The following is a 121896-nucleotide window of genomic DNA, read 5'->3' on the forward strand; positions in this document are numbered from 1 at the left end:
GTATAAGGGGAGGTTTTTTTGCAGGTTATCCACATCTTGTCGCATTATCCTCCAGGCTTCGATTGTATTTAAGACAATAGGATTTTTACAATAATCCGTAATAACTCTCACCTTGTCCATAAATAGTAAATTGATGAGGAGACATTTTGCTTGGGAGGTTTCAATATCTAACCAGATTGATTGTGGGTCACAAGAGACCCAATCAGCTACATAAGATAATAGGGAGCTCAATTGATATCTCCTGAAATCCAGAAAGTCCAGCCCTCCCCTTATTTGTGGAAGCTGCAGCTTTTCTAATTTGATAAGGGGCTGTCTATGACTCCAAATAAAGGAGCCGAGCCAACCATAAAGCTTATGCAGCGCCTGTCTCAGCAGCATCAACAGGGAGAATTCTCATAGGGTTAAAAAAATGAGGTAAAATATTCATCTTAACTAAGGCTACTCTGCCTAACCAAGATATAGGGAGATCTTCCCAGCATTGAAGGTCCTGTCTTATTTTCTCTAATAAGTATGTATAATTGGCTTTATATAGCTCACCAAATGCTGAGTAATGAAAATATCTAAGTACAGAAAACCTTCTAGTGACCACCGAAAGGGAAAACAGGATCCATCCAGAAAATTGGATATACTGGCAAGGTCTCCCAACGGCGTGACCTCCGATTTCACAAAACTGATTTTGTAGTCTGAGAACATGCCAAATAAATTGACCACTTGAATTAGGCAGGGCACAGATGTCAAAGGATCACTTAAGAAAAGGAGGACATCATCCGTATAGAGAGTAATTTTGTGCTCGCCCAATCCAACCTCCGGAGCCATTATGTTAGGATCAGTTCGTATAGCTTCCTCCAGCGGCTCAATCACTAGCATAAATAATAATGGTGAGAGAGGACATCCCTGACGACAGCCCCTGCCAACGCTAAAGCCATCCGAACTTAAACTGCTGGTGATAACCGCTACTTTGGGATCATTATATCATACTGAAACCCATTTAGCAAAGACCTCTCCAACGTCGAACCGCCAATAATCAAATAAACTGTACAAGCTCTAGATAAGAGACCAAATAAAGACCAAGGAATGATCACACCCCTCCCACCCCACCTCCCAAAAGGGGAAATGGAGAAAAGAAAGAGGAAGAGAGGAAGAAGGAAAGACAAGGGGGGGGGGGGGGGGGGAGCAAATTAAAATTGTTGTCCATACACTTCCAAGTCCCACAGTCAATTTGAGAGCGTCCAGGAATTCTTTTACTTTTTCCGATGATCCTCTATGACTGAAGCTTAGCGTTGCCGGATAATATTGAATACTTAATTCTCTCAGATGCTTCTTTGCCTCGTCAAATGCCCTCCTCTTGCGATCACAACCGGAGAAAAGTCCTGAAACAACATTATCTTGGAACCCTTTTACATCATGCCATGGGGCTCCTTTCCCAAGACTCTGGAGGCCTCCAGCAGCGTTTGTGTTTCCCTGTAGTGTTGAAGTCGGACTAGAACCGGGCGGGGGCACTGGTCCGACCCAGGCCTATGTACGGTGACCCAGTGGGCCCACTCAATCCGTATCCAGCCCAGCTCTGACTCCAGTTTCAACAGCTGTGGGAGCCATTGCTCCAGGAAATCCATAAGCTGGCCTTCCTCCTCCCGTTCAGGAAGGCCCAGCAACCGAATAGTTTTCCGAGACCTCGATTCTCGAGGTTGTCGATATGTTCCTCCAGGATCCAAACTTGCTGCTCCAGAGCCCGACCTGATTCATGGAGGACTCAGCAGCAGTCTCCGAGGCTGCGGCGCATTGCTCCGCCTCTCTGACACGCTGCCTGAGTTTCTCGATCTCTCGGTCATGCTTCTGCAGCATGACCGAGGTTGACTCCCACCTGGACCGGCTCTCCTCAATGGATGCATCAATCTTTTCTCGGAATTTAACGAACTCCGAGATCAGGCTCGCCTCTGCAGGTAAGTCCCCCGAGGCAGCCGCAGACGTCTCTGCTACTGCGTGAGGGGGGAGCAGTCCCTGCCTGTTGCGAACTACGGGTGCCTTTGCCCTTAGTCGTTTTAAAAAAAGCACTAAAGTGTTAAAGTTTGATGCAAAATGCTTGGCAAAAACCATTTTAAATAATTTAACAGGTAAAGTGAGGGTGGGCACCCTATCCAGCCTGAGTCTTGAGCAGAGTTCTGCAGACTCAGACTTGCTGGGTCACTGCCAGCTTGGGTCTCCCATTTTCTGTCTTTTAAAGTTGACCTATTCATGGATGGTAGAATAGACACTCTTAGTAAAAATCTTTATTTTTGAAGAAAACTCATTGTCAGCTGTTTTAATTATTTGATAGGGAGTGAGATAGAAAACAGGAAACACAAACCAGTCAGATTGACACCTGTCATAGGGAAAATGGAAGAAGCTATGACAAAAAAACATTATAGCAGATTATTTCGATAAATTCAACAATAATCTGGCAGCAGCAATATGATGTTGTGAAAGAGAAATCATGTTTGACCAATTTCTTGGATTTCTTGGAACAGTTTACACATGCTTTGGATAAAGGGAAGCCAATGGATGATTAGATTAGATTACATTACAGTGTGGAAACAGGCCCTTCGGCCCAACAAGTCCACACTGACCCGCCGAAGCGCAACCCATCCATACCCCTACATTTACCCCTTAACTAACACTACGGGCAATTTAGTAAGGTCAATTCACCTGACCTGCACATCTTTGGACTGTGGGAGGAAACCGGAGCACCAGGAGGAAACCCACGCAGTCACGGGGAGAACGTGCAAACTCCACACAGTCAGTCGTCTGAGGCGGGAAGTGAACCCGGGTCTCTGGCGCTGTGAGGCAGCAGTGCCAACCACTGTGCCACCGTGCCGCCCACCAAGTCTAGATATGTCTAGACTTATGATTTCCAGAAGATATTTGATAAGGTATCACATATAAGTGAATTCAGAAAATAAAAGCTCTCGGTGTAGTGGGTTACATATTGGTATAGACAGAAGATTGGCTAACAGGAAGCAGAAAGTAGGTGTAAATAGGAAGGATGTAACCTTAGGGACTGGTGCTGAGACCTCAACTGTTTACCATTTATGTACATGACTTGGATGTAGGGACCAAAGATATGGTTGACAAATTTACTGATGACACAATGATATGTAGGACAGTAAGTTGTGAAGATGCCATGAGGAAACTATAACAAGCTATACAGGTTGAGCGAGTGGGCAAGAATGTGACAAGTGGAGTACCATGTGGGAAAATGCAACAGTGTTCATTTTGTCACGAAGAATAAAAAGTAGAAATGATGCAAAGGGATCTACGTGACCTCATGTATGATTAATCGTTTGCTAATGTGTAGATACAGCAAGTCATTAAAAATAGAATGTTATAATTTATCATGAGGGAAATTGAATACAAAAGTAGGGAGGTTATCCTTCAGTTCTACAGGACACTGGTGAGACTGCATCTGGAGTACTGATCCAATATTGGGAATCTTTTTTTAAGGCAGGATGTAAATGCATTAGAGACAGTAAAGAGGTGATTTAAGAGACTCATAGCTGGAATGGGGGGTTGTCTTATGACAAAAGGTTGACAAGTTGAACTTGCACTGGAGTTTAGAAGAGTAAGGAAGGATTGATTAAAATGTATAATATGCCGGGGGGTGTTGACCTGGTGGATATAGAGAGAATGCTTCTTCTTAAAGGGGGAAACTGTTTAAAACTCAGGGGTCACCCTTTTAAAACGGAATTGAGACAAAATTTATTCTCACAGATGGGTCATGAGTCTTTGGAAATCTTTCCCCGAGAAGGTGGTGGAAATGGAGTTATAGGGGTCTACAGCACATCAAAAACAATCACATAACTATTCTAATCCCATTCACCAGAACGTGGCCTAAAGCATTCTAAGCCTTGGTATTGCAAGTGCATATCTAAATACCTTTTAAATGGTTTGAGGATTTCTGCTTCTACCATCCTTACAGGCAGTGAGTTTCAGATTCCCACTACTGATATTTTACTCACATTTCCTCAAAATCTCCTGGCCCTTACCTTAAATCTATGTCCCTGGTCATTGATCCCTTCACGAAGGAGAGATGTTCCTTCAAGTCTAACCTATCTATGTTCCTCATAATTTTATACATCTCAATCATGTCCCACCAGTCTCCTCTCCCCAAGAAGACAACCCAGTCTAACCATTTAGAACTATAAGTCTTGAGCCCAGGCAACATCCTGGTCAATCTCCTCTGCATCCTCTCCAGTGCAATCCAGTGGATTCCACAACTGCACACAATACTCTATCTGTAGCCTAAGCAACGTTTAAGATAGTTCCAGTAGAAATCCCCTCCCCCTCCTCAATACTTCAGCTAATAAAGGAAAGTCATAGAGTCAGGGGGTTGTACAGCACAGAAACCAACTTGTCGGTCCAAATCATTCTTGCTGATCAGATATCCTGAATTAATCTAGTTTCATTTGCCAACATTTGTCTCCTATCCCTCTAAACATTTCCTATACATATACCGATCCAGGTGGCTTTTAATGTTATAATTGTACCAGCATCCACTACTTCCTCTGGCAGCTCATTCCATACATGCACCACCCTCTGCATGGAAAAATTGCCCCTTAGCTCACTTTTAAATCTTTCTCCTCTCACCTTAAACCTATGCCATCTACTTTTTGACTCCCCTACCCCAGGGGAAAGACCTTGTCTATCACACTATCCATGCCCCTAATTATTTTAAAAGCCTCGATAAGGTCACCTCTTAGCCTCCCACACTCCAATGAAAATAGCCCCAGTCTATTCAGCCTCTCTTGATAGCTCAAACCCTCCAACCCTGGCAATATCCTTGTAAATCTTTTCTGAAGCCTTTCAAGTTTCACAACATCCTTCCAATAGGAAGGAGACCAAAATTGAACACAGTATTCAAAAAGTGGCCGAACCAATGTCCTGTACAGCCAGAATATGACTTCCCAACTCCTATACTCAATGCAGGCAAGTGTGCCAAGTATCTTCTTCCCTGCCCTGTCTACCTGAGACTCCATCTTCAAGGAAATAGGAGCCTGCACCCCAAGGTCTCTTTGTTCAGCAACCCTCTCCAGGACCTTACCATTAATGTATAAATTCTGCCTAACTGAAATGCAACTGATCACATTTCCCTCAATGAATCTGCATCTGCCACTCCTCAGCCCATCAGCCCATTTGATCAAGCTCCCATTGTTCTCTGTGATAACCTTCTTGGCTGTCCGCTGTATCGTCAATTTTGGGGTCATCTGCAAACTTACAAACCATTCCTCCTATATTTCCATCCTAAGTGTTCCCTGACTGACACCTCAGTCACTTGCCCTGCCTTATTTCCCAACAGTAGGTCAAGTTTTGCTCCTTTATTAAGAGGAACATCCACATACTGAATCAGAAAATTTTGTTGTACACACTTAATAAATTCCTCTCCCTCTGAACCCTGAACACTATGGCTGTTCCAGTCTATGTCTGGAAAGTAAAAATCTCCTACCATAGACACCCTATTTCTTTTGCAGATAACTGAGACCCCCTTCCAAGTTTGTTTCTCAATTTCCTGCTGACGTTTGGAGGTTCTACAATACAATCACAACAGGTGATTATCCCTTTCCTATTTCTCAGTTCTACCCAAATAACTTCCCTAGATGTATTCCCAGGAATATCCTCCCTAAGTATAGCCACAATGTTATTCCTTATCAAAAATGCTACTCCCCCTCCTCTCTTACCCCCCTTCCTATTCTTCCTATAGCATTTGACTCCTGGGTCATTAAGCTGCCAATCCTGTTCATCCCTGAGCCCATGTCTCTATAATTGCTAGATATCCCAGTTCCATGTTCCTAACTATGCTCCGAGTTCATCTGCCTTACCAGTTAGACCTCTTGCATTGAAATAAATGCAGTTTAATTTGTCAGCTCTACCTTGTTCTCTGCTTTGTTCTTGCCTGGCCTGACTGTTTGGCTCACTCATTTTCCCAACTGTACCAGTCTCAGATTAATCTCTTTCCTCATTACTTCCCTGTGTTCCACCACGCTCCCCCCATCCCCCCAAAAACCTTACAATTTTAAATACTTCCAAACAGCTCGAGCAAATTTCCCTGCCAGTACATTAGACCCCTTCCAATTCAGGTGCAATCTGTCCTTCTTGTACTGGTCACTTCTAACCCAGAAGAGATTCCAATGATCCAAAAATGTGAACCCTTCTCTTCTGGACCAGCTCCTCAACCACACATTCATCAGTTCTATCATCCTATTCCTACCCTCACTAGCTCGCAGTGAGGATCTGAAACCTGAATACAAGCTGAGGTAACTACCTGTTGTCAGGAACAACCGCTTAACAGATATTCTTAATAACTTAGGTGGCAATAAAATGGCTTCGCGATGCAAATAACATGACAAAATGGCTTCTCAGCTGCAAATTGACAATTCTGCTATTATAGCTGCATAATTGACTAACCACAGTCTGATTCAGTAGCAGACAATGCTCCCTTGACAGCATAGAAATAACTAGACTAGATAAGACATTACTGGACATCCTAACTGACTTTCAGATGCAGGTACAATGGATTGGTTAGTGAATTAAGGGTGGCCTGAGTGTTGGAAAACAAAGTTGGTTCCCAGGAAATATCACTGGACCAAGTAACTATCAAATAAAGCAGTATCATGTATTGATTGCTAATTGTCTGAATGTACTATGTGATCATGGCCTGTACCTTTCTTTAAGAAAAGTATAAAAATACCTTTATTTTAACCATGTACGCAGCTCCTCTGAGGAACATGGAAGTGTATAACCTCTGTGTTTCCGGATGCTCTGTACCAGGTCGACTAAAGAAATAAAGAATGAAGTCTTAAAGAACCAGACTGATAATGAGTGCTTATTGACGGATCACGGAACAGAGAAATACACCCCACCCCCCACCCCGCCGGCTCAGTGACTGGAACCCAGTACGGACAGATTGTGGGCAGTGGTGTAAGAGTCTTGAGTCCTCCACTGTTGAATGTAGAGGAATCAGCTGGCCAGACGTGAGTATTTTCTCTGTTTGGTTTTCCTCTCACTCAAGTCGTGGTTGACTCGATCCCTCAGTCCAGCCGGAGAAGGATCGGCCTTGTAAGAATTCATTCAGAAAAGATTCGAAGGGAGTTGGAGACTGTCACTAACAGGCTGGGGACATGCGGATCGGGGATCTGAATAGAGTCGGGGACTCCCACTAACTGGTCGGGGACCTGAATAGAGACAGGGTCTCTTAACAAAAAAAAAGAGGAGTGGGGGGATTTCACTAACAGGTCAGGGACCTGCGTGAGGAAATACTTCAAATGGGTCGGGGATTGAAATTCGGTCAAACTGGTGTTGTCTAAATTGGTTTTCAAATTATTCTGTGAAAGACGAAATAAAGAAGTATCTTGATATATTATAACATGACTGTCAGGGTTTTAGAATGTCAAGAATATTTTGCAGAAAGCATTTGTCTTGTTGTTCATTGTCGGGTTGTTGATTAGTGGAAATGTTAGGTTGAGATTATCTTCTCTGTTGTATCTGTTTGGCTTGGCTTGTCTTGCTTTGCTGCTTTGTCTTGTTTGTCTGCTATGGTTTTGTTCTGTTTGTTTTGGTGTTTGTTCTTTGTTTATGAAGTATTGCTGCTTTTGTCACATTAAAAAAGAAAGCTGGCTAGTGATGCAGGTCTCGCACACTTAGTTAAGCAGCTATGTGCCACAGCAAGGATTTATAAGGCTAAACTCCCTAACTTTGACTGTTCTGGAATCTCAGTGCCTCATTACCCTTAAAATGTTCATGTGTGTGTACGAGAGAGAGAGAGAGAGAGAGAGAGAGACTCAGTGCTGATTCCCTGCAGCTTGCAGAAAGTTTAACCCTTTGAGGTTCGGTTTGAATGCATATTTGGTTGTTGGTGATTGAATGTTTGTGATCCCTGGAACTCAAGATCCAGGACTGGTTTGAATTTGATTTGCATTCTGGGAATTTAACATGATTTCTTTGAAGGTTAAGGATCCATCAGTGATTATGAAATGAAACATTAACCCCTGTTCGTCTTACAGGCCATGATGCCCTATTGTCGATTTCTAACTAATCACTTTTATGCTTACATGAAAGCCAATCTTATTTAATTTCAAATCAGTTTAATATGGAGGAAGACGATATTATAGTATTTTTTAAAAAAGTCTTCTCCTTTGATTCTGTACCATTTAACATCAGTATAAACTTGCTGTCAAATTCCCCATTTTTACATGCTACTGCCAAAGATAATTTTTACCCATCTCATCCCTACGTGTTGTACTAATGAAAGAATTAAGTAAAGGAAGCAAGGCAGTAGCACTAAATCTGGGCCTCAGGTGCAGAATCATTCTGTTGCAGGAGGAGAGCAGGTCTCTGCTCAATTTTAGTTATAATCTAAACCTAGCACTGAGGAAACTCACTTCAGATTTTAACATTTGCTCATTGAGTAGAGAAATTGCATGAAACTTATTTAACTTAGTTAAATTTTCTAATACTGGAAGTATAAAGATAGATCCAATACATCCCAAACCAACAGCATTGTTTTCAGAAAATGATACTAGCAGATTTAATTTTTGTTTCAGACTCATTTGTTTCCACTTAATTTTAAGATTCCTGTGTTTCATTGGTGATTATCGTGTGCCAGTCGTAGCTTTACTTTATATCAAATCTCCTCCCTCAATGACAATTGAAGTTTCAGTTCAACATTATGTAACAAAATTAACATCCTATTGTTAATATCTGTGTCTTTGGATTTAGCCATTGTTTGTGCATTAGAAGTTTTTTGTTACCATGTGAGTAGACAAGACCTTTAAAGGCAGTTGCAGTCATTTCACGGCCTGTAGCATTGAAAATGAGCAATGACTGGTCAGGACCGCTTAAGGAACCTAATCTGGATTTACATTTAGGGACTAGAACCAGATAATTATAATGGATTTCAGAGTTGGAAATTGTATACATTTTACATTTAAATATTGAATACTGAATAAATGAATTTCCAATTATATGATTTTTAAAATATGAGTCATTTGTTCAGTTTCCACCTCTGAATTACAGATAATGATTATTAAAAATTATAAATAAAATAATCAATTGTATTAGTCCTGAAGCACAAAATCAGAATTAATTGGCAGGATTACTTGGTTTTATTCCTTTACATATTGTCAGTGACTTGTCTCATTGCCTCATGATTAATTTGAAGCATGGCTGCATTAATTGGTTGCTAACTAAAGAATGGAAAGATACCTTTCTGGCCAGTTGAAAGAATTCTGCATGTGATTGGGGGATAGAGGTGTGTAAAGCAGATGGAACTCCCACAAGCTGGAAGGTGTTCATAGCTGACTGTGAACGGGTGGATGAAAAAATAAAAGGGACATGAGATGAAAAAATAGAAGGGACATGAGAAACAGTGTAAAGCTACTAAGGCTGAGGAATATACAAACAGGGCGAAAGCAACAATGCTGTAACATAAAGAAAACAGCCCCATCCTGTTCAGCCTCTCCCTATAGCTCAAATCTGCCAACCCTGGCAACATCCTGGTAAATCTTTTCTGAACCCTTTCAAGTTTCACAACATCTTTCCGATAGGAAGGAGACCAGAATTGCACGCAATATTCCAACAATGGCCTAACCAATGTCCTGTACAGCCGCAACATGACCTCCCAACTCCTGTACTCAATACTCTGACCAATAAAGGAAAGCATACCAAACGCCTTCTTCACTATCCTATCTACCTGCGACTCCACTTTCAAGGACCTATGAACCTGCACTCCAAGGTCTCTTTGTTCAGCAACACTCCCTAGGACCTTACCATTAAGTGTATAAGTCCTGCTAAGTACCTCGCATTTCTCTGAATTAAACTCCATCTGCCACTTCTCAGCCCATTAGTCCATCTGGTCAAGATCCTGTTGTAATCTGAGGTAAACCTCTTCGCTGTCCACTACACCTCCAATTTTGGTGTCAGCATCTATCCGTGTGGCACTCCACTGGTCACAGGCCTCCAGTCTGAAAAACAACCCTCCACCACTACCCTCTGTCTTCTACACTTGAGCCAGTTCTGTATCTAAATGGCTAGTTCTCCCACACACACCCTTATAGACACACAGACTCGCACACATGCGCCCCCTCACAGACTTAAGACACTCTGCACTCACTACACACACACACACACACTTTCTCACACTCACAACCCCCACCCCAGACAGACATACACACACAGACAGACAAAGACCCACATACACATATATATTTTGTGTGGTGAATTTTTTTGGTACTTTCAGAGTTACATTGCACTTTGCTCAAAAAACCACATACATTCATGTAGAACTCTGAGCTCAAAAACTGCATGAATTTATGTAAAACTCTGTTATCTCACTTTTTAGATGGAATCAATCTAAACATCAGGTCATAGACAGAGAACACAGGGGGCTAACACCCTCAACATATTGTCTAGCTATCACCATTGTTAACAGCTAACCCGAGAATGCAACTTTAAAAAAAAGGGTTTTGTGATTTACACATGAAAGAAGTGAAACTATCACTGAATTCTCACAGATGAAAGGCTTAACCGACAATCAATTCTTCAATGTATAATTTCAGTTACATCACACTGCAAATTTTTGCTATAAATTCTGTGTTACGATCGAGCCCTCCACAATCACCTGATGAAGGAGCGTTGCTCCGAAAGCTAGTGTGCTTACAATTAAACCTGTTGGACTATAACCTGGTGTTGTGTGATTTTTCACTTTGTACACCCCAGTCCAACACCGGCATCTCCGAATCATGCTCTAAATAAGTTAGCGATTGTACCTGTACTTAAGAAAAGAATAAAGGATATTAAACTGATTATCACAGCCGGTTTGTGAAATTTGTTTAGTATTTGCTGGTGTGCGTTTCATTCATTCATGCAATTTCACATCAGCGCTGTTATGACAATTGGTTTCTTAATTACATAACAGCCCAGTTGAAAGGTATTTAACAGGTACATACTAATTGAAGGAAATGTTTGGTGTTCTGTAATCTTATCAGGTCTGAGAGATAGTTGGTAAGGGCTCATTAATATTATAATGTTTCATGGAGACTTGATGGTGGAGTTGGTATTGTTCTGAATATGTTCCACTTTTTCAGAGTTAAATAGGCCTAAACACTGCAAGGGCTGATAAGGTGTGAAAATGCAGTAATGGGTTTGGTCTATTTTAGAATTTGGTCTATATTAGGGTTTTAATTTGGTCTATCTTATGATAGTAAAATTATAATACATATCTGCGATTTTATGAACGAACAAATGAAATTGTGTTATAGTAGGGAGTTACGAATGAATGAAACGGGAACACTGTGTTCGCTTGAGAGTGGGTAAGAAAGGGGTTATGGATGAATAAACTTAAGGCACTTGTGAGTGGGTTAGTAATGAGATCTATAATACAATATTTCACAGTGGTGACAAATGAAAACTTTGTTATTGCATTCTGACTGTAAAATACATGTGACAATAAAATCAAAAAATTCTCCTCAGGAAGAGCTTTGCACTGAAATATCACCATCAGCTTTGATTTTATGCCAGACTGGGACTGATGTGAATCATACATTCTCATGAATAGTTACCTTGACAAGGACTTTTTTTAACCAGTCTTGGTAACCGTCTTTTTTATTGAAGTCTATTGGTAGTTCAATATTCCAAAGCAGGCCAGTCAACATTCATTCCTTCCTTTTTGCTGGTTTTATCATCAGTTTCAGGTGGCAGAAGCAATGAAATTTTGTTTTCTGAAATAGTAATAAATTGTGCCCACTCATGAACACTGTAACACCTGATACAAACCAGAAGGACATCTGAAATGGTGGGACATACTGGCAAGAGTGGCAGTTATCAGCAAATCCCAATATTTGGACAGCGCAGCTAGCTAATTTTCAAGGTCTCTTATTCCCAGAGCCACTGTCTAGATTCCCACATTGGGTGATGATTCTTTTTAAAAAATGCTTTTGTAAAACATTTTTAGTCTAAACACAAAGCAATAATGATACATGCAGATAGTTAAGAGAGAGATAAATGGAGTCAAAATTGGAAGAAATTAATTTACTGGGGCAGGAAGGTTGTGTCCACCAGAGCAGAGCTGGTTATTGATCTTGGGAGGCAGGTAGAAAGCTGTTCAGAGAAAATTCCAGAACCCCATAAAGATCATAAGAAATAGGAACAGGAGGAGGCCATTTGGTTCCTCAAACTTGCTTATGAAGAGATGTGGGAAGCGTCTGCTTTCAAAATGGTGGCGTGATGATCAACGGTGAAGTCATAATCCTCATAAGAAGAGTTGGAGAACTGGTGTTCAGTGTGGATTCCTGGCCAACAAAGTGGGTATGGAGGCTGTGATGACAACAGATCATAACCACAAAATGCAGTTGAGAGCTTTAGCCTTTAATTCCAGTAGCACACGTGCTCCAGACATTCTTTTGTTTTGTTTCTGTTCTTGCCCTACCACATTTCTCTTCTACCCCATGGAAGTAACTTTTTTTATCATTCAATCTCTCCTGTCCTCCATCTTATCACAGACCTTCATTTTGTCCTCACCTCTTAGAGTCATAGAGATGTACAGCATGGAAACAGACCCTTCGGTCCAACCTGTCCATGCCGACCAGATATCCCAACCCAATCTCGTCCCACCTGTCAGCACCCGGCCCATATCCCTCTAATCCCTTCCTATTCATATACCCATCCAAATGCCTCTTAAATGTTGCAATTGTACCAGCCTCCATCACATCCTCTGGCAGCTCATTCCATACACGTACCACCCTCTGCATGAAAAATTGCCCCTTAGGTCTCTTTTATATCTTGCCCCTCTCACCCTAAACCTATGCCCTCTAGTTCTGGACTCCCCGACCCCACGGAAAAAACTTTGTCTATTTATCCTATCCATGCCCCTCATAATTTTGTAAACCTCTATAAGGTCACCCCTCAGCCTCCGACGTTCCAGGGAAAACAGACCCCACCTGTTCAGCCTCAAAGTCTATTAGCTGTTTAACTTGCCCCAGTTCTAATAAAAAAAAATTGATCTGGAATGTTAAATAATGTGTCACCAAGATATGGTTTCTTGGGTCAAGCACTGCTATCAATATGAGACTGGCATATATGTTAGCTCACGTAAAGTATATGATAAATATCACGTGCTTATTGAGACAAATGCCTTAAGCTTTAATTAACACAAAGCATTTCCATTGTTATAACATCACAAACTTCTACATAGTCTAGATTTGATGCTGAATGTTACTGTACATTACACAGACATAATTGACTGACCAAACACACAACGCTGACTTTATTTTACCCAGAGTGTGACTGAAGAAAAGGTGGTTACCTTTATGTCACATATAATGGTCCTTGCAATTTTTTGAAATTACATTACCTGTCTGATCTGAAATTATGCGATAACTCTTCACAGATGCTGGTATTTCGCGTCGTTTCTGATTTTATTGCAAATTTTCAGCACCGACATTTTTCTGCTATTCACAAACGAAATAACTTTAGGAGCTCAAATATAAGTCTTATACTAACTGCGGTACATTACAAATCCCATAAGAGCAATTGTCATCTCGGACAAGGGTTGCTGTCAGCAGCACGCGCACTTTGCCGGGAAACCCAACGGCTAAGAAGGCTCGTGCGCACCAACAACCGCGTGCCCATGAGGTGCTACTCGCACGTGCACCAATGTGACCATGTACCTGATCCAGACCGCGCATGAGCGGCAATGGCAGGGTGTCTTAGTGAAGAGCAGTTCAGGGATAGTTTTGTGTTTTTGATATAACGAGAGTTCTGGTTGGAAGTAAATGTCCTCTTTTACTCTCGCTCCCCTAGAGTCAGCGATGGAGGAGCGTCTATGGATGGAGGCTGAACCTTTTCCTGAGTTTTCCCAGTTGGCCTCATGGCAGCAGTTGGAGTTTTGAGCGCACTGCGCAGGTATGCGGTCCCTGGTGGTTGGTACAAATGGCAGGGTCTGTCTCTGACCGGAGGTCAGTGCAGGCAAGTGCACAGCACTGGCTGTCTGTATGCAAAGAAGAGCTTCCTAAAGAAATTCCTCTCTAAATCAAAGTGAGTATTTGTACATAATCAATTTATAGTTACTAGGAAGTAAGAGGTATCAAACATACCAAGTGGTCAGATTTGCACGTTTAAATTTTTGAAGGCGGTTTAAAGTTCGTGTTACCACCGAGATAAGATCTCAACGTCGGACATGTCAAGCGGATGCTGCAATTATATTGTATGTCCTCCTTTAAATAGAATTTGTATTTATGCATCAAAATTGTATTGTAAAAACTAATGAACAAACAACCAATGCAGAGCTGAGTAGCAAGCCTTTGCTTTTTCGGGAGAAAAACGAGCGAACGATAATCAGTGACTCTAACTCCAGAGTTTTGTATTCTTGCGATTAGTGAACAAAACACGTGAGGATGAGTCGATAAAGGTTCACTGGACTGGAAATGTTTAGTGTTTCTCTTTACACACCATGCTGTCCGATGAGCTGAGTTTTAATGGGCAGTTTACTTCTTTGTAGTGCTGCAGAATTGCACAAAAGCAATGAATTAAAATGGTAATATTAGGTGTGACTATGTGGTATAAAAAGTTACATTAGATTAGATTACTTACAGTGTGGAAACAGGCCCTTCGTCCCAACAAGTCCACACCGACCCGCCGAAGCACAACCCACCCAGACCTATTCCCCTACATTTAGCCCTTCACTTAACGCTACGGGCAATTTAGCACGGCCAATCCACCTAACCTGCGCATTTTTGGACTGTGGGAGGAAACCGGAGCACCCAGAGGAAACCCACGCAGACACAGGGAGAATGTGCAAACTCCACACAGACAGTTGCCTGAGGCGGAGAATTGAACCAGGGTCTCTGGTGCTTTGAGGCAGCAGTGCTAGCCACTGTGCCACCGTGCCACCCCAACCACCGTGCCGAGGCCACTCTGTGCATATCTTCACCCTGTTGTTAACTGTTATTACAATACTCCAGCTGTTCCTTGAGGCTTTGTTTGTGCCTACTATCAAAGTCCTAGAGGACCATGGGGACGTTCTCATTGGAGAGAGATAAGACCAGAAGTTAGACCATTCAGCCCATTGAGTCTGCCCCACCATTCACTCATGGCTGATAAGTTTCTGAACTCTAGTCTCCTGCTTCTGCCTGTAACCCTTGGTGCCCTTGACAGTCAAGAGCCTATCTATCTCTATTTAAATTCACTCAATGACTTGGCCTCCACAGCCTTCTGTGGCAATGAATTCTGTAGATTCACCACTCTCTCAAAGTGAAACTTCTTCAGCCAAACTCCATTCTAAAAGGCCTTCCCTTTATGCTAAGGCTGTGTCCTTGGGTCCTGGTGTCTCATACCAACGCAAACATCTTCCCAATATCCAGTGTCCAAGCCATTCAGTAATTGAAACGTATATGATAACTCCTCATCCTTTTAAACTCAATTGAATATACAGCCACAGACCTCAATTGTTCATTTCTGGGGCCATTCTCATGAATCTCCTCTGAACATGCTCCAGAGTGAGTATATGATTCCTGAGGTATGGGGCCAAAAACTGTGCACAATACACTCAAATGTGGTCTGAGTTTAGTGTTTTCATAGTGAAGTCCTCTGACTCAGTTGTTGGCACTGCTGCCTCACGACGCCAGGAACTCTGGTTCGCTTCCAGCTTCAGGCTACTGTGGAGTTTGCATATTCTCCCTGTGTTTATGTGGGTTTACTGCAGAAACCTGAGCCACTCTCCCCTACATCAAAGACATCTCAGAAATGACTGCCAGACTACTCAGACTTCTTGGCATCATGGTAGCCCACAAACCCACCAACAAACTAAAACAGTAGCTAATGAACTTGAAAGACCCTATACAGACAACAAGCAAAAGTAATGTAATTTACAAAGTACCTTGCAAGAACTGTATCAAGCACTGCATTGGAAAAACCGGCAGAAAGCTAGCCACTAGGAATCATGAACATCAACTAGTCACAAAAAGACATGACCCACTCTCGCTAATATCCTTGCATACAGATAAGGAAGGACACCACTTTGACTGGGACAACACACCCATCCTAGGATAAGCCAAACAGACATGCACAAGAATTCCTAAAAGCATGACATTCTAACCAGCACTCTATCAACAAACACTTTGATCCGATTTACCGCCCCCTGAGAAAAAGAACAGGAAAAGACCTCACCAACCTAAGGAAACCTAAACATACAAATAGAAAGTGAGCCATGCCACCAGTGCTTCATCTGGAGGCTCACTGATGTTACCTAATATGGTGACAAATATCTGAAAACAAACCTTCCAGCTCAGTGAACAAACCTACATCGAGAACCTCAACCTGAGCTACAAATCTTCTCAAAGCCCGCTAATTAAGAACTTCATCAGTACTGAGCGTTGAGCTATAAGTACTACTTTGGTTTTTGTCATGACATGAAATAATGAATAATATCCATCAACTGTGAAGATCAACATCAAAACTGGGTAATCACCAACAAATATAAATGTCAAATCAATTAATCATTCAATTTTTCTTTACTGTTTTAATCCTTTAACAATCTAGGTTGCATCTTCTCTGGATCAGATGATTTTGTTTTCTCTCATGAGAACTTCCAACCATCTTGTTTTATCTATTTCTATCGTATCCTTTACTGTGACATTTGCAACATCCTCTTCTAGAATGAAACTAATTTAAGGTACTCATTTAGAAACTCAGTCTCCATGTTTTTGGTCTTAAGTGGTGAAAAATTCCTTTTGACTAAGTTTTTCCTGTTTGCAAATTTCCAGAAGAGCTCCTTGGGTTTCCTATAATGATAGCAGCATATCTGGGCTCATGTAGTCTGTCTTGTGGGTTTTTTCTTTCAATTCCTCTATTTGTATTCAGGCTGGTTTTCTACGAAATAATGTGTGTAACGTTCATTACACTCTGACTCCTTTCTCTTTTGTGTCTTAATCTCTGTCTTTGTCATTTAGGGAGCTGAATAATGATTTTAACATTTATCTCTTTGACTCATCAAGTCATATGGCACGGAAACAGATCCTTCAGTCCAAGCAATCCATGCCAAATATAAATTAGTTGCACCTGTCTGCTCCTGGCTTATATCCATCCAAACCAGTTGTATTCCATATACTTATCGAACTATCTTTTTAAACATTGTAACTATGCCTGCATCCACCCCTTCCTCAGGAAATTCATTCCACGTGCGAAACACCGTCTTTTAAGAAAGAAATTGCCCTTCATGTTTTTTTTCTTAAATCTCCTTCCTCTCATGTTAAAAATATACCTCCTAGTGTTGATATCCCCGCAGCTGAAACTTTATTGCTGGAACAGCACAGCAGGTCAGGCAGCATCTAGGGAACAGAAGATTCGACGTTTCGGGCACATGCCCTTCTTCAGGAATGAGCAGAGAGTGTTCAGCAGGAGAAGATAAAAGGTAGGGAGGAGGGACTTGGAGGAGGGGCGTTGGAAATGTGATAGGTGGAAAGAGGTCAAGGTGAAGGTGATAGGTCGGAGTAGGGTGGAGGCGGAGAGGTCAAGAAGAAGACTGCAGGTCAGGAAGGCGGTGCCGGGCTGGAGGGATTCGGCTGAGACAAGGTGGGGGGAGGGGGGATGAAGAAACTGGTGAAGTCCAAGTTCATCCCCTGTGGTTGGAGGGTTCCCAGTCGGAAGATAAGACGCTCCTCCTCCGACCGTCGCGTTGTTGTGGTTTGGCGGTGGATGAGTCCAATGACCTGCATATCCTCGGTGGAGTGGGAGGGGGAGTTGAAATGCTACAGGGTGATTGGGTTGGTTCGTCCGGGTGGCCCAGAGGTGCTCTCTGAATCGCTCCGCAAGTAGGCGGCCTGTCTCCCCAATATAGAGGAGGCCACACCGGCTGCAGCGGATGCAGTAGATAATGTGGGTGGAGGTGCAGGTGAACCTGTGGCGGATATGGAAGTTTCCTTTGGGGCCTTGGAGAGAAGTGAGGGGGGAGGTGTGGGCGCAAGTGTTGCACCTCCTGCGGTTGCAAGGAAAGGTGCCGGGAGTGGAGGTTGGGTTGGTGGGGGGTATGGATCTGACAAGGGAGTCGCGGAGGGAGTGGTCTCTACGGAAAGCTGATAGAGGAGGGGAGGGAAATATATCCTTGGTGGTGGGGTCCATTTGGAGGTGGCGGAAGTGACGGCGGATGATGCGCTGTACATGGAGATTGGTGGGGTGGTAGGTGAGGACCAGTGGGGTTCTGTCCTGGTGGCGGTTGGAGGGGCGGGGCTTAAGGGCGGAGGAGCGGGAAGTGGAGGAGATGCGGTGGAGGGCATCGTCGATCACGTCGGGGGGGAAATTGCGGTCCTTGAAGAAGGATGCCGTCTGTGTTGTGCGTATTTTGAACTGGTCCTCCTGGGAGCAGATGCGGCGGAGACGAAGGAATTGGGAGAATGGGATGGCGTTTTTACAGGGGGCGGGGTGGGAGGAGGTGTAGTCCAGGTAGCTGTGGGAGTCGGTCGGTTTGTAATAGATGTCCGTGTTGATTCGGTCGTCTGAGATAGAAACAGAAAGGTCTAGGAAGGGGAGGGAGGAGTCCGAGACTGTCCAGGTGAATTTGAGGTCGGGGTGGAAGGTGTTAGTGTAGTGGATGAACTGTTCAACCTCCTCGTGGGAGCACGAGGTAGCGCCGATACAGTCATCAATGTAGCGGAGGAAAAGATGGGGGGTGGGGCCAGTGTAGTTGCGGAAGATGGATTGTTCCACATACCCTACGAAGAGGCAGGCATAGCTGGGGCCCATGCGGGTGCCCATGGCTACTCCCGGCACCTTTCCTTGCAACCGCAGGAGGTGCAACACTTGCGCCCACACCTCCCCCCTCACTTCTCTCCAAGGCCCCAAAGGAAACTTCCATATCCGCCACAGGTTCACCTGCACCTCCACCCACATTATCTACTGCATCCGCTGCAGCCGGTGTGGCCTCCTCTATATTGGGGAGACAGGCCGCCTACTTGCGGAGCGATTCAGAGAGCACCTCTGGGCCACCCGGACGAACCAACCCAATCACCCTGTAGCACAGCATTTCAACTCCCCCTCCCACTCCACCGAGGATATGCAGGTCATTGGACTCATCCACCGCCAAACCACAACAACGCGACGGTCGGAGGAGGAGCGTCTTATCTTCCGACTGGGAACCCTCCAACCACAGGGGATGAACTTGGACTTCACCAGTTTCTTCATCCCCCCTCCCCCCACCTTGTCTCAGCCGAATCCCTCCAGCCCGGCACCGCCTTCCTGACCTGCAGTCTTCTTCTTGACCTCTCCGCCTCCACCCTACTCCGACCTATCACCTTCACCTTGACCTCTTTCCACCTATCACATTTCCAACGCCCCTCCTCCAAGTCCCTCCTCCCTACCTTTTATCTTCTCCTGCTGAACACTCTCTGCTCATTCCTGAAGAAGGGCATGTGCCCGAAACGTCGAATCTTCTGTTCCCTAGATGCTGCCTGACCTGCTGTGCTGTTCCAGCAATAAAGTTTCAGCTTTGATCTCCAGCGTCTGCAGACCTCACTTTCTCCTTGATATCCCCGCATCCTGGAAAAAGAAACCTACCATTTAATGCCAGAAGAGGCATCACCAATGTCCTGTACAATCTCAACATGTCCCAACTCCTATACTCTGTGGTCTGAGCAATGAAGGCAAGTGTGCTAAATGCTTTCTTAACCACCATGTCAACCTGTGACGCAAATTACAAAGAACTATGTACCTGAACCATGTGGTCTCTGTTCTTGTATAGTTAATGGTCGGGCCCTGGGTTGTGTTTCGAGTCCTGTCCTTTTGTTTGTATTACCTAAATATAATACCTCACATTTATCCAAATTAAACTCCATCAGCTACTCCTCAGCCCATTAACTCAATTGATCAAGATCTTTTTTTCTAATCTTAGATAACCTTCTTCACTGTTCACTATCCCACCAATTGTGGTGTCATCTGTAAACTTACTAACAATAGTCTCATCCAAATCATTGATTTAAATGACAAACAAAAGTGGATCGAGTGCTAATCCTTGCGGAACACTGCTGGTCACAGGCCTCCTTTCTGAAAAGCAATCCACCCTCTGTCTCCCAGAATAAAGCCAATTTTGTAGCCAATTGGCAAGCTCACCATGAATGTGTGTGATTCTGTTTTACTGATTAGTCTACCTTGCAGAACCTTGTCAAAGGCTTTAGTAAAGTCCATCTAAACAACATTGTTTTTTCTTTTGTGTCTTAATTTCTGTCTTTGTCATATAGAAAGTTGTATTCTCTTTCTTTCCCATTCATAGGAGTGTGACTAGCGAACCTGTATCCAAATCATCTTCTGCAGAAGCCCTCTCATTGTTCGTTCAGTGTTTCACCTGTGAAACTTTGTTCCAGTACACTAGGGGTCCCTTCTCACGTCATTGTAATTAGCTTGCTCCAGTTGAGTATTTTCAAATTTGCTATTTCCTGGTTCTTTTTCATAACAATCTAAACCTTAATAACATTGTGATCATAATCACCAACTTTTTTTTTCTTTATTTCCCCATTGAAACACAGAGCTAGATCCAATACCTATTGCTTCCACCCCAACCAGAAAAGAATATGAACAAGGGAGTTTTCTGATAAACATTCCAGGAATTTGTAACTTCTGTGCTTTATGATTAGATTACTTAGTGTGGAAACAGGCCGTTCGGCCCAACAAGTCCACACCAACCCTCCGAAGAGCAGCCCATCCAGACCCATTCTCCTACATTTACCCTTTCGCCTAAAACTACAGGCAATTTAGCATGGCCAATTCACCTAACCTGCACATTTTTGGACTGTGGGAGGAAACCCATGCAGACACTGAGAGAACGTGCAAACTCCACACAGATAGTTGCCTGAGGCGGGAATTGAACCCGGGTCTCTGGCACTGTGAAGCAGCAGTGCTAACCACTGTGCCACCATGCTGTTAATTTCTCAAGCAATTGAAAGCTCCATTATCACGAGTCTCCAAATTCTTCCACCTTGTTGTGATTTGTCTAAAACTTTCTACAACTTGGTGCTCGACGCATTCACACATCATAACAGGTTCTCTATTATTCTTTAATTCTAAACAATCTATGTTCGATCACTTATCTATATCATCCCTTTCTGGTGCTGGAATAGTTTCTTTGATTAACTGGTCATCTACTTTCTATCCCTTTCCTCTTGTATTAAGAACTTATCCCTCCCCTTGTTTATGCCAGACTCACCTTAGGATCTTTACCTCTGCCAAATTAGTTTAAATCTTCTCTCTTGCCCTCTGGCCAGCACTAACCAGCCTATTAGAAAGGCTTTTGGATTTAGGTGGTGATGCTAAGACAATGCAAGATACAATTTTGGATCTCTTGACTACAAAATATTTTAACCTGCCTGCATTTGGAGTATTGTACCACATTATGGGTTCCAAGTGTTGTGCACATTATCATAGCCCTGGTGAAGGTACAAAGGAGTAACCAAAATATGTTCTTGGCTATCCTTATTTGTCAGGATACACTCCAGATTTGTGGTTTTCTTTTAAGAAAAAGCAATCTTGAGAGAATCTTTTCATTTTCTCAACTGTAGACTAAGTTCAGTAGAATTGTTTTCTTTTTGTCTCATGGCTAGAGATGTATGACAAGGAATGAAAACTAAATCTTCAGGCAGATGATGATGATCTTAGATGCTAGAATTTCTTTTTGTCTTTCATTTCTGGAACAAACAAGGAAGCATTTACTGACTGTGGTTTTCACGCAGTCCTTCACGGTGAATATTGATGAGTTAATGAAAGAAGGATGGAAAACTATACTTATTATGAGAGACTTCTACTGAGGTGTTTTTAATGGACTGAGGCTAAAGAGAGATTTAGTGTATGTTTTTTAAAATTATGAAGTTGTCTTATGGTCAGTAGAAAAGACTTTCTTTTGGTTTAGGAGTTAAATGGCATTAGGTAGTTAATTTAAAAGTCTTTATTTAAAGCAATGTAAAAGAATAGGATAAATAAATTGGAATAACTTTAGAATACTACAGAGAATCGTTGAGTCAGAGACCAATATTATCTCTCCAAGAGAAAAGTAAACAAATATTTGAAGCGAAAGAAAATACAAGGGAGCTAAAATGCAGCCATTGCAAGAAGAGGATCTGTAAGATCAGATGAGTTCTTTTATTCTGGCTTCCTTGTAGACCAGGGAACTATGGGCTCAACAAGGAAACAATGGACCTCTCTTGTCATTGGATTTCTTTTTGGAATTGAGGACTATTCAGTGGGTACCTGAGAACTGAACTTCATCCATCATAATCCCATATAATAGCCAGGCATTCACCAAATGTTTGGTGAGTGAGTGGCATGTTAATGAGACCCAGTCATTAATATCATTCAAGTCGAGCTTGATGTGGTTCCCCAGTACGCCAGTGGCATTCTTTGTTTTTACACCCAAGCAGGAACACCAAGTCAAGTTGATCAAATAAACTGAATAAATTTGAGTCAATCTAAGTTTTGGAGCAATTCATGAATACTGTCAAAATCGATTGTAAAGCATTCTTTAAGTATGTAAACATGAAACTGGGTGGCTAGAGTGAATGTGGGTCCATTTGTGGGTGGCACGGTGGCACAGTGGTTAGCACTGCTGCCTCACGGCGCCAGAGACCCGGGTTCAATTCCCTCAGGCGACTGACTGTGTGGAGTTTGCACGTTCTCCCCATGTCTGCGTGGGTTTCCTTGAGGTGCTCTGGTTTCCTCCCACAGTCCAAAGATGTGCAGGTCAGGTGAATTGGCCATGCTAAATTGCCCGTAGTGTTAGGTAAGAGGTAAATGTAGGGGTATGGGTGGGTTACGCTTCGGCGGGTTGGTGTGGATTTGTTGGGCCGAAGGGCCTGTTTCCACACTGTAATGTAATGTAATGTAATCTAATCTAATTATAGGTAGAGCCAGAAGATTGTGTGGGCATAAAGAAATGGCAGTAAAGCAAAATGGCTGTTTACTGTTGTGACGGAGGAAAATGCCAGTAATCTCCCAAACTAGATGCCCATGTGGATGGTGAAAATGAGCACTTGAAGGATATTAATGTTAGTTTAAAAAAAAATTCTACTGGAGAAATTAACGGACTGAAACTTGATAAATCCCCAGGATCTGATAGTCTTCATCCCCAGAGTGTTGAAGGAGATGGCTATAGAGATAGTCATTGGTGATTTTCTTCCACAGTTCTATAAATTGATTTCTGCAGATTGGAAGATGGCAAATGACTTCCTACTGTTTAAGAAGGAAGCAGGAGAGAAAACGGCATTACAAAACTGTTACCCTTCCATCAGCAGAAGGGAAAACACTCAAACCTATCATAAAGGATGGAATAAGTAGACATTTATGTAATTCTGTGATAAGGCATTGTCAGCATAGATTTGTGTATAGGAACTTGGAACTTTTTGTCGATCATAGCTACGTACAACACGAAAACAGACCCTTCAGTCCAACTCGTCCATGCCGATCAGATATCCCAACCCAATCTAGTCCCACCTGCCAGCAACTATTTCTCCAAACCCTTCCTATCCAGATGCCTTTTAAATGTTGCAGTTGTACTAGCCTCCACCACTTCCTCTGGCAGCTCATTCCATACGTGTATCACCCTCTGCGTGAAAAAGTTGCCCCTTGAGTCTCTTTTATATTTTTCTTTCTCCTCTCACTGTAAACCTATGCCCTCTATCTTCAGAAGCATTCAAACATCTTTAATGTATTGACAGAAACGTGGCATGATGTGGAAAAATGTGAGAAGTTACCTGCTTAAGCAGGAGATGAAGGTATGTAGTGTAGTTCTTCAATAGCAAGAGGTTGGCAAGTGTAGATGTACAAGGGGATGATGGTATCCTTGTCAATAATTCCCTGAATGCTGAAATGATGATCCAGCAAGGTAGTAAGAAGGTTATTGGAATGTTGGCCATTGTTGCAAGGGGATTTGAGTACTGGAGTCATGAAATCGTTTTTCAAGTGAATGGGAGCTTGGTTAGACCATATCTGGAGCATTGTCTGCAGTTTTGGTCTCCATATCTCAGGGGGAAAAAAAAATTACTATCATTGAGGGGATACAACAAAGATAGACAGTCAGTTGTTCCTGAGATGATGAAGAGAGATTGAGGTAACTGGGCCTGTAGTTTCTGGAGTTTTGAAGGAAAGATGATCTCATTGAAACCTACAAATCCTGAAAAGGAATAGGTAGGGTAGATGGAGATAAAATGTTTCCCCTGGTTGGAGAGTCTAGAGCCGGGGGAATAATTTATTCATAAGGTGGTGCCATCCCTAATTAAGAGATAAAAATTTGTTTTTACTCCTGAGGGTTGTAAACATTCAGAATTCTGTACTACGGAGGGTTGTGGAAGCTCATTCTTTGAGTTGTTTAAGAATGATAGATTTTGAATTACCAATGACATGCAAGGTTATGGGAATGATGTAGACAAAATGTTTGATTAGCTCTGATTCCATTGAATGGCTGAACAGGCTGAATGGCCCACAGTTGTTCCCATATGTTTCCAGGAACTTCACTTTTGCCAGTCCCTTGATCCTTCTAACTTCCAACCTTGCATTCATTACCACTGACACTCTGATGTAAACAGAAGCTTTGTGAATTTTCTTTTTAATAGGGCTGTTTTGTCACGTAGTCATAATATCCCTACCCCTGGACCAGGAGGCCCAGAGGTGTGTAAGATCATCTCTGGCCAAGTTAATGAGAAAAATTGGTTAAACAAAAAGAACAGATTTCTAACTAAGCAGTTGGCTAATTTATTCTGCATTACATAGTGTTACATTTCTGGATTGATAAAACAACAATTTTAATGAGCTATATTTAATGTGGATTTTAATATGGGGGCGGTGGTGGAATAATGCTGCAGGTGTTTGAATATGCAAATTGACCATTTCACCTCTAATAACAAAGCACCATTGGAGAGTTTAATTTTCACTTTCGTGCTGAATGAATCCACAACTTCCAGATACAGAGGTCAGTGATTTGCACTGTCCAAGCTGAAACATTTGAATTCAGGTGAAATCACTGTCTCTAGATTTGGCTCAGTTCGGATTTTCAAGGATATGACTTGTTTCAAATGTGGAATTTTTATTTATTGTGTAATTTACAATTACTATTTCATTTGCTATTTTTATATAGCTTTAAAAGCCCTCCAGTTTGGAGAATGTATTGAAACCTCAGCACAAATTGCAGCAAGAACATACAATCTGAATGAGATTGCTCAACAATGCTTTTTATAAAGCAATCAGAGCTGTTGGACAGAAATGAAGTTAGCTCAGAAATATGACTATAATGTTGAGAGATCCAAAGTACAAATTTATGTTCTGAAACTATTGTTCTACCCAAAGGTTAATGCAACATAAGGGAACAATTCAATATGTTCTGATATTACTTTCAAAAATTTACTCAGAACTGAAAGATCATCAGTGTATGAAATATCTGAGCATGCATTAATGTTGAACTGGATTGTTTTTAATAAAAAAAAATGGTACAAGGTATGATACATCAATGTTTTAGGGCAAGCAGAACATTAATCCATCTAGTTATCACTCTGAAACTCTTATTTTTTTGTCACAACATGATATTTTTTTTAAACATACCATATGTTTTCATTCCAATGTGCTACTACCACCCTACCAAATCAAAAATACTTAGATTTGCTCTTGATCTTTCACATGTCTCATTTTGAATACTAGTTTTATTTTACAAGCTTACGATTGTAGGAAGAACATTCTTAAATACAGGTTCTCCTAACCTGTAAAAGTCTTTGCTATACCATATGCCATATCATCCTTTCCCTGTAGAGAGTCAAATCTGAGGATGACTTAATATTCTACAATTTCCCTGTTTTCATATCCCACCTTTTTATATAAATATGCTGTTGAGACTACATATTTTAACTGCAGCCTTGGTGAAATTCTACAGATTTGATTTGGATATCTGCCTCCAGACTTCCTCAGCATCTTGAACTGTCAGTCATGCCTCAAACACACCCAAATGCGACTTTATTCTTCAATATATAAAAACAGTGCAGCTGTTATGTATTCCAGCAGTTTATGATTAGATTGTAATAATATCAATAGTAGAAGTTGACTGAATGAGCTTGATCGTAAGCAAGCAGTTACAGTTCAGAAATCACTGAAGGAATTTTTCCTTTTGCTATTTGGACTGTCTTTGTCAAGAATATGTAAAGTTTTTGAGAAATAATTCACAACCGATCTTTCAGTTATCTTTTATCATAATGTAAGAAAAGGAACAAAGTCTCAAGATAAAGTCTATTCTCAAAAAGACTGCAGAAACTTGTTAACTTTTGTTTTATAAAAATCAAAACAAAAAGATGGAACGTTTACTCCAAAGGGTACAACTTTTACACTCTCTAAACAAAATGGTTAATCACTCTTGGCTTCTTTGACAATTAGTTATATTTTATATTTGAAATCTAAAATAATTTGTTTGGTATAAATAGCAATGACTGATCTGGTTGTAATAATATTTCAAGGTATTTTAAATTGCTGAGTCGTGGCGATCTGGTAATCAAGATTTAATTCACCCATATACAGATTTCACAAATTCATTGATTGCATTATAGTTAATGTTGACTGTGGACTTTTCGGCATGTCGAGCTTATGAGGTGGCAAGCAGTTTGGTGGAAAAAAGATGATCGTGTCCAGCAATTCTTAGGAAAGTACTCTCCACATGTAATTGTCATCATTACCACCTTTTCTGTAAAGTTGCACCATTTTTGTTACAGTAGATGTTAACCAAACCATATTTTGTTTTATCTATAGTTCATAAAGAAAAAATCATAGTGAAAATGCACTGGGAGCATTTATTGACTTGAGATGGGCAAATTCCAATTAAAATATTTTTTTTTTGAAAGGTTCCAGGTACCTTCTCATTTCCCAGCAAGTCATGGGTAATGTTCCTCCAGTGGTCTGTCTTAAAGACCAACAGCAAGCAGTGATAGCTGAAGTGGGTAATAAGCACTGAAATGAAAGCCTAAATGGCAGAAAATAAGTTGTCTTATTGTATTTCAGCTGTATAATCTGTCCTGAACAAACTTGTATCTACAGTTTAACAATAACCTAATAGACTTGTCATAAACAATTGACAACTCAGTTTTTAAAAAAGTTAAAATGCTTTATTCACTTTTATAATATATGGCGTTTTAAGGTACACCAGATTTAAACCTATTTTACTTGGTGGTACAGGTTGAAAGATTGTTAGAACTTGCTGATGGCTCTGAGGAAGGGACTGTGAACATTGAACAAGTTTGGAATCCAAAGTATTTTAGATGACTACCATTTGTAACATAAAGAAAGGTATTTCTACCCTGAAAATTTTGCTTTATGATCTTTTTAACAAACATGAAGCAAAGATAAGGGTGTTTGTAGTGAATGATGTGTAAACTTAATCACACCAATGGGTTTTTGTAAGGTTCAGAAATGCAATGAACACTGGCATGTAACAAACTATTTTGGGCACAATATCTGCAACAATTAAACAATTTGCTAGGTTGACCTAATCCGTATTGTGCTAAACCACATTGGCATTGCAGCAATTCATTTCAGAGCAGATCTCCTAGTGGTACTTATTTTCCTTAATGCCATGAGAACGAGGCCTTGTCTATTTATCCTATCCATGCCCCTTATAAACCTCTATAAGGTCACCCCTCAGCCTCTGACGCCCCAGGGAAAACAGCCTTAGCCTATTCAGCCTCTCCCCACAGCTCAAATCCTTAAACCCTGGCAACATCCTTGTAAATTTTTTCTGAACCCTTTCAAGTTTCAAAACATCTTTCCAATAGGAAGGAGACCAGAATTGTATGCAATATTCCAAAAGTAGCCATACCATTGTCCTGTACAGCCGCATCATGACCTCCCAGCTCCTATACTCAATACTCTGACCAATAAAGGAAAGCATACCTAATGTCCTGTCTACATGTGACTCCACTTTCAAGAAGTTATGAACCTGCACTCCAAGGTCTCTTCGTTCAGCAATGCTCACACCAGGGCCTTACCATGAAGTGGGTAAGTCCTGCTCTGATTTTGCTTTTCCAAAATGTGAAGGTACCTAGAATTTTCTAAATTAAACTTATCTGCCACTCCTCAGCCGATTTTGGCCCATCTGATCAAGATTCCATTGTACTCTTCAATAAACACCTTCTCTGTCCACTACATCCAATTTTGGTGTAGTCTGCAAACTTACTAACTATACCTCCTGCGTTCGCATCCAAATCACTTGTATAAATGGTGAAAAGTAGTGGACCTAGCACCAATCCTTGTGGCACTCCACTGGTCACAGGCCTCCAGTCTGAAAAACAACCCTTCACCCCCACCCTCTGTCTTCTACCTTCGGGCCAGTTCTTTATCCAAATGGATAGATCTCCCTGGATTCCGTGAGATCTAACCTTGCTCACTAGTCTCCCATGAGGAACCTTGTCAAACGTCTTATTGAAGTCCATATAGATCACATCAATGCTCTGCCCTCCCCAATCCTCTGTTACTACTTCAAAAGACTCTATCAAGTGTGTGAGACGTGATTTCCCATGCACAAAGCCATGTTGACTATCCTTAATTATTCCTTGCCTTTCCAAATACATGGAATCCTGTCCCTCAAGATTCCTTCCCACACCTTGCCCACCAGCAATGTCAAGCTCACTGGTCTATACTTCCCTGGCTTGTCCTTGCCACCTTTCTTAAATTGTGGCACCATGTTAACCAACCTCCAGTCTTCCAGCACCCCACCTGTGACTATCAATAATACAAATATCTTAGCAAGGGGCCCAGCAATCACTTCCTTTGCTTAATTATACCCCTACTGCCTTCTACTCCGAGGATTCATTTGATCTCTGCTGTCCGTACTTGACATATGCTTCCTTCTTTTTCTTAACGTAAATCTTAATTTCTGTTTTTGGGTAGCGTTGTGGAAGTTTGCATCACCTGTAGACTGGGTGATTTTTAAAAAAAGACGTTTAGCATGCTTGTGTTCATTGCTCAGACCTTTTGAGTAAAGGAGTCAGAATGACATGATAAGGTTGCAAAGGATAATTGTGAGGCCTCTTCTGATGTACTGTATCTAATTTAGGTTGCCCTGTTTTGTAGGAAGGATATAATTAAGCTGGGATGGATGAAGAAAAGATATACCAGGTTGTTGCTGGGTATGGATGGTTTGATTTATAAAGGTTGAGAGCAACACTGAATGATAGACAGCAAAGATACTGAAAGCTCTTCTCTCCACTCAATTTTAGAAACCAGCATCAGTGAAAAAGCAACTTGGAATAACTTTTAATTTCTTGAACAGTGGTTATTTCTAAATTTCACCACTCTTGAGGAATGGAGATGCCAGCGAAATAGTTTGGATTTGGATTTCACTCTCAACTCTAAGATTCTTCTTAAAAAATGTAAACAGCACCTGCCTTTACCTTCCTGTCAGTACAGACACCATCTTTTTGAAACTTTTTACTGCCTCTGTTTGTGTATGTGTTTGACGTCATTTTGGATGTAGCTTCAACATTCAAGAAACCCCAATGCTATCAGGGACAAAACAACTCATTGACTGGCCCCCTATCTAATGCCATCAACATTTGGACCCTCCACCACTGACGTGCAATGCAGCAGTATATTTTATGTACAAGTAGCACTGAAATAACACACCAAGATTCCTTCAAGAACACCTTTCAAATTACTGTTATTTGGAAAGACAAGGGCAGCAGACACAAGTGAAAACAACGACCTGCAAGTCTGTCTCCAAGCTGCACACCATGCTACCTTGAAACTGTTTCTTCAGTCGTTGAGTCAAAATTCTGGAACTCTCTGCCAAACAGGTTCTGGTAAATCTGCACCAGTGGTTCAAGAAACAACTCATCATCACTTACTCAAGGGCAATCAGTTCCTCACTTTTTATTCCATTCATCTGTCTTGATAATTTTTTAATATTCCAAGACCTCAAAAGGTAATCTCCAGATTACACTCAGCACGTGGTACAGAGTATAGGAATAAGCAGATAGAACTGAATGGTGGTGGAGAAGGGAGGGCCTTAGATTCCAGGAAAGACAGAATATGGGCAAATCTGTCAAGTTGAACCTGAGTCAAAGCTGGACAAGCATCCATGCAGGGAGTTTGCTGGGGTTGCTTTTGGGTGTTTAGTTAATTTTTCAGGAGGAAAGGATACAGAGTGCAGGTGCAGTGGGGATGTTGCAAGTCAAACGTAGAAGAAAAAGGATCAAGTCAGTGTGAAAGATAGAGCACTTACCAAGTTATACCATAAGAAAGCATGACAGGGTTGGATGATATTTATGTTAATGCACATAGGCTTGCAAGTAAGGCAGACAGGTTGAGCGTGCTGGTTAACACACGTGGATATGATTTTGTTACTGTCACGGAGACGTGCTTGACGGAGGGGCAGAACAGCAACTCAATATTCCAAGCTTTCAGCAAGACCAGTGTGGGATGTGTAAAAAGGTAAGCAGTGTGGTAGCATTAATCAAGAAGTAAATTACTGCAAGAAGAGATGATGTCATTAAGATTTTCCCAATTGAGGCCAAACAGGTAGAGCTTAAAATGCAGCAATGGATTATAACTTTGGGAGCGTACTATAAACTCCCAAACAGTGAGAGATAGAAAGGGAGATGTGGCAGCACCAGCACCAACAGCTTCTCTGATGGCAGTGTTGGTTTACAAAGTTTACACTCTTGCATTTGTTCAGAAAGATTGTGGACTCTGATATTTCAATTGATTCCAAGATGACAACGTCAGCAAGGTGTGACCAGTGACGGGTAATGGTGCCAGAGTGTGGTGGCTTCGACATTGGCAGGTCCAGTTTAGACTTGAGGCATGGCATTGGTGGCTGCAGTGGTGTTGGCACCGTGGCGTTGGTGTCCAGCACAGGTGGTGTTGTTGTGCCTGGCTCAAGACTTATAATGGTGGGGGTGACCTGGACAATTTTTTTTGTTTCTTTTAATTTTGGCTTGTTTTTAATTTTAATTAATGCATTTTAAGATAGTGGTGACACTGTACTTCTCTATTTGGGTACATGTGACAATAAATAAAATCTGAAAATGTCTCAAATGTAAAAATAATTGGATAGGAATACTTAGGGCTTTTAACTGGAATAGACAAAGCATGAAAGGGAGAGGGTGCAGAATTCTCAAACTTTATCTAAGAAAGGTTTAGGGTGTCGGTTTGCTCGCTGAGCTGTAGGTTTCACATCCAGACGTTTCATCATCAACGACACCCTCACAGGCATTTTGTTCACCAAGGAGGAAGAAACCGACAACAAACCTGCATTCCTGGACATCACAGTCGAAAGAAAGGACAACAGAGAACTACAAACCTGCGTATACAGAAAACCCCCGACAAACACTGACCAAATACTTAACTACACCAGCAACCATCCCAACACACACAAACGAAGCTGTATCAGAACACTATTCCAACGAGCCACCACACACTGCAGTACGGACGAACTACGCAAAACAGAGGAGAACCACCTATAAAATGTATTCAAGAAGAACGGATACTCAAAAAAATACAGTGCGCAGATTCCTCAAGAATAAACCACGACAAGCAGACCAAACACAACCAGAAACCCTACCCACCTTACCATACATCTAAGAAGTTTCAGAAATGACAGCCAGACTACGAAGACCCCTCGGAATCCTAGTAGCACACAAACCCACCAACACTCTCAAACAAAAACTAACAAACTTAAAAGACCCAGTACATCTCATGGACAAAACCAACGTCATCTGCAAAGTTCCATGCAAGGACTGCCACAAACACTACATAGGACAAACAGGAAGAAAGTTAGCCACCAGGGTACACGAACACCAGCTAGCCACAAAAAGACACGACCCTCTCTCCCTCGTAGCCCTACATACGGATGAAAAAAGCCACCATTTCGACTGGGATAACACATCTATCCTGGGACAGGCTAAGCAAAGGCATGCCAGAGAATTCCTAGAGACCTGGCACTCCAACCACAACGCTATAAACAAACACACAGATCTAGATGCCACCTATCAACCCCTCAGAAAACGAACAGGAAATGACATCACCACAAACCCCAGGAACTCCATCCAGGAGAAAGATATAAATAGAAAGCAGGAGACAACAGCTTCGCTTCATTTGGAGGTCGCCACTGATGATGTTACCTCGCCAGGTAATGAAACGTCTGGATATCAAACCGACAGCTCAGCGAGCAAACCTACACCCTAAATCTCAACCTGAGCTACAAACCTTGCATCTAAGAAAGGTTTTTAAGACAGCATCTAGAATGTTATTCAAGAGTAGGAATGCTATTCAACGTAACTTTAGGGAACAAATTGAAGCAGGGTCAGTGCAGAAGCATTTTGGTGATCGTGACCATAACTCTGTCACTTAAAAGATTTAAAAAGACAACTATAGAAAAGGACAAAGTTTGACCAGAAATAAAAAGGTGCCGAATTGGGGAAATGCTGACTTTAAAATGACAAAGCAGGATCTGACAAGAGTGTGAAGTTGACTGGAAGCAACTATTTGTAGGAAAATTCATAGAGCAGTGGGAGTCATTTATTTAAAAAAAAAAGTGTAGTGTGTGTGCAGGGCCAAAATATTCCCATAAATGGAGAGGGGTAGACAAGTAGGAACCAGAGATGTCAAGGAATGTATAGGATTGGGTAAAGCGAAAAAGGAAAACTTATGATGGGAACTGAGAGCGAAAACAACAGAAATGCCAGAGGAGGATAGAAAGTGTAGGGTATTAATTATAAATAAATTATTACAGCAAACAGGAGGCATGATTTTTTTTTAAAAAAGGCTAAAATAGAACAAAATCCAATTATATTTTACCAGTTTAAGGAAGGCAAGAGGATAAAGGAAAAGGAAAGAGCAAGTCCGTTAGGAGCCAGTCACTACTTGTGCATGGAGCTCAAAGATACAGATCAGGTTTTCAATGAGTACCTTGCATTTATATTCACTACAGAGGAGGACCATATCGGTATAGAAACCGTGAAGGGGGACTGTGATAAACAAACAAGTCAACATTGGAAGGGAGCAGATATTAGAGGTTTTAGCAGGCTTAATGTTAGATAATTCCCTAAGTTCAGATGAGGTGTATTCCAGACTGCTATGGGAGGCAAGAGAGGATAGTTCATGGGCTCTGACATTAAATTTTCAAATACTTTCTGGTCAGGGGACTGGAAACCACTAATAGATGCCATTATCCAAGAAGGTTGGTGGGGATAAACCAGGGTAGTATTGGCCAATGAGCCTCTAACAGGGAAACCTTTGGAAAACATTCCAGTGACAGACTTCGCAGTTTAGCCCAGAGAGACTATCCTGGCATTCCCCATGATCATGGCTGATTGAACACTTCAGTGGCTTTTATTCACTCCATCTCCGTAACCCTGAATTGCTACTATTAATCAGAAGTCTATCAATCTCTACCTTAAACATACACAAAGACTTAGCCTCCACAGCTCTCTCTGGTTCGAGAATTTTGAACAATCACAACAGGAGTAAAGCAATCCTTTGTTATCTTGGAGCTAAGAATCATACATGTAACTTTTAAAATTTGCCCTGGTTCTCTACTCCCCAACCAGGAGCGACATCTTACCTACATCTACCTTGTCTATCCCTTTTTACATTTTCAAAGTTTCAATAAGATCGCCTCTAATTCTTTGAAACTGTAGAGAATACAGGCCTAGTTTGCCCAATCTCTGTGAGGACAATCCCACCATTGCAAATCAAGGTTGATAAACCTTAGTTGCACTCCTTCCATGGTAAATAATATTCGTCCTGAGAGGAGACCAAAACTGCACAAAGTTGGCTCTGTATGGTGTCAGCAAACTCTGAATTGAAGCAAAACTTCACTACTTGTGTGCTCAAATCCTCTTGCAATAAAACCTAATATTTTAATGGTCTTCCTAACAGTTGCTAGTCTTGCATGTGAGTCCTAAGTGACCCATTGACAAGGACACCTATGTCCATAAGATATAGGAGCAGATTGGGCCATTCAGCCCATCAAATCTGCTCTGCCATTGAATCATGCCTGATGGGTTTTTCATCCCCATTTTCCCGCTTTCTCCCTGTAACCTTTTGATCATCTTGTCAATCAAGAATTTATTTATCACTGTTTTTAAATATACTCAATGACCTGGCCTCCACAACCTTCTTTGGCAGTGAATTCCACAGATTTACCACTCTCTGGCTTGAGACATTTCTTCTTATCTCCATTCTAAAGGGTCTTTCCTCTCTCCTTCTGCTGTGCCCTCGGGTCCTCATATGTCCTGCCAAAGGAAACATTTTCCCAATGTCCTCTCTGTCCAGACCGTTCAGTATTCTGTGTTTCAGTCAGATCCCCCTCATTCTTCTAAACTCCATCGAGTATACTCCTGGAGTCCTCCAAACATTCCTCACGTGTTAAGACTTTCATTCATGGGATCATTCTCGTGAATCTCCTTTGGACCCATTCCAGGGCCAATACATCCTTTGTGAGGTGTGGAACCAAAAATTGCTCATAATACCTGAATGTGATTTGATCAGAGACTCTTAAAACCTCAGAGGTATATCCTTATTTCTGTATTCTATTCTTCTTGAGATGAATGAAAACATTGTATCTGCCTTCCTAACTACTGACTCAACCTGGACTAGGACTCCCAAGTCACTTTGCACTTCAGATTTCTGAATTTTCTCCCCATTTAGAAAATAATCCATGCCTCTATTCTTCCTACCAAAGTGCATAACCTCACACTTTGCTTCATTGTATTTCATCTGCCACTTCATTGCCCACTCTCCTAAACTGTCTAAAACTTTCTGCAGCCTCCCAACTTCCTCAATACTATCTGCCCCTCCATCTATCTTTGTGTCATCTGCAAACTTGGCCAGAATGCTCTCTGTTCCTTCATCCAGATCATTAAAGTATGAAGTGAAAAGTTGTGGTGCCAACACTGACCCTTTGGAATACTGTCAGCTACTGGTTTCCATCCTGAGAAGGACCCTTTTAACCCCACTCTCCCTCCTGTGTGCTATCTGATCAAAGGCGTTCTGGAAGTCCAGATAGACAACATCCATTGGCTCTCCTTGGTGTCACCTGCCCATTACCTCCTCCAAGAATTCTAACTGATTTGTCGGGCATGACCTCCCCTAGATGAAACCATGCCAAGTTTGCCGTATTTTACCATGCACTCCCAAGTATTCAGAAATCTCATCCTTCACAATGGACTCCAAAATCTTACCAATGACTGACGTCAGGCTAATTGACTTATAATTTCCCATCTTTTGCAGTATTCCCTACTTAAATACTGGGGGCTGGTTTACATTAGCGATTTTCTGATCCTCTGGGATTCTCCCTGACTCCAGTGATTTCTCAAAGATTACTACTAAAGCCTCTATCTGTTCAGCTATCTCCTTCAGAACTCGAGGGTGTAGCCCATTGGGTCCAGATGATTTACCACTTTCAGACTTTTGAGCACCTTCACCTTGGTGAAAGCCACTGTATTCATCTCTGCATTCCTCCCCGCGCCCCGACTCTCTTCAAATTTTGGGATATTACTTGTCTTCCACAGTGAAGACTGACAAAAAGTACTTATTCAGCTTCTCACCCATTTCATTGTTCCTGATTTACTACTGCTTCAACATTTTCCAGTGGCCCAGTGTCCACTTTTGCCTCTCTTTTGCCCTTTTTTTTATATATTTGAAGAAACTCTTACAATCTTTCCGAATATCACTGGCTAGCTATCCCCATATTTACCTTGTCTCCTCCTTTATTTCTTTTCTCGTTTTCCTCTGTTTGTCATTGTTTGTTTCCCAATCCCCTGGCTTCTGACTGCCCTTCACCACGTTGTGGAAACCAGTGACTGTGTTTTTTTTCTCTTTTGCTTTTATGCGGCCCCTGACTTCCTTGGTTGCCTCATCCTCCCTGTACCATGCTGCTTTTTCCATGGGATAATTTTTTGCTGTCTCTCTTGAATTACTCCCAGAAACTCCTACCATTGCTGTTCCACTATCTTTCCTGCTAGGCTCCTGTCCCAGTCAGTTCTGGTCAGCTCCTCCTTCATGCCTCTGTACAGTAGTTGCCTTTTAATCTGCTGCAATACAATTGCATGTGATTCCACCTTCTCCCTCTCAGTTTGTAGAGTAAATTCTATCATATTATGGTCACTGGCTTCTCAGAGTTCCTTCACCTTAAGGTCTGCCTCATTGCACACAATGAATCCACTATTGCCTGTTCCCTAGTGGACCCCCACCACAAGCTGCTTCAAAAAGCCATCTCGTAGACATTCGACAAATTCCTTTTCTTGCAATCCACTACCAACTTGACTTTCCCAGTCCACCTGAATATTGAAACCCCCCATGATCACCATCACCTTGCCGTTCTTCTGTACCTTTTCTATATCTTCTGTTTATCTACACTTTCCAACTTGTATGTTTCTCCTACCAAAGTCAATATATGACATCTACTATGTTCTTGCCCATTCACTAAGTCTGTGTCATTGTTCTGAAGTTGCCTGACATGTTCCAAACAGTACTTATTCCCACTTAGCTTTGTATCACCTGTAAATGTTGAAAAAAATATTGTTTTGGGTCTCCACCTCAATCATTTATTTGAGGAAACAGCCACGGCTCAAGCACTGGTCCTTACAGTACTCTGTTACTCACAGTCTATCAACACGAGTGAACCATTTATTCCTACTGTTTTCTGGATTTTATTCCAAATCATTTAATCTTTCCAATTGGTCTTCTGTGGGGGACTTCATCAAAAGTCTTCTGAAAACTCAAGTATATTACATCCAGGAGCTCTACTTTATCAATTTTGTTAGTAACAATGTTTTTTTTAAACTCCAATGGGCTTAAACTCATCATCAACTGGATATTTATCCAGACCTTTATAATAGGCTCTAGCAATTTCCTTATCTCTAGTATGAGGGTAAGAGTTCTGTCGTTCCCCATTTCTCTCAGGCTCCCTTTTAAAAATATTGGCGTGGGACAAACTTCCTCATTAGGGATATTTGGTGCTGGTGTTGGGAAGGTTTTAAACTAGATTGTTGGGGAGTTGGGAACCCAAGTGTGAAGTCAGATCCAATCAAAAGGAGGTAGAAGTGTAGTAAGTAAATAAGAGCGATGGAACAATGACAGGCATCAAATCAGATCAAAATGGAGAATAATGTTTAAATAGACTGAATTAAAAGTATTCTAATCTGTCGGCATGTATTATTTTCAAAATGCATAAATTAAGGTAATGGATGATTTAATTGCTATTGCAGAGACATAGCCACAGGGTGATTGAGATTGGAAACTGATCATTCAGTATTTTCTACATTTAGAAGGGACAACAAGAAAAGAAAAAAGTGATGAGGTAGCATATCTAATGAGGGATGTCATCAATACATTAGTAAGACAGGATCATAGACTGAAGGGTCAAGATAGAATCTGTCTGCGTAGATCTAAGCAAAAGCAAGGAGAAGCAAACATTGAAGCAAGTTGTTCATAGACCACCAAACTGTAGTACTAATATTAGTCGCATTATAAATCTTGACATTAATCACATTATATGCCTTTATAATATCATAATAACTGATGACTTGTATCTATATATTGACTGAGTTAACCAAGTCAACACTAATGTTGTAGAGGAGGAATTCCGAGAATATGTAGAAGATGGGTATCTGGAGCATAATACTGAGAAGATAACTAGGGATCAAGCTATTTTGGGGTTGGTATGGATTAGTGAGAAGGGGTCAATTAATTAACAAACTTGCTGTAATAGCAACCATAATATGATAGAATTTTTCATGAAGTTTTGAATCTGACAAAGTTCATTCTCAAACCAGGATCTTAAATCTGTGCAAAGTAAATTATAAAGGTCTGAAGGGAAAGTCAACTAGGATGGACTGGCAAAATAATGTAAAAAATATGGCAGCAGACAAGCAAGTTAAATAAATACTGCAAGGTCTACAAAATACCTGATAGATGAAAGGTAAATCATTCATGGCTCATGAAATAAATTAAAGATTGCCTTAGGTCAAAGGAAATGGCATATAGAAATGTCAGAAATGCAACAAGCTTAAGCATTGGGAGAAATTTAAGACCCAAAGGAAATCTAAGAAATTGATAAGAGAATGCAAAGGCACACTAGCAACTAACACACTTGCAGACTGCACAAGCTTTCATTGACATAATGAAAGGTATAAGACAAGCTATGGCAAAACTGGGCAGTTAGGGACAAGAGAATTTATAGTCTAGACCATGGAAACAGCAGAAAAACTAAGCTGTTCCCTCACAGCTGTCTACAGACCAGATACAGGAAATTGCCAAAAATAAAGATGATCAAGGCAGTTGTGTAACTAAAGATCTAAAATAAATTTAGTATTTGTGTAGAAATAGTACTTTTTCTTTTAAAAAAAGCTGGATTGCAGTTTGATAAATCTCCTGGACCAGACAAACTTTATCCGAGCTCCTTGAAGGAAGTATCAACATAGGTAACAAATGCGCCGATAACTTTCCTCCATAATTGTCAAAAGGTTCGGGAAAGGTTCTAGCCAAATAGAAGGTTATCAATTGTAATTCCACTATTGAAGGAAAAGGATTAGATTACATTACAGTGTGGAAACAGGCCCTTCGGCCCAACAAGTCCATACCGACCTGCCAAAGCGCAACCCACCCATACCCCTACATTTACCCCTTACCTAACACTACGGACAATTTAGCATGGCCAATTCACCTTACCTGCACATCTTTGGACTATGGGAGGAAACCGAAGCACCCGGCGGAAACCCACGCAGACACAGGGAGAACGTGCAAACTCCACACAGTCAGTTGCCTGAGGCAGGAATTGAACCCAGGTCTCTGGCGCTGTGAGGCAGCAGTGCTAACCTCTGTGCCACCGTGCTGCCCACAGGAATGGTGGAGAACTACAGACCTCAATGGGCAAGTATATTTTTCCTTCGATAAGGACACCAAAGGCCCACACATTACTTCAATGATTGAATTTCATCTTTTAACAATGGTAATACTGTATTAATAGTTATAATGACAGTGAAATGATAGCATGATAACCCACATTTTAAGTATGCAAACTAAGAGCAGAACATCATGTTTTACATCACTCCTCTATTCTGAAATTGAACAGCACATGAGATAGCTTAGAATTAGAGTCACCCTTGATGATAGGAATGTGCCAATGTGGAAGCAAAGAAAAAAAAGTGTCATTTTTGCCTTCATTAAAAAGTGTGACAAGTTACAACAAATAATTTAAAGACAGCATGGATGGATGTGCAATGAGGGAACTGAATTTCTGTTTTTAAACCAGCTTAGAGCGTGCAGGTAGATAACTGTGGCTGCAAGACAGACTGTTTAGTTTCAAATACAAAAATCCAGATTTTCAAGATCAAGTTAGAGATGATATACTCCCAAGGTTGTTAGCTGTGGTCACAATTCCTCAACAAAACTATGCCCTTGTATTGTTGTATTTATGAAGCATAAAGTAGAGGAATTGACCGTATAGAATTCATAATAATTTGCAGAAATTAACACTTGCTTATCTTCTAAATGAAGGTATATAAGGAATATAAACTGTTTGTAAGTGTCTGCAAAAAAACCTGGGGGAAAAAACAAATGGTTAGTGATAAGGAAGTGCCTGATTTGATGGGAACTTCACTAATTAAGCTAGGATAGGGACACCAGGTCAAGATTACATAGGCCTCACTTTACTCTTCACAAAGCAGCAAAGAATAATCATCTTAACAAAGTTGCAATAACAAACTTAACGAAGAGGGTGGACTTATGGATAATTAACTACTTAAGCAGCCTGTCAGGAGATAGTGGGAGGTGACTTTGGACAATGTCCATCATTCCCAAATCTTGCTTAGCTTAGCCCAATCAAAATGTAACTTATAATTGATCAGGGTGTAGGTATGACATCGAAAAGAAGATTAAGCAACAGCTAACAGTGAACAAGACACACTTGGTGAGAAAATTTAATATTTTTTATTCTCTCACAGGATGTGGATGTCTCAGTCCATGCCAGCAATTATTGTCTATCTCTAATTGCCTAGAGAGCACTTAAGAATCAACTCTCTGAGTCACATGTAGGCCAGACCAGGTCGGCGTGAAGCAAATGGATTTTTCTGACAATTAACAAAGGTTTCATGGTCATCTTTGGACCTTTAATTCCAGATTCCTTGTTGAATTCAAATTCCACCATCTACCATGACAGGATTTCAACCTAGGTCCCCAGAATATTAGCTTGAGTTTCTGAATTGACTGTTTAGCTAGATCATACCTCTACGCAATCCCCACATCATCCCTCTTCTAAAGGAACAAAGGCCCGCATGTCAGTATACACTGAATAGATGCGAAGCTGGAAGAGCACAGTAGGTCAGACAGCATCTGATAAGCACGAAAGTCAATGTTTCAGGATGAAACCTTTTTTCAGGAAGAGTCCTGACGAAGCGTTTTGCTGCTCCTCAGATGTTGTCTGACCTGCTGTGCTCTTCCAACTTCACATCTATTGACTCTGACTTCCAGCATCTGCAGTCCTTACTGTTGCCTAGTCATTAAGCCATGTGTTTTGTCATCTTGGGTATTTACCAAGGGCCAACAGGAGGGAGGGGAAATAAATAGGGTAGATTTTCCTGCAGTCTCAAGCACATATTTCAGCTCAGAGATACAAATACGTATTGATATAATTGGACAATAAATGTATTAATTTGAATATATGTGGCTAATGTAGTCATGTGTACCAATTTAGAATGTTAACTATTCAAACAAAGCTGGATGGAAACATAGGTGAATAAATGTTTCACCTTTTGATTGGAAACTGAGCTGTAAGGAAGTCAGTCAATCGGAAGTTTATCTGTAAAAATGGTTAAAATAAAACTGGCTTGGAATAAAGATTTGAGCTATACACTATTTTTAGTGCATGAATAAATGTTTAAAGAATTTTGAAGTAATAAAGGTTTAAACTTGCCATTCCAGTTCTCCCAGACAGATCATCCTGACTGGCAGCAATTTCAGTCGTGCAAGTTCAGTAGCACTAAGATGCAATGTTCCTAGATCAGAAATATCCTTGTTTTCAATGGTAACCTGTTGACAACTTTAAATGCTGAACTGTACTGGCGAACTTGCTACACAGCATGAGCACTATTCTGCTCTGCATCCTGCTCCTCTTCAATGAACGATGTTGAGTGCATCACTACAGTCTAGTCCTCTCTTCAGTGTTTGGACTTGATATACATTTTCCATAATCAACCTGTTCTGAGATATTATGACATACCTTAACTAGGTCTATAAACAGATGTGGGGCATAGATAAGGGAGATAGCCAACAACTTTTACCCACAGTAGGGGAGGCTAAACTAGAGGGCACAGGTTTAAGTTGAGAGGGAAGAAATACAAAAGTATCCAGTGGGGCAATTTCTTCTCACAAAGGGTGGAGAGTGTCTGGAATGGGCTTTCAGAGGTCGTGGTGGAGGCAAGTACAATTTTGTTATTTAAGAAACAATATATATGGAGAGCTACGGACCAAACACCGGCAAATAGGACTAGATTTATTGTGAAAACGGAGAAGCATGGACAAGTTAGGCTGAAGGGCTTGCTTCCATGCTGTAAACCTCTGAGTCTGTGATAACAGTTGGATTGAGACTACTGTCAAGTGTAAACACTAGCATAGACCACTTAATTGAATGATGCATTTGTGTATTACAGAATTTGTATGTATTGTGCTTTGGACAACTTTATCATCTGCATTGTTTACATACTTGGGAAGATCTAGCAAAAAATGAGGAGGTGAATGTACAAAAACCTTCTTGCATTGGATTAAATAAATATAGTGTTTACCAAGATGTGTATTTGGGTATGCTGATACTTAAGGGCTGAATAAAGAAAACATCACATTCTCTGCACAAACCTCTAGCTGTGTCAGAAATTACAAACTACTTATTGTATTAAGCTTTGCTTTTTATTGGCATGATGCAACAGCTACTTCATGAATCATATTGGCAATTGGCAATGTTTTATGTGGTGTGACAATGAATTCAATTCAATCAACATAATCCATAACTACTACACCAAATCATATGTGCCTTGCACATTTATTCCATAATTACAACAGTGTCACTTACATACAGTAATTCCCCAACTAATTATCTGTAAAATAGAACAGTCAGATCTGTAACTTACTACGTGAAGTAGTACTGAAAAACATTAGCTGGAGCCGGTATTTAGATTGCTCAAATTACTATACAATAAACACTAAGAAAAATGCATTTTTGTAGTGCATTGTATGCACTGAGATTTGAAAATAACTTGCACTATTGGAATGTAAATGAATGCATCTGCCAGTAATCTCTCTCAAACTACAACTACAAAAGATAAGTGACTAAATTGGGACTTGGTCTGAGCAAATCAGAGCAGGACTCGTACATTTAATGGTAAGGTCCTAGGGAGTGTTGCGAAACAAAATGACCTTGGAGTGCAGGTTTATAGCTCCTTGAAAGTAGAATCATAGGTAGGATAGTGAAGAAGGTGTTTGGTATGCTTTCCTTTATTGGTCAGAGTATTGAGTACAGGAGTTGGGAGGTCATGTCATGGCCGTACAGGACATTGGTTAGGCCACTTTTGAAATATTGCGCGCAATTGATTTTCTTCCCATTGGAAGGACTATCACTGTGAAGCTTGAAAGGATTCAGAAAAGATTTACAAGAATGTTGCCAAGGTTGGAGGATTTGAGCTATAGGAAGAGGTTGAATAGGCTGGGGCTGTTTTCCTTGGAGTGTTGAAAGTTGAGGGGTCACCTTAGAGAGGTTTATAAAATCATGAGTGGCATGGATAGGATAAATAGGCAAAGTCTTTTCCCTCGGGTGGGAGAGTCCAGAACTAGAGGCACAGGTTTAGGGTGAGAGGGAAAGATATAAAAGAGACCTAACGGACAACTTTCTTATGCAGAGGATGGTACGTGTATGGAATGAGCTGCCAGAGGAAGTGGTGGAGGCTCGTACCTTTGCAACATTTAAAAGGCATCTGGATGGGTATATGAGTAGGAAGGGTTTAGAGGGATATGGGCCAGGTGCTGGCAAGCAGTACTCGATTAGGTTGGGATATCTGGTCGGCATGGACGAGTTGGACCGAAGTGTCTGCTTCCATGCTGTTCATCTCTATGACTCTCTGACTAAGATGACCAGTGGATAGGTCACCAGGAGATTTCCCTTGCTCTTCAAATAATTTCATGGGTTTTTTTTCAAATCATCTGAAAGGAAGTATCAATAGTGCTGTACTCAAATTGTGTATCGAGATGTCAGCCTATTCTCATGTCCCATGAGTAGGGCTTGATTTCTTGGCATTCTATCTCAGAGGTCTAAGTGCTAATCTTGAACTAATGCTACCAATCGCATTATGGAAAGAGACTGTTCTATTATAGTGCAACATGAAATAGCAACAGCAGCTACAAATAAAAATAATTCACTAATCCTAACAACTGGGCAAAAGGAACTTTCAAAATCATTGACACTTGCCTGTGAAGGATGAGTCAGTATGTATGGTCCAGATTGAAATAATTGTTTAGATTTTTTTCTCACATTGTTCTGCTGGCCACAGCATATCCAGCAAGAATTGACAATAACATCAAATACAAGACATAACTGGTGCCAACCTTATTAAAGAAATCCCCAGTGTATCCTATATTAGGGCAGTATCTTTATGCTAGTCCCTGTACTTTATTAGTCTTTCCAAATGGGACTTCACTGGGTGGAAAAGACACTTGTTGACATTGAAGCACTTTACAATGGTCATCGTGACCCTGTGTTATTGATTTTAATTTGTACTTCAATTTGTAATTGAGATGTTTCCCAGGACTACTACTAGTGCGCATCCAAGTATTACCCACTAAATTTACAGCATTAATTACTTTCTGTACTCAATGTTGCTCATGTTATATTTGTGCATTGTATCATTATCTATACATTGTCAATAAACTGTTGCTAATATCCTCAAATCATAACATAGGTCTGTTGGAATATCAGTTACCAATTGTCAGTTACCAAGTGAATGTTTCACCACACAGACACACATTGATCACTGAAGAAAATCTGGCCATCTGCAATATCATTTCCCAAGAATTGATCTTGAAGAATATACTGTCTACTTGGAAAGGCTTCATGTAAGAACTGTGAAAGGACTGTTCATTTTAACACTTACTCGTTTTGGAGTATAGTAAGCCAAAACACCTCGTGGTCACATTGACGCTATCTTACGTGCTTGACATCGAAATGACTAAGATTTCCTGACAGAATGTCTTATAGAAGTACTCAAGCTGTTAAATGACTTGGCTCTTTCAGTAAAACACGGGTGTTCAATTCCCAGTACGTAGACAGGCAGGAGGCTGAAAGAAGAACACAGCAAGCCAGGCAGCATCAGGAGGTGTAGGAGTTGACTTTTCGGATGTAACCCTTCTTCAGGACTAGATTCCCAGGACATGTCATACTGGGTTGACGCCCAGATACCCAACAACACCAGACATGAAAAATAGAGTGCACATAAATACGATTTTAATTTGAATAACATTTTTATTTCCATTAAAGTTTTCTCCTCCTCATTTGTCCATTCTTCATCTTTCTGACAGGACCAAGATGGATTGCAACACACGTCCTGCATTCCACTCCCATTTGAATTGTAAAGTGACCTTTTCTGTGTATATTAAAGTTCAATGTATAATTGAATAAAAGAACAGACTCAGATATTGCAACATAAAACCCCGAGTAAAGTGTAACAATCGGAAAAGACCTTAAATGGCTTGCCAATTTCCTTCTTTTGAAACAGGCTCATTTTCACCTATCACAATTTAAACCTTATTTAGATACGTTTTCTCTAGAGAGAAACAATACGAATATCACAGCAATGTATTAAAATGTTCCAATGAATATTCCATGAGAAGTGAACGGAAATGGATATAAATATGCTAGTCTAGTTTACTACATTTTCATCATGAGAACAAAAATGTTCCCTTAAACAATTAAATGTGCAATCTGATTATCAGGATTGACTACACCTTTGGAAGCTCACTCATAGGTAATAATAGATTTCCTGTATACACCTACAACCTTTCACTCTTCATTTTGGTAGGGCAAATCAGGGCATAGTGCATATACTTAATAGTAAGGTCCTGGGGCGAGTTGCTGAACAAAGAGCGCAGGTTCAAAATTCCTTGAAAGTGGAGTCACACGTAGACAGGGTAGTGAAGGCAGTGTAAGCTACAGTTGTCTTTATCGGTCCACGCATTGATTGTAGGAGTGGGGAGGTCATGTTGCTGCTATACAGACATTGGTTAAGCCATTTTGGAATACCGCATTCCATTCTCATCCCTGAGCTATAGGAAAGACGTTGTTAAACTTGAAAGGCTGTTGTCAGGGTTGAACTGTTTGAGCTATAGGGAGAGACTGAATCGACTGGGGCTATTTTCCCTGCAGGCTGAGGGCTGACCTGAAAGAGGTTTATGAAATTATGAGGGCATGTATCATCTTAAAAACAACAGCATGTATTGCCTTGCAATATTTTATCATTTTAGCTGTATAACAACTCCTTTAAATGTGATATTGAATGCACATTCTGATGAAGTGAATGCACTTTTGATAAAACATGGGAAAAAAAATCAACAGTCTGCAGAATTGTGGACTCATTTAGAAATCCCAAGACCAGATATGTTACTAAAAGCCTATTATTTCATTTAAAGAGTGTCTTTGTCTCAGCTATTTTAGGAAAGTAAAACGTAATTTGTTTCTCTGAATATTAACAACAGACTGGGTATCCAAATGTCTACAAATGCTGGTAATGCAGGTAAGAGTTATGTCACCATCATCTTACCAGACCGTAGGGGCTGCTCTCACATTAGAGAGAGAAGTGATTGGTGGTGATTTTAACCATAGGACCACCAAAAAGGGATATCAGGCATGGTGAGAAATTGACTGATCTGATAATATCCATTTTATGAACAGAGTAATTGCATGTTTCTGTTTCCAGAATAACTCATCAGCGATTCTCAACTGCAAAATGAGGCATTCAAGGACAAACAAAAGTCAAAAGAATAATTAAAATTGCCTCTGTCTTTTTATAACACAAAATGTAACTACTTTTATAGATTTGGCTCAAATCTGAAATTTATTATAAAGTCACATGCTGAGCTTGTTCTCCAGATCTCTTAATAAGCATCTTTAAAAGAAACTTGGATTTCAGATGGCATTGTATTTTCCACGGGCCAAGTGAGAAGTCAGTCACCAGCTCATCTGCCCCATAACGATATGGCACTCGGGAGTGTGTTCAATTGATTCACAGCTGGACTTTGGCTCCTGTCCAGGAGGAAGTCCTATCCTGGACAAATGTCAGTCAATCTGATTGGCCTGCAGCCCCAAGATTATGTAGTGGCCAGGACTGGGACTACAGCCTACTTCCTCAGGGACTGTCTATTGGAGGCCAGACTTAAATACAAGTGTGAGATTTTGGGTCGGCTTGCCTGGTAAATGGAAGAAATTGCACGAGAAACATGGGGAAGGGGGACTTGTTTGGTTTGGGAGGCCAGGGAAGGAGTGTTCCATCTGTCCAAGGAGCAGGAACACCATCTCCTGGGGAGAGGGCTTCTGAGGGCACAAGGTATCCTCCCTCCACCCGCAAAAAGAAAATACTGTTGTGTTACAGCCTAACAGCAGCCTACGCATTGAAAGCTACTGAGATACTCAGTTGTCTTCTCCTTCCCCGGTGTAGACAAATGGTGAAAGTGGTAGAATGGGGTCCTGATGTGACTATGAAAAGTCTGAACAGAGTTAAGGCCCACCTTAATAAGTGGGAGACAGACTGGAGTGTGTAGGAGCTGGTAGAAAGGCTACACAGTTATTTTCCAAATCGTAATGTCTAGTCCACTTTCAAATTCCCCGTTTGAAGAATTTATGAACTCTGCTTCATTGTGCTTTGTGTTAGAAATTTTCAAGTCTTAAGCACCCCATAAATAAACTTGATTTGGAGATGCCGGTGTTGGACTGGGGTGTACAAAGTTAAAAATCACACAACACCAGGTTATAGTCCAAGAGGGTTAATTGGAAGCACTAGCTTTCGGAGCGCTGCTCCTTCATCAGGTAGTTGTCTGATGAAGGACCACCTGATGAAAGAACAGTGCTCCAAAAGCTTGTACTTCCAAATAAACCTGTTGGACTATAACCTGGTGTTGTGTGATAAATAAACTTGTTTCTGTCATCCCCATAAATTCTTTTCTCAATTTTGTAAAAGTTCTGTCCTCTTGTTATCACCTCACAGCACAGTGGGCCAGGTGGATTTTTCCTATAAAAATGGTGGAAAATGGGTAGACAGTGTGCAAGGTGGTAAAACTGCAGAAAATTAAAATCCGTTTGTGATCCTGACTTGATCATGCCTCCTTCTGGTTTTCCTATGGGTGGGTTGGGAATGCCCATTGTTCTGGTGGTGGGAAATTAATTGAATCACTTATGGATGGTTATGGGACATAGATTTGCTCTTTCCCTGATCTGTAGGAGCTCCACATTTAGTTTACTACCTGTCAGATTGGAAAAGGTGACTGCATATTTAGAAATATTTCTTCAGTGAAACTGACAAGGTATAAAAGTTACGCTGAAAATCTTCAACCATTATCAGGTGGTAGTGTGCTGATCAGTGCATCTCTCTGAGAATGTTAGCACTTTATAACCACGACCTGCTGCCAACATGCAGAACATTATTTTCAGGGTGACTGTAAGTCATGGGCAAAGCAGGTCAAAGACTGAGAATGAGTAGAAACATTGACTGCTCAGATGGTGGTGAGGTGTCGAGAGAGAGACAGAGGAACGAATGAAGGTGTAAGATGTGCTGACCAGAACAGTTCTGTGCAAGAGGAGTCAGTATGCAGTACTTGGCACATACAAAAGTGTTAACTCGCTCATCTATTCTACAGATGTGAGGTTGGGGTAGTGGGGTGCTGATTTTGTGGGTGCCATCTCGGTATGAGTTAAGAACCACTGTTTCAAAATAATCTAGAAAGAATAACTAATCTGCCCATGTAGTTACCAACACACTTTGTATACAGTCTAAATTAGTGAAAATAGATAAAGCCAGTATGCAAAGTCTGAAACTATACTTTATATACACAGAGAATATTGTCGTTTGGTACCACTTGGGCCAGAAATTAGGTCTTAGTAGCTTTATAAATGAGCAGCTGCATTTTACAACATAAGCTATAAATGTATCCAAATTAAATGCTAAATTTGGCCAGCACCCGGTTCACGTTTACACAACATCCTTCAGAACTTTTGTAATACCAAGAGTTTTAATAAATCACGTGAATTGGAATGCTGCTGCTGTAAGGGTTTCTCTTTCTCATTGAAATGACCTGGGAGCCTCAGTCATTCTTATATTTGAACTCTGGATTCTGAATAAAATTCTCATCAAGTATGCAGAACCTTTGTTTATAATATAAACATTTTGAAGAGCACGAGCTGCTTGGGTAAGAAAGTTGTAAATTCACGGATTTAGGATCTCAGGGCTCATAAAACAAAAAGCAGTGCAACTGTTTCTCAATGTTTCTCAAGGTTTGCAGCCTTGATGTCATAATTTCCTGTGGTTGCCTTTTTTAACTGTTGAGAGTAGAAGCTGTTTCTTCCCCTAACCTGGCCATTGTCAAACAGAAGGGCCAGGTCTCAGGCTTTTACTAAGATCTGACTAATGCTTCATGTACGTATGCACTGCAATGAGGGCAGAAGTGGAACCTACCTCGTGCTCTGTGATGGAATTGAGTTGTAGACTCCAAATAAGGGCTGACTTTCTACTGGGTCCTTTCAAATGGGTTATTGAGAGCCCACTTTCTCAGCGAACAGAAGCACTCCTGCCATGTCTCACCTCTCTCCAACCCCCACCCCCCACACACACACACAGGATGACCATCTGCTGCAGGTTTTATAACCTCCATGTTACAGCAAGTATTCTACTTGAGCCTCCACATTAAGAATTGTGGTGCATTAAGAATGACAACTAGGGAACTTCCCACAGAACCTTTAATGCTTACTGGTGGAAGTTCTAGGTGGGATTGTAAACTTTTCATTTTCAGTTTAATTCTTCAACTTAGCTGTGTCTTGAACTAAGGATCCATTACTATGTGCAATAACCGGTGGCATTCCTAAGCTATGATGGGGCAATGCAGGATCAGTTTAATTGGTTTCTTAAAAGAAAATGCTCACTACCTGATGTCACTTCCTGTGTAACTCTGGTACCTTAAACTGTCAGTTGTCTGTGGAATCATTCCTCTCAGAACAGGTTAAATTTTTAAAAAACTATTTTATCTATTCAACTTGTTCAATTATTTTATTACATACCTGGATGCTCAAATGGACCGGTATTCCAGAATATACAAATCATGGCTGTTGCCAGGGAAGTGGGCACACACCTCTAAGAAGTAGTACGTGATTGGGGATCACCTGAACATTAATACAGTGGAGTCTCTCCCTGTTGTGATGAATTCCAGTGTTATGATACATCTCTCAGTGCCACATGTGCACAGCTGATGGCACCCTGCACCTCAATGAACACAGTTACATTGCTGAATCTAACTGCCCACTCTGGTTCCAATACTTACCCCTTGTCTTGGTGAGTGAAACGAACCTGTGCAATCTTGCACAAATGGTATTGGTCACTGAACTGCTGCATTTGTGGATGCACAACTGAAAGATCTCACAGAGGTCACCTATCACTCATTTCACGTTCTGTTAGGCCATTTGATCTCACAGCCTTGACCCAAATATGAATAAAAAGCTGAATTCCAAAGGGGAGGTGAGAGTGATTGCAGCGGACGTCAAGGTAGAATTTGATTGATTATAACAATAGGAGCCCTAGCAAAATTGGAGTTCACTGGATTTGTGGAGAAAACAAAAGATGGTTGTGATTGTATTTTGCTCATATTTCACTCTGGACATTGCTACAGAAATTCCTCAGAGTAGTCTCCGAGCCCAACCATCTTCAGTTGTTTCATCAATAGCCTTCAAGTAACAAAAATGAGGATGTCTGCAGACAATTCCACAATGTTCAATACCTTTTGTAACTCCTCAGATACTGACAAAACTGTACTCTCATGAAGCAAACTCTGGACACCATTTAAGCTTAAGCAGACAAGGGGTAAGAACATTTGCATCATAATTGCCAAGCAATCACTACCTCAAACAAGAGAATTTAAACATCTATTATTATCATTCAATGACATTACCATCCCAGAAGTGCTTACAATCAACATTCATCATTTTTTAGTTTTAATCACACATGCTATGTGGGTGTCTCTTGCTTGCTCATTCCTAGGTGGTGATAAGATGCCTTCTTGAACCACTGCAGTCCACCTGCTGTGGAGTCGACCCACAATGCCATTGGGGGGAATTTCAGGATGTTAACCCAGTGACAGGGAAAGAACAGTGATATATTCCCAAGTAAGGATGGTGAGTGGCTTCTTGGGGATCTTGCAGGCGGTAATGTTCCAACATAACTGCTACACTTATCCTTCTAGATGGAAGTGGTGTGTGTTTGGAAGAAGTTGCCTAAGGATCTGTGGTGAATTCTGGGACTTACCATTGACATGAATTGAAATGACCGAGCCATATTGTTACAACCATAGTGAAAATGGATGATCAATATTCAATTTTCATCATTTGACTTTAATATATTAATCTTTCACAGGCTAAAATTGTTTTTGAAAAGGACACTACTGACTAAATATGGCTGCTGTGTTCATCTTAAAAAAACTCAGGCTGCCCACATAGAAAATATAAAGTCATTTGCATTGGAATGACCATTTTAATTTAGAGTAACGAAAGAACAAAGAACAAAAAGCACAAGATCAGCCTTTTGACCCTCCACACCTGTGCCAACACCCTTTGCTCTTCCGTACTAAAAGTGTCTTCACTCAAAGAATCCATGAATTTGTCCTGATGTTTCTTGAACGCTGCTATTGTGTTCTGCTTCCACCACTCCTCCGGCAGCGCGTTCCAGGCACTTACCACTCTGTGTGTGAAACCTTTGCCTCACTCATCTTGTTTAAACATCCCCGGCACCTTGAACCAGTGTCCCCTAGTAATTGATTCCTCCTGAAACTGAAAGAGTTTGGTCCCAAGAAATTTGTTTGTTTTACTCACACGAGCGTGAAAATTTTCATTCACATATTGAGAGAAGAAATGTTGCCTAGATTAGCTTTGATTGAAACAAATGAATCTGCAAAGAATCTCTACACCAACAGCATCCTTTGAGGAACAAAAGTGATAGAGAGCAACATGGAATGATAACAGCAAAGACACTGAAGTCTCTCTCTGTCTCCTCTCAATTTCAGAAACCAGCATCAGTGAAAAAGTAATTTAGAATAACCACTATTCAAGACATTAACGTTATTACTCAGTTTCACTACTCCTGAGGCATCGAGACATCAGCTAAATATTTCAGTCTTAGAACTGAGACTCTAAAAATTGTAAACAGCATCTGTACAGACACCACCTTTTTGAAACTTTTTATTACCTCTGTTTGTGTATGTTTAATGTCATTTTCTCATATTTCTCAGGTTTGTTAAATGATTAAAATTTTTCACTCAACTAACTTAATTGAATTGCAATAGCTTCTGCTATTGAAAATTAAAGTTTCTTTTGACTGACCAAAGGGAGGGTTTTAAAAGAAGGGTATTGATAACCACTCACGTGGTTAATACAACATTATAAATCCTGTAGGCTACAAGGGCAGAGAAGAAACGATCAATAACTCATCTCCTGACTCCCCAAAATGTTTTCATTATCTCCAGAGCACAAGTTGGCAGATGTAGCTTCAACAATACTCCAGAAACACAATGATATCAGGGACAAAGCAGCTCCTTGACTAACATCTTATCTAAAGCTTTAACATTTACACCCTCCACCACTGACAGACAATGCAGCAGTACATTCTATGTACAAGTTGCACGAAGATAACAGACCAAGGTTCCTTTAAGAGCACCTTTCAAACCAACTACTACTTGGAAAGACAAGGGCAGCAGACACAAGTGTACACCGCGACCTGCAAGTTTATCTCCAAGCTACATGCCATGCTATCTCGAACCTGTTCCTTTATAGTCGTTGAGTAAATATTCTGGAACTGCCTGCCTAACAGGTGTAGGCAAACCTATACTAACAGTTCAAGAAGCAGCTCATCATCACCTTTGCAAGGGCAATCAGTTCCTCACTTCTTATTCCATTGATATCTCTTGGAATATTAAAGAATTAAAGTTTGTGAGGACCTTAAAAGGTTGTAATCTCTGGATTACACTCTGTACCATGTGCTGAGTACAGGAATAAGCAGACAGAATAGATTGATTGAGAGATGAATGGTTAATGCAGAATGGAGGACCTTACATTCCAGGAAAGGCTGAACGTATACAAATTTGATAGGGTGAATTGAATCGAAATTGGATAAGCATCAATGCGAGGAGTTTGCTGGGGCTGTCTGTGGAGTTTAGTTAAATTCACAGCGGGAAAGGATACAAACTGCATGTGCAGTGGGGATGATGCACAGAAAAGTTGTAGAAGAAAAATATCAAGCCAATGTGAAAGGTAGAGCACTTATCTAGATATGGAGTAAGAGAGCATGACAGGGTTGCAAGTAAGGCAGACAGTTGAGGGTGCTGATTAACAGACATGGATATGATTTTGTTACTGTCATAGAGACATGTTTGAGGGAGGGGCAAAACAGCAACTCAATATTCCAAACTTGAGGTAAGACAAGTGTAGGATGTGGAAAAGGGGAAGCAGTGTGGCAGTATTGATCAAGAAGTAAATTACTGCACGAACAGATGATGTCATTAAGACTTCTCCAATTGAGGCCAAACAGGGAGAACTTAATATACAGCAATGGGTAATAACTTTGTTGGGAGCGTACTATAAACTCCCAAACAGAGAGATAGAAAGTAGATGTGGCAGCACCAGCATTGACAGCTTCTCTCATGGCAGTGCTGGTTCACAAAGGGTTACACTCTTGCATTTGTTCAGAAAGTTTGTGGACTCTGATAATTCAATTGATTCCAAGTGGGCGATATCAAAAAGGTGCCACCAGCGATAAGTAACGGTGCCGGTGTGTGGTGACTTCCAGGTTGGTGGGTCTGGCGCAGGACTTGAGGTATTGGCATTGGCGGCTGCAGCAATGGTGGCACCATGGCATTGGCATGCCCAGCACAGGCAGTGTTGGTGAGTCTGGCCCGAGACTCATGACAATGGCGAAGGTGATCTGGATTTTTTTTGTTTCTGTTTCTTTCATTTCAGCTTGTTTTTAATTCCATCTATTGGTTTCTAAGATGGTGCTGGAGAGTGGCAACTCTGTACACTTTTCACCGTACTCCAACACTCTTGTACTTCGGCACACATGACAATACATAAAATCTGAAAAAGTTTGAAATCTCAAATGTATAACTAATCGGGGAGGAATATTATGGGCTTTCAACTTTTCCACTGTTAACTGGAATAAACAAAGTGTGAAAGGAAAATATACAGAATTCTCAAAATTAAAGCCAACACATAGAACAATATTAAAGTGAAGGAAGCTGTTCAATCTAATTTTAGGGAACAAATTCAAGCAGTGTCAGTGGAGACGCATTTAGGTGACAGTGACCATAAGTCTTTTATTTAAAAAGATTGTTACAGAAAAGTACAGAAAAGTTTGACAAGGAATAAAAAGGTGCTGAAATGGGGAAAAGGCCGATTTAAAAATGACAAGGCAGGATTTGATGAGAGTGGGGAGTGAACTGGAAGCAGCTATTTGTAGGAAAATCCACAGAGCAGTGGGAGTCATTTAAAAAGACAGTAGTGAGAGTGCAGGGCTAACGCATTCCCATAAATGGAGAGAGGCAGGGAAATAGGTCCAGGGAACCAGAAATGTCAAGGAATGCAAAGGATTGGTTAAGGGGGAAAAGGGGGAGCTCATGGTAGGTACTGAGAGCTGAAACGGCAGGGTCTGAGAGTAGGATAAAAAGTGCAAGGTATTACAAATGAAGAAATTATGAAGAGGAGGCATGGAGAAAAAGTAGCTAAAATAAAGCAAAATCCAAAGATATTTTATAAGTTTAATTAGTACAATCAAAACCTTTGTAATTAACAGTCAGATGCTGTCAATTATAGTGGATTCTTATTACCCCTTGCAAGCGGGGTAGACACAGAGAGAAAAAAATCTTTGCTGTTACAAAACCCTGATGAGAGTTCAAAAGGACACTGAAGAGAGAGACCATTTTAGTGCTGAGGCTGTTGAAGCCAGGAGAAAGTTACCTCTTGGTGCTTATCTGCTATGGATTGAATTTTATTGCATTTTGGGACTTTGATGATATTGAGTAGCCATTACCAGTTATCAAATACAAACTCTATAAAAGGTAATATTGATGAAGCCTTAACCTACTTGCTGTTCCTGCAGACCACTCTACAGACCTTACAGACTGCCCCACTGTCAATTCTAACTAATCAGACTTTATGTCTTATTTGAATTTGAATCACAAACTTGAAAAGAAGGCATGTTTAATTCGAGACTGATTAATCATTTTAAATATAACTTTGCAGTAACATTTAACTCTCATTTTCAGAATGGTTCTGTGCTTAAGGTAAAAGGCGGGAATCTGCTCCCAGCTTAAAATTATTCTCAACCTAACATTGAAGAGATTCTGACACAATCTGTTGGAAAGCCATTTTATGGTCAAAAAAATTTGAACCCAACCAGGACAACCAGTACCTACAACAAATCTGAAGCCTCCAGTAACAGACCTCCCTTCGGATCCTCCGCTCCACGCTTGCAGCCATGTGCCGCTACCTACATTCCCTTGCAACCAGCTCAGGACAACATTCTCACAGACTTGCAAAGGACCTCTACTATTCTTCATCCACAGAAGAATCCAAACACTAAACAAACAGTTCTTCCTAGCCACATTGGAAATGAAAGACAGTAAGTACCAAAAACTTTCATGTACTTACCCCCACACTCTGGGTTCCTCAACTGTTCTAGAATCTTTCATCGGCCTCCGGAATCACTTGGGCGCCATTAACCACGTGGCTGCTGCAGCGAGCCATGACATCACTTCTGTCCCCACCAACCATGCAGCCTCCGCGATCACCGCCCAGACAACCACCTCCACGATCGCCAGGAAGACCATCGCCGACAGATTCGCAGCCTCCACGGCTATCGGGAACAACACCCGTTCCTGCCGTCGCCACAGCCACTTCCGCCCCCGGGATTGCCGTCGCCGCAGCCACTTCTGCCCCCAGTGACATCACTCACCTGCACAACGACCACGCCCGCATGCATCTCCGCCCCCACGGTGATCTCCGTCCGCATGCCTAACCCCGCCCCCACGCTGATCTCCGTTCGCACGCCTAACCCCGCCCCTATGCCGATCTCCGTCGGCATGCCTAACCCCGCCCCCATGCCTAACCCGCCCCCACTCCCAGCTCCAGTCCCACACCAGGTCCAAGGTCCTAACTCCCAGCCCTGCCGTAATTTCACCATCCCTCCAGAACTACCCCTCTCTGAGGATGAAAGATCAGTCCTTGCAGAGGCCTCACCTTCATTCCCCTACGCTCTCGGAGTAACGAGTTCAACACATGGCGAGACATCGAACAATTCTTCCGCCGCCTTCGCCTCCACGCCTACTTCTTCAACCAGGATTCTCGCCCACTCTCTGATGACCCTTCTCCCACCTCCAACACACCCCATCCACCTGGACACCCCGTACTGGCCTCTTACCTGCCCTTGATCTCTTCATAGCCAACTGCCACCGCGACATTAACCACCTCAACCTCTCCACCCCTCTCAACCACTCCAACCTCTCACGTGCAGCCCTCCACTCCCTCCGTTCCAACCCCAACCTCACTATCAAACCGGCAGACAAGGGAGGCACAAAGGTAGTTTGGCGCACCGATCTTTACACCGCTGAGGCTAAATGCCAGCTCACGAACACCTCCTCCGACTGCCCCCTTGACCATGACCCCACCTCCCATCACCAAACCATCATCTCCCAGACCATCCATGACCTCATCTCCTCAGGGGATCTCCCATCCACCGCCTCCAACCTCATAGTCCCACAACCCTGCACCGCCCGTTTCTACCTCCTGCCCAAAATCCACAAACCTGACTGCCCCAGCCAACCCATTGTCTCAGCCTGCTCCTGCCCCACCGAACTCATCTCTGTATACCTCAACACGGTCCTGTCCCCCTTAGTCCAAGAACTCCCCACTTGCGTTCGGGACACCACCCATGCCCTCCACCTCCTCCGTGATTTTCGCTTCCTCGGTCCCCAACGCCTTATCTTCACCATGGACATCCAGTCCCTGTGCACCTCCATCCCCCATCACGAAGGACTCAAAGCCCTCCACTTCTTCCTTTCCCGCCGTACCAACCAGTACCCTTCCACTGACACCCTCCTTCGACTGACTGAACTGGTCCTCACTCTGAACAACTTCTCTTTCCAATCCTCCCACTTCCTCCAAACCAAAGGAGTACCCATGGGAACCCGCAAGGGCCCTAGCTATGCCTGCCTCCTCGTAGGATATGTGGAACAGTCCATCTTCTGCAGCTACACTGGCACCACCCCCACCTTGTCCTCCGCTACATCGATGACTGTATCAGCGCTGCCTCATGCTCCCACAAGGAGGTTGAACAGTTCATCCACTTTACTAACACCTTCCACCCCGACCTCAAATTTACCTGGACCGTCTCAGACTCCTCCCTCCCCTTCCTAGACCTCTCCATTTCTATCTCGGGTGATCGAATCAACAAGGACATTTACTATAAACCAACCGACTCCCACAGCTACTCGACTTCACCTCCTCCCACCCTACCCCCTATAAAAACGCCATCCCATATTCCCAATTCCTTCCTCTCCTTTGCATCTGCTCCCAGGAGGACCACTTCCAATATTGAACAACCCAGATGGCCTCCTTCTTCAAAGACCGCAATTTCCCCCTGACGGTGTCGATGATGCTCTCCACCGCATCTCCTCCACTTCCCGCTCCTCCAACCTTGAGCCCCGCCCCTCCAATCGCCACCAGGACAGAACCCCACTGGTCTTCACCTACCACCCCACCAACCTCCATAAACATTGTATCATCCGTCGTCATTTCTGCCACCTCCAAACAGACCCCACCACCAGGGATATATTTCCCTCCCCTCCCCTATCAGCGTTCCAAAAAGACCACTCCCTCCATGACTCCCTAGTCAGGTCCACACCCCCCACCAACCCAACCTCTACTCCTGGCACCTTCCCCTGCAACTGCAAGAAATGCAAAACTTGCGCCCACACCTCCCCCCTTACTTCCCTCCAAGGCCCCAAGGGATCATTCCATATCCGCCACAAATTCACCTGCACCTCCACACACATCTTTTACTGCATCCGCTGCACCCGATGTGGCCTCCTCTATATTGGGGAGACAGGCCACCTACTTGTGGAACGTTTCAGAGAACACCTCTGGGACACCCGGACCAACCAACCCAACCATCCCGTGGCTCTACACTTCAACTCCCCCTCCCACTCCACCAAGGACATGCAGGTCCTTGGACTCCTCCATTGCCAGACCATGGCAACACGACGGCAGGAGGAAGAGCGCCTCATCTTCCGCCTAGGAACCCTCCAACCACAAGGGATGAACTCAGATTTCTCCAGTTTCCTCATTTCCCCTCCCCCCACCTTGTCTCAGTCCCAACACTCGAACTCAGCACCACCTTCCTCACCTGCAATCTTCTTCCTGACCTCTCCGCTCCCATCCCCACTCCGGCCTATCACCCTCACCTTAACCTTCTTCCACCTATCGCATTTCCAACGCCCTTCTCCCAAGTCCCTCCTCCCTACCTTTTATCTTAGCCTGCTTGGCACACTTTCCTCATTCCTGAAGAAGGGCTCATGCCTGAAATGTCGATTCTCCTGCTTCTTGGATGCTGCCTGACCTGCTGCGCTTTTCCAGCAACATTTTGTAAAACAATGATATCAGACATGCGAGCTGCCCAAGGTTGCCTTTTGACATCTCCCACTTAATTTAAACCAGTACTTCCTTATAGGAACGTATCTCGCCAGCAGATGCCTAACTCAGCTGGATTTGTTTTTCTCACCTGATGGATAGCTCAAGGCCTGTAGGAGTGATCAGTCAAACGCACACAGATCTGTCAATTAACTTTTCTTCCTTACGAATTATTGTCTTTCACTGTAATCTGTACAATTAAGAACATGCAATGTTTTTGTAAACTTTTGTGTAAAGCAAGCTATTTTGTATCAGTACATCGGAGTAACGTGCTGGGGCACTTGAAGAGCTGGTACCCTACTCTCCTAGGTTATTAGAACCTGGTTAGTTTAGCTTATAAGTTTTAGTGTTATATTGTAACAGTGATGCTATTGGTAAATAATGGGGATGACTAAAATTAAACTAAACTGTCTGTAAGAGATTTTTATTCTCGACTTCTGAAGAGTGCAATTTCCGGGATGAAGTTGGCAGATGCTGAAGGAGCCCTGGCAGTGTGCCTTGTCAAATGATGCAACATTGTAATTTCGACATCAGTTTTAGGGAACTCAGGAAGTGAGTTACCGGACCAGGGAAAATAGCTTTGAAAACTGAATGAGAATCAAATCTTGGGTAAGATGTTTTAATAATTTGATGGCTTGATTGAACTGAAAGAAGTTATATATTCCAGTGGTGGTGGAGGTGTGGGATGTTTAGCAGAAAGAGCTGCAACAGGACGAATGCCGACTGCAGTGTGAAGCTAACTCTAAATAGGTCCTTATGGAGCCGACTTCACAGGGTAGACTATTATGGTTTCTGAAAAAGCCATAATTCAGCACAGGATCTGAAAGGACCTCTCAAATTTTAAATCTAATCTTGATCTCACTCTCTGTGCACCTTCTCCACAGCTTTAACATTGTATTTTTCGCTCTGTTCTATTATCCTTATGCACTTTGTATGGTATACTCTGCTTGTACTGCACGCAAAACAAGGCTTGACTTTGTACCTAGGTACATGGGACAAGAATGAAATAAATCATATCTTCATATTCCACCAACGTGCAGGCTGTTTGCCGAAGTCCTCCCATCGACTGAAGCACTAGGTTTCCCGCTGGATCCCGGACACGGCGAGTTCAGACGCCGCAGGCTGGAACTTAGCGCGGTCGCTGCACTCTCCCAATGGGGCGATACCCTCACCCAATGCAATCCAGGAGCGGCGTTAATACTCACGTCGTGTCTGTGTGGCTGATGTCTTCAGGCCGGAGCACTGTTCCCGCTGAAGCGAGCAGTTCCCGCAGGCAGGACAGCCCAGCACTCAGAGTGAGAGTGTGGTGTCTGTGTGGAACTGCGGCAGGGTTTCTGGGCTGAGCTGGACTGGACTGAGAGAAAAACGGCTCGATTCCCGCTGTACATCCAAATGTAGATATCTGCAAAACGGTACAATTCTGCCCTTAATTACTCAACAAATCCAAAAATCCCTCCCAAGGGACAGTGATGTCCTGGCTCCGTGAAAAAGGTGGGAGAAGCCCCAGTGCGAGCCGGAGGGATAATGTGAATACGCGGTTTTTGAGACACATTGATTCTCGATCATGAACAGCGATGTTTGAAAGTTAGGATACAGTTGAACTATTTACACAATTGAAGCTCCTGCCTAAAGCAGGAGAAAAAGTGAACTGTTCATCTTCAAACTCGAGGATTGAAGAGCAGAATTCTAGCAATACCTTTGAAACCGCGCCTTTAGCCTTTGCTTGGCGATTATAGTTTAGTTCAGGTGAGGGGGCCCTTGAGGGCGAATTCCAAGTTGCATCGACTAGCGGTAAACAGAAAAAGTTAAGGTGACATAAATAATTATTGCTGCGTACACAAAAATAAATTGGGACAGCACGGTGGCTCAGTGGTTAGCACTGCTACCTTAGGTTAGCACTGCTGCCTTACAGCGCCAGGGTCCCGGGTTCGATTCCTAGCTCGGGCAACTGTCTGTGTGGAGTTTGCACATTCTCCCAATGTCTGTGTGGTTGTGCTCTGGTTTCCTCTCATCGTCACAAAGGTGAATTGGCCATGGTCAATTGCCCATAGTGTTAGGTGCTATGGTCAGAGGGAAATAGGTCTGGGTGGGTTACTCTTCAGAGAGTCAGTATGGACTGGTTGGGCCGAAGGGCCTGTTTCCACACTGTAGGGAATTTAATCTTTAAAAAAAAGCAGGGGTATCCTTTTCAAATCCAGAAGTTGCTGGAAAAACTCTGAAGGTATTATAGCATCTGTGCAGAGAAATCAAAGTTAACGTTTTGGGTTCAGTAACCCTTCCTCAGACCTGATGCTGCCAGAATTGCTGAGCTTTTCCAGCAACTTCCGTTTTTGTTTCTGATTTACAGCATCCGCAGTTCTTTCATTTTTAATAGGGAGACCCTTTTGTCAAGCTTGAGAACAGCAAAGAGAAAAAGAACAAAGAAGTCTTTAAATGATGTCCGAAGATGTGCAGCTTAGGTGGGAAGACCATGTTTAAAAAAAACTCTATCGTGTCAAAGAATGTGTAGGTTAGATGGGTCAGCCATGGGAAATATGGAAAATGGCGGGGGGAGTGTCTGGGCAGGATACTCTTTCAAAGATTGGCGCAGACTGGAACGGGCCGAATGGCTTCTATCTGCACTGGAGGAATTCTGTGATTCTGTGAAATATCTTCAGGCATTTGTAGAGGCTTAAACACTGAAAGTAAGAAGGAAAGTTACCGTTGTCTCTAATGAGAGAGAGATGGCTGGGAAGCTTTATCAAGGGGAGAGATTGAGAAGGAGAGTCCTTCATGAATTTTAAATTCAGATGAAATAGGAATTAAACCCATGCCATTGACATCACACTGCATTGCAAACCAGCTGACCATGCAACTGAGTCGCTATCACTGAAAATAATTATTAAAGCTTGGGTTGGGAAAGAGAGCTGGCACACCAGGAGTTGAGGGCTGGGGCAGATCAGCCATTTTGAATGATGCAGCAGGCTTGAGTGAGCAAATGTCTCAATCCTCCTCATATTTCTTACATTCTTGACAGATCATAGAATTGTGACTAGCTCTGGCTACAGAATATGCAGAATAAATGTCTGCCATTTATAACCATTCCAAAATCAGTAATAAAGTAAACAGAAATTATATGAGCAGACGCAGGAGGATATCTTGCACAAGATTACATAAAAATCAAAATACTGCAGATGCTGGAAATCCAAAACAAATATAGATAATGCCAGAGAAACTCTGCTAGTCTGGCAGCATCAGTTGAGAGATAGAGAAAAAGTAATAGTATAATTTGAATCTGATATGATTGCTCTTCAGAACTGGAGAGATTACACTAACTTTGATTAGATTCCCTACAGTGTGGAAACAGTCCCTTCGGCCCAACAAGTCTACACCAACCCTCTGAAGAGCAACCCAACAGACCTATTCTCCAACATTGACCACCTGACTAATGCACCTAACACCATGGCAAATTCACCTAACCCCATGGCAAATTCACCTAACCTGCACATCTTTGGACTGTGGGAGGAAACCACAGCAAACCCATGCAGACATGGGGAGAACATGCAAACTCCACACAGACAGTTGCCCGAGACAGGAATCGAACCCAGGCACTGTGAGGCAGCAGTGCTAACCACTGAGCCACCATGCCACCTTTTGTGTAGATAAACCTTCCATCCCTCTGGAAAGCACAACCCAATGCTGGGATCATGAGACATGTTAACACTTCAACAATTCCCTTACTTAGAAGGTTTATAGCATGTTAATTAAATGCAATTTAAAATATCCATGGCTTTTCATCTTGCTAAAGCTCATTGTTGTGGATATTGGAAATACAACCAGAAGATATGGGAGCAGAATTAGGCCATTCAGTCCATTCAATCTGCTCCATCATTTGATCATGACTATGTCTCTCAGCCCCATTCTCAGAGTGACCCCGGACCCTTTTGCAAATCAAGAACCTCGCTACCTTAAATAAACTCAATGACTTGGCCTTCACATCCATCTGCAACAATGACTTCCACAGATTAACCATTTTCACTTGGAAGAAATTCTTCCCATCTCAGTTCTAAAAGGTCATCCCTTCACCATGAGGCTGTGTCCCCAGGTCCTAGTCTGTCCGACTAGAGCAAACATCTTCACCACATCCATTCTATCCAGGCTTATTGGTAATCTATAAATTTCAATGAGATCACCAAACCCATGCTTGTAAACTCCCTCAGGTACAGACCCAGATGTTCAACCGCTCCTCATATGACAAACCTTTCATCCCTGGGATCGTTCATGTAAATTGTCTGTGGACCCCTCCAACGTCAGCATATCTTTCCTTGCTACAAGATCCAAAACTGCTCACACAATATTCCAAATGCAGTCTGACCACAGCCTAAGCGTCAGCACTACATTTCTGCTCTGGTATTCTAGACTTCTTGAAATGAATCGAGGAGAAAGTGAGGACTGCAGATGCTGGAGATCAGGGCTGAAAATGTGTTGCTGGAAAAGTGCAGCAGGTCAGGCAGAGCAGGAAAATCGACGTTTCGGGCAGGAGCCCTTCTTCAGGAAGGGCATGAAGAAGGGCTCGTGCCCGAAATGTCGATTCGCCTGCTCCTTGGATGCTGCCTGACCTGCAGGTCAGGTGAATCTGCCATGCAAAATTGCCCATAGTGTTTGGTGCATTAGTCAGAGGGAAATGGGTCTGGATGGGGTTACTCTTCAGAGGGTCGGTTACTAGGTTCTAAATGACTAGGTGGGAAGGGTGAGGTGATCTTGCAATTGAATTTAGAAAATGAGTCAGTAGGACCTGTAGAATTAGTACTCTCCAGATTACTCCCAGTATCACCTATAAGTGAGTTCAGAACTAGGAAGATAAGGCAGGTGAATGTATGACTGGAAAGGTAGTGCAAGATGGAGGGCTTTAGATTCCTGGGACACAAGACCTAGCTCTGGGAAAGATGGCACTTTTGAAGCTGGACAGGTCGAACAGAGCCGGGACTGAGTTATTTACACACACACACACAGCGAGAGAGAGAGAGAATGTTTTGCTGTACATTTGGAAGATTTAAGTCCACTCAGCAGGAACATGGAAACCAGGTGAGAATATTAAAAAGCAATACTAAAAAAGTGCATGACATAATAGGAGAGGCAGATAACATTAAAAAGAGAGATCAGTAAATTAATAAGTGGAGTCAGAGTAATGGAGAAAATAATGAAGTCTAAAAATTGTGGATAGATTTTGGTATATGTGAATGCATGAACTCCCCAGTTCATAAAACTGGGGAGTTACGGACACATATTTCTTTCTGAGATTATAATATTGAGGTAGTAACAAAGACTTGGCCAAACGGAAGGCAGCTTGGATTTTTAAATTATTTCTGTTCGTAAGGTGTTTGGAAAAGTTACGAAAGGAAGAGAAACAGAAAAGGTGATGATTGTGGTACATGAATATTAGAGTACTAGAGAAAGAGGATGTCTGAAAGGGTTCAAGGACAGAATTGATTTGACTAGAGCTAAGGAATTAAAAAAAGGTGTAACTATATTGCTCATTGTAATATATAGACTGATAGCTGGTGGGAAAGATATAGTGAAAAAATGTACAAGGAAATTACAGTGAGGTGCAAATAGCATAGTTATAATGGGAACTTTAAATATTTGGATATCACCTCAACAGTGGTGGCTTAAACAGATTGTGAAGGACAAGCATTCCTTGGTTGTGTTCGGGCCCGTTGCCGACAGGAGTATTTTTTCAGCCCAATAAGAGATCACTGCTAGTCTGATTTCTTGGCAATTAGGTCAGATAAGTAGATCACGTGACAATTGGGGAGTATTTAGGGACCCATGATTGTTGTAGTATGAGGTTTAGGATGAAGGAAAATTTGTTTTGGTGAATGAAGAGTAGAGACATTGGATGAAAATGGAGTTAATGTTGAATAGACTGAAACTAAGAGTTGGAAGGAAAATAGTGGTTCAACAATGGGTGACCTTCAAAGAGGAAATGGTTGGGCACAGTCAGGGTACATACCCTCAAAAAAGGGAAGGAGTGACAATAATCCAGTTCTCCCTGGATGATAGTGGGATAGAAATTCAGTTAAAGAAACAAAGTGCCAAATGGTATGTGTCAGGTAGTAAATACAGTTGAGAACCAAGCTGAATATGGAAGGTGTAGAAAGGAGGCAAGACAGCAAATGAGAAGCAAGGAGGGATTATAAAAAATGACTGGCTGTTAATATAAAGAGGAATCCCAATGTCTTTTATAAGCACATCTATAGTAAAAGAAGTGTTTTTTAAAAAATGCAGCTAATTAGGCAGTAAAAGAGAAGATTTATACTTAGAGGCAGAAGGTATGATTAAAGGTGTTGAAATTAATACTGTGCATCTGTCTTTATCTGTGAGGCTGATGTTTAACAGGCCTTAGTAATAGTGGAGGAAACTCAGTCACAAGCAAGTTAAAATTGATAAGGAGGCAGTATCAGACAAGTTGTCTGTACTTCAGTTATTAAGACAAGGGGACCAGGTGAGATGCAAAGGATACTAAAGGAAGAGAGAGTGTGTGGTAATTACAAAGGCATTGGCAATCATCTTTCAATTTTCTCGAGATTGGGGACTTGGGGCTGGAGGACTGTAGAATCGCCACTATTGATCCCTTGTTCAAATAGGCTATAAAGATCAACTCAACAGTTAGAATTCCAAAAGTTAACAACCCTCTCAGTAAAAATAAAAATTCTCTTCTCAGTGGCATTCCCCTTAATTTTAAACTTGTGTCCGTTGGTTCTAGACATCAAACCAGAGGAAACATTTGTCCAAATCCTCTGCTTTACATCTTCCTTGCAATTCCCAATCTACTAAAATCTTAGACTTGGCACCTGGAGGTATATCTCAAACTGCACACAACCAACCTTCCTAATCTTTCACTGAGCTTTTGCTGTAAAAATGTCAACAATTAATCACCATAGATCCCATCTCCCCACCATCTAAATTACAATACTTCAAAATACAATGCAAAAATGCGGGCTTTAAAAAGTGCTTAATTAAGCTTTTAAGAATATTTAGAATAGCAATTTGATTACTTCACTAATATAGAGAGTGATGGCACACCAAATAAAATCAAGGATAAAGGATGAATTTATTTCCCAAAAGTATACTTTAAACCATAAAAAACTTGTCAAGAAGGACATTACATAACAGCTCAAATTTGACAAATAATCCACAAATTCTAGTACATTCCAACAGAACTGCTGATAATGTGTTCAAAGATTATATGTTAATAGCACACTAACATAATAAACTCAAATCACATCCAATATAAATCATTGGTGAAATTGTTAAAGGTACAGTATTTCAGAACAGGCAACCCTGAGACTAAGACCATATTAGATTTTGGATTTGATGGCTTTTAAGAGAGGAAAGAAAGGGTGGCTCAGTGGTTAGCACTGTTGCCTCACAGCACCAGGGTCCTCGGTTTGATTCCAGCCTCAGGTGACTGTCTGTGTGGAGTTTACACATTCTCCTGGTGTGGGTTTTCTCTGGTTTCTCTGGAAACTCCTACAGTCACAACGATGTGCAGTTCATGTGAATTGGCCATACTAAGTTGCCCATAGTGTTAGGTACATTAGTCAGAGGAAAATGGGTCTGGATGGGTTACTCTTTAGAGGGTTGGTGTGGGCTAAAGGGCTTGTTTCCACACTGTAGGAAATCTAATCAACTGGAGATGTACAACAGAAAGTTGTAAAGGTTTATTGTATGAAAATTTGAGAATATGCAAGTAACATTTGAAAAATATTTAGGGAAGGCAACTGCCATCCTTACCTGGTCTGGCCTGCATGTGACTCCAGACCCACAGCAATGTGGTTGACTCTTAACTGCCCTCTGGGCAATTAGGGATGAGCAATAAATGCTGCCTGGCTAGCAATGCTAAAATCCTGTGCAAATTCCACACAGTCACCCAAGGCTGGAATCAAACGTGGATTCCTGGTGTTGAAAGGTAGCAGCACTAACCACTGAGCCACCATGCTGCCCCTGTTGTGATGATACTATGGCTTTAAGAGCTGTATTTTGTTCAGCTTTTTTATTAAATGAAGAAAGGTTGAGACAGAGGTGATAATCAGTCTGCTTGAAAGCTCATAAAGGAAACAGTTTCTGAGGTTTTGGGTGTTTTTTTTCAAAGTTGGAACAGGAGAAGCAGCCTGATTGGATGGGGTGAACCCCCTTAGAGCCCAGAGTTTGAGTTTTAGTTTTTCAGTAGCAATTGCTGGGTCGTGAAACTGGGTTTGGGAGCTGCAGTACATCTCTCCCCACTACTCACTCTCACACAATGTTTTCTCGATGTTTTTTTTCCCTCCTGGACTGGAGATTTGCCCATGAGACAATCTATTTTACTAAATTTGACTTTACAAGGGTGTGTTTATAGAATTATACTATATCGGCACAGCTGCTCTTTAGTGGTTAAATACTTGATCTTAAAAGTTAAAGTTCTAAATTGAAGTAAGGGCAATTTTGACCATATTAGGCAAGAACTTTCAAAGGTTTATTCGGAGAGCGTATTCAGAGGTAAAGGTATGGTTGGAAAATGGAAGGCCTTCAAAATGAGAGAATGAGAGTCTGGAGAAAGGATGTTCCTGTTAGTGTGAAGGCAAGGCTGGTAGGTGTAGGGAATGTTGGATGACTAGAGAAATACAGTTATTATGTTTCAGCAGTAAAAGATTTTTGTTTATTTAGTTTCTTTAACATTAAAACAAACAAGAAGAGTTCTTTTTTCAAATGGACCTTTGTTGAAAAACAAGCCTTTCAAAGAGCTGTAGTGAATGGCTGAAGGTTTCTTTATTCTAATTTTAGAAGCTTTAAAAAACCATATACATTTTAAGCAGTTTTTTAACATTGTAAAAGGTTTTTTTGAGTGGCTGAACAGTATTTTTTAGACAGAGTCGCGTCTTCATTTTGGGCAGTCCTACGCATGATTGGCTCTGGAGAAGATTTTTTTTAAATCAGAGAAATTTGTTGAAGATGAGTTGTTTAGATTCATAGGGTCATAGAGATGCACAGCATGGAAACAGACCCTTTGGTCCAACCTGTCCGCGCTAACCACATATCCCAACCCAATCTAGTCCCACCTACCAGCACCTGGCCGATATCCCTCCAAACCGTTTAAATGTTGCAATTGTACCAGCGTCCACCACGTTCTCTGGCAGCTCATTCCATACATGTACCACCCTCTGAGTGAAAATGTTGCCCCATGGGTCTCTTTTATTTCTTTCCCCTCTCACCTTAAGTTAATTAGCATGGTTGATTTTATTTAAAAATTATATTTTTGATTTTTTAAAAAATGTTTTTGCATTTTAACATTACTTTCTGTATGTAATGGAAGGTAGTTTAAACATAGAATTATTATTGAAAGTTGCTTCTTTTACGGCTTAATGTTAATGAGGACATATAAGAGGCACACTGTGAGATGGCTAGTAGATTTAGAAATGTGATAATATGACAGTTCATTAGAAAGTTGACTGTCAGGAAAGGTAAGACATTAATTCAAAAATCTCTGGTGGCTATTCCTCTATCAAATAAATATTCAGCTCTGGGCATTGTTCTAACAAAATTAGAAGGTGTAGTCAGTTATTGAATATCAGGAATGATTTCTATGTAGGCTGCTGTCGGAGAAATTTGTCCAATAAAGTAGAGACCACACAAACCAGATCGGGTGAAATTGATATGCTGTTTATTACAAGCGATATGGCTGGAAGATAAATTGACTAAGCTGACACCGAACTGACAGTCTGTACAGGTAGATCAGAATTTCTCTTCCTTGAACTGAGAAAGAAGCCAGTTTTTATAATAATCCTGTACAATTAGGCTAATTAGAAATGGGGAAATCACAACGTATCTGGAAATGGAGTAATCTAGTTACAGTGATGCTAATCTGACAACGGTTATCAGAGGAATGTCTTGATTCTCTACACAAAGCAATATCCTGACAGTATCGATGGGTTTGGAGCTTCCATTCCTCTTCACAGGTAGTTGCTAATGTCTCCTCTGAAGTGGTGAGGTGCTTCCATTGTCTTGTTTTGGGAGCAATGCCCTTGGTGGTGCTTCTCTGTCTGACCTGTTCCTTTTGTGGCTTTGGTATTGCTGAGTTGTGAAACTGCCCATGGGTCTTTGGCTTAGCTGTGGAGACAAAGGAATACACTTCGAGCACCCGCTAATAATGACAGAGCACCACAGTAGTAGATTTCCTTGTTTCATTAAGGGAGATTTAATCCTGCTTTTTTTGGGTGGGGTGAGGGGGTTATGGAGGAATTCTAAGCAGCAGTGAAAATACACAGATTGATGGGAAAGGTTCTCAATATGAAAAGACCAAGTCAATTAGAAAAGAAAACACGAGAAAGTCAGAGAATGTAGTTACTGTAAAGAACTAAATTGCAATCATTTCAATGCAAGAGGTCTTACAGGTTAGAATGCTGTGGGAAGTAATGGAGGGAATTGAAAGCCCCTTGTAGAAATATTTGCATCATCTATAACTACGGGTGAGGTGCCTGATGACTGGAGGATGGCTAATGTTGTGCCTTTGTGTGAGAGGAGTTGTAAAGAAAAACCTGTGAACCTGAATTCGGTTTGGGTAAATTGTAGGAGGTGATTCTAAAAGATAGGATGTCTTAACATTTAGAGAAGCAAAAATTGATCTGACAACCATACGGCATCAACACTGACTTCACCAGTTTCAAAGTCTGCCTCCTCCACCTCATCCCAGATCCAACCTTCCACCTCATCACCACCCTCTTGACCTGTCTTAGCTGTACATCTTCTTTTCCACCTGACTGCTCCACCCTCCCCATTGATCTATCACAATTATCTCTCACCTGCATCCACCTAGTGCCTTCCCGCCTATCTTCCCCCCAGCCCCACCTGCCTATTTATCCCTCAGTGCCCTTTGCCCTCCTGACGAAGGGCTTGTGCCCGAAACATCTCCTGCTCCTCAGATGCTGCCTGACCTGCTGTGCTTTTCCAGCGCCACACTTTTCAGCTCCAACGCTTAGGAATAGTCAACATGGTTATGTGCAAGGAATATCATGACTCACAAACTCAAGTGAGTTTTTTTGAGGAAGTTACCAAAAAGATGGATGAGGTAAGAGCAATATACATTGTTTACTTGGATCGTAGTACAGCCTTTGACAAGGTTTCGCATGGTAGACTAATTAGTAAATTTAAGTCAGATGAGATTCAGGGTGAGCTTGTCAATTGGATATATAATTTACTTAATGGTAGGTGACAGAGCGATGGTGGAGGGTTACTTTTTGAACTGGAGGTGTGTCACCTGCGATGTTCCACAGGGATTGGTTCTGGGTCCTCTTTTGTTTGTCATTAATACAAAGGATTTGGATGAGAAAATAGAAGGCATGGTTAGTAAGTTTGTGGATGACTCCAAAATTGGTGGAATAATAGCGGGAAAAACAGTTTAAGATTACAAAGGGATCTTGGTCAAATGAGTCAATGGGCTTAAAAATGGCAGGTGGAGTTCAATCTGGATAAATGTGAGGTACAACAAAATTTTGGTACAACAAATAGAGCAGGACTTTATATTAATAGTAGGACCTTGGGTAGTTTGTAGAACAGAGGGATGTAGGCGTTCATGTGCACAATTCTTTGAGTTTGCATCACCTTTAGAAAGGGAAATAAAAAGGTGTTTAGCATGTTTGTCTTCATTGCTCGGTCCTTTGAATATAGGAGATGGGAAGTCACATTGAGCTTGTACAGGACGTTGGTGAGGCCTTATCTGGAGCACTATGTGCAGTTCGGGTTGTCTTGTTATAGAAGGGCATTATTAAACTGGAGAGGGTTCAGAAAAGATTTTCAAAGATGTTGCCAGGAGGGAGGGTTTGAGTTGTAAAGAAAGGCTGGATAGGCTGAGACTTGTTTCACTAGACCGTGTAAGATTGAGAGTGACCTTATAGAGGTTTATAAAATCATGAGGGGTAAATACTAGGTGGCCCTTCCATAGGATGGGAGGCTTCAAGACTCGAAGACATATTCTTAAGATGAGTGGTATTTTAAAAGGGCATGAGGGACAATTTCTATTTTACAGAGGGTGGTTTGTGCATGGAATGAACTTCCTGAGGAAGTGGTGGATGTGGGCATGGTTAGAGTATTTAAATGACACTTAGATAAGTGCATGAACAGGAAAGGTTTTGAGGGATATGGGCAAGAAGCATGCAGGTGAGGAGTAGTTTAGTTTGGGATTATGTTCTGCATGGACTGGTTGGACCGAAATGTCAGTTTCCATGATGTATGACTTTATGAGTTATAGTGTGATAAATGTTAGACTCATTGTTCAGTAGAAAACCAAACTGAATACAAATAACAGAGGAACTGAAATATGAAACACACAGGACAAAGTGTGGATCAGAACTAATGTTCTGATGTCTTAGAGGAAACACAAGAGCGCTCTTAGTAATTTGCGGGTCGGAAGAATTTATTCAAAGGGATTTTTCACCAATTAAGGACCAAAAAGATGGTGGAGGATATGGCTGAGCTTCGAAATGAGAGGGAGGTTCGTATTTGGAATGAACTTCCTGAGTAAGTGGTGAATATGGGCACCTTACAACATTTGAAAGTCACTTAGATAAATACATGAATAGGCAAGGTTTGGAGTGATATGGAATAGCAGCAGGCAGGTGGGACTAGTTTCATTTGGGATTATGTTCAGCATGGACTGGTTGGACCGAAGGATCTATTTCTGTGCTGTATGACACTACGAAATGAGGTTCTGGTCAAGGAAAAGGGGGCAGATAACAGATATAGACAGTTATAACAGCAGAAGTATAAAGGCAGAAAGAATATAGTCAAGAGGGAAATCAGGACAGCAGAAAGGGGACATGGGATAGACTTGGCACACAGCGTTAAGAAGAATTCAAAGAGATTCCATAAATGTAGTAAGGGCAAAAGAGTAAAGAAGGAGAGTGCAGGGCCTCTTAAAGATCAAAAAGGCTATCTATGTGTGGAACTGCAGGAAATGGCTGAGATACTAAACATGCATTTCATAACAGTATTTACTGTGGAGAAGAATATGGAAGCTAAAGAACTTGGAGAAATAAATATTTTGAAATATTTTGAAAAGTATCCATATTACAGATAATGGATGTTTTACAACACATAAAATGAATAAATCCCCAGACCTTTGAGGGAAACTAGGGAAGTGATTGCTGGGCCCCTTGCTGAGATATTTTCATCATGAATAGCCATGGGTGAGGTGCTGTAAAACTGGAGGTTAGCTATTGTGGTGCTATTATTCAAGAAAGGTCAGAAGGAAAAGCCAGGAACCGTAGACCACTTAGCCTGATGTTAGTAATGGGTAACATTACGTAGGGTATTCTGAAGGACAGGATTTACATGTATTTAGAAAGGCAAGGACTGATTAGGAATAGTCAACATGGTTTTGTGCGTGTGGAATGGCATCTCATTAACTTGATTGAGTTTCCTGAAGAAGTGAGAAAGAAGGTTGGTGAAGGCAGAGTGGTGGACGTTGTCAATATGGACTTCAACAAGGCACTCAACAAGGTTTGACATGGTAGACAGGTTGGCAAGGTTAGATTACATGGAATCGAGAGAGGGCTAGCTATTTGCATACAAAATTGGCTTGAAGGTAGGAGATAGACGTTGATGGTGGAGAATTTGTTTTGGACCAGAGGCCTGTGACTAGTGGTGAGCCACAAGGATTGATGCTTTTTGTCATTTATATAATGATTTGAATACACTGGAACCTTGATCAGATGGGCCAAGGAGTGGCAGATGGAGTTTAAATTAATAAATGTGAAATGTTGCATTTTGGTAAGGCAACTCTGGGCAGGGTCCTGGGGAGTGTTCTTGAACAAAGAAAGCTTGAGGTGCAGGTAAGCAGGCTAGTGGAGAAAGCATTTGGTATGCTCGCCTTTATTGGTCAGTGTATTTAGTATAGGAGTTGGGATGACAAGTTGCGGCTATACAGGTATTGGTGAGGCCACTTTTTGAATACTGTGTCTCTGCCATAGGAATGATGTTGTGAAACTTGAAAGGGTTCAGAAAAGATTTACAAGGATGTTGCCAGGGTTGGAGGGCTTGAGCTATAGGGAGAGGCTGAACAGGCTGTGCTATTTTAGTTGGAGTATCAGAGGCTGAGGGGTGACCTTACAGAGGTTTATAAAATCATGAGTGGTATGGATAGGTCGAATAGCCAAGATCTTTTTTCCCCAGAGTAGGGGAGTCCAAAGTAGAGGATATAGGTTTAAAGTCAGAGGCGAAAGATTTAAAAAGGATCAAAGGGGCAACTTTTTCTTGCAGAGAGTGGTGTGTATATGGAAGTGGTGGATGCTGTTACAATTACAGCATTTTGGATGGGTACATGAATTGGGACTAGATTAATTTGGGATATCTGGTCAGCTGGATGAGTTGGACTGAAGGGTCTGTTACTATGCTATACAACTCTATGACTCTATAAATAATCCACTATTCTGTTACATTTTCCATTGGAGTTATTATTCCAATTTATTCTTTCTTTTGTTGTACTTTTACTATTAAGTATGCATAAATTGCATTTTGCTTCAAATCTGGTAGTCTGACTAATCAAACAGCATTCAGAAAACAATGCCCAGTATTTGCCTATAAAACAAAAAACAAGTTAGGGCTTAAGCTATCTTCTTAATATATTTTGAGAAAGTTTGGTCTGGTCCATAACAAATTGGAGGTTATGTTGCGATCAAAATCTCCAATTCCAGCTTGGGTTTAGGATTGTTGAACTTAAAGGCAGTGAGTGTTTTTTTATTTTAGGTATTGCATTTGGTTGGTTTAAACTGGGTGTGCCTTGTGTAATAACGCCTCCTTCCATCACTAAGAATTTCCTGGAGGTGGAGGAAATCACTTCGGGAATTTTACAAAAATTAAGTAAGGCATAGCATTTTGAATTGCCAAACAACTGGAGTTAGGATTGCTTGTGTCTGTAAGGAAAGGGGAAATAATTGTGGCAATCTTGCACTATTTATATATATATATATATTTCTTTGGAAATGGCTAAAATTCTATTGCAGAAGAAGCAGCTTGAATTAGAGGCAATGGCAAGGGCCAAAGAAAAGGCAAAAACAGCTTTGGTAGAACATAAAGAAAGAAAAGAGGAAATGATAAGTTTGAATTCCAATTAAAAGCAGAAGCAAGGGAGAAAAAGAGGTTTTGAACTTCTGAGGTTGGAACTGAAAACTCAAAAGTGATTTAAAATGACAGAAACTGAGGTGAAAAATAGGAGCAGTGAGGAGGCCAATCATAGCCAAAGGCCTAGTGGGGATCTGTTTAAATATATCCAAGCGTTGCATAATCATTCAATGAGAAGGATGGAGAAGGCTTTTTCATTTAATTAGAGAAAATGGCCGAAGACATGAAATGGCTGGTGGTCATGTCAGTATTGTTGATCTAAACAAAGTTGGTAGGAGGTAGAGAAATGTTCGGTTCCAGGCATACACTTTATCCTTGGTAATATTACAGCCAGATCACAGATGGGAATGATCCCTACTGTGGTTGAAAAATCAATGGAAAATCTGGCAATTGAGATGTTACAAGGAATATACCCTGGGATTTTTCTTGACTGTGTGGTAACAAGGTCACAAAGCCATAGTTTGAAACAGGAGGAGAAATCAAAGAATAAAAATAAAGAAATTGAAGATCAATTATCAGAGATTAACAAAAAAGCAAGAACAAATGGCAGACAAAGTGGATATTTTTAGTTCTGAGGAATTAGCTGATTTACAAAAGAAAGATGAAAAACTAAAGCAGTTGTATCAAAAATTATAAACTTAAGAAAAATCTGAGTGTATCCCAGAATGTTACTAACTTCAAAATGACACCTTGATCGCAGACGAGAAATGGGCAGAAGCTCATCACACTGTCCTACTGGTGGGTTTTGGAAGGAGATGGAGCACATGAATTACCAGGAGAAGGTCATTTAGGAGCAAGGAAAACTCAGGCCAAAACACAAAAACATTTTTATCAGCCTGGATTGCATAAGAATGTGGTGGAATTTTGTTGGACATGTCATATGTGTCAGGTAATTGGAAACGCCCTCAAGCAGTGATAAAACCAGTACCCCTAATATCCATTCTTACATTTGAGGAACCTTTTACAAGGGTCTCAATTGATTTGGTAGGGCCCCTTCCTAAACCAAAATAATGGGAATAAGTATTTGTTGACCACAATGGGTGTGTCTACTAGATTTCCAAAGACTATTTCATTATGCCTATCATAGTTAAAAGGACTGTGGATGCATTACTCAATCTTTATTTAACTAGGTATGGGCTAACCACAGAGATACAATCAGACCTAAGGTCAAATTTTACATGAAAATTATACCAGGAAGTTACGGATAGCTTGAAAATAAAACAACTGAAGTCCACTACATACCATCCATAATTGCAGGGAACATTCAAATGGTAGCATCAAACTTTAAAAACCATGTTGAGGGCTTATAGTTAAGGTTATCCACAGGATTGGGATACAGAAATTCTGTATGTACTTTTTGTAATTATGGATGCACCTAATGAATCAACTAAATTTAGTCCATTTGAATTAGTCTTTTGGGCATGAGGTGAGAGGACCACTGAAATTAATTAAGGGGAAAATTGGTGAGTTAGAGTTCAGAAACCACTCATTTGGATTATGTGTCAAAGTTTAGAGAGAGTTTACATCAAATGGGTGAGTTGGCTAGGCAGGTGATGAAACAGGAAACAGATAAGAAATTAAAAAGTTGTAATTTTACTAACAGAGATAACACTTCCAGTGTTAGTTTAACCTTTAAAAGCAAAGTTTAGTGAGCTTATCAAATTGAAAGGAAATTGAGTGAGGTGGACTATTTGATAAGAAGGCCAGAGAGAAAGAAATCTCAGAGTGTGACATGTGACTATTCTCCCCGTGTCTGCGTGGGTTTCCTCCGGGTGCTCCGGTTTCCTCCCACACTCCAAAGATGTGCAAGTCAGGTGAATTGGTCATGCTAAATTGCCCGTAGTGTTAGGTAAGGGGCAAATGTAGGGGTATGGGTGGGTTGCGCTTCGGCGGGTCGGTGTGGACTTGTTGGGCCGAAGGGCCTGTTTCCACACTGTAAGTAATCTAATCTAATCTAATCTAATCAAAATGGTCTGTACCAGTTTAAAGTCATGCCATTTGATGTGAAAAAATGCACCAGCCACATTTCAAAGACTAACTCATAAAGTGATTTCAAGATTACCCAATCCTGTGGAGTACATTTGACAATCTGGTGATTTTTAGTCACACATTGGAATACCGTACCATCGAAGAGGAAAGCACTATGAGTCCTCGGACTGAGTGGTTTTTAATTGGATGTTTGGACCAAATTGTAGTAGTGTGGTTGCTTCACTGACTGACTTGAAGAAGTGCAGAAAACTTTGATGGATGGAGGACTGTCAAAAGGCATTTGACAATCTGAAAGCAGTGTTAACCACTGCCCTAGTATTAGCCACAACTAATTACGTAAATCCATTCACGGTGGCTATCGATGCGAGTGATGTGGGTGTCAGTGCTGTATTCTTGCAAGAAGACAACAAGAAGATAGAAAGACTTATTGGGTATTTTTCCAGAAAACTGAAAATCATGAACTCAAAAACATTCCATGATTCGGAAAGAGACCTTGAGCTTGGTGTTAGCATTGGAACATTTCAACATTTATATTGCCAGTGATATGACTGACACAATTGTATATACTAATTGTAACACATTAAAAGTTTTTGGAAAATTTAAGGATAAAATTTCCAGACTATTCGAGTGGAACTTATTATTGCAGCAATTCAATTTGAAAATTATACGCATGGCAGGATGAGAGAAGGTAATTACTGACACATTGTCACGACTTTGATGAAAGAAGATGGAGACGTTTGGTGGTGGGAAAAAAACACATGGACTATAATTGAGGAAAGTGATTACAGTCAACATGACATATGTATTGTACTGTCTAATAATGTAAGACTAAAGGTTTTTAAAAATGAAGCCATCTTTGCAAATTGATGGTTCATCTTTTAAGTGGGGGTAAAGAAGTCATAGTGTCCTAAAGCACAGAGACAGTTCCTTTGGCCCAACCTAGTCCATGCCAGCTAAAATGTCCATCCACGCTAACCCCATTTCCCTGCACTTGGCCCATGTTTTTCTAAACATTGCCTATCCATGTATTTGTCTAAACACCTTTTAAATATTGTTCATGTACCCACCTTAACCACATCTGCTGGCATTTGATTGCCATCCTCTGTGCATAAAAGTTGTCCCTCAGATTCCCATTTATTCTTTCCCCTCTGACCTTAAACCAATGTCCGCTCATCGATTCCCCAACTCTGGGAAAAAGACTGAGTGCATTCACCCAATCCATGCCTCTCATGATCTTATACACTTCTAAAAGATTCCTCCTCAGTTTCCTACACTGCAAAGAAAAATTCCTAGCGTGTACAACCTCTTCCTTTCACTCAGTCCCATCAGTCCCAATATCCTTGTAAATTTCTTCTGCATTCTTTCCAGTTTAATAGCATCCTTCTGATAGTAAGGTGACTAAAATTGAATACGGTACTCCAAGTACGGCTTCACCAAAGTCCTGTGTGACTGCAACATAACCTCTCAACTTCTATACCCAGTTCCTGAGCTGATGAAGGTCATTGTGGCCAAAAACCTCCTTCACTGCTCTGTGTACCTGTGACTCCACTTTCAGAGAACCATACACCTGTACTCCACGATCCCTCTGTTGCACTACACTCCTTAAGGCCCGATCATTTACCATGAAACTCCTACCTTGATTTTACTTTCCAAAATGCAACACCTCACAGTTATCTATATTGAACTCTATTTGTCATTTCTCAGCCCACTTCCCCAGATGATCAAATTCCTGTTGCAATTTCTGATAACTTTCCTCACTGTCCATGATACCGCCTATTTTGGTATCATCTGCAAACTCACTAATCATGCCTTGTAATTTCTCATCCAAATCATTGACGTAGATAACCAGCAGCAATGGGCCCAGCATCAAACCCTGAGGCACTCCACTAGTCACAGGCCTGCACTCCACCAAGCATCCTTCTGTTCTCTGGAAGCATTATTCAAGCTGTAGATGCATTTGTTTAGTATTTTTATTTTCCTTCTGAACCTATTGCCTCTTCAGGCAGTGTCAGTCATATCTTTCTCTGCAAGTCCTCTAACTGCCACATCCATCTATTTATTGGTCCCTCTGGAAAATGTATGTCACCTGAATTAATTTACAAATGCCACTTCCATGAACCTTGAATACATATGACCAAAAGAACACAATTTCAATAGATTCCCTTCCAGCTGTGGGTGAATCCACTAACATCCATCTCATCCAGTCATCCTTGAAAACCCTAACAATTCATTCCCCTCCAACCTGAAAGAACATTTTCAGTACAAATACCCTAACATGACAAAGTTGGTGGCCATAATAATGCCTCAGAATAAAGGGCAAACTCTGTCCGAATATCAAATTTACTGTATTCTCAAACTTGTTGGCAGCCATCAAACTCTCATAATTGTGAGGAATTCTGATTTTAGTTCTGTTTCTTGACTGTTCTGTGGCCTTTATTTCTTATCTAATTGATTCAAGTTGCAGCTTATACTAGCATTTCCAGACCTGCTGAAGTTCCTCCATATCTCAATCTTATGGTATTGAAGTTTATTTCTCAAGTTAGTGATCGTTATCTAATGTAAGGTCATTTCCAGATTTACTTTCGTCATCTTCACTCAGCTTTCTTATTCCCACTATTTCATCCCATTTTACTAATACATTGGCCTCATTTCTTGTCCATCATTCTGAACACTCAACGAGTATTTCAATTTATTCATAGGTTCTTCTGCAAGTCCTCTGCCATATCCATCTCTTTATTGGATCCCTCTGGAATATCTATGTCACCTGAATTAATTTACAGTTGCAGATTTTTTTACGTGTCATTTCTTGTCTGTTTACAAATCTAATAGATGCTTAAAGGATCAGGATTTTCTTTTCTCAAGGTTTATTTTGGTCCCACATCAATGGTAGTGAGTTTGAATTCATGGTTTTCAGAGATTGTTAGAGGTTTGTAATTTTAAAGTAACTGTTATTACTATCACATATCTCCTAAGAATGGCGCATGATGCAGAGATTCTTGAAAACTGCACAGACTAGGCAGGTGGCTTTGGAGGAAACATGGGCATAGAGGTGGCATGAGATGGAAAAGAAAATATGAGGTGGTAAGGAACCCTCAAGTCAGTTGAGAACTATTTAGACAAACAATTGAAATAGCGTAGTATAGAAGATTATGGGCCAAGTTCTGGAAAATGTGATTAGAATGGATGGATTTTTCATGACGTGGACCTGATGGGCCAAGGGGCTCCTTCTGTAAAAAAAAACTGTGTGACACTATTACATGGGGACAGAGGTGGCATGGGGGAATAGCAGGGGACATGGGTTTCCTGGGGAAATGTGGCAGGGCTAGACGTGGCATTGAGGCATAGATGGGTTGCACGGAAATTGGACCGAGGGGTGAAGGGGCATGAAGTGAGGCTAAGGTGGCCTTTAAACAATATTAGGAGCTGCAATATTATGTAGACAAACAAAACCCGGTCTCTAACTGGCCCACCTACCAAGCAACATTCTTCGTCCACTCCATCATAATCCACAAAATACACTACAAACAAATACACCCCTGAGCAAAAAGACACAAAAGTGAGTTGGTTGAGTTTTCCCAAATTCGGGCAAAAGTTTGCTCCAGTGCGTCAATGCAATTACAATGTCTCTGATTCTTTAAGGCAAGTTCCCTTAAAGTAAAATTAGGAACTTTGAAATAGTACATCAACATGACCCAAGCATCACATTCCAATCATTACACAACTTCGAGATGAAAACTCTTGTAAAAAGGGGAAATTCCATTTATTAATTGCTAGGTATACTTTGCCCAGAGCCAAAATTAGATTACATTACAGCGTGGAAACAGGCCCTTCGTCCCAACAAGTCCACACCGACCCGCCGAAGCACAACCCACCCATTCCCCTACATTTACCCCTTTACCTAACACTACGGGCAATTTAGCATGGCCAATTCACCTGACCTGCAGGTCTTTGGACTGTGGGAGGAAACCGGAGCACCCGGAGGAAACCCACGCAGACACGGGGAGAATGTGCAAACTCCACACAGCCAGTCGCCTGAGGCGGGAATTGAACCCGGGTGTCCGGCGCTGTGAGGCAGCAGTGCTAACCACTGTGCCACCGTGCCGCCCATAATTGTTATGCACTTCACAATTTTTAAAGATCCCAGGGGAAAAAAAATCATAATGTTCTCTGAATAACTAAATAACTTGACATAATTGCCTCAGAGGTACAGAATTCCACTTCAGCAGAATAAACTGCACCATTGTACAAAATAATGCAACAATATTTTTGAGACATAGTAGAAGAGGTGGAAAAGTATTCCAAAAGAATTAGGGATTTTTAAGGCCCAAAAAAGGTGAGTATTTGGAATAGTGAAGGAACTGGTTTTATTTGAGCAAGGGATCTACACATTATTTGTTACACTACATTCACTCAGCAAATATTCAGCCAGTAACACTCTCAAGACCAACCTGCCGATGTTCAGTCTCTTTTCCATTAAGGCCTTGTTAGTATCTGAATTCTGTTTAAGAAGGTACTCGGAGAAAGAAATTCCTCCTGTCCAAATGTTTTATCTCAAGCATCATTCTAGACAATGGCAGCCCACATGGACTAAATAATGAGACTGAGCTCAGCAGAGGGAGGATTATGTTCTTTTTCTAGCTTTGCTGAGCAGGACAGAGATGGACTTCAAAGTTTCATATAAAAATGCAAGCTACTTACCTCACAAAGCAGACAAATTACTAGGATTCCTGCCAACGAGTTTCAGCATCTTTTCCCCAGGATAGCAGGGTCCAAACCTAGATGGGATAGGTTTAAGGTGCGAGAGGGGAAAGATTTAAAAGGGTCCAAAGGAGCAACTTTTTCATGCAGAGGGTGGTGCACGTCTGGAATGAGCTGCCTGAGGAAGTGACGAAGACTGGTACAATTACAAGATTTAAAAGGCATCGGAATGGGTATAAGAATAGGAAAGATTAAGAGGGATACAGCCAAATGCTCTCAAATGAGACTAATTTAGGCTATATGGTTGGCATCGACAATTTCGAACGAAGGATTGGTTTCATGCTGCATAGCTCTAGGACTCTAAGTAGTGCTGAAAGACCCTAATGAATTAAACATGAACCCTTTCAGACGCTTTACAATATCTCCCTCCAAGCTTCTCCTCACCCAATATCATAAAAATATTATACATACAAAATGTATAATCACATTTCCCCCCCATGCCTCATATTTGAAAACAGTCTTGTAGTATCTCTATTTCTCAGAAACAGTTCTGTTTCAATTTGGAAGATTGGTAGGTCTCAGTGTTGAAGTTTGTTGACTTTGATTCTGTTTATGACAGAACAAGGTCCAAGCCCTTTAAACTAAATGTCTTTTCTCTCTTTGAACTTTCTTCGCCAAAAGTAGTTCCTGCTGAAAACAAGCGTTGGTCTGTTGGAGACCATTAATCACATGCATTTGCTTCAGAGGTCAGATATCCTTTTGAAGGTGGTACTAATGTTTTTCAAAAAAAATAGGATCTTAATTCTTTAGAACGGGGATTTTTCTTTTGTTCTTAATAGTATCCTTGATCTCTGAGTTAGGAAATTTCTTCCTGAAAAGCTGTCATGAATTGTTGGATATTGTTTGTCCCGTTAGGTGAAGTTGTATGTACTACATCCTCAAATTGTGTGAGAACATTTTAATTGTCAGCGTGCCAGTGTTGAAGTGTGTAGATTCTTTACTTCGACTTGTTCGTAGAACACACACATGCTTTTGACATCTGTTCAGAAAGCATGTTTCTTACTGAAAACTTAACTCTAGGCAATTCTAGAAGTCTATACAAATTCAGCATTGCCCAGTTTAAAGACAAATACAGAATTAGAAATGTGTAGATTTTTTGCAATCTTACATACATTCTATTAAATCCCATTATGCATTCCAATTTAGAATATCTTGCTTTCCTAAGTTCAGAATCTGGTTAAGCTTCATATTGCTTTAGTGTCATTTTTCTTATAAATTAATAGAAGTTTCAAGCCATCCACCCATGTCTAATTGAAAATATATTACACCTGATCGTGCTTGTAGCAGTAAACAACAATACCAGGACCAGACTTTGTTGTCTTCTTCGTAAAGGAACAACCCCTTCCACTTATGCATTTGATTTTCCCATCGATCATAAGGTTCGGCTTCAACAGGAAGTCACATATTAATTCTTTGCATTTCGATTCAGCCATTCTTCTCCAAAGCAACTCTAAAAACAAGTTTCTATATGAAAAGAAAACTTTTCATTTGCAAGTCATTCCCTACTACCAATAGCAATGTTAGTCCAAGCCAGCTGATGAACCAAAAACCAAGAGACTGTTCCACCTGTCGCCCTTTAATATTTAACTATTCAATTAACCCTCAAACACTTGCTGAACTACTTGCTATATTAACATTTGCCTAAGGGCTGAAGTGTCCCTATCTCTGAGCTCGGAGATCAAGTTCACTATAAAATACCTATTAATATTAATATTTAGCAGAAGACCAACAAAAATGTTCAAAATATGCATGCAGGGTCAAAATGATGGGAAAGAGATTGGACATAGGAGTTGATTGGTTAATAGGGCAGGGTGAGCCTGAAGCATAGTGACCATGGGTGAAGTACAGATAGTATTTTAGGTGACCAAACAACTGTTTTGATTTTGTTGCAGGTAGAGGGGAATGAGTGAATTGTTAATAACCAATGACTTGGCATGAATGGAAGAAACTACTGAGTGGTGAAGCTCAGATGCTGTGGTTGCTCCACATTCTGGAACATGAGGATTGGAGTTCAGTCAGAAATGTGTTTTTGCTTGTGGGTCTGTGCTGTAGGAGATGACAAAGTCTGATTGTGTAAGTACCACTGAATAACAAATGCATACAGTAGGTAGTGTTACTGTTGATTCACAATTAACTAATTAACCACAGTGGTGGCTGTGGACGAATAAAGGAAGGATCCTGCACAGTACATAGTCCTGGCTTTCATGACCACTGCAGAAATGGGTATATGAATAGGTAGGATTTACAGGGATGTGGGCCAATTGCTGGCAAATAGGACTAGATCAGATTGGGATCTCTGGGCAGCACAGGCAAATTGGACTGATGGGTCTATTTCTATTCTGTCTGACTCTATAAACACTCAATAAATATTTTTCTCACCTCACTTGTTTCATTTGCACCTCACTTTAAACCTATGTCCTCTTTTTATTTTGCAACACTATCTAGTTGGGCGCGCAGATAGAAGTTTCTGCGGCCAACAACATGATAACAGAATAATGTGTTGCCTGCCTGGTGCCAGGATCAAAGATGTCTTGGAGAGGGTATAAAATATTCTCAAAAGGGAGCATGACCAGCAGAAGGTCATTGTACACAGTGGAATCAACATGGGAAGTGACTAGGTTCTTAAGGGAGAATTTGTGAAACTAGGCAGGAGCTTAAAAAGATCCTCAAAGATAATAACATCTGGATTTCTCGCAGTGACTTGCTAGTGAGAGTTGGACAAGGAGAATAGACCAGATGAAGGTGTAGCTGAGGAACTGGTGCAAAGGGCAGGCTTTCACATGTTTAGATCATTGAAATCTCTTCTGGAATAGAAGTGACCTGTTTCAGAAGGACAGTTTGCATCTGGATTGGAAGAGGACCAATATCCTGGTGAGAGATTTAGCACTACTCCGGAGGCTTTACCAAAGAGGCTGGGACCAAAAGAGATAGTCAGAAAAAAGGTGAGCCTGAGACTGGTTCAGTTGAGAGGACGAGCAAGTCAAGTAGTCAAGCTAGCAAGAGCAAGGCAGAGAATGAGGTAAAACTGATAAGCTAAAATGCAAGAGGCCTGACAGGTAAGGCAGATGAACTCAGGGCATAGTAGGGAACATGGGACTGGGATATCATAGCAATTACAGAAATATGGCTCAGGGAACGGCAGTCTGGCAGCTTAATGTTCCAGGAAGGATAGAAAGATGGCAAGAGAAGAAGGGAGTGGTTTTGGTTTGAGATAACATTACAGCTGTACTAGAGGGAGCATATTCCCGAGAGTATATCCAGTAAAATTATTTGGGTAGAACTGAGAAATAAGAAAGGGATGATCGCTTACTAGGATGTACTGAAGGCCCCCAGTAGTCAGCGGGAAATTGAGAAACACATTTGTAAGGAGATCTCAGATATCTGTGAGAATAATATGGTTGTAATGGTAGGGAATTTTAACTTTCCAAACATAGACTGGGTCAGCCATAGTGTTAAGGACTTGGATGGCAAGGAATTTGTTAAATGTGTACAAGAGAATTTTATTATTCATTATGCAGATGTTGGTTAGGCCACATTTGGAATACTGTGTTCAATTCTGGTCTCCCTACTATGAAAGAGATACTATTAAGCTTGAAAAGGTGCAGTAAAGATTTACAAGCATATTGCTGGGGTTGGAGAGTTCCAGTTAAGGATGGATAGTGTACCAGAGAGATGAACCATCCATAAAGGTCCAGTTCAGCTTCATTGTTTGCAACTACAAATTTAAGCACAATCTTTACTTCACGCTTCCTAAACATCCCTCTTAGTGCCAATTAAATAGACGACCTTGACAGAAACTATGAAAGCAAATAAATGCTTTGATTTTCCACCATTTATTTCCCCTTTCAAAGACCATAAACTTGGCAGCTGATTTCAGCAAGGCAGAAATTAGTTGCAACAATTCAGCAGTCTCTCCTTCACACCAGAATATGTCCTCTCCCTGTGGCGAATATAGTTGGGATGCAATTAAAACCTAGATCACTGTCAGCTCACAATGTGGCCTTCTTAATTTCACACATTACTGACTTTATTTGAGATTTGATGGTTTCATTATTGCTGTTGCCAGATAGATTGTAAATCCATTAACAGCAAAGAACAACCAACAAAGCTACAAAACAACATAAATCAAACTGTTGCAGTAACAGGAAGTGACTTGCACCATGGATCAGGTGTGCTATTCATAGATAGAGTCATAGTCATAGAGATGTACAGCATGGAAACAGACCCTTCGGTCCAACCCGTCCATGCCGACCAGATATCCCAAACCAATCTAGTCCCACCTGCCAGCACCCAGCCCTCCAAACTCTTCCTATTCATATACCCATCCAAATGCCTCTTAAATGTTGCAATTGTACCAGCCTCCACCTCTTCCTCTGGCAGCTCATTCCATACACATACCACCCTCTGTATGAAAACGTTGCCCCTTAGGTCTCTTTTATATCTTTCGCCTCTCACCCTAAACCTATGTTCTCTAGTTCTGGACTCCCCGACCCCAGGGAAAAGACTTTGCCTGTTTACCCTATCCATGCCCCTCATAATTCTGTAAACCTCTATATGGTCACCCCTCAGCCTCCGACGCTCCAGGGAAACCAGCCCCAGCCTGTTTAGCCTCTCCCCATAGCTCAAATCGTCCAACCCTGGCAACATTCTTGTAAATCTTTTCTGAACCCTTTCAAGTTTCACAACATCTTTCCAATAGGAAGGAGACCAGAATTGCACACAATATTTCAACAGTGGCCTAACCAATGTCCTGTACAGCTGTAACACAACCTCCCATCTCCTGTACTCAATACTCTGACCAATAAAGGAAAGCATACCAAATGCCTTCTTCACTCGACCTTCAACTTTTCACCATGGCCACTTAAAACATTACATGGAGGTGGAATTGGAAATTTTAATCCTTCTCATGACAGGGAAGAAAGTATGGGAGGAGGAAAAAGAAGGTTAAAGTAAACAATGGTGTAACCCAACCCTCAGCATACACACTGTTTTGCATCATTGTGCAGTGTAGCAAACCTGTAAAATGGAATACTCCACTATAATAACTAAATTATGCTTCCTCAATGAGACGGAAAACCTGATTTCATGGCTGCAAGTGCGCTTTCCTAATTCTTGATAAATCCAATAGCAAAACAGAGATAGTAGCAGCCTGCTCGAGCGGAAAAATGCACCCTGGCGAGTCAGAGGATCAGGACTGTTGTCCATGTTTCCTCGAGTAGGTTTCTTTGGTTATCAAACAAACCCTCCCTCAAACCTATAACTCCGAAACCTGTCCACCCAACTGCAAATCTGAAGACGTATTGTCTGTCCTGTTCTCTTCCAATTACCAGAATGAGCCACTCTCTTTGACCTTTCCGCATAATGGCTGGTCAACCAATTAATCTTGCTAGCTGACAGACACCAAGACGATCTTACAATAATACAATGGAATACCATGTTATCCTATCATGCATCTCCAACAAGCATGACTCAGAGGGGTATGCACTTAGTTTTCGATAATATTTCCTTTCATTTTTCTAGATTTTCACTTTAAAAATCCAAATTTGTGCAGAACATCAATCCTCCAGCATTGCCCTGGAAGTAAAAATGATTCTCCTAAAAGAATTGAAACAATCCTGGAGAAAAATCATGGAGATTTTTTAAAAATTGGTTTTCATTTTTCTTTACTCCTTTGCCCTGTATAGAGTTAAGAGAGCGAAAAATGTAAGTACACTAAATAGAAGTAGAAATAAACTGAATGAACAAAGCAGTGAAATTAAAATGGTAGTAAAACTAATTTACTCTGCAGGATTAGTTAGTTAAATGCAGATGCTTGTTTAGCAGTGTATTGTGGGAAATACTCTTTCCATCAAAAAGAAGGATTTTCCCTTAGTTGACTCACTCCATGTGTCATGAATTCAGCAAATTGGTCACCAAATCACACATTGGATGGGATCACCTGCCTTTTGGAAAGTTTTATGAATCAAATCTATTCTGGGCCCCCAAACCCAGTCCAAATCAGAGGTACCTGACAGTTGCAATCTTCCAGGAAGCAGCTAATGAATAGGCTACCTTCAAATTCACTATATAGTGAAGGACGATGGGTGGGCTCCCAAGACAGGAAAGCCTTTAGGGAGGCTTGCAGCAGGGGAAAATAGAAGTACCACCAGCTGAGGTGGAGTTGTTGAGGTAGATGGGAGAGTGTGAGGTTGGCTCAAGATGCAGGCGCTCTCAGAATCTGTCTAATATTTTTAAAAATGGAAGACCTCTGTGACAATAGTGCTGCCTCTGGCAAGAGTGCTTGAGGGTAGAATTGTGCCAACCAGAGTTGCAAATTTCCAATTCTGCCCTTTGACTTGTCTCCAAACCTGTGTGTGTGTGACCAGGAGGTTTCCACATGTTGGTGGCTCAATCCATCTTAACTCTCTCCCTGGTGTTTGCCTACATGATGCATCAGACGTGAAGGATTATGAGAAGAAAATGTAGCAACAAATTTACAGAATAATGCTTTTTCATTTCTGCTCTTCCACAGACAATGAACAATCAGCCTCACGTTTTAGCTTATGCGCTTCATGAAACTGAAGGTATTCCAGAAAGGTTTGTAGAACTCATCAAGAAACATTTCAACATCATCTACTATGAAGAATTCCTGAAAAATGAAAAAGAACTTGCTGAGAAAATCCAGTTTATTTTTGGTTGGAAACACTATCCCATAATAGATGAAAAGCTTCTGAAATCTCTACCTCATTTGAAGGCCATTATAAATTATGGAGTTGGTGTGGACCATCTCGACTTACCTCTGATCAACAGTTTTGGGGTGAAGGTGGCCAACACTCCTCATGTGGTGGACAATGCTACTGCTGAAATGGGCATGGCTTTGATGTTGGCATCTGCCAGGAATATATTGGAAGGTAAAATGTAAACTATTTTGGCAAACAGACAGATGATGACTTGGAATCTATAACTTTGAACTTTAAAACCAAGGAAGGAGTAGAGCATGTGGTAATAAACATTCAAATTAACATATAATAATCAGAGAAAACAGAGGTTCAAATCATAAAATTATGCACAACAGAAACACGCTCTCAGATAGACTAACTGCATTTACTGGCTGTTAGTACAACTAGCTCAGTGTGCTGGAGTTGGTGAGTTGAGGGTATTTTTATCTCTTTCTTAAAATCTAGACTTGCTTATATCTAACAGTTAGCTAAAAGTTAATGCATAAATTTATGAACCAGGGCCTAAGCAGAGGTATGCAAATTATCACTGTAGGATAGCTAGGTTAGTAAATTAAGGAAGCTAGTTTGAACTTTCTTTCTGTAACTGGAGTTCAGTTTCAGAATTATTACACATAGCACCTCAGTGCAACTTGAACGGAATGCTGGGAGTTTAGGGAATTGATGAAGTTAGATGAAGGAGGTGCTTCTTTAGCTTTTTTTCACATTTTCACCCTGGAGGAATTACTTAATTTCACTCATCCCTTGTGTATCCGATTTATAGGCAAAGGAAAAAGCTAGAAGGATCAAAACGAGAGGGCACAAATTTAATTTTAAGGCAAAAGACAGAAAATTACAGACCGATTAGCCTAGCCTTGGTCATGGAGTCCATTGTGAAGGATGAGATTTCTGAAAACTAGGGAAAGCATGGTAAAATAGGGCAAAGTCAGCATGGTTTCATCAAGGGGAAGTCATGCCTGACAAATCTGTTTGAATACTTTGAGGAAGGAACAAGCATGTTAGACCAAGAAGAGCCAATGGATATATCTATTTGGACTTCAAGAAGGCCTTTGACAAGGTGCCGCACAGCAGGCTGAGTAAGATAAGGGCTCATGGTGTTAGAGGCAAGGTGCTCACAGAAATAGAAACCTGGCTGTCTGGCAGGAAGCAGAGAGTGGGGATAAAAGCATCTTTCTCAGGATGGCAGCCGGTGACAAGTGGTGTTCCACAAGGCTCAGTGTTGGGACTACAACTTTCATTTTATGCATTAATGATCTAGATGAAGGAACTGAGGGCATTCTGGTTAAGTTTGCAGACAATACAAAGATAGGTAGAGGGACAGGCAGCATGGAGGAGGCGTGGAGGCTGCAGAAGATTTGGACAAGTTAAGAGAGTGGACAAAGAAGTGGCATATAGAGTACAACCTGGGAAAATGTGAGGTCATGCGTGTTGGTAGGAAGAATAGAGGCATGGACTATTTTCTAAATGGGGAGAAAATTCAGAAGTCTGAAGTGCAAAGAGAATTGGGATTCTAGTCTAGGATTCTCTCAAGTAAACTTGCAGGTTGAGTCAGTAGATAGGAAGGCAAATGCAATGATGGCACTTCTTTTGAGAGGACTTGACTAGAAAGACAGGGATGTACTTCTGAGGCTCACTAAGGCTCTGGTCAGGCTACATTTGGAGTATTGTGTGCAGTTTTGGGCTCCATATCTCAGGAAGATGTACTGGCCCTGGAGCATGTTCAGGGGAGGTTGAGGAGAATGGTTCCAGGAAAGAAAACCTTAACATATGAGGAATGTTTGAGGACTCTGGCTCTATACGCAATGGAGTTTGGAAGGATGAGGGGGTATCGAACTGAAACTTATAAAATACTGAATGGCTGGACAAAGTGGATATTGGGAAGATATTTCTATTGGTAGGAGAGATTAGGACCCGAGGGCACAGCCTTTTACAATGGAGATAAGGAGCAACTTCTTTAGCCAGAGAGTGTGAATCTACGGAATTCACTGCCACAGAAGGCTGTGAAGGTCAGATCATTGAGTATATTTAAGACAGAGATAGATAGGTTCTTGATTGTCAAGGGGATCAAGGGTTATGGGGAGAAAGCCGGAGAATGGGGTTGAGAAACCTATCAGTTATGATTGAGTAGCAGAGCAAACGTGATGGGCTGAATGGCCTAATTTCTGCTCCTATGTCTTATGGACAGGAAAAGGAATGTACCTTGTAAAAATATATAAACCATGAAAAGATTGGGTTGCTTTATGTGATTAAAATTTTTAACTTCTGAGTGTTCTAGTCTTCATAAAAATAATATCTGAAAACTGAATTAAACAGAATTGATCTGAATTTAGACATGCAGTTCACTCAGGGACTCCACGTCTTACCATATAGGGATACTACATTTAACAGTATGAATTGTTTCTCTTGTGGATGTGGTATTTTACATAAACAGTAGGCATTTATGATGTATGGGTTATAAAAGGAAAGTCTTTACATAAGCCCCCTACCAAAATTACTGAAAATTGATTGTCAATTTAGCACATGAGCCTCCTATAGGTTATCAATTGGTAATATCAGATTTGTGCACACTTCTTCCCTGGTTTTCATATGAAACCAACTATTTTGTTGGTGCTACAGTGCTGAAGATGTGCATGAGGCTTCTAAGTTTAATTGTTGCAGGTATAAAAGTTAATTAACCCAAATAGCACTGTAGTGACATCTCAAGATAATCTGCTAATCTGCAAGCAGTACTGCAACAGATTGTTGACCTATTTATTGCCAGACAACGAGGATATTGGACAATATTGGCCTTCAATTTTCACCTTCTTCCAGCTTCTGAAAAACATTCTGTTTGAACGTCATCGCCCTGAAATGATAACTCTGTTTCTCTCTCCACAGATGCTGCCCGACCTGCTGAATATTTCCAGCAGTTTTATATTTTTATTTCTGAAAGCATTTATTAGTCTGCTCTTGACTAGTTTGATTTTAAAATTTTAGGTCAGAAGATTACAACTTGTCCAGACACTAAAATGTACCCTTTGAGTTGGTACGGAGTCGAAGTGACTGGAGCCACTCTTGGGATCATTGGAATGGGACGGATCGGATACAAAGTCGCTCAAAGAGCCAAAGGATTTGAGATGAAAATTCTGTATCACAACAGGAACAGGAGGTAGGATTTATTGGAGGTTCCAAATAAAGATCATTTTGTTACAGTGCATAGATAATATCTGTTAATAGTATATTGAAGTGCACATTATTAAAAAAACACACCACACCAGATTATAGTTCTTAAACAAATTTAGATTAAGTCTTTCATCTTTTAGATTGGGATATGGTGGTTTAGGTTCTTTAGTATGTAAATCCCAGAATTACATTCTCAAGGTGACGTCAGCTTATTTAATAATAGGTGTCATCTCAGCTCAGAGGAGAAAGTGAGGTCTGCAGATGCTGGAGATCAAAGTTGAAACTTTATTGCTGGAACAGCACAGCAGGTCAGGCAGCATCCAGGGAACAGGTGATTCGACGTTTCGGGCACAGGCCCTTCTTCAGGAATGAGCAGAGAGTGTTCAGCAGGAGAAGATAAAAGGTAGGGAGGAGGGACTTGGAGGAGGGGAGTTGGAAATGTGATAGGTGGAAAGAGGTCAAGGTGAGGGTGATAGGTCGGAGTAGGGTGGAGGCGGAGAGGCCAAGAAGAAGACTGCAGGTCAGGAAGGCGGTGCCGGGCTGGAAGGATCCGGCTGAGACAAGGTGGGGGGAGGGGGGATGAAGAAACTGGTGAAGTCCAAGTTCATCCCCTGCGGTTGGAGGGTTCCCAGTCGGAAGATAAGACGCTCCTCCTCCGACCGTCGGGTTGTTGTGGTTTGGCGGTGGATGAGTCCAATGACCTGCATATCCTCGGTGGAGTGGGAGGGGGAGTTGAAATGCTGTGCCACAGGTTGGTTGGGTTGGTTCGTCCGGGTGGCCCAGAGGTGCTCCCTGAATCGCTCCGCAAGTAGGCGGCCTGTCTCCCCAATATAGAGGAGGCCACACCGGCTGCAGCGGATGCAGTAGATGATGTGGGTGGAGGTGCAGGTGAATCTGTGGCGGATATAGAAGTTTCCCTTGGGGCCTTGGAGAGAAGTGAGGGGGGAGGTGTGGGCGCAAGTGTTGCACCTCCTGCGGTTGCAAGGGAAGGTGCCGGGAGTGGTGGTTGGGTCGGTGGGGGGTGTGGATCTGACAAGGGAGTCGCGGAGGGAGTGGTCTCTACGGAAAGCTGATAGGGGAGGGGAGGGAAATATATCCTTGGTGCTGGGGTCTGTTTGGAGGTGGCGGAAGTGACGGCGGATGATGCGCTGTACATGGAGATTGGTGGGGTGGTAGGTGAGGACCAGTGGGGTTCTGTCCTGGTGGCGGTTGGAGGGGCGGGGCTCAAGGGCGGAGGAGCGGGAAGTGGAGGAGATGCGGTGGAGGGCACCGTCGACCACGTCGGGGGGGAAATTGCGGTCCTTGAAGAAGGAGGCCATCTGTGTTGTACGTATTTTGAACTGGTCCTCCTGGGAGCAGATGCGGTTACGGGGAGAGTGTGGATAGATGCCCATCAGCCATGATTCAATGGTGGAGTGGACTCGATGGGCTGAATGGCCTTACTTCCACTTCTATTTCTTATGGTCTTATGGTGTAGTTGTTTAATATATCATTACAACTCCATGACACTGTAACCTTTTTGCTATAATTTCTGCGTTATATGATCATGTTCCACAACACCTGATAAAGAGGCAGCGCCTTGAAAGCTAGTGCTTCCAAATAAACTTGTTGGACTATAACCTGGTGTTGTGTGAGTTTTGACTTTGTCCACCCCAGTCCACACCGACTCTTCTAAATCATGAGGTCCACATTGACATACTAGCACATTAGTCCCCAAACACAGTATTTCACCTGCTTCTTGGACAGCCAGGTCAGGGTTGAATGAGAAATTAAAATCACAAAAAATTGATATTCCGTATTACAACTGCCTTGCTGCCATATTCACAGTGATAATTCAAATCCTGGTGGAAATTGCGCTCCCCCCCCCCCCTCCAAAAGAATACATAGAGGCTGACTAAAAATTCAAAAGGTGCAGCCCGATTATGTCCCCAAACCCCTCAGGAATCCAAAGGTCTACCCAGGTTATTGAGACAGCAGCCAAAATAGAATTGTAAATAGCAGCAAAGATGCAGAGTTTGTGGTGGGGTTTGAAGAAACTGAGTTTAATCTTCTTAACGTTTATGTGCCAAATGTAGCACACATATCTCTGAGTCAGGACATTTTGGATTCAGGTCCCACTCCAGCAAAATGTAGATTGCTATATCAATGTAGAACTGAGAGAGGACTGCATTTCAGAGATGCTGTGTTTTCTATGGGATATTTAAAATCCTATGGTGCTATTCCTAAAAAGAGTTAATAACTTCTTCACAGTGTCCTAGTTAATGTTCACCCTTCAAGCAACATACAAAAACAATTAATTGCTTGTTACCACACTTGTTTGTGAAGCTTGCTATGTACAAGTTGGCAGCCATGGTTCCTATGTTACAATTGTGACCACATTTCAAAGACCGCTTGATTGTCTGTTGAGTACTTGGGTTGTCCTGAAGTTGCAGTGGCAATAATGTAAGGACAAGCTCTTTCTTTCTAACTGGTGAAGATCATGGATTGTCCAAGACTGGATGTTGGATAAGCAGTCCGACAATACGGAAGCAGTGAATGGGTCAAGATGGGGTGATAGAGTTTTAAAGTTGTGTACCATTGTTCACATGGAAGCTGGCTCAATGCCGTCAGATGTTGTTAGTAAAGGAAGTGTATACATGAGGAGAGGGAGCAGCAAGAAGAGAAGCAGGAAGCACACCCAAAACATAGAATGTTGTCCTCTGCCTCAGATCTAATTGTTCACCGTGGCAAGTTTCCTTAAATTGCTCTTTTTATGGAGTCATAGAGTCCCATAGTATGGAGAAAGGCCCTTCAGCCCAAACTGGTCCATGCCAACTAAAATGTCCATCCACGCTAATCCCATTTCCCTGCACTTGGCCCATATTCTTTTGAACCTTTCCTATCCATGTATTTGTCCAAATGTCTTTTAAATGTCATTAATGTACTTGCATCAACCACTTCCACCTGCAGCTCATTCCATTTGTGTACCACCCTCTGTGTATAAAAGTTGTCCTTCAGGTTCCCGTTTATTCTTTCCCCTTTTACCTGTCCTCTCGTCCTCGATTCCCCAACCCTGGTAAAAAGACAGAATACATTCACCCTATCCACACTTTCATTATCTTACACACTTCTCTCAGATCCCCTCTCAGTCCCCTAAGCTCTGAAGAAAAATGTCCTAGCTTGTCCAACCTCTCGCTATAACTCAGTCTCTTGTGTTCTGGCAACATCCTTGCAAATTTCTTCAGCACCTCTTTCCAGTTTAATAACATCCTTCCTATAACAAGGTGACCAAAACTGAACACAATACTCCAAGTGCGCCTCATCAAAGTCCTGTACAACTGCAACATAACTTCCCAACTTCTATGATGATTTTAAAAATATCTGAGTCACTTGTTTGGTTTCCCCCTCTGAATTACAGATAATGATTATTTTATTTATTATTTTTAATAATCAATTGTATTAGCCCTGAATCACAAAATCAGAATTAATTGGCAGGATTGCTTGGTTTTATTCCTTTACACATTGTCAGTGACTTGTCTCATTGCCTGACAGTAACTATCAAATAAAGCAGTATCATGTATTGATTGATAATTGTCTGAATGTACTAGGTGATCATGGCCTGTATCTTTCCTTAAGAAAAGTATAAAAATGTCTTTATTTTAACCATGTGTGCAGCTCTTCTGAGGAACACGGAAGTGTATAACCTCTGTGTTTCCGGATGCTGTGTACCTGGCCGAATTAAGAAAGAAAGAATGAAGCCTTAAAGAACCAGACTGATTGTGAGTGATTATTGACCGATCACGGAACAGAGAGGTACCACCCCACCCACCACCCCGCTACTCCAGGGGGTCCAGATATTCAGTAACACCGGGAGTAATCCAGATAATACTACCCTAGAAGACCTAACTTTTATATTACAGCCTAACTTTCTAAATTGTTCCTTCAGAATCTCATCCTTTTCCCTTTCTATGTTGTTAGTTCCAATGTGTGCAATGACCTCCTGCTGGTTCCTCTCCCCTTTGAGAACATTCTGCACCATCTCTGAGACATTCTTGATCCTGGTTCCAGGGAGGCAACACACCATTCTGATTTTTTGCTGCTGGCCACAGAAACATCTATCTGTGCCTCTGATTGGAGAGTCCCCTATCACAATCGATTGCTTGGGACTTGACATACCCCTTGTTACATTACAGCCATTCCAGATCCAGAAACTTGGCTGTTCATGCTACATTCCCCTGAGAGTCCACTACATTTTCCAAAACAGCATACTTGTTTGAGATGGGGATAGCCACAGGAGACTCCTGCATTACCTATCTACCCTTCCTACCTTTCCTGGAGTTGGCTCATCATCCTGGCTCTAACTGTGGCTTTTCTCCCTTCCTATAACTGTCATTGATCACACTCCTTAGCTCCTGAAAATTCCTTATTGCCTCTAACTGCTGCTCCAACCGACCCATGCGATCGGATAGGATTTGCAACCAAAGACTCTTCCCGTGGACGTAATCATCAGTAACATGGCAACTCTCCCTCAACTCCCACACCTGACAGGAAGAGCACATCACTCTACTAAAGGCCATCTTTGCTCCTTCATAATCTACTAGCCCAAAAAATAGCACCGTCTTATTGTTCTTAAATAAAAACACTGGGGGAAACTGAGGGCTGCAGATGCTAGAGATTAGCATCAAGATTAGAGTGGTGCTGAAAAAGTACAGGAGGTCAGGCAGCATCCAAGGAGCAGGAAAATCAGGAATGATGAAGGGCTCCTGCCCGAAACATCAATTTTGCTGCTCCTCAGATGCTGCATGACCTGCTGTGCCTTTCCAGTACCACTCTAATAAAAACACTGCTCCAGGCTAACTTAATACTTATAGCTTATATTTTTAAAATTTAATCAGGAGACAGATCGGAATTAAAAATATAATCAAGAAATAACCCACTGTACTCACTGTTGTTGATTTACAGTCAGGCTACACTTAAAAACTAAGCACCTATCCGTTCCTGTGCTGTGAGCTCTCCCACAGAGGTTCCTCCAGGTTCAGCTGTGAATTCGCTGTTTGTTAATTTTTCATGGACACACTCTGATGTCCAGAGATACTTGAACTCAACAGCAAAGGTAGTAACTGTGCAGATTCACTGCTGTGTCAGACAGCAGTATAAGTTTCTTTCTTTAACCATGTGGTCAATGCTTTTCTCTGTCTTCCTCCTTTTTAAAGTGCTGTTGTTTTGATCTGTTTTTCCCCCCTAATTTCCAAATCAACATAACAGTATATAGAAAAGTAATTGCTGCTCCTGGAATTCAAGGAAATCACCTCCAACATCTAAAACATTTCAAATAAGGAGCAGCTCTTACATCCACAATGTTTTCCTGTCTTCCATCTTGGATTACGCAGAATCAATGACATAGGAAGAGTAAAGGACTTGATTCTGAGGAGACAATATAGGAAATTAGGCAGGAATTTGAAAAGTAGTTCCTCAAAGGTAGTAAAATCTGGATTGACTCTCTACCATGAGCGAGTGAGAGTTGGAATATGAGGATAGAACAGATGAATGCGTGACTGAAGAGCTGGTGTGGGGGAGAAGGATGCACATTTTTGGATCATTGTAATCTCTTCTTGGTAAAAAAGTGACCTGTATAAGAAGGACGATAGCACCTGAATTGGAAGGGGACTAATACACTGTTGGGGAGATTTGCGAGGAATGCTCGGGAGGATTTACACCAGTAAGGGATGGACCCAGGGAGATAATGAGAAAAGAGATCAGTCTGAGACTGCTGCAACTGGAAAATAGAGTATCTCAGTTCAGGCAGGCAGGAATAAAGCAGAGAACAGGTTGGACTGATGAATTAAAATACATTTATTTCAATGCAAGATGCCCAACAGGTAAGGCAGATGAACTCAGGGCATATTTGGGAACATAGGACGAGGATATCATAGCAATTACAGAAACATGGCTCGGGGATGGACAGGACTGGCAGCTTAATGTTCCAGGGTATAGATGCGATAGGAAGGATAGAAAGAAGGGCATGAAAGGAAGGCGAGTGGTGCTTTTGATTACGAATATCATAACAGCTGTACTTCGGGAGGCTATTCCGGGGAGTCCATCCAGGAAACTTATTTGGGTGGAACTCAGAAATAAGAAAGAGATGATCACCTTACTGGGATTGTACTACAGACTCCTCAGTAGTCAGTAGGAAATTGAGAAGCAAATTTGTAAAGAGATCTCAGTTATCGGTAAGAATTATAGGGTGGTAATGTTAGGGAATTTGAACATTCCAAACAGACTGACACTGCCATAGTGTTAAGAGCTTGGATGGACAGGAATTTGTTACACATGTACAAGAAAATTTTCTGATTCAGTATGTGAATGTACCTATGAGAAAAGGAGCAAAACTTGACCTACTCTTGGGAAATAAGGCAGTGCAGGTGACTGAGGTGTCAGTGGGGGAGCACTTTGGGGCTAGCGATCATAATTCTCTTGCTTTCAAAATAGTGATAGAAAAATGATGGACCAGATCTAAATTTCAAGTTCTAAACTGGAGGTAGAACAATTTTGATGGAATTAGGCAAAAACTTTCAAATGTAGATTGGGGGTGGGTATCTGCAGGTAAAGGGACCACTGGAAAGTTGGAAGCCATCAAAAATGATTTAATGAGAGTTCACAGAGAGTATGTTCCTGTGAGGGTGAAGGGTACACTTATTAGGTACAGGGAATGCTGGATGACAAGAGAAATTGACGTATTCTTCAAGATAAAGGAGGCATATGGCAGATATAGACAGCAGAAATTGAATGATTCCCTTGAAGAATATAAAGGCCATAGAAGTATACTTAAAGAGGGAAATCAGGATGGCAAAAAGGGGCTTTAGCAAATAGGGTTAAGGAGAATCAAAAAGAACTGTATAAATAAATGAAGGACAAAAGGGTAACTAGGGAGAGAACAGGACCCCTTAAAGATCAGCAAGACTGCCTACATATGGAACCGCAGGAGATGGGGGTAATATACTAAACGAGTATTTTACATCAGTGAATCCTGTGGAGAATGATATGGAAGCTAGAGAACATGAGGAAATAAATGGCTTCATTTTGAAAAATGTCCCTATTACAGAAGATGATGTGCTGAATGTCTTAAAATGACTGAAGATGGATAAATCAAGTGTACCCTAACATTTTGGAAGCGAGAGGGATGATTGTTGGGCCCTTTGCTCAGATATTTGAATCATCAATAGCCACAGGTGAGGTGCTGGAAGACGGGGGAAGCCAGGGAACTACAGACCAGTGAGTCTGACATCAGTGGTCGGCAAGCTTTTGGATGCGATCCTCAGGGACAGGATTTCCATGTATTTGGAAAGGAAAGGACTGATTTGGGATAGTCAACATGACTTTGACCATGGGAAATCGTGTCTCATGAACTTAATTGATTTTTTTTGAAGAAGTAACAAAGAGGATTGATGAAGAGAGAGCAATGGACGTGATCTATACCGACTTCAGTAAGGCGTTCAAAAAAGGTTTCTCATGGTAGACTGGTTCGCAAGGTTGGAAATTAGGGAGAACTAGCCAATTGGATACAGAACTGGCTCAAAAGGTAGAAGATAGAGGGTGGTGGTGGAGGGTTGCTTTTCAGAGTGGAGACCTATGACCAGAAGTTGCCACAAGGATTGGTGGTGGGTTCAGTGCTTTTTGTCATTTATGTAAATGATTTGGATATGAAAATAGAAGGTATAGTTAGTAAATTCGCAGATGACACCAAAATTGTTGATATAGTGGATAGCCAAGAAGGTTACCTCAGAGGACAACAGGAGCTTGATCAGATGGGTCGATGGGCTGAGGAGTGGCAGATAGAGTTTAATTTAGATAAATGTGAGGTGCTGCATTTTGGAAAGGCAAATCAGGGCAGGATTTATACACCTAATGGCAAGGTCCTGAGGAGTGTTGCTGAACAAAGAGACCTTGGAGTGCAGGTTTATATTTCCTTGAAAGGAGAGCCACAGATAGATAGGATAGTGAAGAATGCATTTGGTATGCTTATCTTTATTGGTCAGTGCATTGAGTATAGGAGTTGGGAGGTCATGTTGCAGCTGCACAGATGTTGTTGAGGCCACTTTTGGCATTGTTGTGTTGCCATTTTCTTACCAGACCATAGTGGCTGCTCTCTTCATTGGTGATTTAACCTGAGGGTCACCAGACCTCAGGCCAGGGAAGAGGTTGAGAAGGAGAGTCCATCATGGTAACCTCAAACCAGTAATGGGAATTGAACCCACACTGTTGGCATCACACTTTCAAGTCACACTTAGTTTTGCACCTTCTCCACTAGTACTTCCACATACTGAATCAGAAAATTTTCTTGTACACACTTAATAAATTCCTCTCCTTCTAAACCCTTAATGCCACGGCAACCCAATCTACATTTGGAAAGTTAAAATCCCCAACCATAACCACCCTATTAGTTTTACACATAACTGAAATCTCCTTTCAAATTTGTTTCTCAATTTCCCACTGACTATTATGGGGTCTACAATACAATCCCAATAAGGTGATCATTCCTTTCTTATTTCTCAGTTCCACTCAAATAACTTCCCTGGGTGTATTCCCAGGAATATCCTCCCTAAATACAGCAGTAATGCTATCCCTTATCAAAAACGCCACTCCCCTTCCTCTCTTGCGCCACCTCCCCCTTTCTATCCTTCCTATAGCATCTGTTTCCAGGAACATTAAGCTGCCAGCCCTGTCCATCCCTGAGCCACATCTCTATAATTGCCATGATATCCCAGTCCCATGTTCCTAACCATGCTCTGAGTTCATCTGCCTTCCCTTCTAGGCTTTTTACATTGAAATAAATGCAGTTTAATTTATCAGTCCTACCTTCATCTCTGCTTTGGTCCTGCCTGCCCTGACTGTTTGACTCACTCATTTTCCCAACTGTACCAGTCTCAGATTGATCTCTTTCCTCACTATTTCCCTGGGTCCAACCCCCCTAACCCATTGTCCCACCTTACCAGTTTAAAATATTCCCAAGTAGCTTGAGTAAATTTCCCTGCCAATATATTAGCCCCCTTCAAATTCAGGTGCAATCTGTCCTTCTTGTACAGGTAACTTCTACCCCAGAAGAGATTCCAATGATCCAAAAGCGTGAACCCTTCTCCCCTGCACCAGCTCCTCAATCACACATTCATCAGATCTATCCTCCTATTCCTATCCTCAGTAGCTCATACCACTGGGAGTAATTCAGATATTACTACTCTCAAAGACCTCCTTTTTAAATTCATGCCTAACTTTTTTTTTTATCCCTTCAGAATCTCATGCTTTTCCCTTTCTATGTTGTTAGTTCCAATGTGTACAATGACCGGCAGGTCCCTCTCCCCTTTGAGATCATTCTGCACCCTCTCAGAGATGTCTTTGAACTTGGCACCAGAGAGGCAACACACCAAACTGATTTCTTGCTGTCGGCTGCAGAAACGTCTGTCTGTGCCTCTGACTGCAGAGTCCCCTATCGCAATCAATCGCTTGGAACCCAATGTCCCCTGATTGCATTAGTGCCAATCTCGATACCAGAAACTTGGCATTTCATGCTACACTCTCCTGAGAGTCCATCATCCCCTACATTTTCCAAAACAGCATACTAAACTAAAATAAACTGGATACCAGGTACTAAAAATTCTCTATCTTTATCATAACACTTGCTTCATCTATTTTTAGGACTGAGGAAGAAGAGAGGCTGGTTGGGGCTTGTTACTGTGCAAAAATTGATGATCTCCTCCTGAAGTCAGATTTTGTGATGATAGTAGTAAGCTTGACTTCTCAAACTTCCAAAATGATTGGGGAAAGAGAGCTCAGTCTAATGAAACCCAACGCTACTCTCATTAATATCTCCCGTGGTAAGAAAATATATATGTGATTGCTTGTTTTAAAAATATAAATGTCGTTTGCAAAAATGTTTTCACCATCTGTTTGCTATGACTAAGTTCCTTATTTAAGAAGTTTCTGATTTTGTAATTCTATTAAATCTTTTATAAAAGTGACACATTTCTAACACAGAAAATTATCAAAACTAATTTTTTGGACGGGTTTTACAAGATTCCATAGTTTATACTCTTCTTCACAGGAGCACTTGTGAATTCCACTGATTGATGGTTTCAGCATTGCATCTCCGGGGAGCAGCCTAAATATTTATGTAGTTATGTCAACAATATATGTTTCCTTTCAAAGGGGCAACATCTTCCAATTAGTAAGGATCAAACAGACTGGGCAAGACACTTATTGTATATTAGAACATATAACAGAGCTTTCCATGCAGTAGTTAAACTCATTCACCACCTCACAAAGTGGACTACCCAAAGTCAACTTGAAGGTCAAGATTAGAGTAATATTGCTGGTATATAAACTGTATGAAATTTTCATCGATAGTGCATGAAATATTGAGAAAAGGATTATAAATCAATATAAGAAAGCTTGGTTGTGGTGATGTGTGAGCAGGATCTGCTTCAGGATGACCTGAAGCTAAGTGGAGAATTGGAAGCCATTGAAAGAGTTTTAGAATGCTGGAGAAAAATAAATCCTGCATAAGTTTCAGGAGAAGATGCATTGACGTAGCGGCAGAGACAAGTGATGATACTTGGTCATATCATCCAGCAGGAGTTCATAATCAAACAAGGGGCTTCATGGATTGAGGTTTGTGCACAGAGCTGACAGCATCACTTATAATCAGATAGAACAATGTGTGCACATCGCTTTATATGCTGCTGACACCTTTGGCCCTTCTGGATGAAGATCCCAAATGTTTAAATGTTTAGGGTGGCAGCATGGTGGCTCAGTGGTTAGCACTGCACCAGGGTCCCAGGTTTGGTTCCAGCCTCGGGCGTCTGTCTGTGCGGAATTTGCACATTCTCCCCGTGTCTGAGTGGGTTTCCCCCGGGTGCTCTGGTCTCCTCCCACATTGCAAAGATGTGCAGGTTAGGTGAATTGACAATGCTAAATTGCCCTTAGTGTTCGGTGCATTAGTCAGAGTGGCATGGGTCTGGGTGGGTTACTCTTCGGAGGGTTGGTGTGGACTGGTTGGGCCGAAGGGCCTATTTCCACACTGTAGGGAATCTAATCTAATCTAAATACCTTTGTGCACGAAGTTTAGCAGTCAAAGAATTATCCACCAGTGGCTGTGCCAGAGCGGTGCCACCTTCAGAGACAATTCTGGAGAATGACCAGGGAGTATACATCATACAGGCTTTTGCACTCGACCTTTCACATGCCTGTAATCTTTGTTGGTTCCCTCTAAAAGCCCTCTGACGTGTGTGCTGCAGTTTCCTCCCTCACAGACCCAGTCACTTAGCCTGCACTTGCAATTTCCAGATGGAAGGCAATAGTAAGTACTCTTCCTCCTCGTCATTATTGCAACATTCTCCCAGCCTCAACATGACTCCTCAAATATCTATCCCATTAACCGAGAAGGAATTACACTTGCAGAAATCTAAACCTAACTCATCTACATTTACCCACAGCAGCCACTCAGGCCCAGGCACATGAGGTGAACATGCCTGGTTTTGTCATTCATGTCCCCATCTCTTCAAGCCACTACTGACTTGTTCTAACCATTGAAACAGTGCTGCTGTTGAACCAGAATGCCTTGTCCATGGAGAAACATAATGAACAGTAATCAAGAAAACAGGAGATAGTGGTTACCTCAACCAATCATTTTTGAGTTAATGAATTCTTTATAAAGTTAACATTACAGTTATATGTTAGATGCAATATTTTTCCCTAACTGACATTAATTTCAAGTAAAATGAATGATATGGCCTCCACAACTGCAATAAAACATTTTTGGGATAAATTTCCCCAAAATAAATGTTGCTAAAACTATATAACTTTTACTTTGCATGCATATTTCAAATCTATGTTCCACATACAGTAGACTATGAGACCAAGCTAACATAGTTTGCTTGATATCTCAAGGTGGAGTGATTGAGCAGGATGCTTTAGTGAAAGCACTTCAGAATGGGGTTATTCGTGCAGCAGCACTAGATGTCTCTGAACCAGAGCCCCTTCCAAGGTATGTTGTCACATTCATTTATTCAAATTATCAATTCAAAAATAGCAATCAATGACCTTGGCACAGAAACCCATTTGACATCACAACCATCTTGTGCTTTTCCTAAAAGGAATCATCCTTTACTACACATACCAAATATCATTCTGACTCCCCACATTGGAGGTGCTACTGAAAAGACCACTCGTGAAATCCTGGAGAAAATGATTGAAAATGCTATGGCTGCTGTTCGTGGATTTCCGATGCCTGACGAAGTGCTGCTGTCATGATGGGTATAAGCAGTAGAGATTTTGTGATCCTTTGATACTAATACATTGTAGGAATGACCACCTCAACATCAATTCATTAAAAACAAGAATGTCAACATTTTAGTGAAGAAATAAGGTTTTATTTCCTGTTGTCAGCCAAAATAATACTGGGATTTTCCTTTTCCCTCCTTTCATATTAATTTATAAAATTCAGGCCAGCTCTCACACTGAAGCACAAGAATCTTCATGCAGATATGACAAGATGAATAATGAATTGACTTAACAAGTAAATCATTGTGATTCTACTTCTGCCCACCAACACTATATTCATCAGACCCAGCCCAGGAACAGGAGCTGATCAATACTGAGGCCCACCTCTGTTTATTGAAATAACAGCCCAGTCTGGTGATGTGTACAGCTCCTTGACATTCACTCTCTTATTACCCCATGCCCTCAAGACATCCCTCATCTCTGTATAATCCCGAGCCGTCATCCAATATCCATGGTAAAAATAACTCACAAGCTATATACTAACAATTGCAAATCCTTGGGAAGGTGATCAATTTGACTAAATAAATAAATATTACTTGAATTTCACTTGAAAACCATGATCTCAGACCAAGTCAAAATCTGTCACAATAAGAAAGTTCATATTCTGTTTGACCACTATGTGAACTAACCCTCCAGAGCGGAATCAAATAGTTGTTTTGAAAGTCAGCCAACTATTCATAACAAGATTCCATTGAAGAACTGGGTCAACAAACACTCCTTGGCTTAATTCAGTAAAGCATTTGAAGATAATCAGATGCCCAGCCTTCTGCCAAAGCTTGAAAACCAAGCAAATGGACGAACTAAACTTCAAGGAAACCATCAAAGCTATGGGTACATTTCACACTGTTAGATCCAAACTTCAACTACCAGGGGGTTGTCACAACCACCTGATGAAGGAGCAGTGCTCCGAAAGCTAGTGCTTCCAATTAAACCTGTTGGACTATAGCCTGGTATTGTGTGATTTTTAACTTTGAACACCCCAGTCCAACACCGACATCCCCAAACCATTTCTGAAATAAGCTGCATCAACACTCACTGTACTAGAAACAGACATAATTCTTTTGTTAGTTTTAAAATAGTTATGGAAAAGACAGACCTGATGTAAAGGTTGAAGTCCTAAATTGGAGTAAGGCCAATTTTGATAGGATTAGGCAAGAACTTTCACAAGTTGATTGGGAGAGGCTATTCACAGTAAAGGGATATGGCAGATGGAGTGTAATTTAGACAAATGTGAGGTGTTGCCTTTTGGTATGGCAAACCAGGGCAGAACTTATACAGTTAATGATACGGTTCTGGAGAGTGTGGCTGAAAAAAAGAGACCGAAGGGTGCAGGTGCACAATTAGTGGAGTGGGAGGTAAACGGGGTGGTGATGTGATGATACTGTGGCTTTAAGAAGTACATATTGTTCTGTGTTTTTTTGAAGAGAGGTTTAAAGACAGATACAACAAGCTGGCTATTTGAATCCAGTAAAGTAAAGAGCTTATGAGGCTTTGGGTATTTTTTTTAAATTGGAGCAATGGAGGCAGCCGAAATGAGTGGGGTCAGGCTTCCACAGAGCCAGCACTGTTTTTACTGTTAATGCTTCAGTGGCAGTTGTTAGGTTCTTGAAGCTGGGTGGAAGCTGCAATACATTTCTCCCTGCTACTCTCTCTCTCACACACACAGAGTCTTCTTGTTTTTTTTTTCTTTCCTCCTAGACTAGACAATTGCCTGTAAGACAATCTATTTTGCTGAATTTGCCTTTATTGGGGGTGTGTTTATGGGATGTTACTATATTGGAACAGTTACTGTTTATTCATTAAGTAATCTATTGTTCTGCTAAGTTTTCTATCAGAGTTAAATTATTACAATTTGTCTTCTAATGTATTTTAACTATCGTGTATGAGACAAGTGCATTTTGCTTCAACACTGGTAATTTGACCAATCAAATTGCGCCCAGAACACAATACCTTTAAAATAAGAAAAGGGTACAGTCTGGTCTCCTTTCTTAATATATAAATTCAAAATATATTGTGGTCCATAACAAATTGGTGACTCTTGTTGGGATCAAAATCTCTATTTCTAGAATGGATTTAAGATTATGGGACTCAAAGGCAGTGAGTAGTAAGTGTTGAATTTTTTTCATTTCAAGCATTGTATTTTGTTGGTTTAAACAGGGTGTGCCTTGTGTAATAATGGCTCTTTCAGTCACTAAGGGTTTCCTCAGGGTGGAAGAAGTCACTTCAAAAGTTTTACAGAAAGTAAGCAAGGCAAAGCTTCCAGAATTGGCAAAAAAGCTGGAGGTGGGGTTGCCTGTACCTGTGAGGAAAGTGGAGATAGTTGTGGCAATTGCACAGGATTTACAATTGTCAGGAATACAATCGGAATCTTTGGAAATGGCTAAAATTTGATTGCAAGTGAAGCAGCTGGAATTAAAGGCAATGGAAAGGGAAAAAGAAAGGAAAGAATAGCCAGACCAGAACAAAAAGGAAGAGAAAAGGAAATGAAACTTTGAATTACGATTAAAAGCAGAAGGTAAAGGAGAGAAAGGCCCCAACAGAAGAAAGGGGGAATGGGGATAGAGAGAGAGAGAGAGAGAGAGAGAGAGAAGAAAAGGAGTGTAGTGATTGGAACCAGCAGGAATGCAAATGCAGGCTACCTGCTTACTTTAAGCAAGAGAGACAGTTTACTTCAGGGGATGACATTAGGTGCCAGAATCACAGAAATGGCCCTGCACAATTTACCATGACTGATAATGCTTATAATGTATAATCGACCAGTTTATGACAACCAACTGGTTTCTACAGGAAAAGCACTGCTCCTAAGACTGCAACTAAAGCCTCAGATGCTGTAATGATTGGAAAAGCCAACTTGTATTAAGCTAGGACATCTACGACACAACATGCCCTTGATCCTGTGAAAAGCATTCAATTGATGCAGCCACATTCTTGCGCTTTCTTGCAGAATGTGTCAGGGTTCTGTGGTAGTTGCAAAGTGAGACAAAAGCAATCACCAACTGGTTTACCATCTTCTAAGATCTTGGGAGTCATGAACTGAGTTTGAAGTAGCAAAATCCTGAAAGGTCTTTAGTCTTTTTAATGTCTACCATCATTGTTGATTATGTTGCGAGAAGAAAATACATTCTTTTGAAAATAATACATGCTGTTTTGGGTGAGCCCTTCCACAGGTAATTGCTTTAGGACTCTGATCGTGTCACCCTGTTTCCCAAGTATCAATATGTTAACATGTGGCATATGACTATTTGAAGACATTATACGATATTGGACATATTCCTTTGGAAAATGATGAGGACCAAAGTGATCCCAATGTTAATCTGGTAAAGCAAAACTTTCCAAATGAATGTGGCAAGCAATTAGATTAGATTACTTACAGTGTGGAAACAGGCCCTTCGGCCCAACAAGTCCACACCGACCCGCCGAAGCGCAACCCACCCAAACCCATAACCCTACATTTACCCCTTCACCTAACACTACGGGCAATTTAACATGGCCAATTCACCTAACCTGCACATTTTTGGACTGTGGGACGAAACCGGCGCACCCAGAGGAAACCCACGCAGTCACAGGGAGAATGTGCAAACTCCACACAGTCAGTCCCCTGAGGTGGGAATTGAACCCGGGTCTCTGGTGCTGTGAGGCAGCAGTGCTAACCACTGTGCCACCGTGCCACAATCTTGATTGGTTACCAATAGCACCTGGCAAAATGCATTGAGATTCATGAGAAACACACTTTTGGATAATTTTGTTGAACTCTCATTAACTCGGGTAGACATTCGGTGGATTCCTCTTGACATCTCTCTGTTGAGCAGTGAAAGATCAACACAAATTTGCTAGGTTTGGGTACAGCACTATGCTTGAACATTGCTCAGCTGGTTTCATAACTGGAAAAAAAAACACCTTACTTTGGTCATCTCTACATATTGTTTCACTAAAGAATGCTGTGTCTTACATCAAGAGACAACATGTACTTCAGTAAACTCTCTAACCTTACCATTCTGAAATAGACACCTCTCAAAAAGGCCTTGGTACGGGTCTGCTGCAGGACAACTAATGTGTCACATTCAGATCCAAAACCCATCACAATGGCACAGGAAAATAACTCCAATACAGAAAGTGGAATGTTGGCATGGGTATTTGGCATCTAGAGGTTCCACTATATTTGTTTGATAAATACTTTGCAGTCCAAACTGTTCAGAAGCCTGTGGAAACAATTTGTAGGGAACAAATTACAGGTAAAGATAAAGTTGCCACAGTCCTACTGGACCATAGGGCAGCTCTCTAATGAGAGAGAGAGATGACTGGTAATGGTATAACCTGAGGGTCACCACACCTCAGGCAAGGGGAGAGGTTGAGAAGGACAATCCTTTATCATAACCTCAGCTGGTGCAGCTGAACCCACACTGTTAGTATTATTGTAAATTGTAAACCAGCTGTCCAACCAACAAAGTTATTCACCCCACCCCCCACCCCCACCCCTTCTTACAAGTGCAATACCACTGTTCCAATGTCTTCTCATCAAATTCCACAAGGGTTACAACCTAGAAGTTCAGTAGAAACAGGGATCCTGGATAATAATGGCTTGGAAATCCAGCTGTACCCTTCGATCGGCAGGTAGATGTAGATTAAAACACAGGATCAGGAATAGGAATGGCCACTCAGCCCCTCGAGCCTGCTGCAACATTTAAGATGATCACGGTTGATCTGATTATATGATTAAGTCCACATTCCCACCAGCCTTTTAACCTTTCACCACTTACTTAATTTGAATCTGTCCACCTCTGCTCTGAAATATTCAAAGACTCCGCTTTCACCGTTTTTTTTCAGGGAGACAGTTGCAAAGAATCATGACTCTCATAGAATCAGTATCCCAGCAGTGTGGAAGCAGGCCATTCAGTCCATCAAGTCCACATTGCCCCTCTGAACATCATCCCTTCCAGACCCAATCCGCTACCCTATCATTGCTACCCTATCCATCTTGCACATAACAGAAACATTTAGAAGCCTTAACAGTGAGAAAGAAACTTCATTCATGTAGTGCAAAGTGCTATGTTTGTGAAATACTTGGTTCCACATAACATAGACAGCTGCACATCCAAAAGAAAATGTTAATGTTCTTTATTCTTTCTTTTCTTACTGCTACAGCTGGGTGCTACCTTGACAGCTGCAGCTAAGCTTGAGGAAGCCTGCTGACCACTTTGACAGAATGCCTCAGGTGACTTTGGTGGGTGAATTCTGGTCGTTTAGGAGCTAGAGCAGTGAGGCCTGCTGTGGGATGCCTGCATAGATGTAATCTTCTTGGCCTACCCTCCTTGAGGTTATTAGGTCACAGGCAGATGAAGGTGGAGAGGCACTTCTCTGCCGAAGTATCCTGGGATAAGAATTCTTGGATGCCTGGCTGTCAGTCCTCCTCCCTGTTGGGGCACAATGGCACCATCTTCACACTTTGAAGGGATGTAGCACTTGCAGGGAGGCCTAACCTCGCCATTGAATGAATTCATCCATGCGCCTGTAGCTTGAATAATAGATTGAAGTTCCCTTTGTTTGCTCTGCTGGACCTAACTTCCCAGGGCAGCGGCCGTCACTATGGAAGCTGCCAGGCCAGAACTACTCGGTCAGACAGAACTTGGCCAGATTCCGAGGCATCTTGTTCCAGTCTACACGTAATCTCTGACACCTCTGCCTAACATTCCTCTGCTTCTCATGCATTCCATTGGTTCGTTCATGTCCACATCCAGAGTCTCATCATCATAGTGTGCTCAGCAGGGACCTGTTCTCCAAATATCCTCTGGGTTTTAGAGAGCTTGGTCATGATTTCATCCACTGGCTATAAGGCCCATGTCTGTGCCAAGCTCACCAGCAGTTGTCCCTGAGCCTATTCAGGATAGATTACACACCCAAGTGAACGTATCTGCACTTGTGGAAGATGGGAGGAACATTTTGATGGTACATTCTCAGAGCTTCACAGATATTCCTTCTCAGGGGTGTATCTGATGGCGATACTACATTTGAGTATACCTTGATAGAGATAAGAGCCACTTCTTATTGGTCTACCTATTGGTTTTCTAGAGACCCTTTGAACAAAGCTGGGCGGCACAGAGGCACAGTAGTTAGTACTGCTGTCTCACAGCGCCAGGAACCCGGGTTCACCTTGGGTCACGGTGTGGAGTTTGCTCATTCTCCTGCATCTGTGTGAATTTCAACCAATCTGGTTTCCTTTCACAGTCAAAAATTGATTGGCCATGGTAAATATGAAGTCACAGAGATAGAGTAAGGGGCTATGTATGGGTGGGATGCTCTTCAGAGGGTTGGTGTGGACTCAACGAATGACCTCTTTCCATACTGTAAGAATTCCGTGATTCTGAACAAAACAGGTTTGTGGATCCCTACCTAAAATATGGTAGTAGCAGAGTTATGGGGACCCAAATCCTGCTAGCTCATACAACATGATATGCAGTGATAAGGATTCATCATACAGCTGTGGAGGGAACAAAAGATGAACTTTGTGTTTTAAATTTCTGTAATTAAAATGGTGCCAAACTGAATTATACACATCTCACTGTATTTTCATAAATACAAGTGACAATAAATTGCTATTTGATTCTGTTATATTTGAGAAAGCCTCCGGAAGGGTCCAAAGGTTTACCAAGGATAAGCACATCAATCATGAGGAGAGGCTGGAAAAAACAGACTGATCCTTGATCCAAGAGAAGGTTCAGAGATGGCCTATTCAAGGTTTTCAAAATGAGGAGAGATTTGACAGAACCAGTCCTTCTGGTGAGGGGATCAAAAACCAAAAGTTACAGATTTAAAAATCATCGGCAAAAGATCTAGAGGGAAAATGTAGGATTTTTTTAAAATTCAGATTCAATAACCTCTGGAATGTTCACCATGAAAAGATAGCAGAAGTTGATTCCATAAATAATTTAAAAATGTACTCCAGGATTAGGTCTTTTCAAGGTTCAAAGTTTGTGAGAAGATTTGTAGCTCGGGTGCTCGTTGTTGTGGTTCTGTTCACCGAGCTGGGAATTTGTGTTGCAGATGTTTCATCCCCTGTTTAGGTGACATCCTCAGTGCTTGGGAGCCTCCTGTGAAGCGCTTCTGTGATCTTTCCTCCGGCATTTGTAGTGGTTTGAATCTGCCGCTTCCGGTTGTCAGTTCCAGCAGTCCGCTGCAGTGGTCGGTATATTGGGCCCAGGTCGATATGCTTATTGATTGAATCTGTGGATGAGTGCCATGCCTCTAGGAATTCCCTGGCTGTTCTCTGTTTGGCTTGTCCTATAATAGTGGTGTTGTCCCAGTCGGGTTGGTTGGTGCGGGTGTCCCAGAGGTGTTCCCTGAAACGTTCGGCATGTAAGCGGCCTGTCTCCCCAATGTAGAGGAGTACAATGTACCATAACATGCCTAGTATCTAAATAGATCTAAGTTATAGCCAGGGTTTCTGATTTGTAATAGCCTGGCCACCATATTCTAGCTTAAAAAAGTATCAAAATCCATCACTATGTTCTCTCTCAGATACACATGTGTGCAGCCATGCAGTCAGAAAACTGAAATAGACAGACAACTCACAATTTCTTCAGGAGAAATTTCCAGCATAAGTCATGACCTTTAAAATGGAATAATAACAGAAAATGTGAATAAGCTTAGCAAGTTTGGAGGCATCTGTGGAACGAGAATAAGAGTAAACATTTCGAATCCAATGACTCTTCTTCTCGTTCTCTTGTTCTGGAGTTTCTCCAGCATTTCTTATTTCAGATTTCCATCATTCTAAATATATTGCTTTTCTTTTAAAATGAAAACTTTTTACAGTCAAAAATATATGGCTGAATTTTATGGCTGTCTGCTGGACATGATTTCATTTAAAGTGTCAGGTGGCTAGTCCATGCCTTCCCATCCATCCATGACAAATCCCCATAGGCTGGTGGGTGCTGAAACCGACAACCTACCCACCAATCATGTTTTCAAAAGTAACTAATGGAAATTGAAATTCTTAACAAGCCAAATGGCCGCAATATTACATTGCCGTGCTATAATACTGTAGCTACAGCAGACAGGTCGGAGTTTAAAAGCACTTTTTTCATTCAGCTGGTTGAGAGGTGGGAAGGAAGTGGGAGGTAGTAGTGTCAACATTCCAAGAAGGATGGAAGGCCAAAGTGTTTCACAACAGCAGAAGCTTTATATTACAATGTGACCACTCTGCAGGCAAGGCACATATTAAGATGCTTTCTTCCAAAATGTCAATGTCAGGTGCTTAAAGGGATAGTCCAACAAACTTAGATAAACACACAATAAATAATGAAATGCAATGAAAACATGTTCAGTATTTGCAATTATATATACAATGGTTCACAGAAATTGAAAGAATCATTTATCATTTCTCAGCCCTTTGAATTTGGCTTCTGCCCACCAAACATTTTTGGATTGCAGTAACATGATGCATATAGACATAGAACATCACATGATTGGACTCTTAAAATGATAGTCCAACATACCTACATAAACGTATATGAAAGACGGTACATGCACCCTGTATGTGTCAGGAGCACATTCCGACGAAACTGCTGTTTGCCACTTCTCATCTGACCACCAAATCCTATGCCTCATCCTGCTCCTTAGGCTCCTTGCAAGCTCCCTGCCAAAAATGCCAGGGTCCGAGCTAGATCCAACTGACAATCTCTGTGGGTTTGCTTATAGCCTCAAAAGGTTTCCATTGCCACATTCTGGCATTGTTGGAACTGGACGGCTCTTGAAGTTAGAACATCCTTGTGCTAAGTGTTGGAAATATCTATCGTCATATCGCTAAGGTTGTCTATTTTGGCTGTGGGCTGTCCTCTATAAAATGTCCATTTGGGACTGACTTTACTTCTGGATTTGGGAAACAATTTGTACCATAGCTGCCCCTCTCACTCCATAAATTTCAACACAGTGTTCAGAGGAGCTTTGAGCCTGCGAAAATAAAGAAAACTTAGAGGGAACATTAGCCACCATCTGACTCTCCTCAATAATGAACATTTACCCTCCAAAAGATGCATGCTCCCAGATAACTGAAAATAAATGATTTAACAACAGAGCAAACAAGTAAACAAAATTCACAAAATATAAGAGAAAATGCTGGAAAAACTCAGCAGGTCTGGCAGCATCTGTAAGGAGAGAAAAGAGCTGATGTTTCGAGTCTAACTGACTTTTGATGCTGCCAGACCTGCTGAGATTTTCCAGCATTTTCTCTTTTGGTTTCAGATGCCAGCAGCCGCAGTAATTTGCTTTTAATCACAAAGTATAGTTCATTTAAAATAAATGTACATTTGCTATGCTCCTTGAAATATTAAAACAAAGCCTCACTTCCATTTTTCTGCTTTCTGAAGTCTCTGGAACCAATATTGAGTTCAGCCATTCTGATCCCTACTGGATGCCTTGAATAAAAACTCCTTCATTGATCAGTTTAAGCTGTGATCACAGTCTGGAGCAAAGCCTAAACACAACGTTAAAGTCATGACAACCCTGACTAGAGTGAACAGTGGCACTAACAATATTTGACACAAATGCGCGGTGCTGCATTTTGGGAAAGCAAATCTTAGCAGGATTTATACACTTAATGGTAAGGTCCTAGGGAGTGTTGCTGAACAAAGAGACCTTGGAGTGCAGGTTCATAGCTCCTTGAAAGTGGAGTCGCAAGTAGATAGGATAGTGAAGAAGGTGTTTGGTATGCTTTCCTTTATTGGTCAGAGTATTGAGTACAGGAGTTGGGAGGTCATGTTGCAGCTTTACAGGACATTGGTTAGGCCACTGTTGGAATATTGCGTGCAATTCTGGCCTCCTTCCTATCGGAAAGATGTTGTGAAACTTGAAAGGGTTCAGAAAAGATTTACTAGGAAGTTGCCAGGGTGGGAGGATCTGAGCTACAGGGAGAGATTGAACAGGCTGGGGCTGTTTTCCCTGGAGTGTCGGAGGCTGAGGGGTGACCTTATAGAGGTTTACAAAATTATAAGGGGCATGGAAAGGATAAATACACAAAGTTTTTTCCCTGGGGTCGGGGAGTCCAGAACTAGTGGGCATAGGTTTAGGGTGAGAGGGGAAAGATATAAAAGAGACCTAAGGGGCAACTTTTTCACGCAGAGGGTGGTACGTGTATGGAATGAACTGCCAGAGGATGTGGGGGAGGCTGGTACAATTGCAACATTTAAGACGCATTTGGATGGGTATATGAATAGGAAGGGTTTGGAGGGAAATGGGCCAGGTGCTGGCAGGTGGGACTAGATTGGGTTGGTATATCTGGTCGGCATGGACGGGTTGGATTGAAGGGTCTGTTTTCATGCTGTACTACTTCTCTATGACTCTATGACTCTAAATTCATTCCTAACCATGCAGAGATCATCATTACTACTTGCAGTGCTTTAAAATGATTTCTCCACACTTCACTCTCTTTCAACAGCTTGTTTTCTTAGCTAGGTCCACACCCAATCTTTTTATTCTCTTGTTGAATGTAAGAGTTGCCACTTGGCCAGCATTTACTGACCATCCATAGTTACCCATGAGAAGTTGGTGGGAAGCTGCCTTCTTGAACAACCATAGTCCACATGCTATAGATTGACTCACAATACCATTAAGCAGAGAATTTCGGGACTTTGGTGGGACAGTGAAGGAATGGCAATATATTTCCAAGTCAGGAAGTGAATGTCTTGGAGGGGACCTTGCAAGTGGTACTGTTCCTGTATATCTGCTGCCCTTGCCCTTCTCGATGGAAGTGGTTTTGGCTTTGGAATCTACTGTCTAAGAATCTTTAGGGAATTCCTACAAGACATCTTGTTGATAGTACATTGCTGTTACTGGGAATCAGTGGCTGAGGGAGTGGATGCTTGTGGATATGGTGCCAATCAAGTAGGATGCTTTGTCCTGGATGGTGTCAAACTTACTGAGTGTTGTTAGAGCTACACTCATCCAGGCAAGTGATGAGTATTGCATCACGTTCCTGACTTGTGCATTGTAGATGGTGGGCAAGCTCTGGGGAGGCAGGAGGTGAGTTATTTGCTGCTGTATTCCTAACCTCTGACCTGTTAACATGGCCAATGGAGTTTTATGGTGAGTCCAGCTGAGTTTCTGGTCAACAGCAATCCCCAGGATATTGATAGTGAGGGATTCAGTGATGGTAACACCATCAAATGTCAAAGAGTGGTGGTTAGATTGTCTCTTACTAGAGATGGTAATTACCTAGCAATGTTTCAAAAATTTATTTTCTGAACCAATTAAGCACAGTGAAGAATGTCTGTATTCAAACTCACAGAATCTAGTAATGAACAATGGAAAACTAAAATTGGAATGAATTGTTTGGTGATTCAGATAGTGATCAGAATGATTTTGAAGGATTTCAACATGAAGTATTGGAGCTAATTTTGTCATAGGATACGAAAACTTTTTCTTAGATTACCTACAGTGTGGAAACAGGCCCTTCGGTCCAACAAGTCCACACTAACCTACCGAAGTGCAACCCACCCAAACCCATTCCCCTACACTCAACACTACGGGCAATTTAGCATGGCTAATTCACCTAACGTGCACATTTTTGGACTGTGGGAGGAAACCGGAGCAAACCCACACAGACACGGAGAGAATGTGCAAACTCCACACAGTCAGTCGCCTGAGGCGGGAATTGAACCCGGGTCTCTGGCGCTGTGAGGCAGCAGTGTTAACCACAGTGCCACTTCTGTCATAAATTCCTTCCAAATCCTCAGAGATCATGGAGACTCATCAGAAGCTACTGTGCAAAGACATCCATTGGGAATTAACAATTGCACAACAACCATATTTGGCACATTAAAGGTGAAGGCTGTATCTGCATCCCAGTCCTCACAGTTCTTCACCTGTGGAAATGTTTGTCACAACTGGTACATCTGAAAATATGCTTGCAGCTGTGCCAACACAGGACACAAAGGAAGCAAAAAAAATCACTTACGCATCGTACGTGATGTCAGAAACTGAATGCAAATATTTTACTGAAGTGCAGGAAGTATTAGTTTACACGTACACCTGTCGACGCTGGCACATGTACCACATTGGTAGAAGATTCACTCTCTGCACCGATTATCAAGTGCTGACTACAATGTTAAGCCATTTCAAGATCTAGTCATTGACAGATCGATGGAATCAAGATCATCAGTATTAACTTCAAGATTGAATATCTTGCAGGCCCTTGCAATTAGGTTGACTATCTTTTTCATTAGTCGATCACACAGAACTCCAACCTCAAATTTGCTCATCACAACAGAGACAACAAAAACTTTGATGTCTCGATACAAATATTATTTCTGTACTTGGTCAAACAAGGCAAATTGAATTCTACGAAATAACTTTATATACAAATATCTGTTCCTTCGATGGTTTAGTTTAAAATAAGGTATTTGAGTTTTCCAAAGGGAAAAAATGTAGTATTCAATAGTTAAGAGTTTGATTATCATGTTGTGGTCTGTTTACTCTTGATCCTCTTTATGCTTAATTGGGGGGCAGCGGGAGGGGGGGGGGGTCTCAGAAAACAGTAATGTAAGTATTTTAAAGCACAGTAAATGAAACTTATGTTCATAGAAACTCGTGTTGTCTCTGCATGGATCCATAAAATATACAACATGAGTAGCTTTGTTGTATAATATCAAACTTTGATTCGTCCCTGAGCTTGGCATCTTCAGTACCCCATTAACTTTGGCATTATTGTTGCATAAGTAATTGCTCTTGGTACATTTGATATTCAATGTTAGAAATTAACTTTTTGACAATTTTAGGATCAAATTCATTCCCCATTTCTATGACGCTATGACACAACTGCTTGCAAGGATGGTCACATACTTCTGCCCTTAGTGAAATTGTTTATCTTCAGATGTTTGCAGTTGTTGCAAATATTTCAGATGCTGTCCTGGATAAGTTCATTTTTGCACATTTCCAAGGGCTGAACTACATTCATAAGGCCAGGTATAACTGCTAAGTTGGTTTTGGTTGATTGTGTAACACAGACTACACTGTTGACAAGGTGGGATATGAACAAATCCCAGAGAAGCAAAGTTCTTTCTTCAATAGTCCCCCATTCTCAAATTTCACACTTATTTGATCTATTTCTTCAATTAAACCTTTCTTGTGCAAGTGGATCACAGTGCCTTTCTGAAATTTTTTTTGTCCCTATTCTTAAATTATTTAAAAGGGCGCCGATTTGTGGTGTGGGATCGTCTTCAAATAATGATCGAAATCAGTGAGTGGAGAAAATAGCCTCTTTATTCAGCAACCACAAGAAGCATAATTTCAAGGTGGCAACAGAGTCCCAAAATACAGATCTTACACTAGCCTCTTTATGCACAGTTCTTACATATATTAAAATTCCCATTACTGTGATGTTATATTGTTTTATCTATAATACACAATGGAATGACAGGCATCTGTCCTGGGAGACAGGAGATTGATTAAAACATGTGCTAAATACTAGCTGCTACTCCTGATAGGATTAAGTGTGACTGTCCTGTCAGCTTGTATAATTAAGAGGTGTTAATCCTTTGTCTTAACTGTTAGTAAACATTAGTAAAACATTTACTAGGCTGACATGCTTTAAATAAGTTAGAAATTGTACCTGTATTTAAGAAAAGAATAAAGGATATTAAACTGATTACCACAGCCGATGTGAGATTTGTTTACTATTTGCTGGTGTGAGTTTCATTCATTCATGCAATTTCACATCAGTGCTGTTATGACAGTTGGTTTCTTACTGAGATAACAGCCCAGTTGAAGGGTATTTAACAGGTACATACTAATTGGGAGAAATGTTTGGTGTTCTATAATCTTATCAGGTCCGAGAGACGGTTGGTAAGGGCTAATTAATATTATAATGTTTTGTGGAGACTTGATGGTGGGGTTGGTATTGTTCTTAATATGCTACACTTATTCAGAGGTAAATAGGCCTAAACACTGCTTATAGCAATGACTGATAAGGTGTGAAAATGCAGTAATGGGTTTGAAAGGGTTATTTTGATTAGAAAGGGTTGTTTTAATTTGAGGAGAAAGTGAGGTCTGCAGATGCTGGAGATCAGAGCTGGAAATGTGTTGCTGGAAAAGCGCAGCAGGTCAGGCAGCATCCAGGGAGCAGGAGAATCGACGTTTCGGGCATAAGCCCTTCTTCAGGAATGAAGAAGGGCTTATGCCCGAAACGTCGATTCTCCTGTTCCCTGGATGCTGCCTGACCTGCTGCGCTTTTCCAGCAACACATTTCCAGTTGTTTTAATTTGGTCTATCTTATGATAGTAAAATTATACTACATAACCATGGTTTTATGAACGAACAAATGAAATTTTATTATAGTAGGGAGTTATGAATGAATGAAACAGGTACACTGTGTTCGCTTGAGAGTGGGTAAGAAAGGAGTTACGAATGAATAAACAAGGCACTTGTGAGTGGGTTAGTAATGAGACCTATAATACAATATCTCACAGTGACGACAAATGAAAATTTTTCACCCTGTATTATTGCATTCTGACTGTAAAATACATGTGACAATAAAATCAAAAAATTCTCCTCAGGAAAAGCTTTGCACTGAAATATCACCATCAGCTTTGATTTTATGCCAGACTGGGACTGATGTGAATCATACATTCTCATCAACAGTTCCCTTGACAAGGATTTTTTTTAACCAGTCTTGGGAACCGCCTTTTTTATTGAAGTCTATTGGTAATTCAATATTCCAATGCAGGCCGGTCAACATTCATTCCTCCCTTGAGGCTTGATGAGAAAGCAATACAATTTGCTGATTTTACTATCAGTTTCAATTAAATTTTGTTTTATGAAACAGTAATAAATTGTGGCCTCTCGTGAACATTATAACACCTGATGCAAACCAGAAAGACATCTGAAATGGTGGGACATACTGGCAAAAGTGCCAGTTATCGGCAAATCCCAATATTTGGACAGCGCAGGTAGCTAATTTTCGAGGTCTCTTATTCCCAGAGCCACTGTCTAGATTCCCACATCAGGAGATGATTTTTTTAAAAAAATGCTTTTCTTATGACATTTTTAGTCAAAACACAAAACAATAGTGATACATAAATGTCCTCACAGACAGTAAATTATGAAGTATAACTATGGCTTTCCCAGGAAAGAACAGGTTTGGAACAGTTATAGAGTCACAGAAATCTACAGCACAGAACAAAGGCCATTCTGTCTATTGAATCTGTGCCAGTCAAAGACAAGCATCTGACTATTCTAATCCCAAAATCCAGCACTTGGCCCGTAGCCTTGAATGTCTTGGCACTGCAACAACACATCTGAATATTTCTTGAAATTATGAGGGCTTCTGCCTCTTCCACCCTTAGAAGTACTGAGTTCCAGATTCCCAATACGCTCTGGGTGAAAAGGTTTTTCCTCACAGTCCTTTTAAACCTCCTGTCCCTTGCCTTAACGCTATGTCCCTGGAATTGATTCCTCCACCAAGGGGAAAAGTTCCTTTCTGTCTATACTAACTATGCCTCCCATTATTTTGCACAACTCAATAGTGGCTCCCCTCAGTCTCCTCTCAGGTAAACAATTTCTCTTCATAATTAAAACTGTCCAGTCTAAGTAACATTCTGGTAAATTGCTTGTGCATCCTCTCTCGTGCCATGATATCCTTCTGATAACATGGATTCCCCTCTGCACAAAGTATTGTAGTTTCTGCCAAAGCAATGCCTTATCCAATTGCAAAGTTAAAAATCACACAACACCAGGTTATAGTCCAACAGGTTTAATTGGAAGCACACGAGTTGGACTATAACCTGGTGTTGTGTGATTTTTAACTTTGTACACCCCATTCCAACACCAGCATCGCCGAATCATGACTATTATCCAATTGCAGTACACCCTACCTACTCTTAATCTCTATGCCTCAGCTAATAAAGGCAATAACTTTACTTGTCCGACATTAAAAGACCACAGACCTGCATGTCAAAGTGTATTCAAGGTCCTGCCATTCATCATATATTCTCTTGCTTTATTTGTCCTGCCCAAGTGAATCACCTCAGACTTATCCTGATTAAATTCCATTTGCCATTGATCAGACCATCTGAGCAACCAATCTGTACATTCCTGCAATGTAAGTTGATCCTCTTCACGATTTAACACTCCAACAAATTTCACATAATCCTGCAATCAAATTTAAATCACTTATATTTACCACAAATAGCAAAGGTCCCAACACTGATAAATTTTATTATGCCAAAAATGTAAGAAATGTTTAGAAGTGCGGCATATGGGATAGTTAGAAGTGGGTTAAATGTACATAGTAAGTTACATGACCCCACAGCTCCCTCTTCTCCTCTTGCAATCCCCTAATGCAGACAGTTTGGAGAGAGATAAATGGAGTCAAAATTGGAAGAAATTAATTTACTGGGGCAGGAAGGTTGTGTCCACCAGAGCAGAGCTAGTTGTTGATCTTGGGAAGCAGGAAGAAGCTGTTCAGGGAAAATTCCAGAACCCCATAAAGATCATAAGAAATAGGAACAGGAGGAGGCCATTTGGTTCCTCAAACTTGCTCATGAAGAAATGAGGGAAGCATCTGCTTTCAAAATGGTGGCTTGATGGTCAGCGGTGAAGTCATAATCCTCATAAGAAGAGTTGGAGAACTGGTGTTCAGTGTGGATTCCTGGCCAACAAAGTGGGTATTGAGGCTGTGATGACAACAGATCATAACCACAAAATGCAGTTGAGAGCTTTAGCCTTTAATTCCAGTAGCACGCGTGCTCCAGACATTCTTTCATTTTGTTTCTGTTCTTGCCCTACCACATTTCCCTTCTACCCCATGGAAGTAACTCTTTTTATCATTCAATCTCTCCTGTCCTCCACCTTATCACAAATCTTCATTTTGTCCTTACCTCTTGTTCAAAGTCTATTAGATCTTTAACTTTCCCCAGTTCTAATAAAAAAAAATTGATCTGAAATGTTAAATAATGTGTCACCATGATATGGTTTCTTGGGTCAAGCACTATTATCAATCTGAGACTGGCATATATGTTAGCTCACGTAAAGTATATGATAAATATCACGTGCTTGTTGAGACTAATGTCTTAACCTTTAATTAACACAAAGCATTTTCATTGTTATAACATCACAGAGGTATACATAGCCTAGATTTGGTGCTGAATGTTGCTGTACATTACACAGACATAATTGACTGACCAAACACACAACACTGACTTTATTTTACCCAGAGTGTGACTGAAGAAAAGGTGGTTACCTTTATGTCACATATCATGGTCCTTGCAATTTTTTGAAATTACATTTCCTGTCTGGTCTGAAATTATGCGATAACTCTTCACAGATGCTGGTGTTTCCTGTTGTTAGAAACGAAAAGAAGTGTTGTTTTTGCAGATATATAAAAACATTAAGAAAAGGGGTCCAGCAAAAAAACTATTAACTCTGCAGGTACTTAGGGAAGTGTATCTTTACTTTTAATTATGGTTAATTAAATACTAATTCTGGAGTCAAGTTAACTCTTTTAAAATAGGTTTTCAGCAAAAAACCTGAGATAACTAAAATGCCTGAGCTGTAGAAAAATGATACAAAATTGATGAAGTGTATGGAGAATGGAATGTACCAGCAGTATTGATACAAAATGTTAAACTTTATCTTGATGTACTATCGACAAAATAATGAAAATGTCAGCACTAACAGGGAGGAAGGTTGCCAACATGGGGAAGGGGAAGTAACAAGGGTGGAGCGAAGATGGGCAGTTGTATAGCCTAGTAAGAGAGATTGGGTAATTAGGAGTCTGGAGAGGTGACCTCACTCAGCTCAATGAGACCACTAGGACTCATAACAGCACACAAACCAACAGCCACTCTCAGACAACAACTCACCAGAACAAAGGACCCAATACCCAGCATGAGCAAAACCAATGTAGTGTACAAAATCCCATGCAAGGACTGCACAAAACACTACATAGGACAAACAGGAAGACAGCTAACGATCCGCATCCATGAACACCAACTAGCCACGAAACGGCACGACCAGCTATCCTTACTAGCCACACACGCTGATGACAAGCAACATGAATTCGACTGGGACAACACTACTATTATAGGACATGTCAAACAGAGAACAGCCAGGGAATTCCTAGAGGCATGGCACTCATCCACAGATTCAATCAATAAGCACATCGACCTGGACCCAATATACCGACCACTGCAACGGACAGCTGGAACTGACAACCGGAAGTGGCAGATTCAAACCACTATAAATGCCGGAGGAAAGATCACAGAAGCGCTTCACAGGAGGCTCTCAAGCACTGAGGATGTCACCTAGACAGGGGACGAAACATCTGCAACACAAATTCCCAGCTCGGCGAACAGAACCACAACAACGAGCACCCGAGCTACAAATCTTCTCACAGACTTTGGTATAATTGTAAACTAACCCAAGTCTAATTCGCTCAATTGCTTTGTGCAGTTGCAGCCCGTACTTGCAAGTCCGTAATAAATTGTCTTGTTTCCAGATTTGTTGGTCTCGTCTAAAATTTTATTGAGTTTGTTTCTTACACCGTCGTTTCTGATTTCATTGCAAATTTTCAGCACCAACATGTTTCTGCTATTCACAAACGAAATAACTTTAGGAGCTCAAATATAAGTCTTATACTAACTGCAGTACATTACAAATCCCATAAGAGCAATTGTCATCTCGGACAAGGGTTGCTGTCAGCAGCATAAGCGCAGCATCGACACGCACGCGCACTTTGCCGGGAAACCCAACGGCTAAGAAGGCTCGTGCGCACCACCAACCGCGTGCCCATGAGGTGCTACTCGCACGTGCACCAATGTGACCATGTACCTGATCCAGACCGCGCATGAGCGGCAATGGCAGGGTGCCTTGGTGAAGAGCAGTTCAGCGATAGTTTTTGTGTTTTTGATATAACGAGAGTTCTGGTTAGAAGTAAATGTCCTTTTTTCTTCTCGCTTCACTAGAGTCAGCGATGGAGGAGCGTCTATGGATGGAGGCTGAACCTTTTCCTGAGTTTTCCCAGTTGGCCTCATGGCAGCAGTTGGAGTTTTGAGCGCACTGCGCAGGTATGCAGTCCCTGGTGGTTGGTACAAATGGCAGGGTCTGTCTCTGACCGGAGGTCAGTGCAGGCAAGTGCACAGCACTGGCTGTCTGTATGCAAAGAAGAGCTTACTAAAGAAATTCCTCTCTAAATCAAAGTGAGTATTTGTACATAATCAATTTATATTTACTAGTAAGTAAGACGTATCAAAAATACCAAGTGGTCAGATTTGCGGGTTTAAATTTTTGAAGGCGGTAGAGGGAAATTATATCATTTGCTTATAAGTTCCTGTTACCACCAAGATAAGATCTCAACGTCGTCCATATCAAGTGGGTACTGCAATTATATTGTCTGTCCTCCTTTAAATAGAATTTATATTTATGCATCAAAGTTATATTTTAAAAACCAATGCGGAGCTGAGTAGCAAACCTTTGCTTCGGGGGGTCGGGGGGAAACGAGTGAACAATAATCAATGACTCTAACTGCAGAGTTTTGAATTCCTGTGATTAGTGAACAAAAAAAGTGAGGATGAGTCGACAAAGGTTCACTGGACTGGAAACGTTAATACTGTTTTTCTTTACACACGATGCTGTCCCATGAGCTGAGTTTCTCCTGGTGAAGAGCGACGTGAATCGGCAGTATATTTCTTTTGTAGTGCTGCAGAATTGCACGAAACCAATGAAGTAAAATGGTAATATCAGGTGTGACTATGTGGTATAATATGTTGAGGTCACTCTGCACATATCCACTCAGTTGTTAACTGTTATTACGATACTCCAGTTGTCCCTTGAGGCTTTCTGTGCCTGATTCGGAAG

At 41.4% G+C, this 121896-nt stretch overlaps 1 protein-coding gene across 1 annotated transcript; it reads left to right on the plus strand.

The window, feature by feature from the left end:
• Window positions 1-58178: 58178 nt before the first annotated feature.
• LOC148141149 (uncharacterized) lies at window positions 58179-115498 on the plus strand. The gene is made up of 7 exons (XM_087978456.1): window positions 58179-58597; window positions 86379-86757; window positions 89560-89731; window positions 99415-99593; window positions 101665-101761; window positions 101871-102030; window positions 115235-115498. The coding sequence occupies exons 1-6, from the start codon at window positions 58580-58582 to the stop codon at window positions 102025-102027; spliced, it is 1002 nt and encodes a 333-aa protein (XP_087834582.1). The 5' UTR covers window positions 58179-58579; the 3' UTR covers window positions 102028-102030; window positions 115235-115498.
• Window positions 115499-121896: the final 6398 nt, after the last annotated feature.

Source organism: Chiloscyllium plagiosum, unplaced genomic scaffold (assembly GCF_037043375.1).
Source record: "Chiloscyllium plagiosum isolate Xiang-an unplaced genomic scaffold, Cpla_swu_hap1 HiC_scaffold_34, whole genome shotgun sequence".
In the NCBI taxonomy this organism is placed as follows: domain Eukaryota; kingdom Metazoa; phylum Chordata; class Chondrichthyes; order Orectolobiformes; family Hemiscylliidae; genus Chiloscyllium; species Chiloscyllium plagiosum.

What these genes read in the sequence shown, in the direction of transcription:
- LOC148141149 (XM_087978456.1), top strand. An exon ending in TGCCAGGAATATATTGGAAG is followed by an intron (nt 86,758 to 89,559) that starts GTAAAATGTAAA and finishes TTAAAATTTTAG; the next exon opens with GTCAGAAGATTACAACTTGT. An exon ending in TATCACAACAGGAACAGGAG is followed by an intron (nt 89,732 to 99,414) that starts GTAGGATTTATT and finishes ATCTATTTTTAG; the next exon opens with GACTGAGGAAGAAGAGAGGC.